Here is a 126,930-nt window from a genome sequence, read left to right as displayed (position 1 = left end):
AGAGCATCTCTAAAACGGCAGGTCTTTTGGGGTGTTCCTGGTATGCAGTGGTTAGTACCTACAAAAAGTGGTCCAAGGAAGGACAAAAGGTGAACTGGTGACAGGGTCATGGGTGCTCAAGGCTCACTGATGCATGTTGGGAGCGAAGGCTAGCCCGTCTGGTCCAATCCCACAGAATAGCTACTGTAGCACAAATTGATGAAAAAGTTAATGCTGGCTATGATAGAAAGGTGTCAGAACACGGAGTGCATCGCAGCTTGCTGCATATAGGGCTGCCTAGCTGCAGACCGGTCAGAGTGAAAGTGCCTACAACTGGACCTTGGAGCAGTGGAAGAAGGTGGCCTGGACTGATGAATCACGTTTTCTGTTACATCATGTGGATGGCCAGGTGCACGTTTGTTGCTTATCTGGGGAAGAGATGGCACCAGGATGCACTATGGGAGGAACGCAAGCTGGTCGAGGCAGTATGATGCTCTGGTCAGTGTTCTGCTGGGAAATCCTGGAATTAATGTGGATGTTATTTTGACATGTACCACCTGCCTAAACATTGTTGCAGACCAAGTACACCCCTAATGGCAGTGGCCTCTTTCAGCAGGATAATGCACCCTGCCACACTGCAAAAATTGTTCAGGAATGGTTTGAGGAACATGACAAAGAGTTCAAGGTGTTGACTTATCAGCTACCACATATGTATTATGTGGTATGTACTAATGCTTTCATGATGATGAATTAATACATGCACTAATCCTTAGCATATCAGGAAATAATAATGTGTATACATTAAGAGCCTTTGAGTCATACATGAATAAACTGCATTGTTTCCAAACAGACATCACAATATAAATGTTCATTGATTCACAGAATGAGTTAACTATTAAAAGCTATTCATATACTACTTCATTATTTTCTTTTGATCTAAGGATCAGTGTATTAATATTTTAATTCATCATGAAGAAAATAGTTAGTTAAGTTTTAATAAACTTCGTAATTTAACATTTTAGCTGTTGATCTTCATTTCTTTGACCATAAAAGAAATAAGAAAACAGTTATTTCTCAGTACTGCTGCTTATTTAATTTAGATTCAATACATTTATTTGGAAATGGTCTTTTTTATGGTCACTTTAAGATTTCTGTTTATCTCTCAGTATTTGAGCTATTAGATACATAATGACCTTTCCATCTCATTTCTCAGAACTGGTGTGGAGTTTTGTAATGAAGTTTAGGCTTTGATTTGATCTTCCACTGATTTGGTCCATTATTACTACCAACGATAAAATCACAGTGTCTATCATAAATGACAGTTTACTATCCATAGATGTCTGATTTGTACATAATCAACATTAGTGTGGTATAAATTTGGTAGGGGTGTGCCAGCTATTTGATCACCTAGTGGTAGGCTTATGGTTAATTTACTGAAATATCTTCATTTGAATTTAGTTTGTCTTCTCAAGAGTAATTCATCTGTTACTCAATATTATTTGCAGGGTTTCAAGCTGAAAGATTTCACATCTACATGGTTTCTCTGTACAATATATTTGATATGAATATTTATGTTACATTTCAAGACAAACATATTACATGTCTATGAAGTCAATTTTGTTACTGGACATCTTGCTGTGGGATCCTGGCTAAAGAAGATCTTCGGCTCAGGAACAAGACTTTACGTTACAGGCAAGAAAGAGTTCTTCTACGTTATTCTAGGAACTTTTTTTTTTTTTTAGGCTTTTAAGCAAACTTGTGACAATGTCTAATTATTAAATCTATTATTAAATAATTCATCCTGCATGAAAATTATCCTGGCTATTAAACATCTAATAAAACATCTAATAAAACTAGTATGTGTGTTTAGTAAAAACTAGTAAAAAGGTTGTTTAGATGACTTAGAAGTATTTTTTGAAGTATTTGGTGTAGCTTGTTGTAGTTTCTTTTTTGTCAAGTCAACTTTTATTTTTGATTAAACAGTAAAATCAGTGTAAACGAATTGAGCGTAAAAAATCAGTGCAGTGTAAATTAATTGAAATGAATAATTTTATAGAATTTAAAATGATTAAAGTAGAATAGTGAAATAAAAATACATTTTAAAAAAGTTAATCATTGAAAGAAAATCAGTGCAGAGGAAGGAATGATTTTTTTAAATAAATTTAGCCGAGGTGTCCAATTATAAATATTTTATGAAGAAATGGATCTGAAAATTAAATGCACCAAAATGTTGAAAAACAACAAGCTAACAAAACTGACAAACAGAAAACAATACATTTAAAAATAATTGATTTTGATAAATCAAGAACAATATTTCTAGGTAATAAAAATTTGAAAATAAAAAAACTGATGTTTTAGACATTCTAGACAGACTGTTTAGATATCTAGATGCGAAACAGTATGCTACAGCTATTTGGGTGTGGAACTCAGCTAAAATGAATAAAGCTAGACGAGGCAACTTTAGTAATGTAGTGTTTGTTAGTTTAAAGATTTACATGCAACAATAAAACAGTAAAATAATGTAAAAGATAAGTAAATGATGAAGTAATACATATACAAAAAAAGAATTGTGGAGGAGCCCATATTTTTATCATATACTGGGATAAAAAAAAAAAACTGTTGAGCTAAATAAAAAATGTTACAGATTCCATCTAAGTAATATTAAAAAATAAAAATTCTGAAAAATCTTGTGGTTTTAAACCTTTCTACATAGGTATGAAATTAAATATAACATAGAACTGAATATTTCAAGAATACTTAATTATAGACTTGGTGTATTTTGTCTCATAAAAGACTCTTGATATTTTTGTGAGAAGCTAGATCTGAAAAAGTGTCCAAAATTTAGTTTTTTTTAATATAATCAGCCAAAATAAATATATTTACTCTATAAAACTCTATAAACAGTTTACTATGTATCTGATCACTTGCAAAACAACAGTTGTATTTGGCTTGTTAAATAAACAGTATGAACTGAATTATATTGGTTTGCAACAGGTTAGTATTAGTACATTCATATGACATAAAACCATTGCTGGAATGTGCAATTAGTTTTTCTCTCATCATCTTTATTCATTACTCACTAATTGGAACATTTGCTTTTCCTCTAAAGATACAAGCACTGGAAAGAACCAGGTCAAACAGCCTCAAGTGTCCGTGTACCCAGTGTCCAGGCCTCAATCAAATGGAAAGCATGTGTTGCTGTGCCAGGCGAGGGGCATGTTCCCCGACCTGGTGAGATTCAGGTGGCAAGCAGAAGATCAGCGTGGAAGAAAAGTGGAACTAAGCGGTGATGAGCAGCTGGAGCAAAGAGATGATGGTCAGGAAGTCCGAATAACCAGCATGCTCATAATAGACCAACACAAAGCCAAGAACAGTAAATTCACCTGCTCTGTTCAACACGAAAGCAGCTTTGACGACAAGAAATTAAACATTCCAAGAGGTAACAAGAAGGCAATGATCAGCTTATGTGCCTTCTCTTTTGAAACTTACAAATGGTATTTAGTGTGCAATACAATTAAATGCTACATTATAGCATAACATACACCATTACATTGCAACCACAGTACTTGCAATAGACAATGAACTGTTAAAAAAGTATTACAAAAAATATAACTTATTTACCACTTATTCATATTTGGCTGTGGCTAATGTATGTACTACTCTTCATTCCTACTTTTCATACTTACTTTGTGTTCCATTGACCTACTGTATCTAATCTCTCAAATCAATCCCGTCACATGATTTATTTTTTACTATTTACAATCAGTAGCACAAGTTTAACACATTAAACCACATCCATCATATAACAAATATTTTCATGCATTTGCATATATTTTTTTATTTTACTGTTTTGCTCATTTTTGGCTTTTACAAGTGCATTCATATTAGTTTCTTCATTTCGTTTCTTTTTTTCTCATGAAAAAATTGAAAGCATTGTTACATTCACCTTATATTATATTATATTATATTATATTATATTATATTATATTAACTGTATATTGTTATTAATTTCTTACAGTAAAACACAAAACTAGGAAAAAAAACTGTCCAATGCCAAAAGTACACGAGGAGGAAGAGGAGAATTTCATGACTTTTGGTAAAAAGATAAATCAGTGATTACTTCTTGTCTAATGATTTACATTTAGGAGAATATGTAAGATCTCTCCACTGGGCTGAATATCATTCAGTATGCTTATAAATTACCTTTACACAGAATAACATTTCTGTTCCTTTGTGTCTCTTGTGTAGGTGTGTTTGAGCTCAGGTGCAGTCTGTATCTGTTCAGCGTGACGTATGTGATACTGCTGGTGAAGAACGTGCTGTATTTCTGCACCGTCTCTGTCTTTCTGTCCAAGAGAAATGCACCAAACAACACGACTTCACACGCCACCACAAATCCACTGACAGTCAAAAGTTTTTAATCACCATTTGAACACCACATCACCCTCCCTTATATCTGATTTATAGATTTACATTTGCATTCTTCTTTTGAGTAGACAAGTCTTTTAAACCTACTGTGTTTATATACATATTTACACAGCAATTAGTTCCGGTCCACTAATTTGATTGGTCGAGTGGCGTTTCAAGAGTGCTTATATTTAGTATAACCACACTGGGATTTGTATCTAGCTCGAAACGGTTACTACAGTAGTGTTAGTGACATCATCAGTGTACATGGCAAACAATATTTTCAGAAATATAACTTTTGAGTTAAATATGAAGGCTCATCAGACAAAGATGAAAAGGAAGAAGGGAATCCAATTTCACCAGAAGCACCTTTAACAGAAATGTACAAATCAATGTAAGCTAACTAGCCAGCTAGCCAACAGGCTATAAATTGAGTTTAGCTTCTTCATGACCTTTTTCTGCTAGCAGAGCAAAAATAAACAAAACATTTAGCCTCTGAAATGTCAGTTACTCGATATTAATTTCTTGTTTATACAACTGTAATATAAAAGCAATACCACACTCAGAATCGTGTGGTTATACTGACTAGCTATAGCACTAGTGCTTACAACGAATCACAGCCGTGCCGAAATTCAGTATAACCGCACTATTGCTCATGCAATATTACTTAATTTTACATATATATGCTACTATCTTTTGAGCATTGCTTTGTATTTTTTTTTACATTAGTCATATAGTATCCAATGATTGTATTTACTGTCTTTTGCCGGCATTTACATTAGAACTTCTAGCACAGTCATTAAAAATAAAGATCATATTTCTTTTGTGATTTTCTTTACTGTCATTCACACACATTCACACACATTATGTATATGAAAATAAAAATTATAAGATGGGATAGTGTGCATTATTTTGAATATTTACACTACTTACCAAAAGTTGGTCATTCTTCAGTAACTGCTTTATTCTGGTCATGGTCACGACAAAGTATAAGGCATACTAGTTGTAAAGACTAAACAGCACAATGTATTCTTAACAGTAAACTTTTTCAAACATTCTTGAGAGATGTTCTGGCCTTTTTTTGGAGCCTGTTGGAAATTTCAAACCAAATCTTACCAGAGCATCTCAACTGGTTTAATATCGATTGCATTAGTTATAGCATTGCTTCCTTCCTCTCTCCTAATATCTACTGTACAGCTTTACATAGCTTGAGATTGTCGAAAAATAAAAATAAAACGTGCCCCTAAATGTTTGACGGGCAGTGTATAGTTAAGAGGGTTTCAGTATGACACCTTAGGGGAAGTCTGATCTATAAATTTCATACCGGTAAAACACATGCAGTGCACTTCACACAACTGTCTTTGAGATTTCTGATTAAATAGGCACGGTAGATTTGTGGTCCATTCTATGAGCCTCATTTCATTATTTAGACTATTACAGACATGGCAGGTCCTTGATCTACAGCTTGTGTCTTTTTAGCATAGATTTATGCATTTAAAGAAATATAAATTACAAAAGTATGAACATATTTTGTAGAATCTAATGTTTATTGTGTGTAGATATCCATCTTAACAAATATAATCTATTGGTTATATTATCCATCCATAGCCTGAGTCCCAGGTGTAATAACAGAGAGGATACATAGAAAAGAAGCAAACACATAACCTTCATTTCTGATAACTTTCAAGCAGAGAATTATTGTGACAGAATTTTTAGCATCTTGCTTTATTTCTGTAGTTATTTCTTTTTTATTTATTTACTTCTGCAAGTATTGGAAGGATATTACACACCAACTGATGTCTGACATGAATGTAAGATAAAGCCCTGTTGCACTTTATATGTATTATTATTGTTATTATTATTATTATTATTATTATTAATGTAAACCCTGTTTTGTACATTAAAGATTTCTTTAGGATGGAAACTGTGTGTGTGTGTGTGTGTGTGTGTGTGTGTGTGTGTGTGTGTGTGTGTGTGTGAAGGGGATAGTGTGGTGGGTTTTGCATGCAGTGCAGCTGAGTGCATTTACTAGAAATAAACCACATGCAGCATCTTGAAAACAATGTGCTGAGCTGATAAGCTATTTGCTTCTGCAGGATGTGTGTGTGTGTGTGTGTGTGTGTGTGTGTGTGATTCTCTGAGCCTCTGTATGGTGGTTTCACTGAGGGTCTCTACATGGCCTTCCTTCAGTGCAACTTGATATTAACATGATAACATTTTAAAAACATTTCCAGTCATTTATGTTAATATCGTCACTACGACGATGACAGATGGTGTGGGTGGTAACTATCTATGTAACTGATTTCTATATAAATAAGTATGATTTCTATATAAATAAATATGAATAAAAAATATAAATGCACAGTTGGAATCAGAGGCAGTTCTGAGAAACTGTGTGTCATTCATCATGTTTATCAGTGATGATGCACCTGGACTCTCACTGTACTTTCCATGAAACTCTCTGTGGTTCCACAGTTTTTTTTTATTATATTATATTAAGCATGATAGACCAGCTTCTACCTGCAAAGTAAACACACATCTGTGATCCTCTTGAGGTTATGCCAAAGTAATTAAACCTGAAGCCGTGTATTAAAATTTGCTCTATATTTTCATGTTTATATCTTTACATTTCACTACAACAGGGTGTATATATGCAATATACTGTATATTATATATTATAGCTTACATTTTATGGCAATCTTATACCTGATTTTGAAGATACTGTATACGAGTGTAGTGCTAAACTCATATTCTTGGACTTTCTCCTTCTTGAGACGTGAAAAAACAAGTATGAACAGCTAAACTGTGCCACAGAACTCTGCAGCCCTCTTGTGGTAATCATTCTGAATACTGTCTGCCATTATATTGTAGGACTAGTGGGAGTGTGTGTACTAGAGATACACGGTCTACACATTGCAGATGCATTTAGAAAGTATTAAAATTATACAGTATTAATCCACTTGCTCCACATGCTGATTTCAAAATGTTTGGTAAAATAGTGTCATTTCATCTGTTCTGATTTGTAAGTCAGTGTTGTTTGTGTATGTGTGTGTGTATGTGTTGGGTTTTTGTTGTGTATACTTGCTTTGCCTTATGCTACTTGATATGATAACAGATATGTCTACAAAAGAGATTTTGCTCTCAGTGGGATTATGTAAAGGACAGGTAAAAGATGACTTTAGTATCAAGTTGGCAAATCAAACCTCAAGCAACACCTAGAAGAAGATAAAAGGGGATGGAATAAAGAGACAACGTGTGTCTGAGCAAAGTATAACGCGCACGACAAGCTGATTTTCAGTGAAGATTCTTCTTTGAGAAGAATAATTGTTTCATCTAAACACAAATTTGAACAGTTTTGAAAATCTAATGCAAAATACCACTCAAAATCCATTTTGAAACATGTTAGTGGTAGCAACTGGGGATGCGAGAATACATGAAGGAGATGAATCCTAGAATCAATATTTAGATAAAGAACCTACCAAAAAAAACAGGCTAAGCCACTAGCAGGGACACTCCTTTGTTTTCTTGACACTTAAATATTTTTGTGACTAAACTACATGCTCACAACAGAAAATTTCTTTGAATAAGTCTTGCACATGCATTTTATTGCATACCATTTTTCATGTAATAATCCTAATATACTGACTGAAGACATTCTTACAGTAATAGAAAATATAATAATCAGTTTGATATTCTGTGTACTTCTGCTGCTGTAAAACAAGTTATTTTAAAAGAGGGACACTGAGTGGTTCACCGGAAGGAGGAGTAAACTGCACAATGAGCTCCTCTTAATAATGTTCATTGTGTAATCAGTATCTGCTGATGCAGTTTCCACAGAGCTTTTTACACAACTTACAGTTGCCATGCATCTCATATTGCATTTTATATTGCTGATTTCCCTAAACTGTGCAGGTAAGCTTCAAGCATTTAAATCTATTTGCTTCCCTTTATCAAGTTTTCTCTATTTCCTTTATAAAGCTTTTTATCCTTCACCTGATGTGATTTGGTCAGTAAGGACAGTCTTCACTTATAGAATTTTTTTTGTCCTTTTTCACAGTGGACGGTGCTGTGGAGCTGCATCAGAAGCTCTTAAATATTAAACCTGACACCAAGATAGAATGTACCTTTCCTTCAGACTGTTATTATTACATTCACTGGTATCAGAAGAAAGACGGCAAACCTTTCAAGAGAGTTCAGTATGTGGAGATCAGTAATGCACAACGCAGAAATGACCATGGCTTTGGGTTCTTACAATCAGAGAAGCCAGCAAGCAATAAATTTGTTCTGGTAATCCCCAATGTAAAGCCAGAGCATTCAGCAACATATTATTGTGCCTGCTGGGTGCAGCATCACAGTGATATTAAAGCTACGAGTTCTGTACAAAAACTCTACAACACTGCACCCACCATCCTACAGCTTCTTACCATAACTGCATGCTGAATAATTTACCTCACTAACACACTTCATCATTTATATGAAATCCAACTAAATCACTCTTCGTACATGAAGACAGTCCTATAGGATCCATCACTAATTCTATCTCATGTCTAAGTTTTTTTTTTTTTTTGTTCTTCATGAAAAGTTTTCTTTGTTGTTATATCAGTAGACTATGTATGAATGATGCACATCTCAAATTTTAGCCTTCTAAAGTGTTATTTAATGAAGTGATGAGGTGGGTCAAATTTTAGTTTACACTGCATTTTACTGTTACAGAATTCCTGACATAATCTACAAATTGTTTAATTATTATGTCCACACACTCAGTGACAAAATATGTATAATTTTAGGGTAACACTTTACAATAAGGTCTAAAAATAAGCCTGTATTAATACTTCTACAACAGTTAGTTCCGGTCCACTAATTTGATTGGTCGAGCAGCATTCCAAGAGTGCCTATATTTACTATAACTGCAATGGGACGTTTAACTGTGTGTATCACTCCACTCGTCTGTGTTCACCACATAAAATTTCACTTCCTTGCTTGAAACTGTTACTACAGTATAGTTAGTGACATCATCGTTGGACATGGCAAATGATATATTTAACTTAAAATATGAAAGCTCATTGGATGAAGGTGAAAAGAAAGAAGGGATGCCAGTTTTACATGAAGCATCTTTAACAGGAATGTACAAATCAATGTGAGCTAGCTAGGGAGCAAAAATAAACAAAACTTTTTTCCATATTGTCCGAAATGTCACTTACTCAATATTAATTTCTTATTTATAGAACTGTTGCAATATCACACTTGCAATAATGCAATTATAATATTCAGTATAACCACACTCTTGCTAGTGCAATACCACCATCCATCCATTTTCTGTACCGCTTATCCTACTCAGGGTCACTGGGAGCCTGGAACCTATCCCAGGGGACTTGGGCACAAGGCAGGGGACACCCTGGATGGGGTGACAACCCATCACAGGCACAATCGCATACACACGCTCACACCCATTCACACAATATGGACAATTTAGAGATGCCACTCAGCCTACAATTCATGTCTTTAGACTGGGGGAGGAAACCAGAGTACCCAGATGAAGCACAGGGACCCTGAAGTACAGGGAGAACATGCAAAATGTTCTAGGGCGGAGGCGGGAACCTCCAACCAACAGGGTCTTGCGATCCGAGATGGTACAATTGCGCTCAATAGTCCCTCTGTAGATATTGAGAGGATGGGGGGTGGGAGATGTGCTTTCCTCAGTCTTCTCAGAAAGTACAGGCACTGCTGGGCTTTCTTAGTTGTGGAACTGGTGTTGAGCGACCAGGTGAGGTTCTCCGCCAGGTGAACGCCAAGAAACTTGGTGTTCTTGACGATCTCCATGGAGGAGCCGCCGATGTTCAGCGGAGAGTGGTGGTTCTGTGCTCTTCTGAAGTCAACAACCATCTCTTTAGTTTTGTCCACGTTCAGAGACAGGTTGTTGGCTCTGCACCAGTCCGTTAGCCGCTGCACCTTCTCTCTGTATGTTGACTCGTCGTTCTTGCTGATGAGACCCACCACGGTCGTGTCATCGGTGAACTTGATGATGTGATTCGAGCTGTGCATTGCTACACAGTCGTGAGTCAGCAAAGTGAACAGCAATGGACTGAGCACACAGCCCTGTGGGGCCCCAGTGCTCAGTGTGGTGGTGTTGGAGATGCTTTTCCCGATCCGGACTGACTGAGGTCTCCCAGTCAGGAAGTCCAGGATCCAGTTACAGAGGGAGGTGTTCAGGCCCAGCAGGTTCAGCTTTCCAATCAGGTGCTGAGGAATGATTGTGTTGAATGCTGAACTGAAGTCTATGAACAGCATTCGAATATATGTGTCTTTTTTGTCCAGGTGGGTGAGGGCCAGATGGAGGGTGGTGGTGATGGCATCATCTGATGAGCGGTTGGGGCGGTAAGCGAATTTCAGGGGGTCCAGTGAGGGGGACAGCAGGGTCTTGATGTGCCTCAAGACGAGCCTCTCGAAGCACTTCATCATGATGGGTGTAAGTGCAACAGGACGGCAGTCATTGAGGCAGGACACTGAAGACATCTTTGGCACAGGGACGATGGTGGTGGCCTTGAAGCACTTCGGAACAACGCTGCTGCTCAGGGAGGTGTTGAAGATGTCCATGAAGACATCTGCCAACTGGTCTGCACATCCTCTGAGCACCCTGCCAGGAATGTTGTCTGGTCCAGCAGCCTTCCGTAGGTTGACTCTGTGTAGAGTCTTCCTCACATCGGCCGTGGTTAGACACAGCACCTGGTCATTGGGAGGAGGGGCGGTCTTCCTCGCCGTCAAGCCATTCTGTGCCTCGACCCGAGCGTGGAAGTAGTTCAGCGCATCTGGGAGGGAGGCATCACTGTCACAGGCAGGTGAGGTTGTCCTGTAGTTTGTGATGGTCTGGATGCCCTGCCACATGTGCCGCTTGGCTCTGCTGGCCTTGAAATTGTTGTGGATTCTCTGAGCATGTGTGTGCTTTGCCTCTCTGATGGCCCGGGACAGTTTGGCCCTCGCTATTCTTAGGTCCACCTTGTCGCCTGCTCTGAAGGCGGAGTCTCGGGTCCTCAGTAGCACACGCACCTCTCATCCACGGCTTCTGGTTGGTGCGTGTGGCGATGGTCTTGGAGACGGTGACGTCATCTTGCACTTGCTGATATAGCTGGTCACTGATGTCGCATATTCCTCCAAGTTGGTGAAGTCGCTGTCAGTTGCTGCTTCCCTGAACATGTGCCCTGAACATGTTGACTATTGTGATGAAGTTGCAGGTAATTTTCCTTCTGACTCTTTCATGCAAGTCCTGTTTGTGCAAGCAACACTGCACAGTAGAACATAGTAGAATGGTGCATCACCACTCTTGTGCCAGCTAAACCTTCCTGCATGTCCTTAGTGTCATATGAGGCTTTTGCTTTGCCTTTCTAACCAGCATCCACGCAGTTCTATCTGAGAGTTTTCTTAGTCCTCTAGATCTTGCCTTGACCTCCTCAGATCCTCATGACAGATTCTTAATTCGTATTTTCAGTCAGCTTCTTAGATCAGCCCATGGTTGTTAAATGTTAGCACAGGGTTTGAAGAGTCAGAGCATTTATTACGTTCTGGAATTGTTATTCCTAATGACAATTCTTGACCTGCCTAATGAGTCCTTATGAATCAATTAAGGCCTAAGGAGTTAAGTAAGTTGTGAGATAACTGGAAGGGTATATGAACTTTTTGCACATACCACAATGACTATTTTCTTTATTTGTCTAAAAAAAGTATTTAGACACTTAAGCCACATTTACAAAGGTATGAGTTTCACTACATTAGAAAACATTTATGTTCATAATTATTCTAAAAATATTATATATACTGGTCATAATTAGACAAAAACATGTTTGGACACTCAACATAGGTTTCATTAAATATCAATTACAGTGTTTTAGCATTTAGTTTCACAGCCTTTGTTTCACAGAACTTCTTGACAGAATCTGGGCATGGACTCAACCAGTTTCTGTAACAGTTGTGGTGTAAGTTTCCTCCAAGTTTCAACCAACAAATCGTTCAATTCATCCACACTAGAGCATCAACAACCTGCTAATTTCTTCTCCGTTGCATCCCACAGATCCTCTATAAGGTTTCGGTCAGGGCTCTGGGAAGTATTCTTTCGAAAAGAGTCTGGAATGCTTTGGATTATTATTATTATCCTGCTGAAAAAATAGACTTCTTTGACATGAATAATTTCATTGCGGATTTTTGCAAGTTTGCATCAAAAATGCCTCGGTACACTTATAAGTTCATGATGCCATCAACGATGCCATCACAAACTCACCAACACCACTGTAGGAAAAACAAGCCCAAAAGTAGTGCCAAAAAACAACCCCTGCTACTAGTTCTTATTATAAACGCCACTTTGATATTCATAGATATCTGATGTGCACCTAATTAACATTAATGTGGTATAAATTTGATAGGGGTGTGCTAGCTATTTCAGCACCCAGTGGTAGGATTATGATTAATTTACTGAAATATCTTAATTTGAATTTGGTTTGCCTTCTCAAGAACAATACCCACTATTATGTACATGATTTCAAGCTGAAATCCATATATGTGCGATTTCTCTGTAAAATAAATTTGATATTAATATTTATCCTATATTTTAAGACAAAGATCTTACACTATGTCTGTGAAGTCATTTTTGTCATTGGACATTTTGCTGTGGGAAGCTGGTGGAGCAACACTTATTCTAAGGTCTTCGGCTCAGGCACAAGACTTTATATAACAGGTAAGAAAGACTGTATTTTCTACTGCATTCTAGAAATGTCTTTAGGCCATCTTAAGGAAACTTGTTGTTTAATTATTAAATAAATCATAATGCATGCAGATAGTCCTGGCTTTCAATGTCTTCAATATTTCTATTTAGCTAATAGAATCAGTGATTAGAATATAGAGACAGTCTAGAAGTCTAGAAAGTCTAGAAGTATATGATTTAGTCAGGGTATATATACTACAGTATATTGATGACTACAAAGTCTTTGGATCTGGAACTCGTCCCAGGTATGTGTGCGTTTTGCAGTTTCTCTTTTTCTGCAAAATCAATGTAAAAGAAATTAGATAAGGAATGAATGAATTCATATGATAATGAATTTCATAGAATATAAAAACGGTACAAAAATAAAAGTAGAATGGGGAAGCAAGAACAAATAAAAAATAAGCTTGATATAAGCTTAAAAAAATAATTGCAGATATTTAGACATATTTATAAATATTTAGACATATTTATAAATAAAATGCAATGAAAGAAAGAAAATTAAATGCACCAAAAATGACAAACAGAAAAAATTATATATTGAACCCACACATTTTGGGGGTAACCTTGTGACAGTGTCTAATTGCTGACATTAATTAGACAATGTCAATATTTCTAATTAGGAAATATTAAAAAATCTTCAAGATTTATGTCTGTGAAGTCACTAAAATAATGTAAAATAATGCAAATAATAAAGTAAAACTAATATGGAACAAAAGAAAAGATTGTTAAAAAGCAGCCCATTTTTAATTAGAAAATATCCTAACTGAACTGATAAGCTGCAAAATTTATCTATACTCTGAAAAACAGTTGTTCACATTGTATCTTATCATTTGCAAAAAACAGTTGTATTTGGCACCTTAAATAAATAGTACATAACAGTTGCAATCGGCTATTATTTATTTATTAAATCACAAATATTTTTACATGATTATAGATAATAGACTAGATTATCTTGTATAAACAGTATAGCTTATTTTTTGCTTTTTTACAAGAAAACATAATTTCTTTACTAACCAACATTTTTACTCAGTATAAGTGGAGCATATTTCAGGGACGTCACTATTCAGTCCTGGATGACCATATCACTGGATATTGTTTAACCCAATTAAAATCAAATTATCTGAATCAATACTGACTGTACAAGATGTATTGAAAGTGTTAGTTTATAATAGGACAGGTGAATGGGCATATCACATGATAGTCCTGATTCCTGTTCATATGACACAAAAGTACTGCTGGAATGTGTAAATAAAATTAGTTACACTCATCATGTTTATGGATTGCTCATTAACTGCAACTTTGCATGTCGTCTAAATCTACAGGCACTGGGAATGACGTGGTAATAGAGCCACAAGTGTCCGTGTACCCAGCATCCAAGCCTCAATCAAATGGAAAGCGTGTGTTGCTGTGCCAGGTGAGAGGCATGTTCCTGGATCTGTTGAGAGTCACGTGGCAAGCAGAAGATCAGCGTGGAAGTAAAGTGGAGCTGAAAGATGATGAGCAGCTGGAGCAGAGAGACAAGGGTCAAGTTTACATAACCAGCATGCTCATCGTAGACCAACACAAAGTCACGAACAATAAATTCACCTGCTCTGTTCAACACGACAGCCGCGTTAAAGACAAGAAAGTTGTCATTCCAAGAGGTAGTAGCAAGTCAATGATCAGCTCTTATGTGTTCTCAGAATGTCCTCCAATGTCAATCTGGAGGTAAATCTTAAATATATAGTATATGATATAGTATGCAATACAATCACACACTACATCATAACAGTATAAGTATATACAACATTAAAATCTTATGTTTCTGGACCTGCATAGACACATGTATTTCAGCTTTTTTTTTTTTTTTGGGACAATAACATTTCTTCTTTTGTATGTACAATCAAAATAAAGTTTTCCTTCCTTTTTATTTTTTGTGTTATAAGAACATCTCTGATAAGGTTACAAATGTATTCTCACATTTACAGAATCTACACAATGTTGTTACAGATGATGAACTCCTTACAGAGGAAGACAATCCTGAGATTGAGTCAAGCACTGTTATGGTCTGCCCAACTCCGAAAGAAGTAGAAGTAGAAGAGAGGGAAGAGGAAGTTGAGATGTCTGATAAAGAAATAAAACAAGGTAACATTATTTAATGAGCTGAATATGATTTCAGTATGCTGATGAATTCTGCAGTAGCACTAAATAATTTAATGTGGAATTTAATATTGTACTTTTAGGTAAGTTTATCGAAATGTTTAATGCCAAGACGAACATTTCCTGATTTGCAGCAAATTGATCAGTTTGATTTTTTTTTCTTTGTGCCTCTTGTGCAGATGTGTTTGAGCTCAGCTGCAGTCTGCATCTATTCAGAGTGACGTATGTGATACTGCTGGTGAAAAATGTGCTGTATTTCTGCACCGCCTCTGTCTTACTGTGCAAGAAAAACGCAAAGGTTAAGTCCTGATCAGTCCATCAACCAAACAACATGACTCAACACACCACCACAAATACACTGGCAGCCTAAAGTTTTTGAACCCCATACTTTAATATTACTTTAACATTTTCCCCTGCTACTTGCCGCACCATTATGTTGTCCTTTCTGATATTTTATATATAGATTTTCATATTTTCAAAATATTTCAAAAGATAAATCTGATTTAGTTGTTTAAACCTACTGTGACTATATATTTATCGATGCTACTATCTTTCGAGCATTGCTTTGTATTTCATTGTTACATTAGTCATACAGCATCCAAGGATTTGCATTTATGCTTAAATTCTTAGTCTTAGGAACCCTATTTTTTTTATTATTTATTTATATTTCCAAACATTAGTTTCCCAGCACAAAATTAAATGTTACAGAAAAGTACATAAAATAGTAAAGAAAGCAGCATATTAAGAGATCACTTTTCAAAAGTCTTAGACACCCTGTTTTTTTAAGTACAAATTTTGTTATAGATTTTTATTTTATGACTTCTACAATATTGATTCAGTACAAAAACGTTTTAGATTTCCAAATTTTTTCAGCACAAATTTAAATGTTACCAAAAAATGTTTGTATGTCAGTAAAGAAAGCAACATATTATGTAAGAGACACTTTTCAGACAAAAAAAACATAATGAAGGCTGCTGGGTTTTACTGCAAAAATAAGAAGCAAGTGTGACAGTCAAAGTCTCCAGAAGAACTGTGGCTGCTTCTGCAAGATGCTCAGTAACACTTCCAGCTCATTTCCTTATAAAACTGCACACATTGTACCCGAGACTACTATTTTTTTTAAAGCGAAGGATCATCACACCAAATATTGACTTTGTTTCATTTATTACTGTTTACTGCTCTTTATAGTATTTTTTTAATGTAGAAACATTTAGTTTCATTATTTTTGAAGGCATCTTTGCTCTACAGCATTTCTTTGCTTGTGCCTAAGACTTTCGCACAGTACTGTGCTGTTTAGTCATTATTATATGTATATGTATGTATATATATACACACACACACACACACACACCACAAATACTGAAAGTGAGGTGAGAATACAACCTGGATAGGACCCCAGTTCAGTCCACCCTAGTACACACACATATTCACTGGAGCTTTGTGAACTGTGAGGCTGCATTGCTACCTGCTGAGCTACTGTGCCTCTCACAATATAAATAAATTAAAAAAGACATAAAACATACCAGCTATTAATGATTAAACAGCACAATTTATTATCAACAGTAAACCTTTTCAAACATTTTTAAGATGTGTTCTGTACTCTGAACTTTGTGGAGCCTGTTGGAAACTTTCAAACCAAATTAGAATTTGATTAGAATGGAAACTGTTGGGGAACTATGTGCATGTGTGTGTGTGTGTGTGTGTGTGTCCTCTTAATAATGTTAATAATCAGCATTTGTATTGCTGATTTTCCTAATCTGTGCAGGTAAGCTTCAAGTCATTAAATCTATTTGCTTCTCTTTATCACGTTTTCTCTGTTTCCTTTATAAAGCTTTTTATCCTTCACCTGATGTGATTTGTTCAGTGAAACATAGTCATTCTTTACTTAGAGGTTTTTTTTTCTTTTTCTTTTTTTTAACCCTTTTCCACAGTGGACAGTGCTGTGGAGCTGCATCAGAAGTTCTTAATGACTAAACCTACTAACAAGCTCACCAAGATAGAACATACTTTTCCTTCAGACTGTGACTATCACATTCACTGGTATCAGAAGAAAAATGGTGAACCTTTCTAGAGAGTTATATGGACATCAGTAATGCACAACGCAGTAATGACTATGGCTTTGAGTTCTTACAATCAGAGAAGACAGCAAACAATATGATTGTTCTGATAATCCCCAATATAAAGCCAGAGCATTCAGCAGCATATTATTGTGCTTGCTAGGTGCAGCATCACAGTGAGATTAAAGTTATGAGTCCTGTACAAAAACACTACACCCACCATCCTACAGCTATTACTATAAATGCATGCTGAATAATTCACCTCACTAGCACTTCATTTATGATATCCAACTAAATCACAGTTCACAAAAATTGGTAAATTTGAGACTACAGAAGGGTCACAAATTGCCTGTACTTACCTTATAACCAGTAATTTAAGTTAAACTGTATTGTTTCCACACAAGAACTAAGACAACAGCCATTTCTCAATACAAGTGCCTATTTAATTTAAATTTAATGCATAAATAAAAAAAAAAAAAAAAAAAGACTTTTATATGGTGACTTTTGGATCACTATTTAGCTCCCAGTAACTCAGTTACTGACTTTTCAATCAATGCCAATGTCAATGACAATCAATGACTTTTCCATCTCACTTCTAAAAACAGATGTAGATTTTAGTCATGAGGTTTAAGTTTAGTACTAGTGTCTATTAGAAATGACACTTCAATATTAATAGATGTTTGATGCGCACATAATAAACGTGATGGAGTAAATATTGGTAAAGTGGGACAAATGGTAAAGTTGGGCACCTAAGCTTGAGCCTTTATACCTTAAAGTGTATATCCTTCATTAATATAAATTCTTTACTGAATCCACCCCAACTACTACGCATAGAGTTAAAATATATCTTGCTCTGTCTGTAATGTCACTTTTGGGGAAGCAGCATACTTCATTTCAAAACTAGTATCATGAGAATCAGTGGTATGTAATAGGATATAGCCATATAAGGGAAATCATGTTAAAGTTATTAGAGAGGAATAACACCACATCTTGATAGCAAGGACATGGAATGTCCAAAAAAAAAGCCAGAGGAGGGTCAAGGGCCCTGATAAATATTATTTAAAGTTCAGATCTGTGTTGCATAAAAAGATCTATTATATTCATGCATATTACAAAAAAAGCAAAATAAATTATTAAAAAATAAGTACATGAAATACCAAGAATTTCTTCTGACTTTTAAAGAAAAGAAATTGTCACACTTTAACAGCATCACATGACAAAAAGAAGAGGTTCAGATAAGCAGAAATTCCAAGAAATTTCATTCTACCTGAGTTTGGTATTTCTTGATTTTTGCTTTTGAACAGTGTAAGAGAGCTTTTAGATTATATGACACTGGGATGATGGTAAAGAGTGTCAGAAAATAATGTTTTCGGAAGTGCTATATTCACCCTATAAATTTAATAGGAGCATGCCAGCTATTTCAGCACCTAGTGGTAAGATCATGATTAACCTTATCATCCTTATGTTGAAATATCTTCATCTGAGTTTGGTTTGCCTACTCAAGAATAATACATCTCTTACTCAGTATTACAGTATTTCAAGCAGAAATTCACATCACTATTGTTCCTCAGTAAAGTAAACTTGATATGAATATTTACTCTACATCATACATCACAGGTCTATGAAGTTTTTTTTTTGTCCTTAGACATCATGCTATGCAAAGCTGGAAGAAGGTTTTCATCTCAAGAACAAGACTTTACATAGCAGATAAAGCGGGTTTTCCTAATTTATTCTAGGAACATCTTTAGGCTTTTAAGCAACCTTGTCTAATTATTAAACCAATTACACTGCATGCAAACGGCCTTGCTGGGTTTAGAATATACACTGATCAGCCATAATATTAAAACCACCTGCCTAATATTGTGTAGGTCCCCTTGTGCCACCAAAACAGCTCTGACCCATCGAGGCATGGACTCCACAAGACCTCTGAAGGTGTGCTGTGGTAGCTGGCACACAGATGTTAGCAGATCCTTTAAGTCCTGTTAGGTGCGAGTTTGGGCCTCCAGGGATCAGACTTTGTTCAGCAAATACCACAGATGCTCTATCAGATTGACATCTGGGGAATTTGGAGGCCAAGTCAACACCTTGAACACTTTGTCATGTTCCAATTTTTGCCGTGTGGCAGGGAGCATTATCCTCCTGAAAGAAGAGTAAATAAAAAAGTAAGACTAATACAGCACAAAAGAAAAGATCATTGCAATTTTAATTAGATATTGGACTAAATAAAAAAGAGGCAGATTTAATCTCAGTAACATTAACAAATACAAATATTAAAAGCTTCAAAGCACAAAATACATTATAAAAAATCCTGTGGTTTAAACCTTAAGTATGATATTAAGTATGACACATAAATTAATATTTATAGACTGGATAATTATAGATTTAGCATACTTTGCCTAATAAAAGACTCTTGACATATTTGTGTGAAGTTCCATCAGAAAAAATATTTTAAAAAGTTTTAACGCTCAGTATTTTGGATTTGATCCTTTGTCATCCTGTTTTTAATATAAACTGCAAAATTTAAATGTATGTACTCTATAAAACAGTTGTTCACTTTGTATCTTAAAACTTGCACAAAGCAAGTTATTTATTCAATGACAAATATTCTTTACATACATATATATTATAGATTAGATTATGTTGTCTATATACACTATATGGCCAAATGTTTGTAGACACCTGACCATTACACTCATATGTGCTTGTTGAACATCCCTTTCCAGATTTAGTCCCCCTTTGCTGCTATAATAACCTCCACTCTTCTGGGAAGGATTTCCACTAGATCTTGGAAAGTGGCTGTGGGGATTTGTGCTCATTCAGCCACAAGAGCATTAGTGAGGTCAGGCACTGATGTTGATTTGCATGGCTTCTAAAGATACAGACAATGGGAAGGACCAGGTAAAGAAACCTCAAGTGTCCATGTACCCAGTGTCCAGGCCACAATCAAATGCAAAGTGTGTGTTGCTGTGCCAGGCAAGATGCATGTTCCCAGACCTGGTGAGATTCACGTGGCATGCAGAAGATCAGAGTGAAGAAAAGGGGAGCTGAAATATGATGAGCAGCTGGAGAAGAACGACGTTCAAATGAAAAGGAAATTCAAAGTTCAAAGCCAAGAACAATAAATTCACCTACTCTGTTCAACAGCAGCTTTGATGACCAGATTGTTGTCATTCCAAGAGGTAACAATAAGGCAGTGATCTGCTCTTACGTGTCCTCAGTAGTGGTAAATGTTAATCTTCATAAAGTCTTTATTCACAGCTCAATGCATTCATTGAAATACTCTTTTAAGTAACGAACAGATTAGTTTCTGGACATGAATAGGCTTTTCTGGATAGGATAGGTATTTCTTATTTTGTGAGAAATAATAACAATAATATTTCTACTTTTGTATGTATTTTACAGCCTTGTTTTAAAAGAGTTTTAAAACTTTGAAAGAGTTTGAATAAATTGTTTTATATCTTTACCGAAAGTTGTGACTTTTGTTAAAGAAATAAAACAAGATTGCATCTTGTCCAGTGATTTACATTTAGAAGACTATTACATTGGGAAAATGTTTGAGCTGAATACCATTTCAGTATGTTGATGAATTCTACTTTTAAGAAAGCAAATGTAAATGCTTTCGTGTGAAGACTGCAACACCTTCTGATTTTGAGTTTGATTTTCTTTTCGTCTCTCTTGTGCAGGTTTGTTTGAGCTCAGCCACAGGCTGTACCTGTTCAGTGTGTCGTATGTCAAAAAAATGTGCCGGTGAAAAATGTGCTGTATCTCTGCACTGTCTCCGTCTTACTGTGCAAGTGAAACCGAGTGAACAAGGAGATGTTCAGAAGCAAAGCTCACTGATCAGTCCATCAGCCAAACACACCAAGAGTTTCCATTCCATGTTTTCCATTAATTCTCTCTAAAGTAGAATTTGTATTAGTATTTGTAGTATTTGTATAGTAATAAAAAACATTAGTACACTCATATCCTCTTTTTCTGTTATTTTACGAAAGTACTGAAAACTTGAGTGATTGTAATGATGTGTATTTCACATGGAAAGCTGTCCATAGACATTCACTTTTAAACTTTTGTACTTCCTTTATCTGTTATCATCTTGAACAGTGCTTTGCATTTTTGTAGTCTTTTTTTTTCCTGCACTGTTGATACAATAAGAACTGCCTGTTTGAGATTAGCTCATGATAAATAATGTTCATCTAAATATATAAAGATCATAGATTATAGAGTCTTGTTTATAAAAAGAGTTTCTTGTTTATAAAAAAGAACTTTCTTAGTAGTCTGCCATTTTTCAATGTCATTTGCAGTAAACACAAGTTTGGGGTGTTTCCCCACAGCAATTAGATCACTGACTGTACAGTGGGTATAATGTTAAGCACATAGGACGGTTTCAGTATGACATTTTTTGTAAATGTATGACTAATTGTTACTCATGATACGTGTACGTTTGTGGTGCAAGTTAAAGCTCAAATACATTAAGTACATTGATGTACTCAATCAGTTAGAGTTTCTGGACATAAATAGTGGAGCACAGGGAGCAAGCTAACAAGGGGTAAAATGTAAAATGGACTTTTTATGTTATTACACAAGGTCAAGCAGCATGTACTACTGGCCACATTACCACGTGTGCTAGCAATGGTCTGCAGCAGAACAATTCAGAACAATTCGCCTGTGTTCTCAAGAAAGCCGTGTCTAAAAGCGTTTTCAGGGCTTTATTTTTCTTCAGAAGGTTTTTTGGGTTACTGAGCTGTGTGTGTAAATTACAGAATCCAATCTTATTTTACTTTAAACACCATCTTCTTGGCTACAACATAACAATGTTTTGAAACATGTGACCAACTCACAGCAAGTGTTAGAAAGGCTAAAGTCCAACCTCCATACCGTGGGGTTAGTTGTTACACAGTGTTACAACTTAAGTGACATTTTGTAAACAAAGACAAGTTAATTCTCTCTCACATAAAAGAAAAACAATGGATTTCTTGAAAGTTTTTATTCACAGAAAGTAAGAAAAACCTTGTGTGTTGAAGAGTTTGCTTCCTCTATCCCTGGGGAGCAATGGGTGAAGTGTGAAGGTGAAGTGTGTCTTGTGTGAGTGGTGGGTGCACAAACTGTGCACTAAAGTATATAATCACTATGTCAGTCATATTTGTGATGAAGAGTAGAACTGTGTTGACCTGTTTGTTGTATTGTTAAAAACACTGCTCAGGGAATTTTACCTTGTTGCCAAGGCACAAGGCATTTCTTAACTGCATTTCTTCCTGAATTGTCTAACAAGGTTGAACACACTTATAGCTCCTCAATTCAGGACAATTTAAGCTCCTGTATATTGTTCAGGATGCCATCAACACACAATGACACTTGGGGAAGTTCAGACAGCATTTTATGAGATTTTCTCAGGAAGGGTTCTTTCTTGCAATGCTTCCAAAGGATATTTTGATGTTGATTTTGAAACTTGACAATCAGAAACATGAACTAAACTGTGTAATTCTAAAATGGTCACCTTTTTCCTGCTCTTTCACTATCCTCCTTACTGTATGGGGGACAGTGTGCACATGGGTGCTACTCCTGTCAAATTTCCAACTGTTTCAGACATTGAAGTATTAATGGTATTTTTTAACTGCTTATGTGCGTTTGTGTATCTATTACCTGATATATGCAGATAAAGAACCATCTGTCTCTTGTGTTGAAAGTTCTTTGGTTTTCCCCAAGGTAAGGGATGATAAGGAGATTTTACCCAGATTTCCCAGACAGATTTATACCCAGAGAAACAGGACATGGTTAAAGGCAACAACAGAGCTCGTGTGGACTGGGAGCAAATGAAAAAAATTAAAGAAAGCCAATTTGCTTGAATTTATGTAAACATTCCTTGGTGGTACCAATAATTTGGACACATATTTTTGAGACAAAAAAACTATTATTTTAAAAAAGGTCATTCTAATGACAATAAAGTTTGTTAAAAGAAAAAGGATGGAAACCGCTGTGGGTGGAAAGTGTGGCATGTTTTTTTTCATACTCTACAACCGAGAGTGTTTACTGGAAATAAAACACATGCAGCAGTTCACCACAAAAAAAGCTCATTTTTGCTGAGCTGATAAGGTATTGGCTGCTGCAGTATGTGTGTGTGTGTGTGTGTGTGTGTGTGTGTATGTGTGTGTGTGTGTGTGTATGTGAGAATTATTGGTGCAATGTCTTCTCACATCAGGCCTCAAATAGAGCTCAAAGTGCGAATACGTGAGGCTTTGCCCACACCCCTGCCAACCATATGCATCTAGCTATAAAAATTCTATAAATAAAATAAATAAAAGTATCATGTAGCTAACCAATATCCCATGAATATACTGGGCTCACTATATTATTAAAGATTTTTTAAATCAAAGAACATGACTCAAAGTAATCTGAAATAAACAGAAACTTTAATTAAAACAAATGATTTTACATTTACCATGAAAAAAAAAAAACTGAATGGCACAGAATGATTATCAAATCTCAAAGGCTGAGGTTTCACATAATCGCCACATACAGAAGCTCTTGCCTATTAACTCAAAAATCAAACAATATGTGGTATGTGGTATATGTCTACTGACAGACAACATGCATATATTACTGTGAACATATGATCATTCTACACAAGTGTTGTAAACAGTTTATGATCATGCAGAATCAAATGAGCCCTTTATGGTGCATGTTAGTCTGTGGGTAAGTAAACGGTCCCAAACATGTTATTGGTAAAATATAATTGCCTAGAATATGTGAAGGCCTATTTTCATATACAAGGACTGACAGACATGTTAAAATGGTGACTGAATAAAACAGAATAAAGAACAATGTAAATAAATGCTGAACATCGAACATCCCAATAATCTGTGGTTGTGCAACTGCAACTCCAAATAATGGACATTTACATGTTTTTTAAGTGATCTAAATATAATATAAACGCAGGAAGCGTCAACGGCCCTCGTTATGTAAGACACCGGGAAGTCATGATTGCAGCCATTTGCTACAGTAGACACGAGTGGAACAAGAAAATATCAAAGTGCAGCACATATGGAAAAGCAAAAGCGAACAGTCATCCATTTTTAACTTTGATATTTGTTCATGAGCAAATCAAAAAAACAACAACTTGGAAACACCATGGTGTCTGTTATAGCATTAATTAAACCAAATGAACACGGTTCTGATTGGACTGTTTTGTGTAAAGGGATTATGGCTGAGTTCTGGACTGAGGATAAGAGTCAGGCTGAAGAACATAAATTTGGCAGTGGTGGAACCAGAGTGGCTGCCAAGATCACTTGGATGATAAATCACAGAAACTAAAATGCAGCTCAAGGCAGGGTCACACATGCCGAGACCTTAGTGCTGGCACAGTATTGATTACTCCTGAGCAACCCAGAGACACACACACACACACACACACACACACACACACCTTTCGCATAAAGCTATACTGGACATTCCAATATATGGGCACCTTGGAACACCTGCTAGACGATGGGTTTCTCAAGGTCAAGCTTGTCATCAAGATCTTCTTCAGAATCTGCAAGGTCCAAACAGATTTATGTGATTAATAGAAAACACACAGGGAAAATATGAATTGCTTTTAGACAGTTTATTCTGACGTGAGAATTTTGTAATGCATCTTGAGTTATTTATGTTTATACCATGGCGCTGCTGAATTCTTGAAAGTGATTGCTCAGGAGCAGGGTTGTTATGGTGTCAAAATACTGATTAAAATGCATCACCCGTTCATTTTTTTACCCAATGATACTGTACTTCAGTGGTCCTCATCCCTTTTATGTCTGACTGCGATTCCCAAAATATTTTAAAAACTCCTCCCTCTAGACTCCTCCTAAATCATACTACAGCAACTGCTGCTTCTCCACATTTCTCCCTTTGGCTTTGTGATCTGTACCTGTTGTACACACATTACATTGCTATGTTCATAACTTTATCATACCCAACGTCTATTAAATGTACAGAACAACATAAGTAAACAAAACCAATATTTTTGACCAAGCAGCACTGCAAACTGCTGCACTAGTTAGATTTTTTTTTCAGCGTCCCTCACAGCCACTCTGTCTTTCAGCCTATAATGACAACGTGATAAATACTGATGGATGCTCAACCTAATCTAAGACTAATAATAAATAATAAACTTAAAAAATAAGCAATTGTTGATATGTAAAGTGCTTTGTAACAGTCTTATTAACATCAAGACTATAAAATATAATGCATAACAGTAATAACTGGAACTAAGTAACTTGTTTTGTGGATGTTTCATAAAATTAAATGTAACTATGAATGGTTAAAAAGCACTGTGTTGTTCATTCATAAATTAAATATTACAATTAGCACATACGAATAAGAGGAATGTGCTGTTACTGGAAAAAATAAACTGTCTGACATTTGTTTCCTATAACAGCACATTGCGTCATGTTTTTATTCCTTACTTAATAAAATATATTGAGTCTGGGACACACAGACAAGGCTGAGGTTTTATTCTGAGGAACTATGTGGTTTCTTTTGTTTAAGTGTATCAGAATAAATGATGGTGCACCTGGGCCCTCATGGTATTGTTTATCAGAAAACGAACTCTGTGGTTCAACAGTCACTTTATAACTCCATGTGTACTTGCTCTCAAAATAACATTATCTCAAAGCATTTAATGGCACTGTCTAATTCTTATGTAAAAAACACAGAATGTTTTCCTTGTTATAGGTTTACCATTGTCACATTGTGCTTTCTGGTAGGTAATGATCTCTTACCTGCGACAGACTCTGGTGGTGAGTAGAACTGTCCGTCTGAGAGAGGTCCTGGCAGCAAGAGTGGAGCTCTCTCTGAGATACTCTGTATTGTTAGATATCCTGTCACATAAATGTGCAATTGTTAATGTGTTTTGTCGAGAAAAAAAAAAAATCAATATAATATACGCTAAAAAAATAGTTTATCATCAGTGATGGTAAGAACACTGCTGTAATTTAACAAAGCAAACTCACTGTTTTCGTCAATGGCTTCCTGTGGCAGAACTTTGAAGTCTAGGAGCCACGTCTCTAGCCACACCAGAATAAATGAGGTGATGGGTAGCAGGTAACCGAATGCCCCCTGAGAGAGCAGCTGGACAAGGACAAGGAGCATTAAGAGCCTGTGTTTAAGATGTTTATGCTTGGTTTTACAGTTTGTGATGCATTTGATATAAACCAGTCACAGCCATTACACTGACTGTCAAAATCTACTGTACAGCTAAGCAAAGATCATACAAATGCGAAAAATAAGGCAGTGACTGTGTGACCTATCCAACAGTCATCCTGTATAGTCTATGCACTGGACGGTATTATACCGTACTGCTTTTTCAGAGATTACTTTGCAAGACATTTTTACTGTGAGCAGTGTTGTGTGATAGCTTTAGCGTTGCATGGTGCTCCTATTAACTTTATAGTGAAAGTATGGTTTATCTAGTGAAAAGAGAAAATGTACCTTTGATATAATAACTTTTGCAATTAAGAAACCACTGGTGATCGCCGTTGTTATCTGTATAAAAAAAAGGGCAAAGATTCATGAATAGCACTGATCTTAAATGACAGGTCTATTGTCTATTGTTTGCAATGCACTAGTTCTTTTGTTTTCTATTATATCTTAGTGAATAAATTGTCAGTTTTTCTTTAAAGATTCATTACACTAGTGCTGAAAGTTCAGTGACTCTTATTACAAAAATTTTAAACTGTGCAGCAAACCTGACAAAGAGGGTTGCCACTTGACAACAATAAGACAGAACACTAATACCCCCTGGTGTCAATAAGTGGAATATTAAGCCCTGTGGAAGTGGACGTACCGCGATGGCCCACCAGTGGTGCAGTCTGAATACTGCATACGCCAGGATCAAGGCTGCAAATCGGAACACAGCCAATATCTGAAGAGGGAGAAATGAATGTGAACTAAAGAGACAACATGTGCTGTAGCAATATATGTGTAATAGTGAAAAAAAAAAAACATTTAACTGTTTGATGTTATTGATGTTTTCAATGTATGATTGTCTAAAAAACAATAGGAAGGGAGCAGGCAAGAGAATACTGACCACTAGCCATCTCAAATATCAAAAAGCACTGTGATATAACCTCAACAGGGATTAGGCTATAGTTAGATTCTGTCTAAATCAGATTCACTCTAAACACATGCAAACGGACAATTATACTTATGAAATTTCAATACATCAGGAAAAGCATCACATAGTAAAAATAGAATTCAGATGAAAAAAGGAGAAGAAGAAAAGAACTGGCTAAGGAAAGGAACCGTTACTTACAAAAATGTCAAAAAAGGAATTGTGGTAGTCATATTCTAACACCTCCTTTTTCAGCTGTTCCTGTATCCCTCCATTGACCTCAAGCAGAGAACATAAAGAGGAAATTACACAAATATTAATGCAAAGCAATAAAAAAATACTTTTATTTTATTTTATTTTGCAGTAATAAAATACTCAGTGTGCACAATTCTGACATAATAGGTTTTAAAGTTATATTTTCCTCTCTGATTTTTCTAAACAGCAAAAACACTAGATGTAGGGATTATTGAAAATTACTGATTAACTTGTATACTATTACTTTGATTAAAATGTTTTGAAAAGAAAGCACACAACTTTAACTTCAGTATCAAGCTTCTATCATCTCATTGAAAATATTAAGATTTATACCACAAAGAGCTTCAGCAGAGGTTGACCAAAGATTGGGAAAAGACCACGCAACGTTATTCCAATCTTCAGCTGTTTGTTTAGGTGACCCAATGTAGCCTCAGATCCCTGTTCTTGACTGACAGTAGTGAAACCTGATGTTGTCTACTGCTGTTGTAGCTCATCTGCCTCAAGGTTTGTCATATTGTCCATTCTGTGATGCTTTTCTACTCACTACAGTTGTAAAGAGTGCTTATTTAAGTTACCGTAGCCTTCCTGTCAGTTCAAACCAGTCTGGCCATTCTCCTCTGACCTCTCTCATCAACAAGGTGTTTCCGCCCACAGAACTAAGAGTTTTTTTTTTTCCTTTTTGCTGTTAATGAAGTGCTAGCAACGAAGCACCCAACCGGTACAGCCCTAACTACATAAGCTCACCAAGATGATCTCTGTTAGTAAGTTTTAGTCTTATGGTGGCTCTGGCACTGCTTTAGGCTTTGATGTGCAACATGCAAACCTACATTGAGCTCAATGATCCAGAGCAGAGTGATGAAGAGAAGATCAAAAGTCACAAACAGGCAGAAGGTTCTTCGGAGGTCGGAGATGCACTTCTTTTCCACACCATCGTAGGAATCGATGCGGGCAGACACAGGGGTGGAGTTGATGGAGCCCACACCCCTTGCTGCGGCTCTCGAGTCCACGCTGCTGGACTGGCTGGCCATGACCTGTCACTCACACCAGGCCACAACCACCGCTTTCTCTCACCAGCCAAGAAAGCTGCACCTACCAGCCATGTTCAGTCAAGCTAAACCACAAAGAGACACAAAGCAGAAACAATTCACACCATTGAAGCAGGCCTGTTTCAGGAAGTGGACAGGGGCATATGCAACGGTTCCTATAGTGACAAGACGTGATGTGTCTGATAGGAGAAACGTCTTATTTGCAGTTGTATTTTTTGATTAAAAAAAGACAAACGAAATGAGCAATAGGGCCATCTCTAACTCCTGGTCAAAACAGCACAAGACTTGCTTCACTTTGCCTGAGGGGATCAAACTGGAGTGGATGACATGCTTATCTAGCTACAGCACAGACCCTGCTTATACCTGGGAAAACCAGGCAGAACTATAAGAATTATTTTCTTATTTTTTCCACTTTTCTAGTGCATTTAATAGCACACCACCTGTGTGTTTGTGAAACAGACACATCCATGATTAATGCACATCCATATCCTGGATACTGAACAGTGAACAGTGCTGTTCAGTGCTTCCTGTTTTCTCTGCACATTTCCAACTTTAGATATTGCATAACACTGAAAAGACATCATCTGCAGAAATTATCTCATCACATGGGCTGTAGTGGGATCATTATTACATACAACCTAGAAAAATTGTTAATCCAAAGTCATTGCTTTATCTAGATTGCTGATTAAATGATTTTTACATACAGCAGAGGTGACTGCTTTAAAACGACATGGGAAGCCTGTTCTCCCCTAAAATAAAAAATAAATAAATAAATAAAAATTCTGCAATGAAATGTTTCTATATTAAATGCAGAAATATGTCGATATTATTTATCACTCCTGGTGAAATTCAATATATTAGTGAAACAAACGATCAAATATCTCAATGAAATACTGCACTGTTCATTTTACACAAACTGTTTTAGGTGGACAATGCAGCCTGCATGAAATTCTCCTTTCAAGGCCCGGACACACCACCGATAGGAATCCAGTGACGCCTGGCTTCTACGAGCTCGTATGGCAGATTCAAGTACACTGTGTTTTAATGGGAGAACAGCTTCGCCACATGATGATTGGAAGATCTCTCAAAGGGGCCATACCTCATAACCAACTGCCAATCACTGAAATGGAAATAAACATGACTGACATCTCAAACTTAAAAATGCCAGTGTCAGTCACTGACAGCTCGGAGCTACAGTTTGCATTTGTTTATTTATAGGTCTAGATATCTAGCTGTCACTAACTTCTTCAGTGAAATTGAGCTAGTTGGCAAGCAGCTTAGCTGCTTTTTAGCATGACATGGCAGACAGTACTAATTTTGTTGACCTGATAGTGTTTTTAATACTCTTACTTATGATGAAAGGCTGAGAAGTAAACAGGCCAGACCAACAGATGAAACAGATAAAACAAAACACTCAGATGGATGTATAGATACACTATATGGCCAAATGTTTGTGGACACCTGACCATCACACCCATATGTGGTTCTTCCCCAAGCTGTTGCCACACAACTGTCTCACAATAGGATGTCACTGTATGCTGTAGCATTACAATTTCCCTTCACTGGAACCAAGGGGCCCAAACCTGTTCCAGCATGAAAATGCCCCTGTGCACAAAGCGAGCTCCATGAAGACATGGTTTGCCGAGGTTGACGCAGAAGAACTCGTGGCCTGCACAGAACCCTGACCTCAACCCCACTGAACACTTTGGGATGAATCAGAATGCTGACTGGCCCCAGGCCTCCTCAAACAACATCGGTTCCTGACCTCACTAACGCTCTTGTGGCTGAATGAGCACAAATCCCCACAGCAACACTCCAAAATCTAGTGGAAAGCCTTCCCAGAAGAGTGGAGCTTATTATAACAGCAAACGGGGGCTACATCTGGAATGGGATGTTCAAAAGCACATATGGGTCTGATTGGTCAGGTGTTCACAAACCTTTGGCCATATAGTGTTTATACTTCAATAACAGACACGCGTGTTTTCCCTATCGTAAAAACCACCAGCTGTCACTGACATAAGGACAACCAATGATCCAAACCAAACATTTATAGATTATCTGTAATAATATAACAATAAAAAGCCAATTTAATGACGTTTCAATTTAGTGAAATTATCCTTGGAATAGACTGGCGTCCAATCAAGGATGTTTTCACGCCTCACGACCAGTGTTACCGGAATAGACTCCAGATCCAACACAACCCTGACCAGGTTAAAGCATTTGCTAAGAAAGAAAGAAAGAAAGAATGAATGAATGAATGAATCTATAACAACACATTTGTAAATAACATCCACCTGCACAAAGTAACACTTTAAATACCTCAAACTAAATGGAACTAATTTACACACACCTACAGGCAGTTAATTAGTTGAGAATTTTCTTGTAATCTTGTAAACTCTGTAATATATACTAAACTTCTCTTTCTTATCATAATTCAGTAGTACTTCCTCTGCCATTGCAATGGTATGCATGCACCATTTCATGTAATCCTCTAAATATAAAGCTGAACACACAATAGCAAACAGAATCAGGTAAGACTGACTAATCCTTAAAAAGCACAACACTTCTTTAATCAGCCAGGGAGCTGAAAGAAGAATGATCTGTACAAGCATAAATAATTTACACACTGTTCAGCCCTAGAAGAATGTAGGCTGCACTTCCTCGTCATAAAACTAACACAGCAAGAAGTTCACCTTGTTAGACGGAAAACCAGTCTGCTCGCATGACACAAAGTGAAGTGCCACATTCTGCAGTGACCTTCCACATGCCTCAAAACGCAGACATTACTGTGGGCAGATTATATACTGCAATAACATGCGGTTACCAAAGACGGTTCCTTTTAAATCTATATTTTAATTTGTGATTGTGACAAGACGTCCTACCAGGTGTAGCACTTCTGCGCATGCGTACTTGATATCTGCACGCCCATAAATTCATGCTTCTTCATATTTTAACACTGGAGGCATTTTCTAATTATAAGACACCCTATGAAAATGTGCTACCTAGTGCTATATATTTACGGAGGAAGCATTTCTGACAAGGTAACAGTAATAAAGTAGACAGTGTTATAATAGCAGTAATAGCAGAAAGTAGGCGAGTTTGATACTTGAGTTTGAGACTTGTTTTGTAAGATGGACCCAGGAAATCTTTTACAAGTTTTATCACAAGTAAATTTATGACTCTTTTATAGAGTTGTCATGTTGCACAGATTTTTTTACAAGCTGAATTTTATTGAATGTTTGATTAATATCTGTATTTGCCATGAAATAGCCATTGAAGCTGGTATTAATAAATACCAATAAACTTAAATACAAACAAACAAACAAACAAAGTTTGATAAGATCAGCAAAACTGATCAGCAAAACAGCTTGTGACTCGCATCATAACCACAACAACAATACAGGAAGTGTTGTATTTAGCAAGTAAGAGTAAATTGAGCTGATTGTGTCAGTGTACAGTTAGAAAAAAAAATTAATAAGCACAGTGTTTGCTATTCTTCTGCTTTTGGTGCACGTTTGCTAACGCTAGCTAAGCGTTGTTCCTTAATGCACAACCTCAATAACAAACATGTTATCACAAGCAAATATTCTACTCACTGACGGTGAAGAGTCTGCTTCAACTGAAGAGTTATCTATGTGTAATTAATTCACATCACTACAAATACAGCTAATTAAAATCAGGGGGGAAAGCATGCTAAATAACAAGTCAAGTCTGGTCATCTACTCATCTATTTGTTATTTAGCTAATCCTCGCCAGATTAAACCATGCTGTGTTCTGTATTGACAGGAGCTGATGTGTTTACTTACCTTACACTACTGAGTAGCTGTTAAACTAGCCCAGACTCCAAACATTCAGCTACACCGGCTAGTCAACTGCTTATTATATTAATGCTAATATAATAATGTTAATATTATTGTGAGTGGACGCTGGGCCGTGCCGTCACGCCGTCAGCTCGCCGAGGCGGGTTTACACTGACCTCAAGCCAGTTCTTAGTTTCTAACACAATGGCTAAACGCAGCTTTATGCTACAAACCACAGCGCCGCAGTCAGCACGAAATAGAAACTTGTTTCATGCGCGTCGGTAACGTGACCAGACAGGAAGTTACGTAACCGTATTTTGAACTGGGAATTGTGGGACGTGTAGTTCCCTGTCCAGAGCTAAGGGCAGTCTTATTTATTCCCATGGAGTCCATTTTTGAAGTTTAACTATTTAACCTTTTAGGATATAAATAATTTATATATATATTATTTTCTAGTTTTAAGTTGGATTGGCTTAATTAATGAGAGAACGTTGCCATGGTTACCATTGTTTTTTTGTTTGTTTGTTTAACAAAACTTTAGTCACTGTAGTATTGAGCTTACACTCAGGCTCAGACACACAGCATGGACTTTTCTTGGTTTAATGGTTTAACATGAAGATTCCAATGTTAAAAGTCACTGAATTCTTTAAATGTTAATGAATTCATAGCATTCAGATATATGACTTTGAAAACTATTGCCTTTGGCTGTCCATGGGTAGCCTAGATACTTGTGTTTTTTCAAAGGGAATTTTGCAAGCTACATATGACTAATCTGAGGACTGGAATGAGTAATGTGAATAAAAAAATAACTATTGGATTTTTCATCCATGGCAGTTCGTCCACAGGGGCAGGTGCAGCAGATCGAGGCCCACAATATATCTCCTGATAATCTTCATAAAGTCCTCATTTATAACTCTGTACATTTTAATTTCACTGAAATAATTACTTCTTTTGAGTGACTGGAAAAAAAAAAGATTTAAAAAAAATTGCTATTTGACAGATATAAGCTGATGTTTCAGTGTTTTGTTCACCTTCCATAGAGCTGTTATTGCACCTAATGGTCAAAAATTGGAGCTGCAACGAGTGTGAATAGAGGCCTATTGGGCAGAAATCACACTGCTCCATTCTCAAGGCAGGAGCCATGGAAGGAAGAGTTAACAGGGTTGCCAGATTGGGTTAGTTTCAACTACTCAGCAGCCACCAAGATCTTGTTTCATAGCAAATAATCGTATGAGTATTGAGTAATCATAATCTAATGAAGTGCAGACAGTGTGTCTTTGATGTACAGAACTATTTCTACTGTAAGAAACTGTATATTGCAAATATTGTGAGAGGAAACATGGGATTAGGTCTGTACATCATAAATGTGTCCAAGGTGTGTCCAAACCAAGGTGACCTGGTTTCCCACAAAGTCTGTGGGAAAAAAAAGAAAACTGTGGAAATCTATGGTCATGAGTCACTGCTAATACAGATGCTTGATTTTCTGAAAGTGTGAATTTTGAATCTCTTAAGACTGAAATAAAGCTACTTTGAATTTCAAGGAGGTTCATTCAAAACAATTGAAATACAGATATGTAGTTTTGGAAAGTAACATATTTCAGTTCTTTGAATTCAGTGGCGTTCGAATTTAATTGTTCATTATTAATTCAATGATTTTAACTTTCATTTCTTTATGTCTCTTTTTTGCTTCCATAGTTACGCTGCATATTTTCATTAAAAACAAAAGACACAGAATGTATAATTCCTTTGGTAATATTGTTTTATTATTGTCTTGTGTCATGGATTTATAGCATGGATTAATGACCATTAAAGCAGCCATATTAAATAAGATACACAAATCAAAGCAAATCAGTAATGGCTATCAGTTGAACAAATAACCAAAAATTTTGATTTAAGAGAACCATTCACCTTACATGTGTCAGGTTTGATGCAGGTTTGCACTTCATAAAATAAACATAAGTTCAAATATGTGGGTATATGGGGGCACAATGCAGAAATAAGCTTAGGTTAGCAACAGGTAACAACCATGGTTGACTTTCCATGTTTTACATTTTGTTTAGAATGTATTCCTGTTTAAATTTGAGGCACAATTTATTTAGTACATGTTAATAAAGTTAAATAAAAGTTGAAGAACTAGAAATGCCATATACCCTCTTATTCAGTCTTGAATATGAGGTCCTTAGTGCATAAAGGTACAGTTGTGCTTTCCTGGTAGTTACGCCTATTCTTCATTCTATCTCAATGACATATTAGCTCAACAAGCAGCTATCCATCTAGAAAACCTACTGTGTGTATGTTATGCCTTTCATCCATCTGTGCAGATTGCAGAAAAGTGATGGACTAAAAGATTGAAGAAAAGGTTCAGCAGTCAGAGGCCATACGTTCAGGCAGAGCCGACATGCAGGTGCTGGGTGGGGTGAACACTTCAGGGTCACTGATGCCCAGTTCTAGGTCAAAGATGCGAGTGGAGGTGGTCACGCTGCTGTTCTTGGTGTAGGTCTCATGCACCGGGTAGCAGTCCTTCAAGGTGTAAACTCCCACCCAGGTCTCATCTGTAAGACAGACACAAATGTATACATTGTAGTAATATTTATAAAGATATACCTTGTGTGACTCTTCTGTGTCAATATTGGATTAACAAGCTTATTCGCAAGGCTGGATCGATCATTGGACACAAACTGGAGATGTTTGAGTCAGTGAGGAACAGGAGGTCACTGAACAAACTGCTCTCCATCATGGACAATCCGTCTCACCCACTCTACAACACACTACAGAGTCAGCGGAGCTCATTCTCCAAAAGACTCATTCAAATTTGTTGTCACAGAGAACATTACAGGAGTTCATTCTTACCAATCGCAATAACATTGTACAACAGCTCACCTGTGTGTGACAGATGATAACACTTTCACATTACACTACTACAAGAAAGCTATCATTTAGAAAGCTGTCATTATATTCTACATTCTCAAGGTTCTTCATATTCATTATTCACTGTCAGTTTTCACAAGTATACTTATGTAAATACTGATGTAAATCTGGTTAAATCTACAACTGTGTTCCATATCTGCACTACTACGTTTAATTTAACTTACTGTATTTTATATTTTATATTTTGTGTGTGTACGTGTTGTATCTTGCTACTGACCATGCTGCTGTAACACAAGAATTTCCCTCATGGGATCAATAAAGTATATCTATCTATCTATCTATCTATCTATCTAATATCAGTTGGCACCAAAAACCAATTTAATGCACCAGTGGCACTCAGAAGAATGACATCATCCTTTAACAAGTTGGACACTGTTGCCAACAAGTCTAGTCCTTTTTATTACTAATTTATATGCCTCAAGATGAAGCCTCAAATACCCTTAAAGTATGCATCAATCAGAAAGAAGGCTATTGAAGAAAAACTATTTCAGACATTTGACCTTGCTGTGATTTTGACCCTGTTTGAATAAATTCCAAAATCTAATCTGAAGGATGGATGGATGAATGGACACAGAAATACCTTTTATTACACTGGACTAACCTTTGCGAGCTTGCTTTCGGTCAGACCACTCTTGAACCTCAATCATATCTCCAGGCCCACCAATGAAATACTGATCCTCATATGTGGAGTTCATTGGGATGTCATACGGGTCCCAGGGCTCAGTCAAATTAAGCTTAGCACATGCCTTGGTGACTTGCTCAATCTGGAATAACACGCCACTCTTAAACAGGTAGATGTATTCAAAGAACCTATGGAAAGAGTGACAACGTTAGGTACGCGATTCAGGAACAGGCTTACATTAACTACGAGCTCTGTACGGACAGAGATACAGTAAAGTGTGCTCTGGTGCACAGTTTTGACAGTTATTATGGAGAAGATTCAGACAAAAAAGCAATAGCACTGGAGGAAAATGTAAAATACAGTACACAGACAGTTTTGCTTTTCATTTTTGACTTGAGGACAACATGCCACACTGAAAAGCAAACCTTTCACTGCATTGCAGTTATGTCACTATATCTCTTCTGTGAAAAACAAAACAATGCTGATTTCATGACTGAAGTAAATATAATTCCCAATTGCACTGCAGTTCAGTTCTTTTTTCGCAGTGGTGCCACGCTGAAATACAATCATTGTTCAATCACAGTCCTAAGCCGTACTCAAGGGTGTGGTTGTATTGAGAGAAGGGATGAACAGCCTGAAAGCATCATTTTCCACGAGGCATTGCCGTCCATATAAAGGAACGTCCTTTATAGTTTATTACTTGTTTCTGCATTCCTACTGCACTGAACCCTTAATCATCAAGCTTTTCACAATTATTACTACCACATGATAAGTGTTAATGTGACTAAAAATACTCACAGCACTCAGCAGGACCTTGGAGTTATGCTATCAGAGGAAATCATAATTCACCATCTAATTAACAAAACAGCATTACTTTACACTGAATAAAGACAAAATTAAAACTGTGCAATGGCAAATACAGTAAACATCCCTGCGTTAATGTTATTGAGGTTGCTGTGTCTGTAAGTCATTCAGAACATTTATCCTGATAACACACATCTTCAACACACACCAGGTCTCAGATCCTCCCTGTCATGCTGCTTCACACACATGATTCACATTCACGCTCACAAACAGCTCAGGTGCTGGTAAAGAGATATTGGATTCTGTGGAAGTATTTTGGGTCCACAAAGGCTTAGTGGTTAGCACTGTTGCCTCACACCTCTGGAGTTGGGGGCTCAAATCCCGCCTCCGCCCTGTGTGCACAGTTTGCATATTCTCCCCATGCTTCAGGGGTTTGTTTTCCTCTGGGTACTCCACTTTCCTCCCCCAGTCCAAAGACATGTGTTGTAGCCTGATTAGCATTTCCAAATTGTCCGTAGTGTGTGAATGGGTGTGTCAGTGTTATTGTGTCTGCAGTGCATCAGGGTACTATTGTGCCCTGCGATGGGTTGGCACCCCGTCCAGGGTGTCCCCCGCCTTGTGCCCCGAGTCCCCTGGAATAGGCTCCAGGCTTCCCGTGGCCCTGTGTAGGATGGATAATGGATGGATGGATGGATGGAAAAAATACTACTAATAAAAAACACCTCATAAATGCGAGTCGAATCTCAAGAATCGGTTCACCTAAAAGAGCCGATACAAAGAGTCGACTCGTTCATGAATGACACATCACAAATAGGATTATGCTTCTTCTAGGCTTTGTTTTATGGATTCCGAAATAACATTTAGAGGAGCTGATTAACTCATTAATTGACATTTGAGTTTACAAGATAAAATGTTATATCCACTTGGCACAGGCTGGTTTTAGAAGAATTGCGCTGCTGTGTTTTGATTATGGCTGATGAGAATATCTAGTGTATAGAACGTAAACAATACGCTTCAAAGTATTCGTGATAAAAAAAAGGTGAAACTCGGCTACGTACTTCTTGCACGGTGTGTGTCCTGTCTTCTGCTCTAACAGTCTTATGCGCTGGTTCTGTGCGTCGTACGCCACAGCGGCGCGCGTGTTTCTCCCGGTGCTGTGGTCATACTGCACGCGCCGGCCCTCCCACTGCAGCGGGGCGACACACGGCTCCTCCGGGCGCACGAGCGAGCTCGCCCCTACCGTCCACACACACACTGCTACCAGATACACTAACCCAGGCTGCATTTTGGAAACGCAACGCAAAATCGAGCAATAAAACAACTGGTCTTTGTCGACTACAGCGCGAGTCGGACAGCGTCTGCACAAATGCAGGGCAGGCTCGCGCGATCTAACGGCCCGAGCCCGACAGCACGCGCTCACACCCGAGCAGCGCGTGCAAATGATAACTCGGAATCTGATTGGTCAGAAAAATGCATTCAGTAAACAAAAGATGAGTATGAGAATCAGAATCAGAAAAAGCTTTATTGCCAAGTATGCACACACACACCCCCCCACACACACACAAGGAACCTGACTAATAACTACTTAATAACAATATCAATAATAATAATGTATAGAAGACAATAAGCAATTTTTTTTGACGAATAAATGCTTAGACACACAAATTGTCATTAAAGTAAATCACAGCAGACATACACTATATGGCCAAAAGTATGTGGACACCTGACTATCACACCCATATACAGGTCTTCGACACATACAGCTGTTGCCACAGAGTTTAAAACACACAGTTATCTAGAATGTCTTTGTATGCTGTAGCTTTAAGATTTCCCTTCACTGGAATTAGTCATGGAATTAGCCAAATCTGTTCCAGCATGACAATGCAGATGTGCACAAATCGAGGTTCATAAATACAAGGTTTGCCAAGTTTGGAGTGGAAGAACTCGAGTGGCCTGCACAGAGCCCTGACCTCAACCCCACTGAACACCTTTAGGATGAACTGGAACTCCGACTGCACCCCAGAGCTCCTCGCACGGCATCGGTGCCTGACCTCACTAATGCTCTTGTGGGTGAATGAGCAACAATTCCCACAACCACGCACCAACATCTAGTGGAAAGCCTTCCCAGAAGAGTGGATGCTGTTATAGCAGCAAAGAGGGCACCGACTTTGGAATGTGATGTTCAACAGGCACAAATGAGCATGATGGTCAGGTCTCCATAAACTTTTGGCCATATAATGTATACAGAGTATAGACATAATATCCAAGGTGAATAAAGACTACAGGAAAAGAAAATTAGAAGGAAAAACATGAGTAAATAAAGAAATGAATAAGCAAGCAAATAAATAAATGGTGTATATAGTAGACAGTTTAATGAAAAAAAACAAGCAAACAAATGAATAAAGAGACATACAGGCATACACTGTATACTAAAGCACATAGATAGATAGAGTAAATGTAAAAAACCTACACACACTTGTTAAAATTGCTGTTTTTTGTGACCAAGATAAACGATGTCGGATCTTTCTCAGGCATTAATGTGATACAGCAACTAACAAAATTCAAGTGAAAAAACATAAACGTTTTAGGAAACAAATACTTTGTTAAAGAACCTTTTAGCTTTTGCTTGGAATAGAGCACTCGGGCGAAAGAGAAGGTCAGCCCAGACTTGTCTATCCTCAGCCACAGAAACCAGCTCCTCCTGAGGGATCCACAGACATACCCAGATCAACTGTGAGATCTAATCTCTCCAGGCGATCGTGAGTCTGCCGTGGTGTCTCCGTCCAGCAGGACATGTCTCATACGACTCTAGTAGGAGTCAACCAGGGAGCATCATTGTAAGATGCCCAAACCACTGCACTTGGTTCTTCTGCATTTGGAGGAGTAGCGGTTCTTCTCTGAGGCTCTCCTGGATTGTTCAGCTCTTCACCCTACCCGTCTCGCCCAGCAACCCTGCAGAGGAACCTCGTTTCCACTGCCTAATTGCAAACTTAAACAAATAAATAAATAAATAGTAGTACCGTTGCCACCTCACAACTCCAGGGTCCCCGGTCCAGTCCTGTTCTGAGCATATTCTCCCCATTTCCATATGGGTTTCCTCCTGGTTCTCCAGTCTCCTCCCACCTCCCCAAAACATCAAAAAAGAGTAATAGTAAAACACGAAACGAGCAATAAAACCAGGTGTGCAAAAATGGGGGTGAATAATATATACAACATATGTATGACATCAGCAGTATGTACAGTTGTATATATGGTTGTGCAGTAGTGTGTTCACCTTTCACACGCTGACGTGCTGTTGTACAGTGTTGCAGTAGTGTGTTCACCTTTCACACGCTGACGTGCTGTTGTACAGTGTTGCGGTAGTGTGTTCACCTTTCACACGCTGACGTGCTGTTGTACAGTGTTGCGGTAGTGTGTTCACCTTTCACACACTGACGTGCTGTTGTACAGTGTTGCGGTAGTGTGTTCACCTTTCACACAGAGACGAGCTGTTGTACAGTGTTGCAGTAGTGTGTTCACCTTTCACACACTGACGTACTGTTGTACAGTGTTGCAGTAGTGTGTTCACCTTTCACACACTGACGTGCTGTTGTACAGTGTTGCAGTAGTGTGTTCACCTTTCACACACTGACGTGCTGTTGTACAGTGTTGCAGTAGTGTGTTCACCTTTCACACACTGATGTGCTGTTGTACAGTGTTGCAGTAGTGTGTTCACCTTTCACACAGAGACGAGCTGTTGTACAGTGTTGCAGTAGTGTGTTCACCTTTCACACGCTGACGTATTGTTGTACAGTGTTGCAGTAGTGTTATGGTGAAAGGTATGAATGATTTCCTAAAACGTTCTTTATGGCAGCGGAGCTGAATGAGTCTGCTGGAAAATGAGCTCTGCTGTCTTTGTCGTGTGTCATGAAGAGGGTGAGACGGATTGTCCATGATGGAGAGCAGTTTGTTGAGTGACCTCCTACTCCTCACTGACTCCAACATCTCCAGGTTTTGTCCAATCATAATTTCAGCCTTGTGAATGAGTTTATTGATCCTGCCAGCATCTCCGACACTGATGCTGCATTATGCAAATGTATGTTTAATAATTACAACAATTTTAATATTATCTAAATAAATCTATTGTGTTCAGGGTTGTATATACGTAGTGTACTGTAAGTGCGCACACAATAAAAATTTCGCATTGCAGTTTGTTTACAAGTTAAAGCGACATCCCACTCCACACCGCTAGGGGGCGATGTCTAGCGCCCCACCTGCTCCATCTTGCTGTAGTTTGTTCGTCTTTAATATTTGTCGATTTCAATATGGCCAAATTTCAACGTGGGGATTTAGAGTCCAAATCTGAAAAAGAGTTAAGCGAGAAAATGTCTGATCAGAGCGATGATGAAGGACCGGAGGAAGTCACGTTTAACGACTCGAAAGCAGTCGCGCTAAAGAGCGTTAAAGACGCGCGGGATTCAGTGAAAAGGTATTCAGGTCTGGGGCTGTTAGCTCGCCTGCTAGCGCGTTAGTCTGGGCCAATGCTGCCTTCAGGTGCTACCGGAATTCTCCTACTTCTGAAGGGGGAATCGTGAGAATGTCGTTGTTACATGCTTTGTTGTAAGACGCCAGGTTCATTCATACATATTTATTTTTTTCTTTTACTTTTATTTTGACACCATATCACAAATTAGTCAGTTAGCTAGCTTGCTGACGATAACGGAATTGTGGTCAAATACAACATTTGTTCGCTGTGTAAAAATGTACAACATTAACCATAGAATGGTTGCTGATATAATACATAAATGAAGATGACCAAAACGGCAAGGGTTAACAATTACCTGCATTTAGAAACAATGAACAAAACCTGTAATTCAGTACAGAAACTGTATTCTCCTTCCCAGCCGTAATTACGACTTGAGAGGTCATTCATGTGCAGCTTCCTAGTGGGAAACTCGTATTTACAATAATTCCGGTAGCACGTGAAGGCAGCATAAATCCCAGCTCACTCCTAGTGCACTACTCAGCACATGGACACCGTCAGATTCAGTCTCTGTAGTGAAACTGTGTAGGAAGTAGGGATTATAGAAATCAGGCCTAGTGTGCACCGTTAGCGTGTTAGTTTAGCCTAGAAAATAAACCAAAAAGCGCTCTTTTTTTTATTTATGTATTTATTTTTTTTTTTTTTAAATGTTCATTTTGGTTTAAGATTTAAAGATATGTATATATTTTTACTAATAGATTTAAATCCATGCCACATATAATTACCGGAGTAAGCTATCTTTAATTGAAATATGGTCCGGGAGTCGATTCCCAAAAGAGTCGACTCACCGTTTCGTAAGAATCGGAGAGTCGACTCCCAACCGGAAGTAGTAGAAATTCCGCTTATTAATGCACTGACTATAAAGATGTTTGTGAAACTAGTACAGTACCTAGACTAGGACTAGTCCAGCTGACACTAATACAGTCAAAGTATTATATAAGATCAGAGCCTGGTGAATAAGAAGGTTAAATAGACTCATGATGCTGAGTCAAATGAAAAGCTTTCTGATGCCAGACACTTTCTGCTCATCTGTTCAGTTGTACAGACATTTGGTTTTGGCTTGGGCATGGGGATTATGCATAGCTGGCAAATTGCAAACTAGTTGCAGATTTCTTTTTCTTTCTAATGCTGATTTACACGGGAACATTGAGTATTACATGGTAGTTACATGAAGTATTTATATGTAAACGATAAACATGATTCAGCTGTGTAGTAATCATGCTTTGTTTATCAGGGGAAAAGAGTTGCTGAAGGAGAAGAGGCGAAAAAGACAGTTGCTTTTCCAAGAACAAAAGGTACAAACCTTTGGATCATATTTAAGCCATGCTAGTGGTTTAAACAGTCTTTTGTAATTACATAATGTTTTTATGGAATAAGTTCTAGTTACTAATATAATGTCTAATGCTTTGAAGAAAAGCAGACTTTTACCAGAAGCTCTTTTGGAAGAATTTGACACAGTGGCCACGAAGTAAGTGTTTTTATATTGGCTATATATACACGTTTATTTGCAGTTATTTATACTCGCTTTAATCATTGGGCTTACCTTATTAATATTATTTCTATTTCTTGTATTTTACCATTATTACTAAGCACCAGTACACCAAGACAGATTCCTTCATGTAAACCCACGGTACTTGGCAATAAAGGTTGACTCTGATTCTGTTGTTTTCGTTTCTTCTAGAGCACCACCGCTGCCAGATGTGAAAGGTAACATCTAAAATTCTTCTGTTACTGTCTCAACTCTGATCAGATCATGCATTATCTCTTTTGCTGATAAACTGTAATTTGGTTGTAAGTTTACTTTGACTTATTGGAGGCTATTTTGTCCTGCAGGTGAGCAGCAGCAGGAGAAGAAGAAAAAAGCGAAGAAGCCGAAGAAAGTGTCTAAAAGGTAGGCTGAAATCTCTTAAATACAATTTGAACTAGATTTTCATTTGCATCATTATGAGGAAGCGTACAGAACAAAATGCAGTTACATTTGATGTGTTCAATCCAGTCCAATCCATGTGCCGAGAATGCATGTGATGTTGACTGGCTGTTGCACAGGAACACAAATTGTATTAAACTGCAGCTTGCTGCCACCACACCTGTGATTTTTGGCATAACATTGCTACAGAAGGTAGCGACTGTTGCTGTGAGGACATCTGTAGTGGATCAGTGCTAGTGGCTGATAATCAGAGCTCAGAGATCAGTATTGTGTCAAAAATGGGATTGGTAGGATTAATGTAATAAAAATGGATGCTATTATTTTTTTTGTTGTTGTACGAGACAAGGACTTGAACCATTTTGGCCGCATACCATTTACTAGAGTGCCACGTTGAAACCATGACGTAAACAGCACTGCAACATGAAGCACTGGTGTAGTCAGTTGTCTTACAATACTGATTCACAGCACAAACAGTAATCAAATCTGGCTGTCATAGAAAACTGAGTTTTATTTATCCCCATTACATTTATCGCTTGTTTCTGAAACGAACATGAACGCCATCATTTCCTGCACAAGGCGCACGGGAAGATCTCACGGCTTGCTTTAGTTTGCAGGGCAACTGCAAGGTGATGCGATTGAAGGACCGGTCTGCCAATACCTCAATGCAGAAATCAGCCATGGATTTCATCCAAGCACGTCTGTATGGCCCAGGAAGCCAGAGAACAACCAGTAAGGAAACACAACAAGCCAGTATACATGTATATAACCCTGAGACACGTTAAATATGTTTATACTGAAATTTTTTATGTGCGTAGAGGATTTTTTTGGTTAATTCTGTATTTTCATTATTCCTGTGAGAAGTTAGCAGTTGTCAAACATTACTAGCGCAGTTACAGTGACTTGTAATAGGACAGAAAAGTTCAACCATCTCAAATATAAGGGATAAATGGCAGGTTTTGCAGTTCACTTTTTATTTATATACCATGTAAAGACCATATAGTATATTATAATATATTATATGATTATATATTATAATTATAATATATAACCATTTATAATATATATAATGATAAATCCTAAAAAAAGTAAAAAAGTTGACTCAGTAGCATTACACAGTCAGTCTTGGATGCAGTGAAGATACATATTAATTCTAAAGTTTAATATTGAAGTTGTTTAGGATGGATTTTTCCTTTAATGTGTATAGCCAAAACATTTAGGATATCTCTTATTTCTCATTTTTAAATATTGTTTGTTGCCTTAAAAATGCATACTTTTTCTTTAAAACAAAATTAATATTTAACATTTACTGTCTAATAATGTCCATACCTGCTTCAGTTGCTTGATAGTGAGCTATTTGGAGGGGAAATGGCATTAAACACAGGCAATTGACAATAAGTAAGAAACTGTAAGTAGTGAGAGCAGAGGTCAGGTACATTAAACCAAACATGTTCTATGATTGATATGAGGAATTTTAGCATTTGGACTGCAGCTTCAATGCATCATCACTTATTTACAGTTCGTAATGCTGCTGTCATGAGAATCCCAGCTCAGAATTGGTAGGAAAATGACTGGTCCTCTAGCAGTTTGTTATTTGTGTAAGCTCAGGAGTTGTTTTACATCAGCAAACACGAGGCTGTACCGTTGCTGGTTTACCATTTGAGTGTCTTTTTCAGACGCTGAACTTCTTTCTCTGCAAAAGAAACGCGGACTCAATCAAGGAGCTGCAGTGCAGTTTGCGAATAAGAAGTGGGGTGAGTTTGAGCTCTGAATGTTCTTCTCTGGCAGTTTAATGTAAAAATTCAGCAAAGGTTCTTTCTCCAACATGCATGGGTCCACAAACTTAACAGTAATGGTTCAAGGCAACATCAGGACTCTGATACAATGATGTCTCATGGTGCTCTGAAGGGTTTAGCAAGCTTGATGGTGACAAGTTCATTTGACTAGGAAAGTGTGTGAAATGTGATATTGTACATTTGAAAATCGGTCAGTTATTTAAAAAAAAAGTAGACCAAGATTTCTTTAAGTCTTTAAGATTACTGCTTAAAAGACACTATATGTGATGATCCCAATACAATCCCCTCAGATCACGTGTTCTACGTGTCGGATTATACGATATCATCTGTCATCAATCAACGTGAACCAGGCTCATGCAGAAAATGGGATCGTATAAACAGAAATAAGCCCTCGTTATAATAGTAGCAGTGTTCTGCCTGGAGAAAACACATTTTAAAAGAAGAGGAGTGTGCTTTATGCACAAGCACACAGGAAACTCATTTTTGCCCTGTCATGATGGAAGCATTAAAGAGAATTCTTTCTGCTGCCACAATTCAACAATCAGCTCTTCTTTTAAATCCCACATTTCGTTTGAGTTGCCATTGCCACTACCATATTTGTAGCTGTCATCATCCTGTGACCTTCTTCTATTGGTGGCTTTTTTTTTTTTTTTTTTAAGATGAGTATCATAAGAGTTCTCACACAGATTTTTAAACCAAAAATAAATCCAACCTCTGTAATGACCTTATTCCAACCTGCGAATTTCTACTTACAAGATGAGTTGAACGTAGCATTTGTCATCAGTCATCTTTCAGTCACATTGTGTGTTCTAAGGTCGTCAGTCTGAACCCACAACTAAATAATTCTTATACAGTGTGCAGTTTTTTGTCTTCTACAGCAAAATCGGGCTAAAAATGCCACAGTGTAAAGCCAGCTTTATTGATTTTTTTGCCCGTTCGTCCCAAGGTTTCCTTAAATTGAAATTGTCACTCAGAATTTAAATTTCCAGGACCCAAGCAGGGTTAACAATGATTGTGGTGTGTGTGTGTGTGTGTGTGTGTGTGTGTGTGGTAAGGACATACAGAAAAGGGGGAAAAAAGGAAAGTGTTTGTGTGAACAGAAGCTGCTATGTTGCCTGGAAAAGTTCAGCCTGTGACGTCACAGGTTTCACATATGAAAGCACATCTTAATTCAAAGTTAATTAAGCTGTTTTTAACTGTCCTTACAGGAGCAGACCAGAAGGCCAAGGCAGAAAAGTGCAACAAGAGGTTTATTCACAGACAGAAGCTAATCGCCAGCTGAGACACTTCCGAGGATGTTTTATGTGCGACAGCATGATGAAGACTGCCTGCTCAGATTTCAGTCGTTGCAGCCAGTGCTGTTACACAGTGCTGTACAGACCAAAATGCAGTCACAGACACATGGCTGTGAAGAACTGTTGTATTGATTTGTGACTGGAAGCAGCTCATCATTAAGCATTGAATCCACAAACCTGGGACAGATTGTTTTCTTTTTTTGATTGTAAGCATTTTATGGAGTATTCTGAAAGTTAGACTTTAAAGAGGGGAAAAAACCCTGAACAAACTGCATATAAATATTTAAATTTAACATGTGATCTTCAATAACATCCAAGATTTACTTTGTAATGGAATTGAGCTTTTTTTTTTAAGTTTAAATGGCTTTCATCAACATGGTCTATGTTCAGTTTCCTACATTACCCACAATGCTTTTTGACTACCTGATGATCGTGGTGTCAGTGGGAATTAGCCCTTGCTTCATCTCTAAGTAAAGAGTACGATGCAGCCAATGCTTTATTATTTTAATCTGTCCAGCTCTCTCATCTGCACAAACAGATCAGGTTCTAAAGTTTTAGTGTTCATGCTAGTACCGCCGTTTACACCATTGGGTTTATCTCGTAGATCTCTAACTAGCTGAGCAGAGTTGCTGCCGTAACTTGACACAACTGCATTGTAGAGCTGCACCACAGTCTTGGACCTTTAAGTCCGGTGTTTGTCATCTCCACTAGCTCTACTTTAGATTTCTCATTAATATGACATAAATGGTGAGCGAGAAAAGAAACACTTGCTCTTTTGTTGTTGGGAGCTAAAAGCAAAATCTGAATTATCACTTATGTTTGGGAATTTTTTCTTCCGTTAACCTCCATTAAACCGCACTAGGAATGTCTGCTGTCGAATAACACAAATACAGCACCAACCAACATATTAGCACCAAAATCACTGACCACATCCCAAACATTTCAATGTAAACACATTTAGTGTTTTGGGACTTTTCCTTTAAGGAACATATGAATATGCAAATGGAAGGTCTTTACACTCTTTATAGCAAGTGCTGCTATAGAGATCAGGTCAGATGCTTTGTGTCTCTTGGGCTGAATGTAAATACTACTCTTAATTACTGAATGTAAGCGTGAAAAAAATAAACAACCCCAAACTGCCCTGATGATTATTGTGAGACCACTGGATTGATTAGTTTAGAACGGCTGTGTCAGTCACAATTTTAATATGCACAGTCTGTAATGATATTTACAACATGGGGTCATCACTTCCAGTGGAGGTCTTACTGTAGTTACTGTGCAATTACACAATTATCCACTACAGCCGACGGTGACGCATGCATCCACATTAAAAATCATCCACAACCAGCGACATGCATCAGATTACTACAAGCACAGCCATTGTCTGGAAGTTGGAAGAACACAGTCCATACACGCGTCTTGTCCACCTGGGTATTTGTATTTTATTACTGAAAATGATAAGACAGTGCTGTTGACAATACTGTATCATTCTCCTTGCTTTTGTAACGTAGTGATGGTCATAAGGGCTGGCTGGTGAAACACAGGAGAAAACCAGGAACAGGCTTTCCTCTTTTCAGCCAGGGCTTGTATATATCAAGCAGTGTAGAATAACAGTTCTGACACATTTTACCTTTAATGTTTTTGTTACTATGCACAAGGGAGGTTTATCCAAAACTCAGGGACGATCGATAAATACAAGCCTAGGCGTATTTCAGAGAGCTGCACTGTACAGAAATGTGAGAGTGGTGAGCGTCGGCCTGGATGAGAACAGTTCGGAGACAGACTCAGGATAGCCGTAGACATCCACACGGTTACAAGTCCAAGTGTCCAAACGTTGCATCAAACCTGCTGTGCAGACTTGGCAGAGGGAGGGCGCGCTTGCACAAAGAAGGGCTTAACTCAAAATACAGCTCACACTAAACTCTCTATACTAAATACCACCACTAAGGAGGAGTCCAGCTTTGTTGGACTGCATTTTTTTTTTTCTTTAGATAACTAAAATATTCCACTCTGCATGTTAATATAGCTTTCAAAAAAAGGGCAAGGTGTGAGGGGGTTGTAACAAATACACAAGCAGACACCTTAAAAACAGCAGGGTGTTAACTGTAGGGGGGCCTTCGTGCTCACTTTAGCCAGCTTTCAATCGAGAACAAATATAATCTTATATGCAAGTTTAATTATAACATTAATTAGAATCAGAATAAATTTGTCTCATGCCTCAAACTAGAAAACAAACAATCGGAGCCTGCAACACACATACACACACCCCTCCCTCTCCCAAATTAAAAAGAAAATCAAAAAGGTGTAATGGTTCAGGAATTTGTTTGGCTTGAGGGATCCTTCTAATGTGTCTTTAGATTCAGGATGGCCTGTGTGTAAAGGATCCAGTCTCTTGAAGAGAGTGAGAGTCAGGATTTGGAATGGGTCCGGCTTATGAGGCGCTCCGGGTCATGATTAGAGACAGGCCCGATGTTCGAGTGGCCAGGTTGAGTTGGGGTGATGCAGACTGTGCTGCATGGCCCATTTAAAGGGATACTTCTCCCGGGGCTAGTGCAGGTAATCGTCCACTGAGGCGAAAGCGCAGGAGCCGATGCCTGTGCGGGCCATAAGTGCCAGGCACTGAGTCGCCTGACCCACGGCCTGAGCCAGAGGGGGCTGCTTGGGCAAGTTATGAGTCTCTGCAACACACACATTCAGGGGACAGTCATCAGATCAGTGTGACTCTTCAAAGCATGTAGTATTTTACCATTTTTTTTTATAATGAGCATTCTAAGTTACACTACACCCTCAGATATCCCAGAGTCTCCTAATTCATAATTTACCAAAATTGTTCTATTAGTGCAAGAAGGCCACTCCCTGGACATCAGTGTAGTCAGCCACAGTGGTTTCCTGTATTCTGTGTTACTGCTCCAGGCAGATGACTCAATTTATTCTCAGTTTTCCATGAGATATGAACTGCTGACAAATTTGACCAAGAAGGCTATTTCAAAGCCAAACCGGTGAGGCACATCTTAAGTGAAAAAAGCCTTCGGTGTTGCTTGCTCTGGAGTGCCTTTCAGTGTTTGTCTTCCTTCATGCACAGACCTTGGTCTTGTGCTTTAGTTTAAGAGTAAACTACTCAGGGAGCTCAGGGTGTACCAGTGCAAAGGGTAATGGGTCATTAAGCATCTGTTTATTTAAACTGGGCAGCCATCCCAGGCTTTTGGAAGTCAATAGACTGGCAAAATCAAGGCCAGATTTTATTTCAGTTTATAACATTATCAGTATACCAACTGGATGAAAACCTCAGAATCTAAATCCTTGATTAAAAAATTATATTCATATTGGGTATGTGGGTATATGGCATGCATGTACAAACTCTAAATAATTGGTGATACTCTGATGTTTACAGGTACTCATATCAGTGTAATTTCAGTGTAAAGTGGGTAGACATAATGCTGGGTAAAGGATGCATAAGGATTTCCCCTCACTAATCTCAAGGTTAATGTTGCTATGTCTAAGCAAGCTTACCTTTATTTTACCACAACTGACACCTGTGTATATGGGTTATCCGGTAGCAGGATCACTGTACAGCTTTGTAAGAGTGCTACAGAAGGCTGGACATCTTTACTGTATTTCTTGCTTAGTTCAATTCACTTTGCTTTTCAACTTTTAAAATGCCACTGGTTAAAAATGTTCTTCATGCAGTCTTACCTAATATTGCACTGTTGAGTGTGGAGCAGACTGGTTCTCTCTGGATGGAATCCAGTTGGTAGCCCACAGGACTGTTCCAAGGATCTGAGTATGCCAACAAACTAAAAGCATCCTGCACACACACAAAGTAAGAGCAATGAGGGTAATCCACAAAACCAGAACCAGCAGAGAAGTTACTTTATAAAGTTCAATTCATTTAATGCTTTTAAGTCAGACTGGAATACTTCTTATTGTGTTCTCTGTGTTGCCTTTTCACCATGTTGTGACTTTATAACCAAGCAAAGTTACACAATAGGAAAGCCGTACTTTTATATATTTTCCATTTTGTGTTTGTTAATTCTTGCACTAATAATGCGTTACATCTATAATTCTAATATGTATTTGGCGTTGCTACCTTCAGCATCTTCTTGTTGGCTGAGTTTTTGCCACGTTCACGGCGAAGGTGTTCGCTCATGCTCTGCAGCTCTCGGCCAAAATGGATCATCCTCTCGATGGCAGCCTGGCTCCCCCCGCAGAGCTGCCTCTTGGACTGAGCCGACTCTACTTCTGCGTGCAAGGCAACGACGTGAGGAACTAATGATGGTCATGGAGTTTGTCCCTTAATTTCACTTTATGATTTGTTTCTTTATGCTTGCAATGGAAGTGTCTGAGAAAGTTACTATAGAAATAAAAATGATCATTATTATTAGTGGTCTCACCCATCTCCGCCTCGCAGTCTTCAATGTCTGCTGCGTGTGTGGCGCTCCCATTCAAGAAGCCGTTTGAGGAGGACTCGGACACTCCGTTAGAGATGTGATCCACCTCCATATCTACATCATTGCTGCATAAAGCCAAGCAATTACAACACAGAAGGCTTATTAATGCTTATGTTCTGCCTGTGTTAAACTTGTTACAATATTAAATATACTTTGGGGGGAAAAAATCACAATCATAATAGAGGTATTTTGTACAAACACTTTGAATCTGGTGTCAGTCAAATCTTGACTGAGTTTACAATAAGCACCAGTCACAACAATACCACTTGGGTGTGGACTAGACAGATAGCAAAAAGAGATGTGAAGCCTAGCGCAGTAACATTCCACTGCAATGGAAATATGAGTTGGCTCTAATTTAAACCCAACTGTAGAAACTGAACCCTTACTGGAAATGTGGATAGTGGAATTTTAAGTGATTCTGCAGCAATGCGCAGTAAAAAACAGTGCAAAACAAACATAACAATGGCAGACATTTTCACTCATGATGCTGCTCAGTTTTTATCTCTTTTTTCCAAAAAAACAAAAAAAAAACAAACCACAGAGCCTTTTTTTGACCATTTTTGGCAGTATCCCTAATAAATATAGTTAACTGATATTAAATACAGTACCTACTTGTCTAATGTTAGCCAAGTCAAACATACATTGATAGATTTTGTTTCACTTAATGAACTCAAAACATTTATTACAATTACAGAAAGCGAGGGAGCTCACATGAGCACTTGAGGGATAGGTGAGTGGGCGGGGCTTTCAGGCAGTTTTTGGTTAATGTTGGAGAGTTGCGCAAAACCGCAAATCATTCCAGATTCATATTCGGCTTATCTCCTGTGTTACTGGGGAGTAAAATCTCTTTTGGGAGATTTATGAGTGATAACTAATTTTCACCAATCTTAAATTGCAGAGCTCCTACACAAAAAGTGTGAAGATTGGCAAGTCTGGTAATATAATTGGATATAGTGGTAATGTAACATCGTGTTGGGATGATAATATTGTTACATCGCACAAGCCCAGACTGAACAAAGCATCACTACGAACTGAACACACACATGATTTTTACGGCGACATACACCTACACGAGGATCCCCAAACATGTAAAGAAGTTCCCTCATTGATTATTGATTACATTGCTAATAATTGAGAAGGTGAAAATGAAAGATGAAAATATTTGATATTTAATAAATAAACTTTACAAGTTCAAAATGAAGAGATATCACAATATTTTCAGAACATTCTACTGCCATTTTTATAATTATTATTTATTAATATTATTAATTAATTATTATATTATTAATTATGATATAATTTAGGTAAACTATTATAAGAGTATGTGTGTGGCATTGTTGATGAGTATTATAAGAGTATGTGTATCTATGTGTGGCATTAGTGATGAATACCTTATGCTGGACTGCTGTGTGCGGCTGCCGTTCAGAACCCCCAGCTCACCGCTGCCCGTAGTTCCGGGACACGGTTTGTGGCTGTGTGCTGAGGAGTGAGCTTTACTGGACGACACTCCATTACAGCAGTTACTATCAAAACCTGGAGACGGAGAACATCACAAAGAAATTTAGCCCAAACATATGAGAATACATATACAGTTTTCAAGTGTATTCATGCTGGGAATACAAGAATTTTACAAAGGCTTTGAGTAATACACACCTGACGGGTAGGCCTGAGAGCCTGTGGCTTTGTGGGTGGGGCTACTGAAAAGGCGGGGAGAACCAGGGTAGCTATCCTGGGACTTTGGGCTCCGTCCACCGAGACAGCGTACCTCACTGTCAGTGCCATTCACCATTTCAATGAACTGTCTCACTCTATGTGCACAAAAATGAGGAGTCAAGCCTATTCATTCACACTACATTTACTCAGCAATGTTATATATAATGGCAACACTTACTTTAACATGAATAACAGGTCGGGGTTCCTTTCGAGCAGACTGGGGTAGAGTTGCTGAGTGGTCTCTATGGCCTCCCCCATTCGGCCGGAAAGAACCAGCTTCTGGATTTCTGAGAGATTACAGGAGCATTGGTGAAGAAAATACATAATGAATTATGAACAAATGTCTAGGCTACAAAGCGATAGCTGACATATTGTCACAACATATGGCAAGCTTGTTCGCTAGTTAAGTGCATTAAAGTATATGACATTTATCTTCTTCAAAGTTTCTAATGCAGCACATTGTGTCTGAGCCTTCGACAAAAAGTCTGAAAGTTGCTGGCATTTGATATTTCGGCTACGATATTATTTGAACATTTTGGCTATGATATTTAACGCAGGTAAAGTTATTGTTCAACTTGTGTTTCGCTGCAAGGTGACTGCATGTACTAAGCAGGAGTTTTATATGACAGCTTTATGTTGAATTCTGGTTTGCCAGTATTTGCACATACCTATGTGCTCCTGAGTCTGAAAAGACCATTTGCCATTCATGCATGCTAATTAATGCACCTAGTAAAAACGGTTCTACCACCAATCAGACTGTGCCTCTGCTAGTGTGTGTAGTGCAGCAGGTGGTGGGATTCAGAAACAGCAAGGTGCACTGCACCATCATGAAGCTTAAACATAGCTACCAAATGAAAACTTTACTTTTGCAAATTTTAAAAAGGATGGGCTGTTTTTCTTGTTCTGGTTGTTAAAGCTACTTGTCCGCCAGGCAACTACGAAAAGAGGAGAAAAGAAAAAAAAAAAAAAAAAAAAAAAAAAAAAACAAAGGCCCAGACACAAAATCTGCTTGTCCTGATCTATCCAATTTGTCCACCCCAGAAGTGTGCTGTCTATGCTCCATGCACTGAATTCACAGAGACAGTATTTCATGTGTGACTCAAAATGATGTACACAGTCCCTCCAAAAGTATTGGAACGGCAAGGCCAAATAATTTGTTTTTGCAACACAGAGTTTAAGATCAAAAGATTAATATGAGACAATAGATCAGAATTTCAGCTTTCATGTCCTGACATTTACATCTAGATCTGTTAACCAACTTTGATCATAGCACCTTGTTTGAACCCACTCATTTTTCCAAGTGACGGGTCCTCAGGCCTACCCGTGATCAAAAATATTGGAACATGTGACTGGCAGGTGTTTCTTGTTGCCCAGGTTTGCCTTGTTAGATTGCATATTTAATCAATTAATAGCTCTGAATGTCTACTCTTGGTTTGAGCCATGGGTTTCGCCTGTGAAGACTGCATTTGTTGTTAAACCAGAGAGCTGTCTATGGGATAAAAAGCGAGCCATTTTGAAGCTGAGAAAGAAGGAAAATCTATCAGAGCCATTGCACAAGCATTGGGCATAGCCAAACAACAATTTGGAATGTCCTTAAAAAGAAAGAAACCACTGGTGACCAATCAGACACCAAACAGGTAGGCCAAGGAAAACAACAGCAGTTGATCACAGAAACCCTGTAAGAGCTGTGAAGAAAAATCCAAAAACAACAGTCAGTGACATCACCAACAACCTCCATGGGGCAGGGGTGAAGGTATCACAATCCACTGTTCGAAAAAGACTTAGAGAGCAGAAATATAGAGTCTATAGCACAAGATGCAAACCATTCAACAGTAATTCATCATGAAGCAAGACAATGAGCCAAAACACACTGCCAACACAACAAAGTACTTCATCAGTGGAGGGTTTCAGACTGGCCAAGTCAGTCACCAGACCTTAACCCAACTGAGCAGCACTTCACCTCCTGAAGAAGAGACTGAAGGGAGAAACCCCCCAAAACAAACGACAACGGAAAGAAGCTGTGGTACAAGCCTGAAAAAGCATCACAAAAGAAGAATGCAACATTTTGGTGATGTCAGTGGGTCACCAGCTTGATGCAGTTATTGGAAGCAAGGGATATGCAACCAAATATTAAGTGCTGTTTACTTTAACACTATCTGTTCCAATACTTTTGCTCACCTAAAAATTGGTGCCATGTCCTAAGGTGTTTGACACATCTAGATGTAAATATCAGGAAATGCAATCTGAAATTCTGATATGGACTCATTCATCTTTTGATCTCAAACTAAATGTCTTCAGTGTATTGCAAAAACAAAAGATTTGGCCTTGCCATTCCAATACTTTCAGAGGGGACTGTATAAGTGATTGGTATTTTTGATTATGTGACTGATGTGTGCAGACTCACTCTGTCTGTTTTTGATTGAAGCGAGCTCCTCGTGCACGGCCTGGTCAGTGGACTTGGCGAAGGCTTCAGCCGTGGCACAGTAACTATGATGGACCAAGTAGGAGGCCACCATCCTGTCAACACAGAGTAGAGCTCAACACCCGTGTCCATACAATACTGCAACCCCAGCATCCTGCACTACTGTAATCATTATTCCATTACTGCTTTTGTTGCTTGGACTTTTACATTTTCCGTGTTGCCATATTTGTAATCATTTGTAATCATTTTATAATTTAAATCAATTATAAAATGAATTAAGTCAATAACAACTAATGTTAATTATAAGTAAATAATAACACTCAACAGACCGAGCTATTATAAAAAAAAAAAAAAGCCCACCGGGGGTCATGCGAGGCGGAAGCCGAGGGCTGCTAATACCCGACTCCCACCAAGCTGCATTATTTTTATATAACAGAATGGTCTGGAGTGTGTTATTCTGCTTACACCACAGCCATTACAATGTTTAATTTATTAAATGAACAAGAAGTTGCACATTTTAACGGTTTGTAGGTAGATTTAATGCTGTGGAACATCCGACAGACAAGTTAGTTCCTGTTCTCAACTACGTTATAGCTGTGATAAACAGTCATACTTGCTCACACACTCACACACTCACACACTCACACACTCACACACTCACACACTCACACACTCACACACTCACACACTCACACACAGCAGCCGAGAAAACATTTTACCGATAAACGGAAAGCAGTACCTGTGCTGTGTTATAATACAATTTCAAAAACAGTTTTTCATCAGAAGATGCTTTTCCATTAGGTTTCCCAAGAGGTGGTGCTGGGGGAATTTTGTTACCATAGCAACAACTCAAGCAACCCAAGCTGCTAACATGTCTGCCATTAAAAATATGAACTGTAAGAAAATCAATATCAGTTATCTGTGGAAAAAAACAAACACTTGGAAGTAGCTGAATATACTGCTACTACATGTTACTAAAACCTCCTTTCAGCAGCCACAAATAAGCCCTAAATAAGGAGAAACAATCAAAGCATGTTTGTGTTGTTTTGTGCCAATGTGTGGGTGACAAAATACGTTGTCACGGTCTGATACAAAGTACTTAAAAGAACCAGGACTGCTGTTAAAAGGATCACAGGAGAACTGTATCGGCACAGGCTCTGGCACCAGCACTGTCTTGATGGAAAAGGGGTGTGAGGTAACATGAAACAGATAAATAAACAATGCACTGGTTCTCAGCATTACGGTCATAACTCCACATGGGCTCACAGATGATTTTTTACCAACCATTATTCACTTAACGTATGGAATATTTTAAATTTATATTTTATAAATACCAAAATTTCATTAGCCTATACTATTTATTAGACACAGCTCCTCTTAAAGCTATTTTACACCAGATCACAGCGACACTCTGTCCAGCACATTCCCAGAATACACTGCACACGTGCGCCACATTTGACGTGCTACACTAGAAACCCTAAAAAAAAAAAAAAATAATGTTCATTTTATTGTTTGCAGCAAACAGGCTATATTTCAGGTTTAGATTCCTACTGCATCCTAATGCATCGTGCTCTCTTATTAGTTACAATTCAAAGTTCGCAATGGAGCGTAATGGACTTAAACTTTGATAGCATTCATTTTTGTGAAGTAAGCATCAGTGCCCTTGTAGGCATTAAATCTAAGCACTGATCTAAACTAGATGTAACAGCCAAGATGAGATGCACGGTTTCATACTACGTCTCCTGACTTTGATATGCTGCAGTGTGACGCACAAGCCCAGCCCTCGCATTAGACACACGAGTACCAAGGGGCTATTGTTGTGGGCTCTTACACAGAGACTGTAAAAGCATCATTAACTGTGTTTAACAAACAAACAAACAAAAAAAAAAAACAGCCTTTCCCTCTTATATGTATGACAGTAAATGTGATTTGTTGCTCTGCAGAGAACTGATTTGTTCAGATAAAACTAATCCATTAATTTTCAAGGTGGAAACCTATAATTTCACCAAACATATAATAATAAAAAAAAAATCTGGACTTTAAATTGGGGTCTTTAAGTTGAGAAGCCCTGAAATAATGCTTATCATCATCATCATCATCATCATCATCATCATCACCAGTGGATAGATTTTAACCAACCAAAACTGGTCGCACATTTGCACTATTTGTCCATATAGTACACAATAATAGAAGGGATTTATTTATAATTGCACTATCCATTGCACCCAGATGAGGATGGGCTCCCTTTTGAGTCTGGTTCCTCCCAAGGTTTCTTCCTCATATTGTCTCACTGAGCTTTTCCTTGCCAATGTTGCCTCTGGCTTGCTCATTAGGGATAAATTCACATATTTACAATATATTTTGAATCCATTTATTTCTGTAAAGCTGCTTTGTGACAATGTCCATTGTTAAAAGTGCCACATAAATAAAATAAAATTGAATTGAATTGAATTGAATCATCATCATCATCATCATCATCATGGGAACACTCACTTCTGAATCATGGCCTGCCACTCGCCCTCTCGCTCGCCAATGGGACAGCGCTCAATCTGAGCCTGGATCTTGGTTCTCCACTCACGCATGTAGTCCTCTATGTCAAATACAAATGGATGCTGCCCAAAATTAGCATCCACCAGCTCTCCCGGGGTTTGAAGACCCACTGTCGGGTACAGGTTGGGCTGGAGAAAGACAACATTTTATTAAGAAACAAGTCCTCATTTATCAGCACTGTGTATGGTGAAAAGTGTCAGTGTTCATAATGTCGCTAAACAGTTTCAGGGAAATAAAATGGTATGTGGTTCTCATGACTGGATGTAAAAGGCAATAGGGAGAAATAACTTAAGGGAGCAACAATTTTTCCTGATCCAATAAAAAGAAAGGTCAAAGCTGGAAAACCAACGCACTTCACAGCACATTCAGAGAAACATGAATGCTGGAGTTACGCCAACTTTGTTTTCCCCTCAATGGTTGATTGTTATAGGCCGAAACAGACAACTGATTTGTTGTCTAGTAAAATGTAAAAAGCCATGCAGTCCAACTGCTTTAGAAAAAAACTCTTTTTTCTGAAAACTAAAAGTCTTGAAGGACACACAAATATATACAAAAAACTATTATATACAGAAAAGCCCATGTCACCATATGAGTAACATGATGTAGCAATTGTTCTTAAAGCCAACATTAAGGATGGAAAAATACAAATTATAAAGACTTAATAATGGAATGATAATGGAAAAAATAGCTAAAAGATTTTAATAAAAAAAAGAAATACTTACTGGTAAATCTGTAAAAGCTATACCTAGAAGAAAAAAAAAAAACACATTAATATTATTAATGTAAAGATCATTCATGTCATTATCACTTCATACACAATGGTATATACCATGGCATGACATCCCAGAATGTTTTGCTCCTTTTATTCCACAGCAATTTGCCAACTATTACAATTGGATTTATTAAAGGACAACTTCTTATCCGTTTATAATTACACTTAATGTTATGGAACGTCCATTGGACAAGTTAGTTCCTGTTGTCACTTCCTTCACACAGCTACCTACAGTCGTTCCTTCACCAGTCTTTCTATTTTCAGCTCTGTTTTGAAGTTAATAAGACAAAAAAAAGTTTGCTTTCTACCAAGAAACCACAAAGCGCAAACTCCTTTGTTCTGAAGAGCTTCCTGGAACATCTTTACCTCTGACAGTTACAAAGCGCTGAAAGGGGAGCCTCCTTCGATACATGTTACACACATCTCCCTACACAATAATCAATGATTATAAGTTGTTCTTGTTTTGTTGTTTTTTTTTAAATCTGTTTATTATTAGGCTTAGATTATGTGTAGTGTCTACCACACAAGTTCAAGTGAATTAGCTGTTACCATAGAAACAAGAATGTATTTGGATCAGTGCATTAATATAAACAGCGATGGTACGATCGTCAAAGCCGTACTGTTACTGAAAATTAATACACACCTTCTGACAAATCCAATTTAGAGAATTCTGCATCACTGTGGAATAAATGCATATAATACTCCTCATAGTTTTATGTGATTAAAGTTATTTTGTATTAGAAATTTACAGGGCTAGAAAGTAGACCTTTGTGCAAATAATATTTCTAGATAATCAGAAATTCAGTAATGTTTGTGTGGAGCGTCGAGGTTATTGTCTTTACTGCTGTGTCTGCTCAGGACACAGCTAATGAGATGTCTGTTGAGCGTTATGGAAACTACAACAGTCGTGCAACTTTTTCATATTTCTTTGAATTTCCTAATATTAGAAAGTTTGGAAATTAATGTAAATGTTATAAAGGACAGTACGCCTGTAATTTTCAAATGTAATGATTTTAAACAATTCCAAATGAAACTCATCTTTAAATATCATCTTTCCATAATAATAATAACAATAATAATAATAATAATAATAATAATAAGGCACCTACTGTGATATACATATGCTGATGTTAAGCATTTATAAGTGTACTGAAAACATAATTTAATAGTATCTAGGTGAAGTTTTGAAATGCTTTTTCAAAAACCTACTCAAGACACGGAAAGGTAAAATAGAGGTAATTACTGAGCACAGTGTAAAAGAGCCTCCAGTTACTAGATAACTGTTTTTGGACAGCATGGCTGCACGATATTTCAAAATTATTGAAATGTACATATCGCGATATGCATATCGCGAGGGCATGCGAAAACTGAATGATTTTAATACTTCAAACAGTTAGGAAAAGTCAAAGTTTTAGGGCAACGCAGATAGCAGAGAATAGACTGGGCACGCGACTGTTATCTGGGGTGTGTGTGAGTGAGTGCAAGCGCTCCGGTGACGTACGAGAGACGATCAACAAGCCTCTGTGACGCGCTCATAGCAAACCAGTCTGAAAAGATGACTTTGCCAGAGACTTCGAGTGAACCCAAGGCACCCGCAGCTGCTGCTGCTGCTGATTTAGTGGCAATACGAAGAAGCACTTCAATTATATGGCAGTGTTTTGGCTTCAGAAGAGATGACCACATGCAGACTGAAGTTATATGTAAAACATGTAAATCACGGGTGGCAATGCAAAGAGGAAACACTACAAATGTTTACAGTCACCTCATGTCAAAGCACAACAATTTGTTTCAGCTGTGTTCGGCAGAAAAATCTTCAATCACAGGTAAATCGACCCTTGCTTTTGAACCTAAGCAACAATCCATAGCATCAGGTTTGGAGAGCTTATCACCATATCCTGCAAAGCTCCCGGCATCATAGAGAAATAACAGAGGCTATAACATACTTTCTAGCAAAGGATATGGAGCCGAGCGCCACGGTCGGGAAACCAGGTTGTGTGTACCTGATGGATACCGTAGACAAATGGAACAACATTCCCTCTCGCACTCATTTTTCCCAGACTGCTATCCCCCAAATGTACGAGCATTGTTGCAACCATGTCAAGTTGGAACTGAGAGATGCTGAACATTCTGCGTGTATGACAAACCTCTGGTCCAGCAGGACAACAGAGCTGTACATTAGATTGACGGTTCAGTTAGACTTTAAAGTGAGAAGTCGGTGGTTACAGGCGTCGGTGAGCACAGCGGGGAAAACATAGCTCTGGGACTGTGAGAGGCTTTCTCTGGTTGAAATCTGAGTGAGGAGCGTCTAGTGTGTTTTACCCCCGACAATAATATTACATTAAACGTGTTTTATTCTATATTCTGTCCCACCTTGTGCAGTGCAATAAGTCAATAACACTCGTCTAGTGTTGATATGATTTAAATTAAGACAGCAGTAGTTAAATTAGATTAGTTAATTAGATAAATTTCATATATTAAACATGTATACAGGTTATCATTTTCAGTTTTTAAATATATAAATATTATTTAAATTGAGTTTACACACACAGCATTATTGTATTGCATATCGAAATTATTTAACAACTTATCACATATCGCATTTTTCCTCAATACTCTGCAGCCCTACCGGACAGCACACTATGCCAGGGTGTACTGACGGATGATTACATGACAGTGAATGATAAGGTGATAAACTTTTGCTTAAAGATGTAGAAATTTACAAAATTGTTCTGTACCTAGACTGTGGCCATTCTTTGTGTAGAAGCAGGTGTTGTTGATGAGGTTGACGCAGCAGCCAATCACGTCGCCTGTGGTAAATGTGGGCCCGTACGGCTGCCCTGTGCCTGATGAGCAGAAACTGTGTCCGTCGTCTCCGTGATAGCCGTAGGAGTGCTTGTCCCAGCCTGTGAGGATAAAGTCACAGCAGTCAGAGAGAGCACATGGTGTATGGTTGAAGCATACATCAACAGTATGTACCTGTTTTACTGGCCACCACTTTGACAGAAACGAACCCAGACATTGAATCTTATGTGCCATCACTTCTAGCTAGAGTTCTTTCCAGTTCTGTACTTTTATAGTAAACAGAATTACGAGATTGTCTTGATAAAACAGGATAGATGTAATGCTGCCTTTAATTCTGGGGGAAAAAAAAAAACTTCAAACAGTTCTTACTGTAGATCCTGAGCACGACAGCCTTTAGCTCTGGAGCATGCATATGCTAGCCAAAAATGCTGTTGATCGTCGCGGTCTACCCACTGAAACGTCTGGGTAGAGCCGATAAAGTTGACGTGCACACGATAACAATATGATCGTGAATTGATATGTACCTGATCATCGAAACATGCCTACCAGGGAGTGTGCTTTTAACTCTTATCTCTCAAACAAGCCACAGAGAAACCACCCTGCCTGCTGGATTTACCCTGGGTGTCACTATAATATAAATATATACATATATATACATACACTGACTTCACATATGAACATGAAACTACTGTCACTTCAAAGCAAAGGATGAGAGTTCCTTTTGGACACACCCTTACACACACAATGCATTCAGCTGAACAGCACAGGGATGCTCACTCTATGTCTTACAAACACAGAGAGAAACAGGCAAGTGTACAAACAATATGCACAGAGAAAGCTCTGAGCACCAAGTCAACTCAAGTGGTTTATTGTCATTTCTACCATATACAGCTACACAGTATACAGTACACAGTGAAACGAAACAACGCTCCTCCAGGACCAACACAGAGCTACACGAGGCTACACAGAACTAAATGAGACTACACAGACCTACACAGGACTACATAAAGTGAACATGTGCAAATGTGTGCAAAACCACAGGTGTCCATTTAAATGGAAAAAAGCAGATGTCCCCCAAGAAGTAGAATTTCCATACAATTTGAATTCTTAAAATGTCAGATGACAGATATTAACAGTGGACGAAGCTTGGAGTATGCTTTCACACATTAAATTTGCTTGTTCGGACTTTACACACTTTACAATACATTTGTATTCCCCTGAACACAGAACAATTTGTTTCAGGGAGTGGTGACAAAAATGCATTTTAAAGTTCAGCTGAAGATTGATTGATCTATTTTCCAGAAGCTATATATGGCACATTATGTTTTAAATTTTGAATAAATCAAAGGGTAGGCCCTTGCCATGAAACACTGATTAAAATATAATGGTATGCTGATTAATTACATCCACAGACTTAATATACTTCATGCTTGCTGACAGGATCTGTGTGACCAACTGCATCTGTCACACATGACAACACTGACACCTGTCTTGTTTTGCCAGGGGAAGTGCAGGAAACTTGCAGGAAACATACTAATGAAAGTGTAAGATTAAAAATAATGCTTTCATTTGAAGTGTATAGACTTCAGTTGAAGAGTCTGTCCTGGTGTTATTTCTGAATCAGGATGTTTGAGTGTTCAGGTTGTTGATGATCCTCTATTATATTATATATATTCATACCTACAAGTCACTGTTTAACGGAAGAGAGCTAACGTTACAACGAATAATCAACATTATTATTTTACTATAGCAAAAATAGTTGGTAACAAATTTCATCATCAATTAGTTGGTCTATGTTTAAAGCATGGTGTGGCATGCACTGCCTCGCTTCATTGAGAATGAAAACACATCCGATGTGCTTGAAAATGGCGGAGAGCTTTATGAAATTTACAACAGAGAAAACGGTATGACCAAAGTCCTCCAAAATATGGGAACACTTCACATTACACTTCAGTGTTGGCCTCATGACATAACTAGTAAGGAATGTGAGGGATAGTTAGACTCATAATGATTCATGTTTCTTTTATTTGACTTTTGTATAGCAGGAAAAATTATTGTTTAGTGTTTTAATTAGCTAGACAGTTGACCTTTATTTTGAATTTGACTGCTGAGGATTGAACAGGACTTGAAATTCAGACATGAACCTCTCCCAGTGATTTACACCATTCGTCCATTGGTATATGGTATACGGTACATAATCGCAAAAATGTTTGTGGAACCAGTAGAAGTACAGAATAATGTGACATTGCATTAGTTTTGGAAAAACTGGGTGACAAAAATACTCAATAATATTCTCATGCCACGACAAATGTCTGATAAATGTCAATATTGTATTGGAATTAGTGAACTCTTATTTAATTTAAGCCTAGTTAAGCAGCTCTATAGTAGATCGAAATGCTGGAATGAATTAAAAATAGATATATTTTTGGTATAATATCTTTCTAAAATGATCCAACTAACCCATTAATCAGAAAAATAATTAATAGATTAATTGATAATTGTTAGTTAACACCCAAATCATCATGTCATTGAATCACCTAGACTAATCACCTGTCTATTTCTCACCATCACGCCTTCGATCAGTACTGCATAAAAACTCAACACATTATCAACCGGCACACCTGCAATACTTTGCTCTTTCTCCACTGGACCATAGTAGGAGTAAATAAATTACATTTTTCTCCAGGCTACGACGTGCTGGAGTTTGAACACTTTTAATCACTTTCTAATTATTATCATTATAACTGTGATACTAATCTTGTATGAATGAAGAGATTTGCTATTCAAATTCTAACAGCTAATGCACTTGTGAATATTGGTAGCTGTGAAGAATTGCAACTCAAGCCTGCACAGGATTACCTGATGTTAATAATTTAAAGGCTGAATCAAGCGAGGTAGATATAAGCAAATGTGGAAACACACTACTGAGAACTTAGTAATCAATTAAAACAGGTCACAATTCCATGTGTGCAATTCCATGCATATACTGAAACTGCAATATAGTGTGATTCTGTGAAAATGGAGCTCACAGAACTATAGCAAGATTTTCTTTTCTTAGTTAATCTGAATGTGAAAGAACCTGCAAGTCGCACTATTTCAATAAATGGGTAGAAGTTGGGTTGACCATAGTTCAGAAAACTCAAGCAGGCTAAAAGGAGATGAAACTGATTAAGCAATGTTGCTTATTTCCTCAATGTTACACTAAATAAGAGAGATCAGCAGGGATCAGTCTTTCCTTCACAGAAAGACCTTTACATTCTGGTTTAACAGACAGTGAAGACTGTTTCAGACAGACACTGACAACTGTCTCATTCAATCTGATCAAATATCCTAATCGTCTGTTTTACCTGGAAGTCTGTTCATGTTGACCCCCTGGGCAGAGAGACCAATCCCCATGTACCTGATACGAGAGAGAGAATTACATACATGTTGTGCATTTATATAAATCATTTGGATTGCTCTAAATAAAATATGTTTATGGTAAATCATGCTGATCAGTTTACTTACCCATCTCGTCCTTTACTGATGATTTTCACCTCAAAGTAATAGACCCCACAGGCAGCTGGAATAGGATGAGTCGCACGAACAGATGCCGCATCCTTAGGTGTCTTTCCATGACCTAAAAATCAGACAGACAAAGATACAATCAAAGCCAAGGTGAATGCATTCTAATGCATTTTGGTTTAATATATAAAGGGACACAAGGGAGAACTTTTGTGTCACATTAATGATGCTACAATTACAAATTAAAATAAAAAATAGACAAAAATCTGGACCTAAGATATTTTGACACACCAAAAAGTGACCAATCACTTTACAAACAATGTTAATGGTGATAATAATTAGAAAGTGATTAAATGTGGTTTTGTGATCGTCTGTGCCAGTCAGAGATCAGACAAGTTCAAACACTTGCAGAAGATCAACAGTTAAAATGTCAGCCATGTGGACATTAGATAGCCAATTGGTAAAAGGATAATATCAAAAAATCACCTAAAAATCTACCATCCAGCTGAATTTGTGTGATTGCCACTGCCACCCAGCAGTTCCTGACTGCACAGTTCATAATATTTGCAAGACTTCCTGCACTCTCTTTAAACCTGAAATGGTGGAAATGCTCATTTTCCTGTATTGTTAGGCTATGATATTATTTGATATTGATATTATTTTTCAAATACATATATAGCTTGTAGTTTCATGCCCAAAGATGACTTGTTTCTATATGTTATCGAATGATATAGTCTATTATTTTCTATCCTGATAAACTTTGAAATTCTAATCTGTATGTCTTCAGACAATCTTCTTTCTATATGTAATGACCCGAGTGATACAAAGAACATGTAAAACACTCTGTACAAGAAGTAAACAAAAGAAAACTAAGAAGCCTAAACAGCGTAGTCTAATCACCTTATCTAAACTCCCTCTATGGACACAGTGAACTGGAATTTCCACTTTGAGTAAATATAAAGGGTTCTCCATACAAATAAAATGCAAACAAACAAAACCTCAGTGGACTTCATGGTACAATTTGCATTTTAAGTTATTTTAGGTGGACCAGTGAACTACTTCTCACAAGTGCCTTAGATCAATTACGTTGAATTGTTGGCTACTGTGTAAATTATCTTCCCTTGAGGCAAAAAATCTGGAGATATGGGCTGGTTTGAGTATTTCAGAAACTGCTGATCTCCTGGGAGTTTCACACACCAGCCTCTAGAGTTTATATAAAATGGCGTGAAAAGCAAAAAAAAAAAAAAAAAAAAAAACACCACTGAGTGAGCGACAGTTCTGTGGGTGGAAATGTGTTGTTGATAAGAGAGGTCAGAGGAAAATGGCCAGATTAGTTCCAGCTGCCAGGAAGTCTATAGTAACTCATATAATCACTCTCTACAACCGTGGTGAGCAGAAAAGCATCTCAGCATGCACAAAACATCGAACCTTAAGGTGGATGGGCTACAACAGCAGAAGGTCACACTGGGTTCCTCTCTTGCCAGCCAAAAACAGGAATCTGAGGCTATCATGGGCACAGACTCATAGAAACTGGGCAGTTCAAGATTTAAAAATAAATAAATAAATCACCTGTTCTTTTTCCAGTCTGTGCCCATGATAGCCTCGGATATCCTGTTCTTGACTGACAGGAGTTAAACCCGATGTGGTCTTCTGCTGTTGTGGCCCATCCACCTCAAAGTTTGATATGTGTTCTGAGATGCTTCTCTGCTCACCACGGTTGTAAAGAGTGCTTATTTGAGTTACTATAAACTTCCTGTCAGCTCGGACCAGTCTGAACGTTCTCCTCTGATCTCTCTCATCAACAAGGTGTTTCAGCCTGCAGACCCTCCACACACAGGATGTTTTTTTTTTTTTTTTTTTTTTTTTGCACCATTCTGTGTAAACTCTAGAGACTGTTATGTGTGAAAATCCAGATCAGCAGTTTCTGAAATACTCAAACCAGCACCTCTGGTACCAACAACCATGCCACGATTGAAGTCACAGAAATCACAATTTCCCCCATTCTGATGTTTGATGTGAACATTAACTGAAGCTCTTGACCTGTATATGCATGATTTTATGCATTGTGCTGCTGCCACATGATTGGCTTATTGCATAACTCTGAATGAATGTGCAGGTGTACAGGTGTTCCTATTAAGTAGACGATATATATACACACACTGATCTATCGTCTCCTAATCCTCTTAAGATATCAAGCCCAAATGTCTCACAAAAGAACTGGCCTTGAAAGCCAATTCAAGAGGGGACTGTGTGTATTATATAAATACACACACACACACACTAATTCACTATATATATATATATATATATATATATATATATAAATAAATAAACACACACACACACACAAACACACACACACACAACAAACAACATTTAATCTCCACCGGCCAGTTTGGACTTTTTTTGGTCTAGCTTTTCGTCATCAGACACTACTGCAGGACTAGCAAATATGTGAGAAATTGTTTAACTAGTTAGCTTGTGTAACTAACACCTCTGAAGCGAGATGTTCACCAGCACCATGTTCACCGCTGCTGCTTTATGCCTACCAAGGAAATAAGCGGCATTAGCGAGCAGGCCTTACTGAGCTAACGCTGTTAGGCTACAGGCTTCAGTTAGCCTGTAGTCATGATTCTTATGATATTGACCGTTAGCAGGGTCTGACACTTTAATTTGTTAACATGAGTAACTATAAAGGATGACTGTTACTCTTTATCCAAGAAAAGTGCACAATTTTAATGGCTTGGCTCGCTAACAAACTACAAAAGAGGTTAGCTAAAAATACACATCTATCCAGATGCTACTTCCGGATTTCAGTGAAGAACCTCTGACGCCATTTTCTCCTACCCGTTTTGCGGAAACTCCTGCGTTCCGATTGGCTAGGAGAATATCCTCATCAACGGTTCACTGAAAGGATATGGCCGCGTCCATCCAATGAGCAGCCAAATCCTAGCGAATGAGGCGGGGTTTGCTGGAATACGGGTGTGAAAAAGTAACGTAGCCAGCTATCTTGCTAGTTAGTTCTTAAAAAAAAAAAAAAAAAAAAAAAAAAAAAAAAAAAAAAAAAAAAAACTTGGGCTCGAGAACTAGCCACTGTCGTAGTAATCAAATCATTTTCACATCAAATGTTTAAATGAACAGGACCTAGAATGTAGCTTGCAACAATACGACCACCATAAATAATATATGCCTAAATAGTTATTTAGTCCATTTTTAGCTAGCTAGGTAATTTGACAAGGCTGGCTGTCAAACATGTAGAGGCAGCATTATCCCATTACCTGGGTGAATTTACTGCCTAGCTAACTGTAATAGCTGCTGAATTTCGACTCCCTCGGTAGATAATAAGCAGTAAAGCTACTTATTTAGCAATACTAAGCCACAACTGCTAACACACTGCTAACACACTACTAACATGTATACTACCCAGCTGGCTACTTATACAGTCTAGCCACTTGGTTAGCCAGTTAGCTTTGTTGTTGATGAGGCTGCTTACCTTTATAATGCACCCGCAGGTTGTTCTGTGACAGGCCAATGTAGCTGAATTTGTCCTTTGGGCTCCAGGATCTGGGCAGCGGAGTTTCTTGTTCGTTGACGGCCGGGTAAAGGCGCCTGAGCCGCTGGTTGAGCTCTTTTTCCTGCTCGTTTAGAGCCAAGTCTCCGTGAACAACCGACATCAGAAAGCCGCAGCCCGATGACGGTCCGGACATCGCGATCGGATTCCTCCCTTTAACACTCACAGCTAACCAGCTACCTTTAGCTGGACAGCTCTCTGGAAGACTCCAGCGATGAGCTCTATCTGCTGTCACCGACCACAAAACACGAACTCTTTCTGTTTTTTCGCTTTTTTTTTCTGGTTAGCTAGCAGGCTAGCTTTAGAGAGCACGGCGCAAACAGCTCTCCTGGCTGACTAGGTTAGTGAAGCGGAGAAGCTCCTCGCTGTTCATACAAAGTCGATGCACAGAGATGCCAAAACAAAGCCAAACGGCATGAATCCCACTCTCTAGGACGACATGCAGCGAATTGAGGAATAAAATTCACAGACATCGACAGAGCTCTCACTCCGATCTTTTGTTTGTTGTTGGTGAGAAATGCGGCGATCTGATTGGCTGAGGCGGAGTCCAGTCACACTTCTCCAGGAGTTGATGCATGCCCAGACACACAGCCTATCAATAACATGTCCTCTGTGCACCTTGTGTCATAGCATGGGCTTACATGGAAATCCAGGCAGATCACTTATTTTAGCAACGTCTTTGATCAATATATAACTGATCTCAAGCACAATACACCAAATCAGATTCATGTATGTGATGATAAGATTAACACATACAGTATAGACTGTATATAACTACTGCAATGCATGTGGGATAGGATTATCCTGAATCTTGCACAGAATCTTTGCCCCAAATCTTTGTCCTCTTTCTCTTGAAACTTTCTGCAATACCACTCTCTACCCTCGTTGTAAATTGACAGGGACCCCTGTAGGACCACTGCTGACCAGATATCATTTGGGTGGTGAACCATTCTCAGCACGCCAGCAACAGTGATATGGCGTTTTAGTGGGTGTTGAGCTGCTGTTTTTCAGTTGCATAAAGCTTGTAAAGCAGGGTTACTCAAATTAAAATTCCTATAAGCTCCAGTTACAGAAAATTCCTTGCTTACAAAGGACCAAATTCTCAACTAGCATGCTTAACCGTTAGTGATTAGCTTACGGCTATAAATAAGACAAATGGATTGTGTTTTATTTTTGGCCACTTTTGACTACCGCCATTCCATTAACGCAACAGATGAGACATCAGTTTTGAATTTGACACAAATACAAGAAATGGATACTTCTTTATCCAATCATCATGAAATATTCTGTTTCATCAGTGATTTTTCTTTGATCAAGCTGTGCCATACGTTTGCTAATCACACCAGAGAGGGTAAATAAAAGGAAAATCTGTGAAAACTTCCCGTTATTACCTAAACTTTCTATCACTATAGCTAGTCTCTGGTTTGATCAGCTGCTTTCAGCTAAATAATTTACATAAATGCATATAACTGGATAAGTCACAACAGTGAATCTGCTAGAGATGTCACCATGGTTCATGTTTAAAAAGATAGAGTCGCTGAACTACGGCCTGTCTTTTTTTTCATACGTTTATCAGCTCTGCTACAGTAGTTTGTTCCAATGAAATACTTTGCTGGGTCCTCATTTGGACCATGGTCCACCAGTAACTGCAGGGTTACAGATAGTCTGACGACCAAGCTAACAGCAGTTCTTTTGTCAGTAACTGATACTGACACTGCTGTATGGAAAAAAGAGGAGCTACATTGCCAATAATATTATATATACTAAGACCCAAACTATGTTGTGTACCTTGTAATTTCTACTATGAAATAAAACCTATGAAATTTGTTATAAACTATGAAAATTGCTCAATGTCTTCAATCAAGAAGCAGTTTGGAAAAAAATTATACTCAGCTGTCTTCATATGAGGATCTTATGAAAGTATATACGCAAAGTAGTTGGGAGAAAATGTGATGTCCTTAGCCTATATGAAGACAGTGGCATCTCATAATACATACATTAATTAAGTCTTTTATCTTTAATAACTGCTTTATCCCGGTAAGGAAGGTGGTGGATCTTGAATCTATCCATGAAACACTGGACTTAATTCAAGAATACACCCTGAACGGCCAGTATACAGTTCCCTCCAAAAGTATTGGAACGGCAAAGGCAATGTGTTTGTTTTTGCAGTACACTGAAGTCATTTGGGTTTGAGATTGAAATAATGCAAGACGATAGATCAGATTTTCAGCTTCAATGTCCTGATATTGACATCTATATATGTTAAAGAACTTAGAACATGGCACCTTTTGTTTGAACTCACCAATTTTTCAAGTGATCAAAAATATTGGAACATGTGACTGACGGGTGTTTCTTATTGCCCATGTGTGTCCTGTTAGATTGATTGTTTAAACAATGAAAAGCTCTGAATGTCTACTCTTGAGTGCTGGGTTTGGCCTATGAAGACTGCATTTGTTGCTAAAAAGGATATGAACCAACATGAAGACTAGAGAGCTATCTATGGGAGAAAAGCAAGCCATTTTGAAGCTGAGAAAAGAGGAAAAATCTATCAGAGTCATTGCACAAATGTTGGGCATAGCCAGTACAACAATTTGGAATGTCCTAAAAAAAGAAAGAAACCACTGGTGTACTAAAAACCAGACATGGAACAAGTCAGCCAAGGAAAACAACAGCAGTTGATGACAGAAACATTGTGAGAGCTGTGAAGAAAAACCCAAAAACATCAGTCAGTGACATCACCATCAACCTTCACAGGGCAGGGATGAAGGTATCACAATCCACTGTTCAAAGAAGACTTCAAGAGCAGAAATATAGAGGCCATAGCACAAGATGCAAACCACCCATCAGCAGTAATAATCAGAAAGCCAGATTGGAATTCACAAAGAAATACAGAGATGATCCACAAATGTTCTTCAACCAAGATTAACCTTGTAAAGGAAAGGCCTAAGTGTGGAAAAAGAAAGGATCTGCTCCTGAGCCAAAACATACGAGCTCATTGGTCAAGCACGGTGGAGGTAGTGCCATGGCTTGGGCTTGCATGGCTGCTTCTGGAACAGGTTCACTAATCTTTATTGATGATGTTACTCATTTAGAAGTCTACAGAAACATTCTGTCTACCAGTTTACAGAGGGACTTCATTATGCAGCAAGACAATGACCCAAAACACACTGCCAACACAATAAAGTACTTCATCGGGGGAAAAAGTGGAAGGTTTTACACTGGCCGAGTCAATCACCAGACCTTAACCCAACTGAGCAGCACTTCACCTCCTGAAGAGGAGACTGAAGGGAGAAACCCCCCAAAACAAACAACAGCTGAAAGAAGCTGTTTTACAAGCCTGGAAAAGAATCATAAAGGAAGAATGCAACTGTTTGATGATGTCGGTGGGTCGCTAGCTTGATGCAACTATTGCATGCAAGGGATATGCAACCAAATGTTAAGTGCTATTTACTTTAATTTACTTTAAGACGATGTATTGCTATACTTTTGCTCACCTAAAAATTGGGTGGTCTACCACCAAAGGTGCCATGTTCTAAGTTGTTTAACACATCTAGATGTAAATATCAGCAAATTAAAGCTGAAATTATTTTATATATATATATATATATATATATATATATATATATATATATATATATATATATATATATATATATATCATCATCTTGTGATCTCAAACCCAAATGTCTTCAGTGTATAGACATTGCTGTTCCATTTCTTTCGGAGATGACTATATGTCTATCAAGGACAGATAGGGTAGTTGGACTGAGGATAGATAGGGTAGTTGGACTAATTTAAGTGAGATAGAATGTCAGCTGTCTTTTTCGAATGAAGCAATAATAGCACCAGTAATTATAGTGAGTGGCTTGTAGGCCTAAAAGAAATCAAACTGTCTCACACATGCATTTCTATATTTTATATTTCCACAAACAATGCCCAAAATATCTATAACAAAGGCTAGAGAAGGGAGACTGCCAGTAGTTACAATAGCATATTTTGAAGAATAGCATAGCAGATTTTTCAGTAGAGAAATAAGTGATAACCATGATTTCACAATAAACAATCAAACAAATGGTAAATGAAATAGTAGACATAATAATTAAATATAAAATATATTTATACATTTCAAAAGCTATATTGCAATTTCTTTCAAAGGAATGCTGAGAGTAAATATAATTCACGAACTGGTAATTGACATAGGTCATGTCTTTTTATGAACTTGAATATGTTATCATAAGGTTTGGTGAGTCAAATTGATTATTAGTCAACTGTTGAATTTAATAGTTCTTTTTGTATCTAAGAAAAAGTGCACAGTATAAATAGATTTTCCCTGTGACAAAAAAGATTAGCTAGAATGGTATATTTTTTGTGACAGCACATCCTGTGTTTTGTACCACAGCAATTTGCCAGCAATTACAGTTTTTAATTAATTAATCAATGACATGCTGCACTTTTTAACACTTTTTAAATCAGTTTATTATTAGTCTTAGATTATGGAGCATCTGCTATACAAGCTGTGTGTGAGATATTACTATAGAAATGATCTTGTATAAGAATGAGTGCAAATACGGTAAACCTTTCATTTAAACTCCAGCCAGAACTACTGTCAGAGCCATAAAATAATTAATCATCAACCATTAAAAATGTAAGCAACATTTTCAGATATGAGAATGTATGAGAAAATATGAGAATTTCATCAGTACTGTAGTATAAAGATACATACATTCTAGAGATTAACTTGATAGTTAGAAATTATATTTTGAAATAAAACTATTTTCTATGACTTCTTGTTCTCAGTCATTTTGTGAACAGAGAACTGAGGTTTTCAAAAACCTGTCAGTCCATTGGCACATCCAGAGAGTGCTGCAATCACTGAGGAGACATCCCTGTTTTGATCCTTAAGGTGGCATACAGTCCCAAAACTCATGGAACACACACCGGCACATCCCATACACCATGATCATGAGTAGACTGACAGGCACTAGGCTGATCAGCAGAACTCCCAGAGTGGTTTTCTGCATGATGAGTAAGTAGACACCTGTTGGCAGAGAGCTGAAGTACAACAGCCCCAGGATCCACACCAGAATTCGGGCTGATGCCTGGCACAGCAGCGTGGTACAGTTCCACAGTGTGCAGCGTCGCGTCACTGAGGCCATGGAGTCCAGGCTGGAGGAGCGGTGATCTGCTGAAATGGCACGCTCCTGTAGTGACTCCATAATGGTGATAACCACATAGTTGGAGCATATGGATGAAGGCGATGCCGATGCTGAGTGACCCACCAGAGAATTTAGATGTCCGGGGCTGAGCAAAATCTCACCCTTGCTCCCCTTTAAATTCAGATATTGGTTTTGGATGGACAGCACAGTCATCAAGTTGTAGTCATCCGGTAGACTGCCACCAGCTTCTCCAGGAAGACTAGTAACGTAGCGGCAGAAAGGGCAGACCACTGAGTTTGGGGGTGACTCACCCAGATTGAGAATTTTTGCCAGGCATTTGGAGCACAAACGATGGCAGCACTCGAGCACTTTGGGTCGCCGACTGGACAGATTATAAGCACAATAGCAGATCTTACACTCCAGCTCCTCAGTGCTCAAACCATCCACCACTTCCTCTGGTTGTTGACCCATCATCTCTTGCTGGTCTCAGCGCTCTTGCATCGGCTTATCATAATAGAAGAAGAGGCTTGGGAACATGGTCTCAAGGTAGCTACTATGCCACAACTGGATACCAGACAGACAAGCTGCACCAAAACTTTTACCAACTCAGGGTCACATGCAAAACTGGGAGTTTGATGTAGGGAGAGTTTCATGCTCTGTGTGGAAGGCTGGGGAGAGAGGCTGTCACAGAAAGGATAACTGTTAACACAGCACTAGAGAACAAATGCAGCAGCAACAAAGCAGGTCCTGTAAAACCAGACCTGGAACTTTCTAGCCAGGCCTTTTGTTGCCTGTGAAATTCAGTCCAATTAAGGTCTTCACTCCCCATTCTGGCACACTGTTAATACTGACCTTTGTTCCTTCCTTCATTCCTTGTTGCCTCACTCTCAAAAATCCCCACATATTTTCACTTTAAAATATTTCATGGAACGTCCCACATGTCTGCATAATAATGACACAGAGTACAACTGAGGAATATATAAATTTTTAAATTTAGAGTAGAGCAGGATACTGCACTGAAAACTGCCCTGGATATTCAGCCAATTCATTAGTGTCTATTGATTGCTCAGAAAAAATTGGGTTATGCCTCTCTTGTTCTGTCTTCTGTGCTGACTCTTGAAGACACCTTTTATTTAGAATCTATCATGTGTGATGATTTTACATACTGGCTGTAAGCATGAAAATATTACAAAAACTCTCTTCAAACAAACAGAGGCCTTTGGCTAAAAGAAACTATTTCATATTTCAAAATTAGGTAGTTCTGTAATATTATAACAACTGGAATGCTAAGTTTAGGATAATTTGATGTAAATAAAAAAAAGTATAACAATTAAATATGGCATACCTGAAAGTAAGGTATGTAAACAAGTGGTTATAAACCTTACAAACCTTACTTATAACTTTAAATATCAGCAACTGTGTAAAGGTAATAGGCATTTTGAATATATTTTCCCCTTTTCCCCCTTATTTTTCATGAAAAAAAAAAAATATATATATATATATATATATATATATATATATATATATACATACATATATATATATATATATATATATATATATATATATAGTGTAAAATAGTATAGTGTAATGAAGTAATCTTTAATACTGTTATTTCTGTTACTGTTATATATATATAACAGTAACAGAAATAACAGTATTAAAGATTACTGCATTACACTATACTATTTTTAATGCAGATTAATGCAGTAAACCTGTCTTCAAGTTGCAAAAGGGATTTTGTTGTAAGGCAGCTGAAGTCACCTGTTTTCACCTTCTGAAATCTTTTCAAATCCATGCACTAAAACCACATGCCTACAACAGAACACCTGAATTCCACTGCAAGAGGAGGAGTTTGTGGAATTCACAGCCAACATGACTGAAAGATAAGTAGAGAGTCCACCTTGTGTTGATTAGTTAGATGTTGGTGGCCCACATTTCCTGTTTTCCTCTGAGTGCATAGTTATATTGACAGCTACCAGAATGTGAGGAAAACGTACAAGCATTACAGGAAGTGTTCTGACTCAGGGTGGCACAGTGGTGCAGCGAGTAGTCTTGCCGATCCTGAGCTTAGGTTAATGTCCGTGTGTATTTTTCTCTGCATTTTCTCTTCGTGTCCATGTGGGTGTCCTTCACGGTCTCTGGCGTCCTCCCACCTCCCAGAAACATGCTGGTAGTTGGGAATGAGTGTGTAAATGTGTATGCATGGTGTCCTGCAATGGACCAGCATCCTTTCCAGGGTGTACTGTATTACCATCTTTTGTGCTCAGTGTTCCCGGATAGGATCTGGACCAGGGGTGTCCAGTCTCATCCACAGAGGGCCAGTGCGGGTGCAGGTTTTCATTCCAATAATGCAGGAGGCACATATGATTCCACCTGTTGAAATCAGTTGATCTGGGCTTTCAGTAGACTCAGGTGTGGCTTCTGCTTGGTTGGAATGAAACCCTGCACTAACACCGGTCCTTTCTGGATAAGACTGGACATCCCCACTCTGGAACAACTGGTTACTTGAATGAATGAATGAATGAATGTTCTGATTTAAAAAAACCCTGAGCTGTGAACATTCCACCCTTTGACACACATTCATTGTTTACATGCATAAGGTAGCATTTTGAATATGCATTACATGCATTTTTTTTTTTTTTGCATTTTTGCATTAACATTTTTAATGTGAGAGCACGCACGAGAGGTAGAGGCTCTATAATACTAGTCATAATCACGCCCGACACTGTTTACTGAAGAACCTAATCCATGGCAGGTAAAGCCTGAAGGACGACGAGGACTGGGATCCCAGGAGCAAAGCGTGACAGTCTCCGGATGACGTCAGCGGCAGAACAACAACAAAGCCGCGAGCAGCTGCCGCCGGGTGCGCGCGCGCGCTCGCGGGGAGGAGCGCGAGCTCAGTCGGGGAGCGCGATGGCGGAGAGAACGGAGCGGGAGGCTACAGGAGCCCGGCGGCCCTCATCAATCAGCCCTGCGCCGACGTGCTGCCGAAACCCGCTGATGACCTGGAAGGCGCCGGTGAAGACTTGCGCCACCTTTGCAGCGACGAACGTCGTGTTCTGGTGAGAGCCATGACGCAGCTGTTTTTCTCTTCTCCCACGTGAGAATTAAATGTCTATACTGCATGTCGTGATGTTTTTTTTTTTTGTTTTTTTTTTTGCAGAATGCTCAGATTGGCTTCTGTACAAGACTTGTGTCAAATACTAATTTCCAGTGCATGCTTATTATTAATACTTCTTATCTATTCCTGTAGTTCTAGTCTTATAGATCTATGCGTTAACCCCACATTTAGGCCTGTCTGTGGCTGCAGTAGACTATTCTGCCCAAGTCATGCTACTGGGCTTGAACAGAACCTGCAAAGATTAGATAATGCATTCATGTCATATGTAGATAGTCATTTATTTTACAAGCAGTTCCCTTGAAAAGCAAGTTTTGACTAGAGGAAGCAGTGCTGTCATGAATGATTGGTCTGGGCACTTGGATTTTTCCTATTGCATCTTCTTCCTCCCATTTGTACTCAGAAGTGGAGAAGCATGGCACTTCGTATAATTGCATATTATTAATATTTCATATTCCAAAGGAGCTCCATTTGAATCTGTTTACCTAGTGAGTGGTTCCACATTTGGATTTATACCAAATACTTTGCAAAGGCCATTTCTCCATGTAAGTAAGCCGTGGCCTGGATTTAATAGCACTGGAGATTATTCTCTTTGGCCAAGTCTTGAGTAGAACAGGGCAAATGGGCATGAAGTATATCCAACTTTTCATATCTTAAAGGGCTTTAGATATTTCACCCATTATATACATTATTTTAAAAGCTGTGACAATGCATTAAATGCATTAAATGTTAGTTTCACTTGGAGCTTCCTCTGTACTTAATGAGTAAACTGGAAGAAAAAAAAACATTGATTGTTTTTCCCCTCTTCAGGTTTGTGTCCTTTAGTCCATTCCGAGTGGTTTGTCTTCTCTGCTTGTGTCTGCTTCTATTGCTGCTGGTACAGTTGCTGAGGGACATGGCACTTTCCAGGTCAAGAGGTGTGGATCACCATTTAATACACTCACTGTATGTCACTGATAGATTGTCTATTGTGTAATAATTACGTATAAAAAACGTGCATAAATGTCACCATATAAGACAAGGGCAGCATTATTACCTGACCAATATGCTATAAGTAAGACAGATCAGAGTAATTAGTGCAATTCGTACAGTTATATGATTGCAATATGACTAAGGTATGATCCATTCATGATGGCAGTTAAAAGTGCTAAACTCACCTTTGGATGGAAAGCCTCACCTGAATATATCTTTAGTCTATCATGGGCTGAATGCAAGCACTGTGCCATGACGACAGTATATTCAGTGCTTCTGTATTCATCATATTTATTTAAGAAATTTCATTTGTGTACATACTGTTAACATAGTATTGACGGACTGTACCTAACATTTTGTTCATTCTTTCCTTATCAGGATCCAGTTTATGGCGAAGTATGACAGGCAGGTATGTTTAAACTTAGTCACACGCATTGCTGTAAAATTAGCAATGTTTTCTTTTCCACTGCATTACCTTTCCGGTTTTTCTTGTCCATCTTTGACATATGCAACTAGACGACTAACCAGTAGATGGCACTTCGTCACCTAAATTGCATTACTGGTAATATGCAGCAAGCCATAAGGTCGGTCATGTGAACTGATGGCATAATGCATACAAATGTGATAGTGCTGTTGTGACTTCTGGGTTTATTTCCAACAAGATCATTGCAACACACTTGATAACTGCACAACCTAATATCATGGTTTTCTGTATATCGTGATATCTGCATACATATCTTTCAAATACACTGTATACACTGATGCTCTGATGCTTCAGTTTTATTAATTCTATATTGCAGGAGTTTCATGTCAGGAGTTCTTGTACTTTGTCTAAATCATATGTAAAAATCATATAAAGCAAAGATGATTTAAGAATAATACAAGGAACAGCTTCTAAATATCGAAACAGTAAAATTAATATTTGGTGTGACCTCTTTTTGCTTTTAAAATTGAAGTTCTCTTATGGACAGTGTTATGCAGTTTTATAAGGAAATCAACTTGTAGGTTGCTCCAAGTAGCTTAGAGACCTTGCCACAGGTAGACGCTAGACATATTTGTTTAATGGGCGTTGGGATATATGCATAGAAAGTACTGAAAATTTTATAATTGGTCTATTACATAATGTTACTTCCTTTAACAGGATAAAATAAACGAAACAAAAGGTGTGTGATGCAGTGCCACTATTTGTATATGTTTAGTGCTACAAATATTCATACCTGTATCTGGATTTAAGTCCCAAGGAGGCGTGGCCTGAATGAAAGACCTAAAAGTCTAATAAAAGTCTTTCTTTCTTTCTTTCTTTCTTTCTTTTGCACTGTCAGCATTGCCACTCTCGCTGTGGCATTAGTTCTTATTATTAGTTTGTTAGTTTATTTTTTATGTCAATAATGTCAATTTTGTATATATATTTTTTTGTATCCAAATAACATATTGATATTCAATTACATTCCTACAGAATTCATATAAGAAATCTTGGATGTCTAATACTTTTACACAGTAGTGTGCAACTCCCCTACTTTTATTACAGCTGACCTCTCATATTGATTATATGTTTGTGCAAGCATGAATGAACAATCAACCATGCCATCCAAACTTCTCTGTAATCAGCTTGTGTACACATGTTTAAAAGGACACATAACTTAATTAGGATATTTGATTAAGAGGAGGCTTAATGAATTTATCCAATGCTGCTAATGGTCAGCCTTCAGTTCCCCATTATGTATGATCCTGTTGCCTGGGCCTTCACGCTGACCACTCTTGCCCTGTGATTGTTTATGGCCTTACAGTAAAAACAAATCCAGTACCATTGTACTGCAGTAGAGGGGGGAAGCCAGTGCAGTAATCCTCAGCACAGTGTTTATGTGGGGCAGGCCTTGTTAAAGCTGAGCCTTCACCACAGCTGCTACATTGCTTCAGCCTTCCTGCTGTATTTGTAGGCCACTGTTGATCTCAGTCAGGCTCGAACTGTTGTCTTCACTTCTAATAGTTGCCTTCTTTCCTCCCAAATCCCCTACCCCTAATCATGTCGGACACATGTGCTTACTCCCATGTTCAAAGCAAGAATTTGATTTTGATAGGTCACCATGGTATTTTCCACATATTATTATTTCTGTGATTTCTATGTTTTTATTTATGAGGGTCCAAATAACAATTGTGTGGTTCTCACCAACTTCTATAAACAAATAAATTAACCACTGATGACTACAAAAAAAAAAGACAACAGATTTCAATATGTATTCATTTTTTCCCCCAAAAAATAAACCAAAACCAGATTCGAATAAGTACACCCTTTCTATTTCCACAATCTTTAAGAGAATAATTAGCAGCCAGGTGTTACAGATGAAATGCACAAGATCAATCAAGAAGTGTGACTACCTCTATAAAAATAGAACATTTGATAGTTTGGTGTTCTGGAGCACTCAGGTATGTGTCTCCATCATGCCAAGAAGAAATGACATCAGCCATGACCTCAGAGAAGCAATTGTTGTTGCTCATCAATCTAGGAAGGGTTATAAGGCCATCTCCAAACAATTTGAAATTCACCATTCTACAGTGAGAATGATTGTTTACAAATGGAGAACCTTCAAGACATTTCATGGAAGGGTGGCTAGGAAAAAGCTCCTTCTATCCAAAAAGAATATGGCAGCATGACTTTACATCTGAACAAACCACAAAAGTTCTGGAACAATATCCTTTGGACTGATGAGACCAGGGTGGAGAACTTTGGTCATCAAGCGCAGCACCACGTTTGGCGAAAACCAAACACAGTGTATCACCACAAACAGGGGGTGATTTATTTGGATTTATTTTGCAGCCACAGGACCTGGGGAAGCTTGCAGTCATTGAGACAATGATGAACTCCACTTTATACCAGAATATTCTCGAGACAAATGTGAAGCCATCTATCTGGCAGCTTAAGCTGGGCTGAAATTGGGCCATACAACAGGACAATGATCCCAAGCACACCAGCAAATCAACATCTGAATGGCTAAAGATAAGACAATTAAGGTTCCGGTAATTTAACTTGTAACGTGGTAAACCATGGCAGTAATTATAGTTTATAATATGATGGTGAGTGGAGTTTAAGTAAACTATGGACCACACAATCCAAAAAACTTTATATTACAGAAACACTGATGCAGGTGTGTAGGAAGGTCCAGGACTCCTGCGGATCCTCAGGGTCCTGGAGGTCTCGCTGGAATAAAAGCAGAAGAGACAGCAGTCAAATTAAAAAAAAAAAAAACAAACATAGACAAAAGTACATCTGAAAAACATTACAACATAATAGCATATTAAGATGATTATGAGACAACTACATAATACTTACACCAACCTAATCTACATACTTATCTGAAGAAGGTGCCAAAGTGGACAAAAGATAATCGAAAAAAGTGACAAAAGCGAGAGAGAATGAAAAGTGAGATGAGATGATTATGAATAGGCTTAGTCCAGGTTCTGATACATTAAAATGCATTAAAAAAGCTGATAAGTGTTAATCTATTCTACAGTTGTGGCATTTGCTTATTGCACAGCCTTTAGCCAGCGTAGTTAGCTAGCTACAAAAACCTTACCTAAATTCATCTACTTCATAACCTTTATTCAGCAAATATAGTAACTTATAACAATATAAGGCCATTAGGTAGTAAGTATCTCGAAAGATTTGCCTTACCTTGAAGGTGGTCTGGCTGGCTGTTTTTTTTTTTTTTAAAGATTCGAGCAAGTCGCAGAGGAAAATCAGTGTAAGAAGACAATAAAACTGCTATAACGAGCAGTAATAGTAATGACACAATAACCGGAAACCTCTGCTGTTCTTTCTTCCCAGTTGGTAAACCAATTGGCAACCCAATTATAAATTTAACCAAAGCTGATTTGAGTTTTTAGCACAAGATTGCATTTTTTATTTACATTCACACAAGATTTTGTAAGGTTTAGTGTAACTATATTAGATATTACATCTATCTACCTAATAAACATATTCATATTACTTATTGCTTATTTTAACTAAATTTCACAATTGTACTGGTATAAAAGAAAAACAAAATGGTCTGGGTCAATGGAACATTCATTTCTAGCAATGAAAAGAACTTTACACAGTTTCAGCCTGATGATTTTATCATGGTTATTTATTAAATCTGTGGTAAATTGGGGATCTGTAATTTTTTTAATCTCGGTACAGTGGTGGAAATCAAAACCCACCATTTTCAAAGTTATTATATTTATTATTAAATTCATTTAGTCATTAGCTGATTTGACTGCTCACGTGAACTGAATAGGTTTAATCCAAACAAAAATCAAAAACAGCCTATAAAAAATATCAGTTTGGACCTAATATGTTCTGCGAATGGAAAGTTTAGGAATTGAAAGCTCTAGGTCTCTTAAAAAAATAGGCAAAAAATATTATTGTACACATTTAAATAATATTGATGAAGTGCATTTGCACTGAGGGAATGTGGAATTTTGTAGTTAAAGGGGTTTATGGCTACAAAACATTTGAGACCAACTGTATTACAATATAAGCAGTCTGACAGCATTTCCTGTTATCAAAAACACTCATTCAGTACTAATGGTGTTGTTTGTTCTAGAAGCAGAAGTGTTGTGAAATTTGAGACCTGTATTTGCCCAGCTGTCTTTCAGCACGTAGCATGTGTGATGGTTAGGATGACGCTGTGTTTCTTTGCTCTGAGAACTGCTTGCACTTCGTTACGAACCTTATTGCAGCTGCCCACCAATTCCACCAATCAGAAGTAAGAATACTATTCAGTAAGGGGTGTGCCAATTTAATACAGGCCTTGATTTGTGGAAAGCTGAGCAGTGTGTAATAGCTACCAACTCCTTACTCATGATCACTGCAGTCGTCAGAGTCATATGGCCAGCTGATGTCACGCTGATTAAAATAATGATGAAGGCTCTTTTACTTTGTTTTCAGACCATAGTGTGTGCCATGGCATGACTCATTTTAGATTTTTTTAGAGATGGAACATACCAAATTGCCATTTATTCTCATGAGCTATTGTAGTAACTATGTATCCCTTTAAAATGCAAACTAAAATAACTCTCATGTAATTTATGAGAATACTGTAATACTCTAAATATAATATGAGACACACATAAGCAACACCACACAATGACATACATGAGACAGGCCTTGTGTGGTACAAGACACAGAAAAGTGGCATTTGATACATTTTTCTCACAAATCATATATGGGGTCCATGTTAGGCATGTGTGCGTGTGTGTCACACGATAACCAGGACATATTCCTATGTGTGATGGCTATGGAATATTGTGTGGCTGTGGTATTTTTAGACCAGCCTGGTAGAAATAGTGAAGCCAGGTTCTTGCTCCACACAAACAGTGGCAGCTGTGGCTTGGGGTGGCATGTAAAGTATCATAGCGGGTCACAGAGCTGTGAAAATTGAACTTAGCTTGCGTTTGTACTCAAAGATTGGAGTTCAGAGCATTTTCTACACGACTTGATGGTCAAAGTCTGAGAGATGATGGAGGAAAATCTTGGATCAAGGTTAAGGTAAAAGTACTGTCATCAGTTAATGAGAAAAAAGGGGTACAAATATAATTAAGGAGGAAAGAGAAAGGTAAATATGAGTTGCTAAGTTGGTCAGGTCAAATGTATGTGAAAGATCAAGAACGTTGGTATGTAGCTGTGATTCATTTTCTATAACAGTATGGCTCTGACAGTAGTACACACAGGTTTATATTAATGAACTAATAATTCTAATACATTTCTATAGTAAGTCATTCACAGAGACTTGGTTGGTGGATGCTCCATACAATCTAAAGCTAACAATAGATAAATTTTTAAAATGTGTTGTATTTTAACACATAAAAACATTTACTTGTTGATATGGTGAAGCTTTTTATAAGATGTGCTGGATGAAATGAAGTACGGTCATAATACGTTATCGTTTCTATAGTAACTTACTCACAGGACTAATATGTTTTTCTTTTTCAAATGAATACATTTTTATTAGCCCTGTGAGTAAGTTACTATAGAAACGATAACGTATTACGACCGAAACAATAACATATTTGAACGCCTGTACTTCATTACATCCAGCACATCTTATAGAAAGCTTCACCGTATCAACAAGAGACCATGCTCTGTCCATGACATACCTGTCATGGAATGACTGACAGAAGAGTTTAGTTTAGATTAGATTTCGGTTACAATGACTTTTTCGAATCCCATGAAGTCAGTGGAACCTTTCAGCATTATCTTTAGTTGGTGTGTTGGAAGCAACAACTATTTGCATTAGACTAAGGAACCTATCTATTGTGATGATAGAAAACAGTGTCCTCTATGGTCTGAGAGATAGGCAAAGGTTCTAGTGTTTTCACTGCCATTCTTCACATTCGTCAGCTGTTGCTTTCGGGCTATTTTTGCCTCCTGTCACTAGGCTTGTTAGATTCTCAGATGTGTTGCTTTCAATGTTGATGTAAAGATTAGCATATGAGACAAAACAAGCAGCTGCTTGTATTTTGGTCTCTTGGGTCAACAGTTGTCAGATTTAAGCAAGCTAAATTGAAAGTTATACTGGAGATGGTTTAACGTGGAATGTTAAAGTCGTTTGTGTGATATATATTTTGCAGTGTGTTGATTATAAATCAGCATGTGGCAGCAGAGGACAGCCAGCTTTCTCCAACTGCCATTTCCTTGTACTGAAACATGACCCCTGCTAACGCTTTTACAAGCCGCTTTGGATCATGTGGGAATCACACCTCATTGAAGCTTGGCCACCCACCCTGCCCTGTGTTGGGCAAGCCGTCTTCTCTGGCACCAGAGCTAGTGTAGTGCTGCTTGAGCCTCCCTGTGGATGGTGAAATGCTAATGTGAGCCACATTGCTTCATAGTCACACATGCCATTTCACCCCATGTGATCAATTTCTTAGGAAATTGCGTCCATTTGGTGGTGTGGCCTGGAGCGTGATGGGTGACAGGTGGGTGACCTTTTGTGGAAGTGTCTCATAACACCAACTGCCCATGTTTTGGTCTAATTGCGAGAGTGTACGTTTGCTTGGGTTAGTAGCTCTAGTGTTGTCATTAGCACTTGGGGTGTTATGGGAGTCTGGAGGGCAGTTGTTGAGATATCTTTGTTGAGGCAGAGTCACAACATGATAAAGGACATGATTTCCCATAATAGATACTGTCCTCATGCCAAGGAATCCTGTGATGAGGGAGAGGAAAATGGAGCATTCAGTACACATATCTCTATCTCAGCTCCCAGAATGCATTCATTTCCTTGTATTTTCTTATTTGTGAAAAAGTGTAACTTCACCAAGTCCTCCACATTCCTCATTTTGGCGCTCATTGAAGGCTGCTGTTTGCACACATAACTGTTATCATGACTTTATTCACAAATCTTTTTTTTCTTTAAATATGTTTTTTTCCCCTTCAAATTGTATATATTTTTTACCCTCAGAGGTAGGCTTATGACTTTTTTCTTTAGAACCTTGGCTATTTTTTGTACTTCGTCTCAGCGTCTAAATAACCTCTTATTATTTAGATATTCATCGGAAACCATAGCTACTAGTAATCAGTAACTACGCTGAAACTAAGAGAGAAAGGTATGTAGTTAGAAGAGTAAGGAATATCTCAACTTCCTGATGGGTTCTGGGAGTCTAAGGGGTTAAACATGTTTTAAAATATCACACTTTCATAGCTTAGCAGCAGGGATGGATTAGTAAATCCTAAGCCCTCTTCCACACCTAGCTACGTATTGCTACATTACACATCTATTATGAGTAGTTGAGTAGTCTCGTGCAGAAGGTGATCTTATCTGAAGCAACTGACTTCTTTCTTGCTTTTCACCTCACAAAATAATCAACCAAAAATCAACAAAGTGCAGCTGCAGCTCAATGGCCAGCAATAACAGCATGTTGAATCTTCTTTGGTTTATTTTATTTTTAATTGCATCCATTTGAGAAAATGTTCTTCAAATTCTCTTTTCATTGACACACTTAGTGTGGGTTAATGGTTATCCATGTTTTTTTTCATCTGCTTATCTAGCTCCAGTTAAAACCTACTAGGACCCAACTGACCATTCATTGGTTGCAAATTCAGACCTACACACCAATAACATTTCCAAATTTAGTTCAGATTCTGCGACATTGCATTCATGTTCTACATGTCATGGTGTGTGTGAAATAGTCTAATGACCTAATGGCCTTTATTGTTTGTAACCAAAAACCTGGTTGCAGAAAGACCTGAGTAGCCTAGCAACCTGACACTACTTGGTTATAATCTGACTGAAGAATCTGTGAAGAATTTTATTTAGGAATCAGACTGACATTAGCTAAAATGTTATCTATTATTATTATTGATGATACTTATTCACTTAAGTTATTAACTTATTAACTTATTATTATGGATTACCAAATTTATTGCTTGAGGGAATGTTCATGACATATTCACAATATATATATATATATATGTGTGTGTGTGTGTGTGTGTATTACAGCATCAAGGAAACACTGTATGCTACGCTATCAACTATTATCACAGAAATATACAGCATTTACTTTCTGGACTCTTATATATACTTATACCAGCCACTTTATTAAGAACACCATTCTGATACTAGCCTGACATGACTGCATCACATATTTTGTCAAATTCATGCTGCGAATCTCCTGTTCTACCGCAGCCCAACGGTGCTCAATTGGATTCAGATCTGGTCACCGCCTAGGCCGTTGAAGTTCACCAAACTCATTGTAATGTTCATGGAACCAGATGAGAGGACTTGTGCTTTGTGACATGGTGCTTTATCATGCTGGAAGTAGCCATTAGAAGATGGGTAAATTGTGGCCATAAAGGGATGCACATGTTCAGCAACAATACTCAGATAGGCTATGGCATTCACACAATGCTAAATTGGTGTTAAGGGGCTCAAAGTATACCAAGAAATCATCAGTGAGCCTGTGCCCACTGTAGTCTCAGATTCCTGTCAGCCAATCAGGCACAGGCTACAGTGAGCACAGACTCACCAAAAATGAACAGGTGAAGATTGGAAAAACATGACCTGGTCTTTACCAATCTTTAAATGCCTAGTTTCAGTGAGACTGTTCCCAGGGTAGCCTCAGATTGCTCTTCTTGACTGACAGGAGGGATTGACCAATGTGGTCTTCTGCTGTTGTAGCCCATCTCCCTCATGCTTTGACATGCATTCTGAGATGCTTTTCTGCTGATCGCAGTTGTAAAGAGTGGTTATTTGAGTTACAGTACCCTTCCTATCAACTGGAACCAGTCTGGCCATTCTCCTGTGACCTCCCACATCAGCAAGTGGTTTTCACCCACAGAACTGCCGCTACAGTACCCTTCCTTTCAAATGGAACCAGTCTGGCCATTCTCCTCTGACCTCCCACATCAGCAAGTGGTTTCCACCCACAGAACTGCTGCACCCTGAATGTTTTTTGTTTTTTTTGTACCATTCTGTATAAAGACTAGAGACAGTTGTACATGGAAATCCTAGGAGATCAGCAGTGTCTGAAATACACAAACCAGCCTGTTTGGTACCAACAACCATGTCATGATAAAAGTCACCAACATTACATTTTTCACCATTCTGATGACAGTTAGATAGTAATAGTATTAGATAGTAATAAATGTAGAGATGGCAAAAGTACTTAATCAGTTGTGCAAGCGAAGTGCTTTTAAAGCTGTAGGAGGTGAAACCAGTTGATGGTGCAATGCCATATAATTTCTACACACACACACACACGCGCGCGCGCGCACACACACTCCCAGTAGCGTTTTATTGCTCCCAGTAGTGTTTCAAAGGTAGTTAGAAAACTACACAATGTCAGGAAAGGGTTATGTCCAAGGTGCATTTTATATGTGAAGCCCTAAATCTTTCAACCATAGACTTGCATCGTGAAGAACATATTTCAAAGAGACACGTTAATGATCAGTATTAGCAAGGAAGGAATTCCATGAATCCTGTTAAGGGTGCTACTGTGAAGGTAGTTAAACTACAGCAATCCTGTCTTATAGAGAAATGTAATTGAACGAAAAAGAGTAACTGAGAAAAAGAACAGGAATCTACTTCTAAGTAGTGTGATAATGACCTGTACTCTTTTGAGACCAGATTTAACATTAATGCTCGTTGCTCTGTTTCTGTGATGAGACTATTAAGTCATACACCATTTTTCTGACTGCAGCTGGGAGCTGGTGGACTCAGGTCAGGAGAGCGGGTCTGGAGCAGAAGCTCAGCTTACAGACTGCTGGATGAGCATCAAGCTGTTCCTTGAGGAGACGTCTTCTTTCAAACAGCAGAATCCGGGGAAGGTGACAGCATGGCTAATATTTAACGATGCACATGTTTATGCCATGCAGTAGAAATATAGTATTTGAAGTCTGCATTTGTTTCTGGTTGCAGTTTTGTCTTCTGGTATGCAGCTTGTGTTTTTTCCTGGCCGTACTGGGCAATTACATTCCAGGAGTTGTTATTTCATATATTATAGGTAAGTGCATCAGATCTTCTCACTGATTATTGGAGCATAGATGGTTTACTGATCCTTGTGATTTATTGCAATTTGTTGATGAGAAGCATATTTGAATAGCAATTTTACAGCTAAGATATGGCCGATGTAGGAAACATATCAAGATGACATTGTTACTCTGGCTGCAGTTTCTCCAGTTTCTTGCAGACTGTGATGTGCGTTAATGTGCTGTTCATCTATTTGCCTCAGTGCTAGGCATATTCCTGTGGCCTGTTGTGTCGTCACATGAGTTTGGGATGTGGCTGGAACCAGTTCTGCAGAAACTGAACTTTGGAGTGGGGCACTTCCTGCAAAAGATAAAAGAGAATCATGGTAAGAAAGTTTGTTTTATCAGATTAGCCACAACATGCATACATTCACAACAGATTTATCTTAATTCATAGTAATGATGACTGCAAATGAGAATTGCAATTACTTGTCTTTCTTTAACCCAGAAAAGAGATTACTCCAAGCAGAGGCTGAGAAAGAAAGCATTGAAGCTGATCTGTCCTCAATGTTCCCTAAGGTGGGCGAACTTTTATATACTTTCCTTTTGGCAGCCTATTGAATGGAAATCGAGAGGGGAACTGATGCAGCTGATTTGTTTTAGCTGGACTCCACGGTGTGTAGGGAGCTGTCTGTATCAGACACAGAAGTCTCTGAAGTAACATGGACTGATAACGGCACCTTTAACTTATCAGAAGGACACACACCTCAGACAGAGAACTCAGAGGGTGAGCTTGTCTGTCCTTTCAGTTTTTTATATCAAGTTATATCAAGTTGCTCTTTGATTGTGTGTTTACACCTTTTCACACCCACAGCAACATGCCAACATGCTGTTGTAGGTATATAAAATTCCATGCTTACAAAGGTCCAGATAAGAAAACTAACATGACTGAATGGTGACAACTATTACCTTTTAATACTTAACCATCAGTGATTAGTTTATTACTGTAAATAAGATATTTTTTTCAGGCCACTGAAATACTTTGCTGGGTACTTCTCTGGAATACGATCTATCACAACAGATGGCAGAATTAATGTTAGTGATTAATGGATGGGGTGAGTGATGTAAAAAATTGGAGCATGCAAATGGAATGCAATGCAGTTTGGCAGCTACCAATGGATGGTGGTACATTTTTTTTCCCCCACTGTGAAACATCCATGTTTTTGGTTCCAGATATTTGTTCCTAGTCGCAGAAGCAGCCAGTGAGACTCGCCAAGTTGCCTGATTACTTGAAGTGATTGAAGTATCTAGCACTGAACACAAGCAATTGCCATATGTAATTTTTATTTAAACAGGGATGCATTTGTTTTATGGAAATACATCTATTTTTAGTGGGAGGACATCTGATTTATGGACAAATGGGTGGTTTTGTCTGAAAAAAAGAACGTCCACTAGCAATAATCCTAGACTGGTGTGTGAATGCAGGGTGAGACCTATAGGGCATGGCAGAGCTGGTACCTGATTAACACGATCTTTCACTTGTAAAGGAAACTGTCTGCTTTCCTCTGATTTAGATTTAGATCGTCGCAGCGAGGAGGAGGTGTTCTCTGGTGGCCTCACTGACTTTCCCTCCTTGGATAATGGTGCAGGAACGAATGGGGATGATGAGGACCTGAGCATTGGCCTGCCCACCACGTCCATCCCCCAGCACAGAGTGGCTCGAGGGACAGGTGTGGGGGACGAGGCTGCGGTGACTCAAGCTTTGGGACTTCTACAGAGGACGGCCGAGAACGCCATTACAGCTGCAGTCACTGCTGCCATACAAGAGCGGCTGGAGTCGGCGATTGCTGACAACACAGACAGCGAGGCTGAGGACTTTGAGCTGCTGGACCAGTCTGAGCTTGAACATATGGAGGGTGACCTGGGCCTGGAGAGTGAGAATGGTGAGCCTCAGGCCAAAGACGCCAAAAATGCTGGTTTTTTCTCCAAACTGCTCGGGCACCAGTAATGACATCATCTTTGCAATGAGGTAGAAGCGTGAGTAGAAAACAGTCCTAGAGACTGGGGAAGGTCCAGATTAATGACGGTATTCCATTGTTTTTTTTAATGTTAAAATGTTTCAATTAAATCACCTTGCAGTAAATTCCAAATCCACAGAGGAACGATGCTTCTTGTACAATGATGTGTGAGGGAAGGAATGAGGGTTTGATACTTTCAGGTTTTTTTTTTTTTTATCTTCTTCATTTACCCACCTTAAAATGGTTTCAGACCTGGTCCCCATTTTAAAACAAATTCTATAAAACTTTTTTTCATTTGTTTGTGTTGATTTGAGATCTAAACATTTGTTTGTGCTTTTTTGGTTTTTGAGAAATTATAGTGGCCATATTTCACTGTAAAACTATGGCCATGAGTGACGTTGCAGACACCAACTCAACTCAAACCAAACCAATATCTAAACATATTAGCGTCAAATGTTTGTACTGTACAACAGTTTCTGCTTGATTTTTTTTTTTTGATGTATTACATTCAATTCACAGTGACATCACTCTCAGACTCACATTCATACTGTAATATCTCAAAAACCAAAACACCAAAATAAATAATTTTTCATGACATAAAACCAGTTCAAACGTTTTAATTTCTTTTCATATGGGGTGCCAGCTTAATAAAGGGTAGTTTCAGTTAGAGGGAGATTCTCATTATGCTGCTGCCAAATGAACTTGTTATAAAAGTTAGTGAGTGATGTGCAGATCATCTCCTCTCAGCACCTTCTTTCCTGATAATATACACGGCTCAAAGGCCAAAGAGACAAGGCCTCTCACAAAAAGACAATCAGTAGGGTTTCCACATGAATAACTACATCGTAACCAAAAAATTGTATTCATCTATAACTCAAGCAGATAATCATGAAATATGTACTTCTTATGTTGCCTTTTTTTAGGCTTTGTATTTTTTAAAAATTAAACATTGTTTTGGAGCTGGATGTCTCAATACAAGACTTCGCATGAATAATCTTTTATTTGTATTTGCACCTTATTTATAGAGCGATGCGACTAGGCATTAGAGCACGCTGACACTGAGCTGAACTGTTTTGAGTACATTATTTAAAAAGATTTTATATTCTTTGGCCCATTCTTTCTATCTTTCCCTCTCTTCCTCTCTATAACATATATATATATATATATATATATATATATATATATATATATATATGTAATATAAATATTATATGGTATATATATATGGTCCAGTTTTATTAGCAGATTTGGTTGCATTTTGTTCCAAAGTGAAATGAAGATGGATTAAAGAAAAAAAAGATGGCTGACATTTGGCCCCACTTCACTCCTCTTTATATCCACTGCACTGGGGGTTATATAGGTTTAAAATCTGTCATTATTCTGTGAGGTACTTTATATCTATCTAAAATCACTTTCTAAATGTCCTATGAATTGTACTATGAAATAATGTAAACAGCTCTTCTAGTAACACAATGACTCAATATGAACTTTTCTAATGTGATTAATATGAACATTATCCAAAAATGATTTGTTTCAGTGTCAGTGTGATTCCAAATGCATCTGAATGTACTATTTATTCCTTCCTTTCTTCTTCTCTCCTGATAGATTACTTCACATACATATGATTGCCTTATATGCCTGTGTGAATTGTGTGTCAGAATGAAAGAACAAAAAAATATAGTTGTATGTAAATTATCTTAAAAATGTGATTAAAATATGAAGATTTAAAGTCAGCTGTGTCTTGCCTGTGCTCTGGGTATGTTTGCAGGATACAACCAAACTGGAAGGTCATGAAAAACTGAGTCACTCTTTTTAATCTAATGCTATACGCAGATGTTTTTCTAACTTGCTCTTCTGCTGTTTGGCAGCAGGGGGCGGTACGAGCTTCTGGGTGCAACTGCTTTTTTATGCTGTATCTAACTTATTTCATTAAACTTCATGAAACTTGCTTATTTATATTCATCTCCATGTCTTAGTAACTGAGATGCCAGTCTGTTAAGACATAATGAACTGGCTGTGAAACATTGAGCATGCAAATGTTGCTTAAACTGCTGTTAAATTACTGACGTTATTACTGATATCAAGATAACATTTATACTACAAGGACAGCACAGTGATGCAGCTTCACAGGTCAGGGTCTCTGGTTCGATCCTAGGTTACTGTCTCTGAGGAGTTTCCTCTCACCTCCCAAAAACGTGCTCGTAGGTGGGTTAACGATGCTAATCTGGCCTTAGCTGTGAATGTGTTAGTGCACGGTGCCCTGTGATATACTGGTGTCCCAACCAGAGCGCATTCCCACCTTGCACTCAGCGTTCATGGGATTGGCCTGGGTTTGCCGTGACCCTCAGTGGATGAAGCGATTACCGATGAATGAATTTAGACTACATCAGATTGTGGAGACAATCTAATCTTGTATGAGGACATTTCACAATCATGTGTTCATGAACAGTGAAGCACCAACCTTTGTTAAATAAACTGAAGTTGGTGACCTATTTGCAAAATATTGTGTACTTTGAAGTGTATACACTCTCAGAAATAACACTATAATAACGTGAAATAGCATGTTTTCATTGTTGCTGGGGTGATATCACAAAGGGTACATTTTTGTACCTTTAGTATGTTTTGTTTACCTAGGAAAGTGCGGTGTGGTGCGCTGTGGTGTAGTTTTAGTGGTCCTTAAGGTCCAGTTATGTATCTACTTTGATTTATTCAGAAGAAGGTGTATACTGTATAATGCTATACTAACTCTATATCCAATACTCTATTTTATCATAACTGAATGCATTTATTTTTTATTATTCTGAATGCTCTTGTTTGCATACTCTACTTTTTGGATTGCTGCTGTAATCTTTGGATTTCTGGGATTAATAAAGTGATCTATCTGCCTGCCTGCCTACCTCCCGACCGACTGACTGACCGAAACATGTCCACTTAATGGCACCACCCCAGCAACAGTTCAGTTTGGTACCTTTATTTCTGAGAGTGTATGATTAACGATCGTCATTTACTTAAGATATCAAGCTATTATCTCATGTACATGAGCATGGAAGCTATGTTTTTTTGTCTGTTAAACTAAATGACTCATGTTTTCAAAATAATGTGTAGCTTACTTTGTAGTATACAACTTTTAACAACCAATATCCACATAAGTGATTAACATTTTTTTTTTTTTTTTTAACAATAGAAGTTTTCCTTTCAGTTTAGCTTGGGCCACTGTATAGTACATCAATACAACACACTGAATCAATTATGGAGGTGCGAGGAGGCTCTTAGGAAAACCTGCTGCCATTGCTGGTCCTCTAAACTCTAAACTGTTGCTTCAGACACAGCAGGAGTTGCTTTTACTGGGCTTGAAACCATCGCATCTCTTTGCTAAATGAGATTTGCGATGTAGTGCGGTAACTGGCCTAAGGCTAAAACCGCAGCAGCAACACACCATATGCCACACAGATTCAACACAGGTCTGCTCAGCATGAGATTCCGGATTTCTGGGTTTAGTGTGTAAAAAAGGCAGACAGAGAGACATAAGTATGATTAAACCGACAATAAGATAGTCGTTGCATCGTTGTCGTTGTTTTCCTAACTGTGAAATTCTACGCGATTCCTCAAAGGTTTTTAGAGTTAATGCTTCCTCAGTGAATCCTTCTCTGAAAAGTCTCACTACAAAAAATGCCATTTTAGCAAGTGAAAATACAGCATCTTGAATACAGTCAAATTTATGTAGTATTTCCTATTATGAAATTAAAATAAACTAAATATACGATTATTCAGCCTATTTCTAGTCATTCTTACTAATATCAAGCTTGACCTATTTCTACTGGAAGATCATTTTTCTAATTTTAAGCATTTATTTTTAGAAAGAAGATAAATTACCTGTCAGTAGAATAAGAAAAAGTAAAGCTTGTAATATGTATAAGCATCCAAAAACACGTTATAGAATATTATTATATTTGCCCATATTCAAGATACACTATATGGCCAAAGGTTTGTGGACACCTGATCATCACACCCATTATAGATTTAGTCACCCCTTTCCTGTTATACTAAGGGAACTACTGGAAAGGCTTTCCACTAGTTTTTGGAGCATGGCTGTGAGGTTAAAAAGTAAAGAAGGAGGTTTTCCTTTGCTATACAAAAACAAATTTTACTTCTTCAATAAGGCATAAGTACTTCTAGCTCTATTCTTATCAAACAGTCATTCAAAACTGTTCTAATAATTCTGAATAAATATAACTAAAAACCTTTATAACTACAAAATATATACTGGCAAGTTTACAAGTTTTCACTACCAGGAAAGATGAAAGGTCATAATATATCACAGTTCATAAAGTTATGTATCACCCAGAATGACATGTTATACTTGTAAATATGATGTTCATTATATGTACATTATATGAGAATTCAATATGTCTCAAACACAGCATATACAGTATGTCTGTATAATCACAATAAATAATGAATTGAATGAAATTGAACTAAAATTGGAGCACCTACAACTTCACTGAATGGAGATAAGGTATTCAGGTGACTTATTTCATTCAAGCTTTAACATGAATCGAAATGATATGTTCTATACACTCCCCGGCCACTTTAATACAAACACCCATACATTTGCACCTTTATGCAGTTATGCAATTATGTGGCAGTAGCACAATGCATAAAATCATACAGATACTGGTCAAGAGCTTCAGTTAATATTCACATCAAACATCAGAATGGGGAACAGTGTGATCTCAGTGGTCATGGCCTGATTGTTGATGCTAGACAGGCTGTAGGAGTATTTCAGAAACTGCTGATTTTCATGCCCAGCGGTCTCTAGACTTTAAACAGAACAAAAAACATCCAGTGAGTGGCAGTTCTGTGGGTAAAAAAAAAAGCCTTGGTGATGAGAGAGGTCAAAGGAGAATGGCCAGACTGGTTTGAGCAAACACCAAAGACTGTTGTGCATGAAAATCCCTGGAGATCAGCAGTTTCCGAAATACTCCAACCAGCCTGTCTGGCACCAGCAATCACGCCACACTCAAATTACATGTGTAAAGTGTAAGAGAGAGAGAGAGAGAGAGAGAGAGAGAGAGAGAGAGAAGATTATTAGGTATGATCTTGTCTTGTAATGGTTTAAAGCACGGACATAAAGCATCCCGCCACTCCACTGTCAACAAACCTGAGTGAATGTGTTAGGGGGTAGGAGGAGGCAGGGGTATGACAACATCCGAACATCCCAGTTTACCAAAACTGTCTGTGCCCATGAACCACCTAGATCTGAGTCTTTACCAAAGAGAAGAGCTTTTTTGACAAAACAAATAGAGTTTCAATCTAGACTGAAAGATTGAGACTGTGTCTGAGCCCTTACCACTAATTGGAAGGCTGTTCCATTGCTGGGGGGTTTTGAAGGAAAAAGCTCTGCCTCCTGCTGTAGTCTTCATTATTCTAGGTTCTAATAAACAGTCTACACCTTTTGATCGATGCAGGCCTGGCGGATCATAATAGACCAAAATTTTGCCCACATAATTTGGTACAAGACCATTTAGTGCTTTATAGGTCATTAGTAGTATTTTATTATCAGTGTGAAATTTTACTGGAAGCCAGTGCAATGAGGTTAAGATATGGGTGATATGATCATTTTTGATATGTGTTCCTTTGATTGGCTAAAATATTGAATGTATTGAGAATATTGAGTTTCTATATTTAATATCGAAACATTTCATCACTGCATTTTAATGAAATTTAAGGTGAGGCCAGGCTTCCCATGTAGTCTTAAAGCAATTGCCTGTGGTGTGCACACCTGCAGAGATCCTCCAACCAGATCTCATAGTTACGTATAATCCAGTAATCACTATAATACCTCCTTCGTACATTCACTCCCTTTCTCTGCATGTAAGTCTACATTAAAACAGTATGGAACTATCCGGTTGGAGCTACTGGTGTCCTGTCCTCCACTTTTCTTCTATATTATGAGCATAATTCATTCAATGTTACAGCATTCACAGAATAACAGCAGCCTGATCTCCCAAGGCTTGTTTTTACTGCTGGCATCCACTGGATTTGTCGGTTATAAGTCTTTAACTGGACCCCAAACCTTATAGACTAAACCATGTGCTTGTCTCAGTGAATAGAGAACATGCATTCCTAACAGGAAACCTACTTCACAGGGCTGGGGGTAGAGTGGTGCCACAGGGGAGCTGGGATTGATGGTGTTCCATCAAGCCCTGAAGCTCTTTTTGTCAGTTCTCACATGCTGGTCCACCCAGAGAACTCTGACATGATCAGCTTACTGTATATCAACCATCAAGCGACATGAGGTTGAGTGACTCTCTCTGCCTTGCACAGAATCCCCTCAGGTGGGTCCGCCCATGACCTGCATCTCTGAGAAAAACTCATCTGCCAGACAGCCCACTACATGATGCCCTGGCAAAAGCTGGCTTCATCATTTGTTTTACGCTTTTCTTTCTCTACATCTGATTTCCTCTTCTCACTCTGTTCAAGATTCAGCAACTATTCCACAGAATCCTGTTTGTGGCCTCAAGACCTTGGTTCATCAGACCTTGGTTCTGCTGCTTTCATCAGTTGTTGAAACACCCTGGTGACTTCCTCCCTGAGCAAATCTGCTACCCCAGTTGGATGATGAAATTTGGTCATCTCATTCAACACATGATTCAAAGCTCACAGAAATACTCAAAAAAGATATCAAATCCTTAAAAGAATCCTGTTTTCCTTTTTACAATATCTTGAAAATTGATCCCTCTATCCATATTTGACCACTGGAGTATAAATTATGATTTTTATTTTTCTATTTTTTCCACATGTCCTATTCTCATGTTTTATTTCTCTCTGCCTTTTGCTAACAGTTTTTCTCTGTAGTCTCTCTGTGCTTTTCATTCCTTTGTATTTTTCACTTCATTTCTTCCATTTTTTGTCATTGGCAGGTAAGGAATAATGATTATGACTAAGACTAAATAACAAGTGGAGTTATGCTGAATCTGAATTCCATCTGGGAAAAAGTATACTGTTTTGTTGTCAGTGGAATGTGATATTTTAAGGGCTATGGTGTTGCAGGCCAGTTTGCATGGAGGTATTACCTCCATCCTCATAAATAAAAAACAGACTTACCATAAACATAAAGTGAGGGAGCCCACAGCAGCCAAGTTTTATTACTGGGACCTTTCTGACCTGCTGCTCCTGCCGCTGACTTTACACAAGAATCCATCAGTTGAAGTATTGTAAAGTGTCTTTTGCATAAATCTTTCAGGACACAGTTTGGTTCACAGAATATACACTTGAGATCAGAAAATAAGAGCCATAGAGACCTGTATTTAGTTAGTGCATGTCTTTGTAATGAGACATAATGAGTTCTTTATTTATTGAATAAAATCTTCCTACTGTTTTACACTTCAGGGTGTTCTACCACCAGGTCGATAGTATTTTTCAAGGTATCGGCTGTTTTGGACTGGCTGAACTGGCTCACATAATTCATATGTTATGTGCTCAGAGATTACTTTTCCTGACACAGCTAACCTACCTAGCTGGTTGTGAAGGCACACTCATACCAACTACCACTGGTGCTCCCACATCATGCTCATTCTGGATGAGGCAATGCGTGTATTCAAGATAAAATTCTAATGTAGACTTACAAGACTTCTTATGTGGGTTTGTATGAAAACCACCATTGCTAGAATGAGATTAGGCAAGAACGGCAATACTGATGGCGACAGCCATGATCTCTCAGCTACTAAAAATATAACCACTAATCAGAACACTTACTCGCTATCTACTGATCGAAGTGTAAAATTGTAGAATAGGTGAAATATATTCAAGAAGATTAATAAAGGACCCAAACAAACAAAGTCAAAGTCTTTTATTTGGCAACTGCACAGCTGACAAATGGAAAACTGCACATTGAAATTCTTATGGTAGCTCCAATGACAAGTACTGGACATATATTACCAGATAACATCTACTAAACAAAATGCACGAATATAAATGTGCAAATGTAAATGCAATATCAATATCAAAGAATGTATAAACAAATTGCATTGGATGTGCAGTTAATGCATTACTACTAGTATAGCTACAAACTTCACACAAACTTGGCTTCACTTAATAAGTAGTTTTATGTATTGATTAGTTTAATAATTAGTTTATTGTTTATTTTTATGGACTAATCTACCTAGTTGTTATAAGTTAAATTTATAAATTCAGGGAGACACGGAGAGAAAGTTGGCCATGTTTGTTCAAATTATGTTAGATTCTTAAGTATTGGTACTTTGATGAATTTTATCCCTGTGAGAATTAATGTCTGGTTGTGGGTTTGTCTCCCCAGGGTGGTGGGGTGTGGATGTGGGGGCACAAGCTATTTACTGACAGCTGTATCCTTCCTCACATTTAAAATGGTGGCTATGGCCCTGTCTATCAACTTTCATTTACTTTTTGCAGTGGACTTTATATAGACAGACCTGCATCTATGAAAAAAAATATTTAGCATAGGCATTTCATGGTGGATGGTAATATTTCTTTAAATAAATCAAATGACATGTTCAGAAGCCAAGAGATTAATGATGCAGAAATGGTTTACTTAGCAGTTAGTCTTCAAGTCTTCAGGTTCCAGATGTTGCACGGCTCTGAGAATCTTTGGCATTTCATTTCATGAGCTATGTTAAAATTATGAGCCTACATTATCTATCTGCACTTGACTGCTTCCAGGCTGGATTGCAGGTTTGCATTCAGGACAAAACACCTGTTTTCTGCACATTTTGGAATGTAATTATATATATAGGATAGCAAAGCAGCTGATCCAACAGGCAAGAAATGCATAGTTGATGACAGATGATGAATGGGTCTTCAGCAAAATACTATGTAAAATGTCCTCCTACAAGATAAAAAAATGAGTTACTATTACTCTACACAAGCATCTCCACGTGTCCCAGATTTACAGTGTCATATTTTAATGTTTAACCTCTTGTCCCATGAAGTACTCCTATGTGATATATAGTATGTTGATTCAAAAATGATTTATAGGATGACTGAAATGATACACTGTATGACAGGCTGTATATCAGAGTTACAGTGCAATACCTACAAAAAGCCTTTCTTGTTAACCTTCTGCTCAAACTATGGTACAGAATATGCATTCAAAAATATGCATACTATTGACTAACAAGAGTAAAGAAAAACCATCAGACAGGAACCTGCTTGATAGTGAACAGAAAGTTTGCTTATGTCCAATTTTCACGTAAAGCAAAATTTGGTTTGCTGTAGAAATTATTTAATCTGTTTGTAGGTCCCTGGATCGATCCTGAGCGCCGCTTTCTGTCTTTGTGGAGTTTCTCATGTTCTTTCCATGTCCATATGAGTTTTCTCTGGGTTCGTCTGTTTTCTTCCACTTCTCAAAAATGCCGGTAGGTGGATTATTCTTCTACTGTAGAGATAAACCAAGATAATCAGATAAAAGATACAAAAACAACAAGCAACACACCATCTTAACTATGAGCTATTATGCAACAAAATGTGATTGCTTAAAAAAATACTTCAGTGGCATAAAATAAAACCCAAAAAAGTACAACAAGGAACCTTCTCGGTGGGATATTAGTGGTGAAACCCACAAAATAAATGGTTTACGTGTTGTATTTAACTGCTTGTATCTTCACAGAGGAAATTCATGGCATGATGACAGAGAGATCAACCATGCTGTTGATTTGGTGTAACATGAATTCATGTGAATTATTACGTAACCACAACTAACAAACAGCTTCTGGCACAGTAACATTTAACTGGTATTTTTGAAATCATCTAATCTATCATTTCTGAAGTTGCAACATACAGAAGAGGTTCAGATTGTCACACAAGGCAAGGCACTCCTTGAAGAAGGACTATGCTTATAATAATCTATATATAGGAGATCTGACCATGTAATATATCTTTATTAGACTTCATGGGTTTAGAGAATAACAGAACACGTGGCATGTCTAAACAACAACCAATTCATCCAACTGGCCTTTCTGCTATTATTTTTATGTACCTTCAGTGATGCCAGGTAGTGTTACAGCACCTGGATTGGTTGCTGAGTCTGTTTTGTGTGAGCCAATCCCACGGAGGATAGAAGCAAGCCCCTACCATATGCCATGCCTTTCTGATTTTTAATGATCATGGACCTCCTTAAAAATGTTGCTCTCCACTGTCCACAGGGTCTTCAGGGGAGAAGAGAGCTTGGATGTAGAGTTGATTACGTTCCCCCTGCCTGCCAGGAGCTTAGACCACTTGGGCTGAAACAGGTAAGAATGCAGTCCATGCTCCACAGCTTTTAATGAGGTACAAGCATTTAATGCATTCCTTAAGAAATCTGAATTACATCTATGATTGAATTGCAGATTACATTTCACTACAGCTATTTGCACTGATAGATAATAAAGATTTTTGTATTAGTTTTGCAAAACAATTTAGATTCTTCCATTTGCATTCTACATCCAATCACGACACACTTTTGAAGATCATTCAGTAATATTCAGTATGTATATGTATTTTCAGATGTACTCAATACAACTATTGCCAAACCCTTACCAAAAAAGCATAATCTAGACACTTGGATGTTGATCAGTCAATCATTTTACACTATAATATAGAGATTTATGATCTCCTTCAGTAATATTCAATTAGATTCTTAAGAGTACGTCTGGAATTTATTGTTGTTTTTGACAGTATCAATCAGGTTATATGTTTGACTAATCTTGTAGACTTGACTGGCCCCCCCTAACTGTCTTAAATTGATGCAGGTTTAACTTAAAGGCATAATATTGTTTAAGGTGTGCCACAGGGCTCTGTATTTGGACCACACTTTTCTTGTTGTATATCAACAACAAGTTATGGTCAAATTATTGCTAAACTTGTGTTGACCTTCCATAGGCATATATCTGTAGTGGCTGATGATATCAGTGGCATAAATCAGCCACTAATTTGGCCCACTAATATCGTACATTTAATAAATAGTTGTATTTGACGTGAAAATAGAAACTTTTCAATTCAAGGTTCAAAAATGGGAATGAGTTAATGAACCTCAAATTCCACATTTATACTGTTGCTTATTTCACTATATGAGTAAATATGTAAATATATACTTTTGTCATGCTCTCTAATTCTGGGATGAAATGGTAATTTTCACACAATCTTAAAATTTTTTTTGTATTTTACAGAAATCTAATCCACAGTAAGTAGAATTTAGCTCTTTTCACGTTTTTTTTTTACACTTTTCACATTGTCGTAATAACCTTGCAGTTATTATCAATGGCATATAAGCACTTAGATGATAGACACCTTCAGAGGTTTTTCTTCTTTTCTGTATTCCTTATTTCATGGACTCCAAATGGTTCATTCCTAGGAGCTGTAAAAATGGCCAGAATCAAGCTGTCTTTGCTGTTTGCTGGCATTGTGCTTGCAGTCATCTTAATGCCAGGTAAGGACATACCTCATAGTAATATATCTTTCTTTAATATTTTTCAACACTTCATACTTAACCTATTCAAAACTGTTATTTGTAAAAACATTCACTCTTAAAACATATTTTATCATATAAGATGATATTCATGTGTAGAAGATGCATTTCTTTACTGTACTGAAACAATAGGCTCCAGAAGTCTTCTAATGATCAGCTGACTGTGCTTTTCCCCCAAGCCATAAAGATCTAAAGGGACCAACTGGGGGTGCAGACGTATGGCACGCATAATGTCATAATGTTAACTGTACAGACCATTTTGACCCCCTTCATCTTTTTTTACAACAGCGTGGCAATTAAAGTTGCAGCCTTCAGGCGCACAGCCCGTGCTCTTTGTAGTTTAACGGGTGCCCTTGTAGGGAGCCACGGTTGCAGTAATCTCCTTCTGGCAGTGCTAAAAGCCACTTGTGTAGGGGGATAGAACATTAATCTGTAGGACATGGCTCAGGTTCCACAAAGAGGGAAAGTTCTTGCTCTTAAGAGCTTATTAGTGGATCAGCATTTTCCCTCTTTTGAGACATGGCACATCTGGTTCCTGACATTAACATTTTATTTTTAATGATTGTCAGATTTTCTTGGGGCTGGTCCAGTGGGGCACCCAGAACAGGAAGAAGGTGAGTGGCTATTTTAAACCTAAATGTGGACTGAGTGAAGGATCACTACTAGTAAATAATAGAAATATTATTTATATATATAGAAATATTAGATCATGTTTTGTCCCTAAACATCATGGATGCTATCACTGCCATGATATTTGCATTTGATGCCAATGCGATGAATCATTTAATGAACAATATCTTTGTGGCTTCAGTAGCCGAGGTTGCTGAAGAGAAGCCAGCCAGCTCATTAGCCCTGAAGAAACTGACACGTAATAAGAGGAATGCTGTTGCTTACTACAAACGCTTGCCTGAATTCTGGGCCTGGTACAAGTACTACATGAGCACCCACAACCAGGAGGGAGTGAGTAATCTCATACGATACATAACTCGACTAATAGTGCTGTTGTTGAAAGATTGTTGCCAGGCACAAATCACTTTCACCCTTAAGAGCCATTCACCTCTGTTTTCACATCTACAGATTGAGAGTTTGGACCAGCTCTACTTGATCTACTTGCAGAACAAGCACCGGGTTGATGGGGACAATTCCTACAAACATTACCTCACCCACCTGAGTGAGGTCTACAAGGCCTGTGCTAAATCAGATGACCCTGACTGCATTCCAGAGTACACCAGCAAGCCCACGGCTAAGATTGTTTTGCCTGCTGCCATGAAGCAAGCTCCAGTGAATGTGTGTAACCCATATCTTGATCCCTACTGTATCTTTTCTGTAGGTCCTCAAGCAGCACCTGAGGAGCCTCCTCCTGCTCCTGTTTCAGTTAAATCCCCCAGTCCCCTTCTGCTCCCCTCTCCCATAAGAACCCCATCTGGATACCATTACTATGCCCCAGCATTACAACCTTTTCTTTCAAGTGAACAGAGAGCTGAGCTGCTCCGGATCTGCAGCCCGTCTGATGTAGAGTGCTTGCAGTATCACTTGCGTGCTGCTTATGGTTATAGACCTGCTCTTACCCCAGTGCCTTCCTATGCCTACCTGGGATGTGACCCATCTAAAGACCCTTACTGCAGGCCCACAATGCTAGCCAAGAATCCGTCAGGTCTGTATCATGTATACCCTCATTGTAATCCCGCTGTTGACCCTCTCTGTGTCAGTAATATAGCCCCAGCTGCCCAAAGTGCAGAGGAGGCTCCTAGGGAGCAGCACTGCAACCCGCTGTTTGAAACGGGGTGCAACCCACTCACTGCTAACAGGCTGGTCACACTTAAGGCTCCTGTGCTGCAGTATGTGCCACAAGGTGAGCTGACTCCCCTCCACCTAGCTGCCTTAATGAAACCATTACCGATTAGCCAACAAGCAAAGTCCAGTGCCACAGAATGCCATCCATATGACCCCAGCTGTAGCAATTTTTCCCCTCCGGCTTCCATTGAGGCATTCGAGAACATGCAGGGTGGCATCATCTTACCCCATCCTGACTGTGATCCTGAAACTGACTACAATTGCCGTCTGCGCCGTGCAGGACCCACAGACAACAAAAAGGCAGCTGAGGATCCCAAGGATGAGCTGGAACGTGGTGATGACACCAGCAACACCAATGTAGCACCACAGTACCAGGTCTCACGATTTGAGGATTTCCTGAGGGGATACCTGGGTCACTATAAGAAATAAGAGGACATGCCATTATCTGAAAAGCTTTAACACTCAACCCAAGTGTAGTGTTTCAAAAGGAACTCACAAACATGCTAAAGTCAACAGAGACCTCCTGGTAATGAAGCCAGAGCCCACACTTCAGAACAGTTCAGAACAGGAGAAGAAGGCCTGTGCTTTATAGGGATAATTTCAAATCAGTACTTTCTGAATTTATGTGTATTGCAAACTCTGAGGGGTTTATTTGAATATGGGCAATGCACTTTGATTTTCTAGTCAAACTATTATTTTTCTGTTTTGTACATTGTAATTCTAAGTCCATGCTCTCCAGAATGAAGTGCAAGACTGGCTTGCCAAAACTGGAATTCAATTTATTCCTTCAAATTTACAATACACCATCCATGTTTGAATTGTGAATGATATTTCATTACAGCCCTTTGAAGATGCTCAGTTTTTTAATATCACTTATTGCATGAATAAAGTTATTAAATCAAAATAGTGTGGCTGCTGATGAAAATGATTTCAGTGTTGTATTAATGATGTGATTGAAAAATATACTCATGGCAGAATTTTCATCTTTGACTTATGCTTTTGAACATTGTTCATTCTAAAATAAAATTGGACATAAAGGTCTAAAGAAATAATGTTCTCAGCAAATAATACAGTGTCAGCAATCAAATTCAGCTGTACACATGACAAGAAGTTAACAGTACTAGAGTGCCATACAAATATATGTTAATATACATGTCACTGTCTCAGTCCTCCAACACCATCACACCATTCTTCTAGTCATTTAGTTTCATTAGTATTTTTGCTAATCTTGTCTCTTGGATGCTGATAGATCCCATGAATTCATAAAATAACACATAATAGTTTAAGATACTAAGAAATTATCAGGTGTTATAAATATTATATTATATTATATTATATTATATTATATTATATTATATTATATTATAGTATAGTATAGTATAGTATAGTATAGTATAGTATGGCTGTGATTTGGCCATAGTCATGAGGCTGCAGCATTTATATCTAGAACCAGATTTAAACATAACTTTAAACTTTTGAATTCATACTTTTTTGTTCATATTTATAAGTATAAAGTTAAAACACATGGGGTTATGTATGCCTCCTCATCTTAGCCACCCTCTCGCTTTCTGCCTTATCAAATAAAGGAACTACTGAAAGTGTATGACTGTTTTTATTGTAGTCTAGACAAAAACTTAAAGCTTGATGTAACATATGATTAATGTGGGCAGACATGTGGTGCAGTTTCCTTCTTTTCGTCCTGCATTTTATAAAGCTGTTACTTGCACATAATCTATAAAGCTGTTACTTGCACATAATCTAGCAACTGAAGAGTGACAGTGTTTCTTTAAACAGGCAGTGAATGAGGCTTTGAGATTCAATATGCTTGCACACAGCTGATGAAGTGCTTGTGTAACTGGAAAGACAGTAATTGAAAATAACAAGGAGAATTTAATTATTTTTAATAAGAAGAACAGTTGACAGCAACAGCATTAATCAACAGCAATGCCATTTATAAATGCATGTTTACATGCATATACCTTATTGTGAGATATCTTTTTAAAATATTCCCATACTGGGGAATAATGTTGTTTTACCCCTTCTGCTCTCCAGACCTGCCTGTTATTATACAATACGTATATTTTTACTGGGCTACTAAGAGGGCCTGTCTGTGAGCTCATGCATGTGGCAGTGGGCGGATAGCCCTCCGAGTGTATTACGACCCATGTGGTCGGCTGGCTTCACATGCCTCAGATGAAGCACGTGATAGCCTTCACCCTACCTGGCTGACAGCTAGGGGAGAGCTGCCTGATTGCAATTGGCCATGAAAGTCGGTGAAAAAACCAACAAAAACAAAAAAAGTGCTGCTTCACTAAAGCACCAATGAGTTACAAGAGAAAAAAAAAATAGGAACGATGTGTTTTTAATTGTTTTAGCTGACAATTAATTAGGAACTTAGTATGTCAGCCCAGCAAACATGCCCACATCAGGCCAGTGGGGATTTGCACATGGGTGCAACCTTGGCCCCACAGCATTAACCCAGTGTGGGTAGCTCACAGTGAGGCGATGCTGATCTGGTGACTTGCCTTATTGCAGAGCCAGTTGTATTGTCTGGACTTGTCTGACACTGTATTTAGCTTCATTCAATCAGTGATCGCAAGGGAAACTACCTGAGATCTGGGTTCTAGAGGAAAATACAACCTACTTCTTCTGCCTCAAAGGAAGTAATGCATCACCTAATTGCATCTAATCCCTACAGAAGAACAGTCAAACTCCGAATGTGAGTTTGTGAGATGTAAGTAGGTTTCTGTTGTACAATATACCTGTATTATATACCAAAAGCATATATATCAAAAGCATAATTTAATTTTAAAAATAATAATAATAATAATGCTTTTGATTAAATAGATGTCAGACATGAAGACTTTCTTTACTGCTCATTTCATTGGCAAATACATATTTTATGTAGTTTAATTTCTCTGAATATGTAAAACTATTGACAGAAAAAACTATCACTTTTCTTTAAGTAAATAAAAACAAAAATACAAAGATACATTTGCAACATGAGATTCTGTATAAAATCAACAAGGTTGGCAAGTCAGTTAGGGCTGTGATGTTCGCATCAGAAGTCATTTTTAAACAATCGATTAGAAAGAAATTTATTTCAGTTTTAAATTCACTAAATCAGAATTTCAGTACATTTCCATACACCAACAGACTGAATGGTTCCAGAAATTGATGTAATGTCATCATGGTAAAGGTATCCACTCATGACGAGCCTGAAGTTTCTTATTTGAAATTTAAATTATCACAGAATGGCATTGAACTGGCCACTTATACCATCTGTAAATGTATTTTAGCTGCTGACATTTTTCTGTTGGTACAAATTGGGAAGAAAATTTTGTTGAACTATTTTCACCTTTAAACACATCCTATTTTATTGTGTAAAATCCATAACTTCCTTAAGAAAGAAACAATGGCCAGACTACTGTTTAAGACCCTAAAACAGGCCACCACAATCTCACCACCTCTCTGAAAGAAGGGAACTTTCTAAAATTAGATTAATTGACCTTTAAAACTGTTACAATGCATTGTATAATTGTTGTAATGTTGTAAAATTTCAACCCAGTTTGTCATAACAGGACTTCCTGAAATGTGGTGACAAATGTGGTGTTTTAGCATGGTCCAAAGTATTCTTCACTCTTAAAAATGTCATACTATGTTGCATAAATGCCTAACTAATCATCATTCAGCCAGATGTTGGGGGGTAAATCATCCCGGGCCACCAAAAAGTGTGAAAGAACAGGACTTCTTAAGATATACTATATATCACTACTCATGTACTGATTCAGTGTACTCCTAATGCTGGATCATTTCCTGTATGGTGTTTACGACATCTTTTCAAACACCAAGTCTATAGTCCATATTTAATATTGAAGTATGTCATAAAAACACAGTGATGTCTCTTAAATCCACTACCTATTACAACCTTCACTTATACACCCAGTGTAGGAGCCTAAGTGGTGCAATGTGTATTTACTGCAGTATAATTTTTGTTTGAGTTTAACCCCCTCTAGTGGCCGGCTGGAAAGCAAGGGCATGCTACTGGAATAAAAGACAGGTGGTGTTACCTGGTAGGTGTGGCAGCAATGGGAGGAGACAGTCTTTGACCTCACGTCATGACTCCATACTGCTGTCTGCTGCTGTGCAGAAAATCCACCAGAGATCCTGTCAATCCTTATTTCAATTTTGTTTGATTTACGGAATAAATGGAGCCTCAGTTTTGGACAGCAACAATCTTTGCGGACCTTGGATTTTCTCCGGAACGTTGAGCATCAAACACTCATAGTGCAGCCACCATAGTGGTTATCAATAAGAAAAAAAAAAAATGCTGTGGTTTGTTCAGATGCAGTTTTGCAATCCTAAGTTGTGCTGCTATATTCTTTTTGGAGAGAAGGGGCTTTTCCCTAGCCACCCTTCCATGAAAGCCATACATGTCCAGTCTTTGTCAGATTGTGCTGTCATGAACATAAATACTTACTGTGCTCACAGAGGCATGTAGGTCGCATGATATAGCACCTGGGTTTTTCATTATATCTCTGAGCATTAAACGGACTGACATTGGACTGATTTTTCTGGGATGCCCACTCCTAGGAAGACTGTCAACTGTCTTGAAGGCTCTCCATTTGTAAACAATCCTTCTCACTGTAGACTGGTGAATTTCAAATTATTTGGAGATGGCCTTATAACCCATCCCAGATTGATGAGCAACAACAATTGCTTTACTGAGGTCATAACAGATGTCCTTTTTTCTTGGCATGATGTAGACACCCACTTGAGTGCCCCAGAACACCAAAAGTACTGCTTTTATAGAAGTAGTCACACTTCTTGGTGATTAACTATTCTTTTGCATTTTATTAATGACACCTGGCTGCTAATTACTCTCTTAATGATTGTGGAAGTAAGAAGGGTGTACTTATTTTTTCCCACCTGGCTTCTGAATGTTGGTTTACTTTTTGGGAAAAAAATGACTACATATATAAATCTATGCATTTTTAATTATGTATTTTTGTTGTTACCTGAGGTTATTTGTTTGTTTATAGAAGTTGGTGAGGGCCACACAATTGTTATTTAGGCCCTGATAAATAAAAACATAGAATTGAAGGAGGGTGTACTTTCTTTTCCCCATGACTGTATATTTACACCCTTTACTTTATTCAATCACTGTCTGTTTGTCTCTTCACTCACAGATCTGGTGGCTCCCCTTATTACAGAGCCAGTGGTACAGTCTGGACTTGTGTGACTGTGCATTTAGCTTCATTCAATCAGTCACTGCAAGAGAAACTACCTGAGATCTGAGTTCTAAAGGAAAACACAACATACTTTTTCTGCCTCAAAGGAAATAACGCATCACCTAATGAATCCCTACAGAAGAACATCTAAAGAACATATAAAGTCAAATGCCACAATCAGAGATGTGAGTAGATTTCCATTGTTTTAAATTAAATAATGCTGTCAATAAAATAGATGTCAGACATGAAGACTCTCATCACCACCTGACTTTTTTGTGTTTATTTGCAAATATGGTTTTATATATTGTTCATTTCCTTGAAATACAATATGTCAAACTATTGACAGAAAAAAACTATTGCATTCCTTTATTTAAGAAACACAAAGAGACACATTTGCAACATGAGATTCTGTAAAAGTCAACAGGATGTCTTGACAGTTGTGAAAGAGTTCAGAGCGTTACTGCATTTTGGAGCATGCACTCTGCTCTGAATCTCATTTTGAATTTACTACTTTACTACAGTGTTTTAAAATCTTACTCATATTATGTATCCTTTGTATAATTTTCTGTCATTATGCCAGGTTTTAAATCATTTATTTTGAAATATTAGTCATGAACATTGCTGTGCATTTATAGATTATGGAACTACTATATCAGATTTATTCTATATTTACATCAGGTTTTGTGATGCCTGAGATGTTCTAATTGCAGTAGACAGTAAACTTTCTCTGTATGTGTGTGTGTGTGTGTGTGTGTGTATGTGTGTGTGTGCATGATGAACCTATCGTCTGAAAGTGAATATGATGGTCACCAAGGTTACAGCCTGTGGCAAACAATTGCATAAATCAGTCTCTCAGTTTCATCATAAGGGGGGAAATGAACAAAAACAAACAAACAAAAAAACATCGCATATAATAATCAACTGTCAGTAACTGCTGTTTCATATGATACCATGTGAAATATATAATATTACACTCTGTTCAAAGGAGGTATTGATGAGTTATTAATGAGGGTGTGGCACTCTGGGTGGAAAAGTTGTTTCATTTCTTAAATTTCTTAAACCTAGCCGACCCTGATTCCATTGACTCTTAACTCAAATGCTCAAAACGAAGTGCATCAAGTGCTCAAAACTTAACAATGGAAATATGTTAACTATTTTAAGTAATGAGACTTCACAATGCGACACATTCAAATAAATGAACTGGGAGATGTTTATTGCTCTGCAAACCTTTGAGCTTGATAGTGAAGACAACTATAGATTCAATTTGTGTAATATTTAGACTATTTGGATGAATCTCCAATGAAAAACTTTAAAATAAAGGTCCATAAGTAATTATTTCACTTAGAAACCTGGCAGGCATAAGCCAAACCTAGCAGTTATAGCATTTGTGAAGCTGTCAGATGTGAAATCAGGTCATATGTATAACTGATATCTACATAACCAGTCAAATGTATGGACACACCTGCACATAGAAGAGTTTTATTACTTTTTAAAAAAAATTTTTTTTACTATAATGAATAAGTAACACTATGAAATACCATATATGGAATTCCGTGATTAAGAAAAGTGTCAAAAAGTCAAAACTATTTTATATTTTCAGTTTGTAACAGTATTCCTGATTAAGATTTGCACACTTCTGTGCAAAGAATTTAACGGGCATTAAAATGGGCATTAAATTCTGTATTTACATTTGTTCTGGAAAGAAATTTCAACCCTAACTGTCATTAAGACAATGAAAATTATGTATTCAGTCTAGGGCTATGTCTTTGTAGGGTTGATAAATTCCAATTAAATTCAATTTGATTCGATGAAATTTATTTGTATGGCACTTTTAATGCAGAGCAGCTTTACAGGTATAGAATTAGATCCCTAATGAACAAGCCAGCGGTGACACTGGCAAGGAAAAACTGCCAGAGATGCCATGAGAAAGAAATCATGAGAGGAACCAGACTCAAAAGGAAACCCATCCTCATCTGGTTGATGCGAGATATTGGGATTATAAATCATTACTCATTTGAATTTGAATTCTCAAATGAGTTTTTGCAGCCTCAAATGATTTTTTGCTGCCAGGAACACTGTCACTGTTAAATTTCATGCACCCTGCTCAGCAAAGATTTATGAGCATAATCCACTTATTCAAATATTACAAGATCATTACAAGATCATTATTTTAGTGTTGATAATAATGTTTTGTCTGTTTATTTTATTCATACAGTTTTTCTTTCCTGAAATTTCCAGCAACTGGCTGACTTCTGGTTTAGGAGTAAACCCATTCAATTCAAGTGACTAGTCAAATACTTCTAACTCCTCTCTAACAGGGCTTTAAAAAAAAAATCTTAATAGTATTCTTAGACCCTGAGCTATTTGTACTAGCATGAGGATATATTTATGATGGAGTTTACAAATCACATCTATAAGTCGCTCTGGATAAGAGCATTTGGTAAATGCTGTGAAGTAAGTGTAATGTAAATTAAATAACTATAACTTAACAAATACTATAATAGCTTTGAAAATGGTGGGTAACAAACACAAAATCATAGACCCCCTGGCTATGCTGGCTATACCCCATTTTGAGATCCGTTGCCTTACATTACAGCCACAGTACCTTGATGCAGAAGGACAGCCATGGAGTGTTCTAACACTTCACAATTTATTGCACTGTTCACTCACCGACACAAAGTCACCTGACAAGTCAGCTGACACAAAAGCAAGACATTTGCATTTTGCATTATGACAGGCTCATTTCCCTCTGACACAATAGCATGCTTTTGCTCTAGTTTTGAACCAGTCACAAAAGTCTTCTAATATTTTCATGATGTTGACTGCCACCTTCAGCTTATTCCTTCTGCATTTCATCTCTCCCTAAATGATTTTATGCATTACATTTTATATTATATATGGTAAAGCTTTTTCATAGAAGGCTCTAGGTTTACGGTCTTATGAAAAAAAAAACTTACTGAAGGGTATTGGATAGTTAATGGTTCTTAGTTTCTTGAAAGCATTTCCTAAAGAAGACGTACTGAAGAACTCTAAAGGGTGCTAGATGATACTTTCTGTCTATGGTCTCTGTCTCTTCATACAAAGTAATGAAAAGGATGAAAAGATGTAAGCCGGGATAGATTCGGGAACTCGGGCTGTCTGAACTCCATCAGGCTGTGTCGGACAACCTTCAGAAGATCTATGGAGAGATGATGTGTCAGAGCAAGTGTATGTATGGGTACTTGCAGGCAAAAGAAACAGCTCTGATCTCCCTCTCTCTCTCTCTCTCTCTCTCTCGTTCTCTGATGTGCCAAAATTGTCAACCAGACATTCAGTATCGAGAACTAATGCAGGGGTCTGTGGTGTCACACTGTCTGTCTTTAAAACACTGCAATACTTCATCATAGGATTGTTGATTATCAGTAATTAGTTTTCCAGATTTAGAGTACTCACTTAAAATCTTTTTAAAAAGTTGTACCTTTATGATAACAGTACTGAAATTCATCTCTTCCAACAGACATTACCCTCGCTGGAGATCTCATGCTATACAGGCCAAAGGCAGCATCTAAGAGGCTCTTCTCAGCTTTTTACAGGTAAAATCAAGTTAACTCAAACTTTTAATAGATAGTATCAATATCTAATCTGTTGTCTGTTTTACACTATTTTGACTTTGTTGATTTTCGAACGTCAACATGTTGATTTTTGAACGAAAATACATGTTGATTTTCGAACAAAAATATTCGTGGCCACACACTTGATTTGCATTCACATTTCCATTTTATTACTTTGGTGGAAGCGTTTGTCCAGAGGCAGTATAAAAGCATTTGTTAGAAGATTCAACACTACACAGAAGCTGCAAAACTATTATCTACATACATTGGTCTTGTGGATGAATGTTTGTGGACACCTGACCAACACACCCATGTGGTTCTTCCCCAAACTGTTGCCACAATGTTGGAAGCACTAAATTGTATAGGATGTCTTTGTATGCTGTAGCATTACAATTTCCCTTCACTGGAACTAAGGAGAACAAACCTGTTCCAGCATGACAATGTTCCTGTGCACAAAGCGAGGCCCAGGAAGACATGGTTTGCCAAAGTTGGTATGGATTAGCCTGCACAGAACCCTAACCTCAACCCCACTGAACACCTTTGGGATGAACTGGAACACTGACTGCACCCCAGGCCTTTTGCTCTCCAATAAGAACATGCATATAGGCATAGAATATGTTACTGCAGAACAATGAACTCTGAAACACTTGAAAAATCTACAGTTGTCCTTGTAGCACCTATGGGCTTGATTATGGCTTCTACTGGGGTGATTTCTATGACAGGTATGTCAGTCTTTTCTTAAATATTAAAACCTTATCATAGCAGCCAGACAAGCTGAGCCACTTCCTATGGTATGGTCTTGTTTCAGAGACACCTGTTTACATTCATTTGTTTGTAATTACAAAGACATGATCTTAAAATGTCATCTCTTTGGAATCACCTTATCATTCTTCCTGTTGTTTATAGCATTATCGAAGTGATAAGAAAGGGCATGCCAAAAATAAATAACTAGCTGAATACGAATTGGTCATGGTAATGATTATGAATCTCACTTTATTTGGTTGTATACTAATTCACTGTGCAGGCGAATGTTAGCTATGGTTCCTTTGGGAGGTGTTTGCTGAATGTCAGATGGCTCTGTGGTTAGTGTAGAGCAGTATCACAGTGTTTATCCTGTCTCTGACATTTGAATGCAAGCTGAGAGCAGAATTACTATACATCTGTGTGGAGAACAAATCTGTTTACAATGGAGAGCTAAATTCCATGGGTGCCATTACTATGTAACACCGGAAGAGAAAAATGATCCCCTTTGATGTTTTTTGTATTTCGGGGAAAAGGACACTGAGATGATTAGACGACTTTGCTGCCCATCTTGGGAATGCGTTCTCTTTACCGCTGGGACATTAGTGACCTTAATAGCAAAAGGCTCTGTAGCATCGAAGACTCTTGGTGTTATGAATTTGCTTAGGAAATTCATCTTTTTCATTCATCTTTTTCCCCCCAAGTTTGCTCAAAATAATATGAGACCTAATATGAGAACTACATGGTTGTATCTGACATTTTGTTAAGGGACATACTAATAAATATATGTATGAACTTTTACACCAGTATAGTGCTGAAGGCAAGACACTACAGGTAGAAACAACAATTTTGGTCACATCAATCATTTTTCAGACTTTTGGAAAAAGTGCATCTATAACTTATCACATCATGAAAAGCTTGTTTCCTGATATATATGTCAATGTGTCATTATGGTATACACATCAATTTCCTTTACAAACTTTATAAGCCACACTTACTAGAATAGAAACAAGTGAAATTACATTGTGTATTGTGTAAAACTTTTTTTTTTCCAAAATTCCCCCCCCCCCCTATATTCAGAACCAAAAATCTCAGTTTGTAGATAAACTGCAAAATTGTATGAAAGTTTATTTAGGAATGATCATCAGTGCCACATTACCTTCCCTCACAGACATTTACAACACCCAACTAACCCTCTTTAGTCTTCTGCCATCTGCCATTGGGGAGGAGATTTCGTAGGCTCCAGGCCCGAACCACAAGACTGAAGAACAGCTTCAGCCACCAGGCTGTCAGAAAGCTGAACTCTCTCCCCTCTCTGCCCTCTGCCTTAAGAGTCACCGAACTGTAACTATACACACACACACACACACACACACACACACACACCCCAAATCACACAAATGCACAAGCCACTTTTACTGCTGCTGCTCTCTCTGTTGCACTACAATGTAACCAGGTCCACTTCCACAAATGCTGCTCTGTCTTGTTTTGCACTAAAATGTAAATATCTACACACTCACATGTGCCGTGAATGTCTATAGTGTACATATTGTATTTTATTTTATTTTATTTTATTGTATTGTATTTTATTTTACTTTTTTAAATTACTTGTCTTGTTATGTTGGTTTCTCACACCATGGATCTGGGGGAAACGAAATTTCAATCCTCTGTGTGTCCTGTACATATAGCAGAATTGACAATAAAGTTGACTTTGACTTTGATCATTCCTATCCCTAAGTAGAAGTGAGGAAGTTCCCAAAATGCTGATATTTACTTTTACAATTTTTGTTTGATATTTACGATTTTGTACTGAAAATGGCATAAAATATTTTTACAACATTGTGTAGTATTTTATTGATTAAACAATAAATAAATAATATTGCAATAATCTTCTCTTCAAATGTCTGTCTCTTGAAAGCATCTTTACAGGTAAATGAATACTTTAATTCTAATGTCCTCAAAAACTAGATTTTATGTTTTACAAAATATGCAAATTGATGCATATTGAATAAGACATGCTTTTTTTAAATTTTTTTTTTTACATTTTTTATTTCATTCGATTTTTGAGAATGTTTCATTACAAAATTGCCAGTTGATATCAGCAATCAACTTTCAAATACTGATTTAATTAAGTTAATCTACTTGAGCGCAACTTAAGTTGTTCAAGCACTCAAACTCAAAAGCTCACTTAAGCTGTCAAACATTTTTCTCTACACTTTAAACCATGCATAGAAAGCCACTTATTTTCTGTGGACAAGTGAAAATTATTTGTATCCCGAATTTATCCGTCAGTCCATATTTCTTGGCTGGACATCATCCAGGCCTCCATTTTGCTTAATGGACTGCTGTGAGAGACAGCAGGAGAGAATAATGGGAGATACTGTTTGTGTGGAGTATAATTTACTTCACCCATTATTTCCTAATGTTCTGTCATTTGCACCATTTTCCCTGCAATTTTAACACATTTAGGAATATTTGCACTCTCTTACAAAAGACCAAATAAACCTCCAGTGTCTGGCTTCTATGTTTATGTGCTTAAGATATTCACATCAGAAATAATAAAGCAAAAATGTGAATACAGAAATATCTCTCCTCTGTAATAGGTACTATTTGATTTCCATATTTCAGGTACTACTTATTATTCCTGTTGAAGCTTAGATTTAACAAACTGTTAAGAGAATATATCTCTAAAGAATCACCAAATATTGAATAGGACCAGGTGATTCTCGTGGATAGAAAATCTCTTTGATAAAGGTCATGCATTTCAGTTAAAATTAGATGACATAACAAATCCATAATACCATGAATGTACAGTACTTTGTTGAAATAAGGCTCTGTGTAGCAGGTGTTTTTATATTTTCAGTATGAAATGTATTTGTTATATACAGTTACTTCAGATGATTATTCAAAAGATTTTTTTTTTGTGTGTAAATACTGCAGTCAAAAGCTTAATAAAATAAAAATGAACCAAGTTTTAGTGAAAAAAGTATAGCCACGCCCCCCGGTGTCCACGTGACAGGCGGGGATACAAACGCTATACTAACGAGGAGATGCTTATTACTGTATACACACTAGATATAGTTAAAGAAACCGCACCGGAAGTGACGTGTGCTACAGCCCTGAGCGGGTGGTTCAATTTTTAAAGTAAGATGGCGGTACAGTTGCAGCTCTCAGCGAAGTGTTAAATGAAGTTAGTTACAGCAGGGTAGGTTTAATTAAACCTATTGAAATCATTATTCATTTGTTATTATTATCACAACGATATTGAATATATTAATGTCATACGTTATGAATACAGCTTACACGTATATTGAAGTAGCTAGCTAGATAGCTGTAGCGAAGCTAAGCTAAGCTAGCGGCATTCGCAGCTAAAGCTGAGTGAACTACACGTACAGCAGTACAGATAGCTGGCTAGCTACAGTATAGAGGTTCTGTGATAGGTTCTGTACATAGGCACTATTACGAACACGAAGACTGACCATAATTCTGAATAATAGATCCATATGTATTATAAATGTATGAACTGAAAGGCTAGTTATGTAGCTAACAGTAAACGCTGACTGCCCAGCGGTGCCATGGCAACGTCTCGCCATGATGCTAATAAACAAATATTTTTCCACTGCTGCTCTCACAGGAGGGCTTTACTGGAACGAAAATGTTTTGTTGATGATAATTTAGTCTGCTGATCAGCTGTCAAAGGGATTCGAATAATTCTTTACATTTATATATTAAATTAAAGTACCTGACCTCAGTACAGTTCGCCATGACCCTGCTTCCAGAGCATATATGTATATATGTACATACATACATATATACATACACCGATCAGCCAAAACATTAAAAGCACTGACAGGTTAAGTGAGTAACATTGATTATCTCATTACAGTGGCACCTGTGAAGGGGTACGATATATTAGGCAGCAAGTGAACAGTCAGTTCTCGAAGTTGATAAAATGCAGGTAAGCAGGTAAAATGGGCAGGTGTAAGGATCTGAGCGACTTTTGACTGGGTCAGAGCATCTCCAAAACAGCACGTCGTATGGGGTGTTCCTGGTATGCAGTGATTAGTACCTTCCAAGGAAAGAGAACTGGTGAACCAGTGACAGGGTCATGAGTGCTCAAGGCTCATTGATGAACGTTGGGAGCGAAGGCTAGCCCGTCTGGTCCGATCCCACAGAAGAGCTACTGTAGAACAGATCGCTCAAAAAATTAATGCTGGCTATGATAGAAAGGTGTCAGGACACACAGTGCCTACAATGTACAATATATATTTTTTATATATGTATACATACATGTATGTATGTATGTATGTATGTATATATATATATGTATATATACACTATATTACCAAAAGTATTCGGTCACCTGCCTTGACTCACATATGAACTTAAGTGCCATCCCATTCCTAACCCATAGGGTTCAATATGATGTCGGTCCACCCTTTGCAGCTATTACAGCTTCAACTCTTCTGGGAAGGCTGTCCACAAGGTTGAGGAGTGTGTTTATAGGAATTTTTGACTATTCTTCCAAAAGCGCATTGGTGAGGTCACACACTGATGTTGGTCGAGAAGGCCTGGCTCTCAGTCTCCGCTCTAATTCATCCCAAAGGTGTTCTATCGGGTTCAGGTCAGGACTCTGTGCAGGCCAGTCAAGTTCATCCACACCAGACTCTGTCATCCATGTCTTTATGGACCTTGCTTTGTGCACTGGTGCACAGTCATGTTGGAAGAGGAAGGGGCCCGCTCCAAACTGTTCCCACAAGGTTGGGAGCATGGAATTGTCCAAAATGTTTTGGTATCCTGAAGCATTCAAAGTTCCTTTCACTGGAACTAAGGGGCCAAGCCCAACTCCTGAAAAACAACCCCACACCATAATTCCTCCTCCACCAAATTTCACACTCGGCACAATGCAGTCCGAAATGTACCGTTCTCCTGGCAACCTCCAAACCCAGACTCGTCCATCAGATTGCCAGATGGAAAAGCGTGATTCATCACTCCAGAGAACGCGTCTCCACTGCTCTAGAGTCCAGTGGCGGCGTGCTTTACACCACTGCATCCGACGCTTTGCATTGCACTTGGTGATGTGTGGCTTGGATGCAGCTGCTCGGCCATGGAAACCCATTCCATGAAGCTCTCTGCGTACTGTACTTGGGCTAATCTGAAGGTCACATGAAGTTTGGAGCTCTGTAGCAATTGACTGTGAAGAAAGTCGACGACCTCTTTGCACTATGCGCTTCAGCATCCGCTGACCCCTCTCCGTCAGTTTACGTGGCCTACCACTTCGTGGCTGAGTTGCTGTTGTTCCCAAACTCTTCCATTTTGTTATGATAAAGCTGACAGTTGACCGTGGAATATTTAGGAGCGAGGAAATTTCATGACTGGATTTGTTGCACAGGTGGCATCCTATGACAGTTCCACGCTGGAATTCACTGAGCTCCTGAGAGCGGCCCATTCTTTCACAAATGTTTGTAAAAACAGTCTGCATGCCTAAGTGCTTGATTTTATACACCTGTGGCCAGGCCAAGTGATTAGGACACCCGATTCTGATCATTTGGATGGGTGACTGAATACTTTTGGTAATATAGTGTGTGTATATATATATATATATATATATATATATATATATATATATATATATATATATATATTATGGTCACTCAGAACTGATGGTTGTTGTCTGTTTACGCACATCATCAAGTTGTCAGCTGTTATTTCAGGCAGGTGATGAGACGGTCATGGCTGATGGAGAGCTTAGTTTGATTGATAAAGACATTTCAAGGTAATTTCATGTTAAATTGTGTTCACTGTTATTGTCTGTATTTGTATTTCTCTTCTCTTCTCTGATCGTTGCACAGCAATTATAATTTTCAACATTCTTTACTTCTAAATGTACATTTCTTTAATGTCAAGTATATATATATATATATATATATATATATATATATATATATATATATATATATATATATATGCCTTTATTTTTTTCATCGTGAATTTGTTCTACTCTATAGTTTATTAGAGGTTCCACTGAAGCCCACTATCACATCTTTAAACCTTCACTGTAATCGACTGTCAAAGATTGAAGGGTTGACGACAGCATGGCATATACGACATCTGGACCTTTCTTCAAATCACATCGCACGTATCGAGGGTCTTGGTGCCCTTTCTTCATTGCGGACCTTGAACCTGTCTTGCAACAGCATCACCAAGGTGGAAGGTAAAGTCCAAAGAGAACAATGCATCAATGCCTACAAGTCTTTGTATGTCAGAAAAATTGGACTTCAGATACATTAAGAATGTCAGATACATTGAAATGTCATATTTAATGTCATGTCTCATGACCAGATTTATTTTATTTAGGTCTTAATGGACTTGTAAACCTTACAAGGCTTAACTTGGCTTATAATCAAATAAATGACCTCACTGGTAAGTTAACAGGTTCCACTGTATTTTATGATATTTCACATGTGAAACTGTTTTGTCATGAGTGAACCATCAGATGTTTTAAGCACACTACTGTGTCCCCTTAGGGCTCTTATATCTGCATGGGACTGAATACAAATTGAAACACCTCCAGCTTCATAGCAATCGACTGGACAACATGAACCATCTGCTGCAATGCATGGTGGGACTGCACAATCTGAGAGATGTCACCCTCAGTATGGACGGTGCCGATAATCCTGTCTGCCGTCTGCCAGGTTTGCAAATGTACTTTTCTCCTATTATTAGTAAAAAGTGGGTCTCACACCTGTTCATCAAACTCTACTGGGGTAACTGAAGGCTTGCACAGCATTTCCAGCCTGTCATTCCTTCTGTATTCCACATGTGTATGTACGCTTAAAAAGAAATAATCATAGAAACAGTGGCATAAGTGCTCACACACATGGACTCGGGCTTTGTAGTGCAACTTGAATGTCTGTTACTTTTTTTCCGCCTGGCAAGGTCTGTTTATCCTGTGTTATGCATGGTATTTTTACATAGGCTACAGGGATAAGGTGCTGCAGCCCCTGCAACAAATCTCTACTCTGGATGGAGAAGACAGGTTGGGAAAAGCCACTGCACCAGGGGATGAGAGCCCAATGGACATCCCAGGCCTGGAGGACTTTCTGGAGTTTCTGATTTCAACAGACACTAGCGTCAGTGTCGAGCCGGTGAACATTTTTTCCTGTATGTAGGTTTGGGGTGTGGTGATACGCTGGAATGATGTGGTACTGTGTTAATGAAATCTGGAGTAGGTGTAAGTAATATCACAAAGAAGAATTACTGTAATACTACACATTTTAAAGAGAAAATTGTATTTCTGTATTATTTTAACAAACTATTAAAAGCCAAGAATGATCCACCTATAGAGACATGTTAAAATATTCTATTAGTTTTTTTTAACCAAATAACTAATTACCATGAGATTCTGATAACTGTGACATTGGTTTGTAAGCCTATTATATTGATACTCTTTAATACTGTTAAACTTTTAGTGTAAATGTACACTTGTGGTGTTTCTTTTCTCCATCCAGACAGATGCTCCTCTCCCCACTCCCCGGATTGACGAGGTTCTGACACAGTTTCGGCATCGCAATAGAGTTTTAAACACGCCTGCTGCAACACCAGTGCAGGAGTGCTCAATTAGAGGAGATTCAGCCACAGGGAACCAGATAAATGAGCTCCGTATTAAAAAGTTGGAGCAGCAGGTGTCCCAACTCTTCCAGAAGGTACAACAGGATCCTATATAAGTGTTCATTTAAATTGTGTGAGCTTTTTATTTCTGTACTAAGAAGTTCTGCTTATCCCAGGCTCCGGTTGCTGATGGCCCTAAAGCGAGCTCTGCACTGCAGTCTGTGGTACGGAAGGCAAAAAGGGACACAGATCTCACATCAGAGAGTGAATATGACAGTGCAAAAGAGAATCTGCAGCACTCAAGAGTCCGACGACCCAAAATCACAACAGCTAAGAAGCTGGTAAAAGGCAAACACTCTGACAGGTAACCACCACTGTAGCTAGAATTGAAGGTTTAATTCTAAAGTTACGGTTATTTCTGAAATTTTGGTAGAAGAAAAAACAAACAGTTGCGCACTGCCATCAACTACTGCTTTGCGAATATTCTGAACAGCACATGACAAGGTGACCAAAGTTGGCTACACACATGGAACATGCGCTTGCTATGGTGTAATTCATTAGAAAAATCATCACTTGTGGTACACAAATGAGGTTTTATCAGTTTCATATGTGTGCATTTCCAATTCACATTGAAACCCCACGTTTAAGATGTTGCTAGATCTTATAGGTTTACTATCAATGGGCCTCATTTATCAAGCTAGATACGAACAGATTTACTTATTTTAAATCATTTATACAAGCGTCCCAGCCGTCTGTGCACTTGAACCTTTATGGAGTTTTGTGGTCATCACTACATGCAAATGATCAGTGTCAGGAATGCGCTTTCACTTTATGGGTGATCAATACACGCATGCAAGTACAAAGAAAATCAGTGTTTCTGAAACCTTTGTAAATCTGGCAAAAAAAAAAAATGTAGTTAGGTTCGTTTACCCACAACTTTAATAAAAAATTGACAGATGAGGCCCGGTGTCTTAAATGCAATGTGTCCACGTGAATTAACTTTATGGTTCTGTTAAATGGTATATTAAAGTTCAAAGTCAAAAAAAACTTGTTCTTTTGTAGAGCGACAAACAGGCTTTGATTTCAGTCTGTAATTAATCAAGTCAAGTAATTATCCTCCTCCCATTTTGAGATTCCCCTAAAATATGAAAAATTACACTTCACATGTTCACCTCCAGCTCATTTGGCTTCATTGAAGCAAACATAGTGACACTTGCACTCTTCCTGCATTTTACTAATGATTTATTGGGTTTGTGAAAACACATTTCTCCTTACCTCAGCATCATTGTTAAAATCTTATTCCTCAAATAAAATATATCTGGAATTAAATTGAAAGGTTAAGTTTAGTCAAGCTTCCACAGTCTTCTGTAATTAAGTAATATCTGATGAACAAGAGTGCTGTTGTACTGAATATCGGCACAGCTGTGATTTGGCCATAATCACGAAGCCGCAGGAAAACGTAGCTGACTGATATTCAATACAACAGCATGATTACGAATGTGATATTGTTTTTATACATTAAGAAGAAATTAATATTAATAATATAATAATAATAATATTATATATGGCGAAATATTTTGTTTATTTTTGCTCCTTCCACGGAAAAAGGTCCCAAAGAATCCGCAGTTGGATAGAGCTTTGCGTGTTGCCATGCCAATGCACGGACTGATTGACAGACTGTAGTAAGTGTAGTAACAGTTTCTACTGCTAGAATTGGAATTTTATATAGTGAGCACAGACTAGCAGAGTGATATAAACTGTGAAAGATGCCGGCGCTGTTATACTAAATATCAGCAAATGGAGCACCACTTGTGCAGTGAAGTTAGTGGACTGGAACTAACTGTTGTTAACTGTTAACAGTTCTATATGTTTTATACTGTATGGACAAATGAGGTTTGGAGCTTTTGTTTTGTTTGTGAAAGCATCCTTACTAGGCCATGTTTGGGTTTTGTGGCCGTTAATATGATGCATTTGTTTGAAATGATGTCTGTATTCACTGCAGTGAAGCAAGCGCACAAAAGCACAGGAGTTTAAAGCTTACCGCTGGCTCTGGGCAGAAGGCAGCAGTCCAAACTGTGAGGGTGACAGAAACAACAAAGAAAGGCCTCAGAACATGCCAGGCCACTCCAGACAAAAACTCCAATCACACACAGCAGGAGACCTACAGGGTATGCAGACTGGTGTGGGCAATTCATAGTGTTCTTTAACAATTCCAAAATTGTCAGCAATGTAAATGAACTTTTGAAGTGAAAAGCTGTGATTTTGTGTATGCGTGTAGGTGATAGTGGAGGAGCGGGATCAGGAGCGGGAACGGCGCTGGAAGGCAGAGCAGGCTGTGAAGAAGCTTACAGAGCAGGTGAAGGAGCTGCAAACATGGACCACAGAGGAGAAAGAACTCCAGAGTCTGGCCTTGCACACAACTGATAGGTGACGACTATAAGCAATTTTCCACTTTTCCAAACAGGGAACGAGAAGTAGTGTAGCCTATGACTTTGTAAAGCCAGATGTAAGCCAAATGTAGGCTCGTATGCCTGAGTGTTACAGGTTACATCTCAGTTTCAAAACTATGCTTCTCAAAAGGGACCAGAAAAATGAACGCTAACACAAATGTTATAGCAGGCTGTCTGCTCATAACATCATAACATGAAAGAACACAATTTTAATGAAACAGATTAACCAGCAGACCAATAGAAAACCTTGGTTTTCCATCTTTTTTGGGAGTTCGTTAAAATTTACAGGCTACTATCACCACAAGGTCAGCTTTATTTCTACACTTTCACAGTTTTTCAGTAATTGGATAACAGATTCAATAGAAAAGGTCTTGTATGGATGATGTATCATGGGACCTGCCAAAACATACTTTTCTGCTTTCAGATTCGTAAACATCTGTGTAGAGTTTGCTCTAAGTAAACATTCCTTTAACATAATGAGGAAAAATTTGATCTAACAAATGTTATTTACCACCATAACCACTGCCTTGCTTGCACTCAGGCTGAAGGAGTTGTTGATGAAGGAGCGCTCAGAGCGGACGGCACTACAGGCTCGAGTGGAGGAGCTGGAGGAACGGTGTGCAAATGCAGCACAACAGCTGGAGCAGCAGCGCAGCCATGAGGCACAATACAAGGATGCACTGCACAGTTTGCAGGAGGGTGTTTCACAACAAGAGGCCCTCAGGGCCAGGCAGCAGGTGGAGGAGGTAATACTGCTGCTAAACCTATCCAAAGCAGTTTCTGTCTAAATGGGACCCATAGACAAAATGTTGATTCTGTTATGTGGTTTTTGATTAAACTAAACTGCCATGGAATGATTGAACACCTCCTTGAAACTGTGTGTTAACCCAAAAGGTTTGGTTCCATCAGCTTTTACTATATTTTCTCTTTATCGATATGCCGACATGTCTACCTTAGCCAGTGTTAGGGTGTTTTTGTCCAGCACCCGAAGATGTCTAAGATGTCACCCTAAGATTCTTGAGTGAGTACTTCACAGTATATGAACTCCTTTTCTCTATTCAGATGAAGACAAAGCAAGAGCTGGAGAACAAATGCGCTGTTCTAAAGAGAGAGGTGGAAATACTCAGAGCATCTGTGCGGCAGCATAAAGATAAGCTACAGCAACTGCAAGAGCTGCTGACCTCCAGAGAGGAAGCGCACAGGTGTGTATTCCATCATCTTGTTTCCAAACTTGCTACTGTGCACTTTCTAAAAAGCATGGCTAGATCAGGGAGACTAGGCTGGTGTTTGACACGGACATCAGCGGGAGGTGAAGGCCTTGAGTTATTTATTTTTTGTACTTTTTCTTTACATTTTTTAAGGCCTAAGATGTGAATGAATGTGTTGCCTTACTTATTTCTGATTTAGCTAGTTTTTCATTTACATATATCTGCTTGTCTGGTGAACCAGTGTAGTTTTGTACATTGTTTTATTGCCACAATGTGTAGGCCTGTGTGTGTAACTCCTGTATTGTCTGTATCACCAGTATAATGATAAAGTTGGCTTGACTTAACGTGTGGTTCAGGAAGGAGCTGGCTTCACGGCTCATTCCAGGTGGTGCTGAGTTTCGTGAAGCTGTGGCGAAGGAAGTGGGGGCTGTGGAGCAGAGACACACTCAGAGACACAGTGAGATGGAGCAGAAACTGGTTGATGCCCGGCAACAGTATGCCACCTTGGAGGATGAGTTCCGCATGGCTCTCACCATCGAAGCCAATCGCTTCTCTGAGGTAGAGTCTAGGGCAGCCTTTGAGTTTAATTCATTATTCATATGAGGTTATAGATTTATTTAAATAAACTTCTATTGATATCATTCATTGTATTCCTGGCAACGCTAAAGGATGTTTTGACATACTTTGGTTAGCTGATAGAGGATTGGTCATAAACTGAATAACAATTCTCCTGAACAGCTGTGTAATTCTAAATGAGCATTTTTGTGCAGTATCATTAAGGTGCACTGAGATTTGAATCTCTATGAATATGCTGTAGGTAAACAGTATCTGTGTGTGTGGGGAGCTTTATTGCTGTTGCTTAATTTTTTTTCGATTCTGAATAGTCCTTTTTTGCCCGTCCTTGAGGGCAGGGAGTTTTATTTTCAAAATATCTTAGAAAATGACCTCATATTTATTTTTATATTATTATATACACTCACTGTCCACTTCATTAGGAACACCTGTACATTCATGCAGTTATCTAATCAGCCAAACATGTGGCAGCAGCGCAATGCAGAAGAAATCATACAGATACAGGTCAAAACCTAATGTTCACATCAAACATCAGAATGGGGAAAAACGTGATCTTTGTGACTTTGACCGTGGCATGGTTGTTGGTGCCAGGTGGGGTGGTTTGAGTATTTCAGAAGCTGATGATCTCTTGGGATTTTCACACACTAGAGCTTACGCAGAATGGTGCAAAAAAAAACATCGAGTGAGCGATAGTTCTGTGGGTGGAAGCGCCTTGTTGATAAGAGAGGTCAGAGGAAAATGGCCAGATTGGTTTGAGCTTCCAAGAAGGATATAGTAACTCATATAATCACTCTTTACAACCGTGGTGAGCAGAAAAGCATCTCAGCATGCACAAAACATTGAACCTTGCGGTGGATGAGCTACAACAGCAGAAGGTCACATTGGGTTCCTCTCCTGTCAGCCAAAAACAGGAATCTGAGGCTGTATCTGCATGATTTTATGCATGGTGCTTCTGCCGCATGATTGGCTGATTAGATAACTGCATGAATGTGCAGCTGTACCGGTGACCGGTGAGTGTATATCATTTTTTAATATTATTCGTTTATACTTTACATTTTTTTCTGAAGCGACAATTAAGACGGGATCCAATGCAAGGACAGAGCAGTTGGAAGTGTCCTCATTTAAGAGCCCAACAGTAGCTCTCTAGCATTCATGGGATCTAAAATATCCCATTGCTATCTTTAGACTTTAACCACTGGTATTATTTCACTTGTAGTCCAGTTAACTACAATACCTGTCAAATATACTGATAAACCGAAGCATGTCACTTAGTCTGTTATGTCTCATCCATGATTGTGTGTATATGTTTGTGTGATCCTTTGCATGGGATCAGGTGAAAGAGGGCTTTGAGCAGGTGTCTGCTGAGCTTTCCGAGGTGAAGGTAGCTTTGACTGCGTCTCAACAGAGAGAGAAGCAGTCACGCTCTCTGGTGCAGGAGCTCACAGCTATGGTGAAGGAGCAGAAAACTCGCATAGCTGACCTCATCAAATCCAAACGTGATGCTGTAACAGAATTAAAAGTAAGGATTTCATCAATTTATAACACAATACAAATGCTTTGAGAACGGCCAGGTACATACCTGGTTCAATTATGGAAAGCAGCTGTATCATTTTAACAGCTTACTTGTCAGAAAAAAAACCCCAAAACATGTAAAACTTTATAAAATGGGGGTTTGACCTGCTCTGCCCTTTTAAAACACAGTTTTGGTTACCTGATCCCCTCAAGAGAATTTTGTTCAAGGAAAATATGGAGCAGAAGATTTCAGACTTTTGAAGAAAAGTTGCTGGAGTTTATAATACTAGAAAGGACAAGAGAATTTCTAAAGACCTGGGCCTCAATCAATCCATTATCAGGCTAATATTTTACAAAAATGGAAGAACATCAGCCCTGACCACAGTTACACTGAAATGCTGTAGTGTGATCTGGAGTAGTCTGATCAAGAAAGTTAGAGACATCTCAAGATAATGAAGCAAAGAGGGAACACTTGAGTTCAATTTGGAGCGCCTTAGGCAAGGGTCTAAATACTACATTTTCTAAAAACATGTTTTTCCTTTGTCATTATGGATTATTGACTGTTGGGGGCCAACCCCCAAATTTTAACTAATATAGCTAGCAACTGAAAATTACTTTTGTTTAAAGACAGAAATGATCAAGTAATAGATAACACAACTTTGGAAAAATGCTCCTACAATTTGCTGGAGTTCCTCTTTAAGAGACCCCTCATGAGTTCAGTAGATAAAGTTAGAGAAAGCAAAATAATAAAACGTAGAGCTGGATTAGAGAAAAATGCGGTTGTGTGCTTTAGGCACGAGTGCGGACTCTGGAGGCAGGAGCAGAGGAGGACAGGCGT

The 126,930-nt window shown here is 38.1% G+C and overlaps 9 protein-coding genes across 17 annotated transcripts in view; 5 read left to right on the top strand and 4 right to left on the bottom strand.

Annotated features, from left to right (window-relative positions):
* Positions 1–6,649: 6,649 nt before the first annotated feature.
* On the top strand, positions 6,650–17,168 carry LOC113540008 (immunoglobulin gamma-1 heavy chain). Its single transcript, XM_034303846.2, has 7 exons — positions 6,650–6,668; positions 8,200–8,298; positions 8,444–8,727; positions 12,988–13,108; positions 14,458–14,778; positions 15,125–15,259; positions 15,454–17,168. The coding sequence occupies exons 1-7, from the start codon at positions 6,650–6,652 to the stop codon at positions 15,582–15,584; spliced, it is 1,110 nt and encodes a 369-aa protein (XP_034159737.1). The 3' UTR covers positions 15,585–17,168.
* Positions 17,169–23,716: 6,548 nt separating this feature from the next.
* On the bottom strand, positions 23,717–32,782 carry stard3nl (STARD3 N-terminal like). The gene is made up of 8 exons (XM_026937189.3): positions 32,526–32,782; positions 28,501–28,784; positions 27,620–27,697; positions 27,152–27,229; positions 26,797–26,850; positions 26,319–26,436; positions 26,088–26,186; positions 23,717–24,859 (listed from the first exon to the last, which is right to left on the bottom strand). The coding sequence occupies exons 2-8, from the start codon at positions 28,699–28,701 to the stop codon at positions 24,807–24,809; spliced, it is 681 nt and encodes a 226-aa protein (XP_026792990.1). The 5' UTR covers positions 28,702–28,784; positions 32,526–32,782; the 3' UTR covers positions 23,717–24,806.
* Positions 32,783–34,255: 1,473 nt separating this feature from the next.
* On the bottom strand, positions 34,256–38,307 carry epdr1 (ependymin related 1). Its single transcript, XM_026936928.3, has 3 exons — positions 37,932–38,307; positions 36,049–36,257; positions 34,256–35,071 (listed from the first exon to the last, which is right to left on the bottom strand). The coding sequence occupies exons 1-3, from the start codon at positions 38,156–38,158 to the stop codon at positions 34,881–34,883; spliced, it is 627 nt and encodes a 208-aa protein (XP_026792729.1). The 5' UTR covers positions 38,159–38,307; the 3' UTR covers positions 34,256–34,880.
* Positions 38,308–41,149: 2,842 nt separating this feature from the next.
* Positions 41,150–47,558, top strand: nol7 (nucleolar protein 7). The gene is made up of 8 exons (XM_026935903.3): positions 41,150–41,341; positions 42,630–42,690; positions 42,808–42,863; positions 43,077–43,102; positions 43,229–43,286; positions 43,930–44,051; positions 44,996–45,073; positions 46,324–47,558. Exons 1-8 carry the CDS (start codon positions 41,178–41,180, stop codon positions 46,395–46,397), a joined length of 639 nt encoding a protein of 212 aa, XP_026791704.1. The 5' UTR covers positions 41,150–41,177; the 3' UTR covers positions 46,398–47,558.
* Positions 47,559–47,829: 271 nt separating this feature from the next.
* Positions 47,830–68,739, bottom strand: ranbp9 (RAN binding protein 9). Of its 3 annotated transcripts, none has more exons than XM_026936893.3 (14): positions 68,115–68,739; positions 64,625–64,736; positions 64,465–64,517; positions 61,051–61,218; positions 58,266–58,288; positions 57,487–57,671; positions 54,976–55,088; positions 52,750–52,858; positions 52,512–52,666; positions 52,250–52,391; positions 50,802–50,923; positions 50,498–50,646; positions 50,104–50,215; positions 47,830–49,088 (listed from the first exon to the last, which is right to left on the bottom strand). In XM_026936893.3, the coding sequence occupies exons 1-14, from the start codon at positions 68,326–68,328 to the stop codon at positions 48,958–48,960; spliced, it is 1,788 nt and encodes a 595-aa protein (XP_026792694.3). In that variant the 5' UTR covers positions 68,329–68,739; the 3' UTR covers positions 47,830–48,957. The 3 variants fall into 3 exon arrangements, with proteins under 3 accessions (XP_026792694.3, XP_026792695.3, XP_026792693.3); XM_026936894.3 differs by having other exon boundaries at positions 50,498–50,643; XM_026936892.3 differs by having other exon boundaries at positions 50,498–50,649; positions 68,115–68,737.
* Positions 68,740–72,120: 3,381 nt separating this feature from the next.
* On the bottom strand, positions 72,121–74,774 carry rnf182 (ring finger protein 182). The gene has a single exon (XM_053233569.1). The coding sequence runs from the start codon at positions 73,820–73,822 to the stop codon at positions 73,091–73,093; it is 732 nt and encodes a 243-aa protein (XP_053089544.1). The 5' UTR covers positions 73,823–74,774; the 3' UTR covers positions 72,121–73,090.
* Positions 74,775–76,150: 1,376 nt separating this feature from the next.
* On the top strand, positions 76,151–91,636 carry retreg1 (reticulophagy regulator 1). 2 transcript variants are annotated; one of them, XM_026936871.3, is made up of 9 exons: positions 76,151–76,413; positions 77,280–77,386; positions 77,820–77,850; positions 87,618–87,744; positions 87,836–87,920; positions 88,149–88,271; positions 88,394–88,464; positions 88,549–88,672; positions 89,460–91,636. In XM_026936871.3, exons 1-9 carry the CDS (start codon positions 76,166–76,168, stop codon positions 89,891–89,893), a joined length of 1,350 nt encoding a protein of 449 aa, XP_026792672.3. In that variant the 5' UTR covers positions 76,151–76,165; the 3' UTR covers positions 89,894–91,636. The 2 variants fall into 2 exon arrangements, with proteins under 2 accessions (XP_026792672.3, XP_053089439.1); XM_053233464.1 differs by lacking the exons at positions 76,151–76,413; positions 77,280–77,386; positions 77,820–77,850 and adding an exon at positions 84,051–86,735.
* An 8,376-nt stretch (positions 91,637–100,012) lies between these two features.
* Positions 100,013–104,080, top strand: and2 (actinodin2). 4 transcript variants are annotated; one of them, XM_034303435.2, is made up of 6 exons: positions 100,050–100,168; positions 101,084–101,097; positions 101,269–101,343; positions 101,952–101,996; positions 102,197–102,342; positions 102,460–104,080. In XM_034303435.2, the coding sequence occupies exons 3-6, from the start codon at positions 101,280–101,282 to the stop codon at positions 103,603–103,605; spliced, it is 1,401 nt and encodes a 466-aa protein (XP_034159326.2). In that variant the 5' UTR covers positions 100,050–100,168; positions 101,084–101,097; positions 101,269–101,279; the 3' UTR covers positions 103,606–104,080. The 4 variants fall into 4 exon arrangements, with proteins under 4 accessions (XP_053089438.1, XP_026792065.3, XP_034159326.2 ...); XM_026936266.3 differs by having other exon boundaries at positions 102,194–102,342; XM_053233463.1 differs by lacking the exon at positions 101,084–101,097 and having other exon boundaries at positions 100,013–100,168.
* An 11,724-nt stretch (positions 104,081–115,804) lies between these two features.
* The window catches only part of lrrcc1 (leucine rich repeat and coiled-coil centrosomal protein 1), a 16,102-nt gene continuing 4,976 nt past the window's right edge, over positions 115,805–126,930 (top strand). For 2 of the 3 annotated variants that reach the window (XR_008301669.1, XM_026935797.3), the window contains exons 1-15: positions 115,805–115,943; positions 118,453–118,514; positions 118,747–118,952; positions 119,096–119,161; positions 119,266–119,433; positions 119,717–119,886; positions 120,250–120,444; positions 120,526–120,713; positions 122,352–122,517; positions 122,628–122,776; positions 123,341–123,545; positions 123,862–124,001; positions 124,364–124,565; positions 125,914–126,099; positions 126,886–126,930. The exon at positions 126,886–126,930 is cut by the window's right edge and continues 130 nt beyond it. Coding sequence is in view for 2 of the 3 variants with exons in the window: in XM_026935797.3 (XP_026791598.3) it covers positions 118,471–118,514; positions 118,747–118,952; positions 119,096–119,161; positions 119,266–119,433; positions 119,717–119,886; positions 120,250–120,444; positions 120,526–120,713; positions 122,352–122,517; positions 122,628–122,776; positions 123,341–123,545; positions 123,862–124,001; positions 124,364–124,565; positions 125,914–126,099; positions 126,886–126,930 (2,130 nt within the window). In the remaining variant the exon portion in view is untranslated. The remainder of the gene's footprint in view (positions 115,944–118,452; positions 118,515–118,746; positions 118,953–119,095; positions 119,162–119,265; positions 119,434–119,716; positions 119,887–120,249; positions 120,445–120,525; positions 120,714–122,351; positions 122,518–122,627; positions 122,777–123,340; positions 123,546–123,861; positions 124,002–124,363; positions 124,566–125,913; positions 126,100–126,885) is intronic. The other variant, XM_053233663.1, reaches the window with a different exon arrangement.

The sequence above is a fragment of the Pangasianodon hypophthalmus genome, chromosome 4, assembly GCF_027358585.1.
Source record: "Pangasianodon hypophthalmus isolate fPanHyp1 chromosome 4, fPanHyp1.pri, whole genome shotgun sequence".
Classification (NCBI taxonomy): domain Eukaryota; kingdom Metazoa; phylum Chordata; class Actinopteri; order Siluriformes; family Pangasiidae; genus Pangasianodon; species Pangasianodon hypophthalmus.
The sequence above is the reverse complement of the archived record's forward strand: the minus strand, read 5'-3'. Positions and strand labels throughout refer to the sequence as shown.

What these genes read in the sequence shown, in the direction of transcription:
- ranbp9 (XM_026936892.3), bottom strand. Translation starts at nt 68,328, where the DNA reads ATGTCCGGACCGTCATCGGGCTGCGGCTTTCTGATGTCGGTTGTTCAC. An exon ending in AAAGAATGGCCACAGTCTAG is followed by an intron (nt 58,289 to 61,050) that starts GTACAGAACAAT and finishes TTTTTCTTCTAG; the next exon opens with GTATAGCTTTTACAGATTTA. An exon ending in ACACAGCAGTCCAGCATAAG is followed by an intron (nt 50,924 to 52,249) that starts GTATTCATCACT and finishes GGCTTTATGCAG; the next exon opens with CAATGATGTAGATATGGAGG.
- epdr1 (XM_026936928.3), bottom strand. Translation starts at nt 38,158, where the DNA reads ATGCAGCCTGGGTTAGTGTATCTGGTAGCAGTGTGTGTGTGGACGGTA. An exon ending in GGACACACACCGTGCAAGAA is followed by an intron (nt 36,258 to 37,931) that starts GTACGTAGCCGA and finishes CTCTTTCCATAG; the next exon opens with GTTCTTTGAATACATCTACC. An exon ending in CCGAAAGCAAGCTCGCAAAG is followed by an intron (nt 35,072 to 36,048) that starts GTTAGTCCAGTG and finishes TCTGTCTTACAG; the next exon opens with ATGAGACCTGGGTGGGAGTT.
- and2 (XM_026936264.3), top strand. Translation starts at nt 101,280, where the DNA reads ATGGCCAGAATCAAGCTGTCTTTGCTGTTTGCTGGCATTGTGCTTGCA. An exon ending in TGCAGTCATCTTAATGCCAG is followed by an intron (nt 101,344 to 101,951) that starts GTAAGGACATAC and finishes AATGATTGTCAG; the next exon opens with ATTTTCTTGGGGCTGGTCCA. An exon ending in GCACCCACAACCAGGAGGGA is followed by an intron (nt 102,343 to 102,459) that starts GTGAGTAATCTC and finishes TCACATCTACAG; the next exon opens with ATTGAGAGTTTGGACCAGCT.
- stard3nl (XM_026937189.3), bottom strand. Translation starts at nt 28,701, where the DNA reads ATGGCCAGCCAGTCCAGCAGCGTGGACTCGAGAGCCGCAGCAAGGGGT. An exon ending in CAAAAGTTATTATATCAAAG is followed by an intron (nt 26,437 to 26,796) that starts GTACATTTTCTC and finishes GTCCTTGTCCAG; the next exon opens with CTGCTCTCTCAGGGGGCATT. An exon ending in GGAAGCCATTGACGAAAACA is followed by an intron (nt 26,187 to 26,318) that starts GTGAGTTTGCTT and finishes TTTATGTGACAG; the next exon opens with GATATCTAACAATACAGAGT.
- nol7 (XM_026935903.3), top strand. Translation starts at nt 41,178, where the DNA reads ATGGCCAAATTTCAACGTGGGGATTTAGAGTCCAAATCTGAAAAAGAG. An exon ending in GCGCGGGATTCAGTGAAAAG is followed by an intron (nt 41,342 to 42,629) that starts GTATTCAGGTCT and finishes TTTGTTTATCAG; the next exon opens with GGGAAAAGAGTTGCTGAAGG. An exon ending in CCGAAGAAAGTGTCTAAAAG is followed by an intron (nt 43,287 to 43,929) that starts GTAGGCTGAAAT and finishes GGCTTGCTTTAG; the next exon opens with TTTGCAGGGCAACTGCAAGG.
- rnf182 (XM_053233569.1), bottom strand. Translation starts at nt 73,822, where the DNA reads ATGATGGGTCAACAACCAGAGGAAGTGGTGGATGGTTTGAGCACTGAG.
- LOC113540008 (XM_034303846.2), top strand. An exon ending in CATATTATTGTGCCTGCTGG is followed by an intron (nt 8,728 to 12,987) that starts GTGCAGCATCAC and finishes CTATATTTTAAG; the next exon opens with ACAAAGATCTTACACTATGT. An exon ending in TGATAAAGAAATAAAACAAG is followed by an intron (nt 15,260 to 15,453) that starts GTAACATTATTT and finishes CCTCTTGTGCAG; the next exon opens with ATGTGTTTGAGCTCAGCTGC.
- retreg1 (XM_026936871.3), top strand. Translation starts at nt 76,166, where the DNA reads ATGACGTCAGCGGCAGAACAACAACAAAGCCGCGAGCAGCTGCCGCCG. An exon ending in TGTCCTCAATGTTCCCTAAG is followed by an intron (nt 88,465 to 88,548) that starts GTGGGCGAACTT and finishes GATTTGTTTTAG; the next exon opens with CTGGACTCCACGGTGTGTAG. An exon ending in TCAGACAGAGAACTCAGAGG is followed by an intron (nt 88,673 to 89,459) that starts GTGAGCTTGTCT and finishes CCTCTGATTTAG; the next exon opens with ATTTAGATCGTCGCAGCGAG.